At 33.2% G+C, this 144,179-nt stretch overlaps 14 protein-coding genes across 19 annotated transcripts; 7 read left to right on the forward strand and 7 right to left on the reverse strand.

The window, feature by feature from the left end:
• Positions 1-6,147: 6,147 nt before the first annotated feature.
• LOC129875984 (serine/threonine-protein kinase Nek6-like) lies at positions 6,148-14,006 on the reverse strand. 6 transcript variants are annotated; one of them, XM_055951255.1, is made up of 15 exons: positions 13,896-14,006; positions 13,761-13,803; positions 13,035-13,169; positions 12,327-12,393; positions 10,402-10,467; positions 10,235-10,281; positions 9,398-9,443; positions 9,217-9,297; positions 9,094-9,136; positions 8,962-9,011; positions 8,536-8,617; positions 8,404-8,453; positions 8,185-8,258; positions 8,058-8,109; positions 6,148-7,734 (listed from the first exon to the last, which is right to left on the reverse strand). In XM_055951255.1, exons 3-15 carry the CDS (start codon positions 13,160-13,162, stop codon positions 6,397-6,399), a joined length of 2,124 nt encoding a protein of 707 aa, XP_055807230.1. In that variant the 5' UTR covers positions 13,163-13,169; positions 13,761-13,803; positions 13,896-14,006; the 3' UTR covers positions 6,148-6,396. The 6 variants fall into 6 exon arrangements, with proteins under 6 accessions (XP_055807230.1, XP_055807233.1, XP_055807229.1 ...); XM_055951258.1 differs by having other exon boundaries at positions 13,757-13,803; XM_055951254.1 differs by having other exon boundaries at positions 13,761-13,811.
• Positions 14,007-32,735: 18,729 nt separating this feature from the next.
• LOC129876808 (2-oxoglutarate-dependent dioxygenase DAO-like) lies at positions 32,736-34,961 on the forward strand. Its single transcript, XM_055952302.1, has 3 exons — positions 32,736-33,061; positions 33,673-33,994; positions 34,668-34,961. Exons 1-3 carry the CDS (start codon positions 32,736-32,738, stop codon positions 34,959-34,961), a joined length of 942 nt encoding a protein of 313 aa, XP_055808277.1.
• Positions 34,962-36,158: 1,197 nt separating this feature from the next.
• Positions 36,159-39,804, forward strand: LOC129877803 (protein POLYCHOME). The gene is made up of 3 exons (XM_055953337.1): positions 36,159-36,278; positions 36,989-37,383; positions 39,116-39,804. Exons 2-3 carry the CDS (start codon positions 37,006-37,008, stop codon positions 39,503-39,505), a joined length of 768 nt encoding a protein of 255 aa, XP_055809312.1. The 5' UTR covers positions 36,159-36,278; positions 36,989-37,005; the 3' UTR covers positions 39,506-39,804.
• An 862-nt stretch (positions 39,805-40,666) lies between these two features.
• On the reverse strand, positions 40,667-47,937 carry LOC129876580 (bZIP transcription factor TGA10-like). Its single transcript, XM_055952050.1, has 11 exons — positions 47,530-47,937; positions 46,967-47,073; positions 46,414-46,493; positions 45,602-45,697; positions 45,347-45,415; positions 45,079-45,138; positions 44,862-44,939; positions 44,425-44,500; positions 43,783-44,057; positions 42,033-42,275; positions 40,667-41,012 (listed from the first exon to the last, which is right to left on the reverse strand). The coding sequence occupies exons 1-11, from the start codon at positions 47,676-47,678 to the stop codon at positions 40,863-40,865; spliced, it is 1,383 nt and encodes a 460-aa protein (XP_055808025.1). The 5' UTR covers positions 47,679-47,937; the 3' UTR covers positions 40,667-40,862.
• An 11,052-nt stretch (positions 47,938-58,989) lies between these two features.
• Positions 58,990-62,480, forward strand: LOC129876165 (FT-interacting protein 3-like). The gene is made up of 2 exons (XM_055951511.1): positions 58,990-59,177; positions 59,609-62,480. Exon 2 carries the CDS (start codon positions 59,854-59,856, stop codon positions 62,176-62,178), a length of 2,325 nt encoding a protein of 774 aa, XP_055807486.1. The 5' UTR covers positions 58,990-59,177; positions 59,609-59,853; the 3' UTR covers positions 62,179-62,480.
• Positions 62,481-65,176: 2,696 nt separating this feature from the next.
• LOC129877585 (FT-interacting protein 3-like) lies at positions 65,177-68,368 on the reverse strand. The gene is made up of 2 exons (XM_055953106.1): positions 68,242-68,368; positions 65,177-67,913 (listed from the first exon to the last, which is right to left on the reverse strand). The coding sequence occupies exon 2, from the start codon at positions 67,743-67,745 to the stop codon at positions 65,421-65,423; it is 2,325 nt and encodes a 774-aa protein (XP_055809081.1). The 5' UTR covers positions 67,746-67,913; positions 68,242-68,368; the 3' UTR covers positions 65,177-65,420.
• A 1,959-nt stretch (positions 68,369-70,327) lies between these two features.
• Positions 70,328-81,762, forward strand: LOC129876098 (uncharacterized). The gene is made up of 9 exons (XM_055951419.1): positions 70,328-70,924; positions 72,545-72,685; positions 73,035-73,415; positions 78,021-78,125; positions 79,281-79,421; positions 80,239-80,442; positions 80,848-80,940; positions 81,108-81,219; positions 81,305-81,762. Exons 1-9 carry the CDS (start codon positions 70,436-70,438, stop codon positions 81,346-81,348), a joined length of 1,710 nt encoding a protein of 569 aa, XP_055807394.1. The 5' UTR covers positions 70,328-70,435; the 3' UTR covers positions 81,349-81,762.
• A 3,580-nt stretch (positions 81,763-85,342) lies between these two features.
• LOC129877490 (uncharacterized) lies at positions 85,343-87,407 on the reverse strand. Its single transcript, XM_055952999.1, has 2 exons — positions 87,026-87,407; positions 85,343-86,123 (listed from the first exon to the last, which is right to left on the reverse strand). The coding sequence occupies exon 2, from the start codon at positions 86,025-86,027 to the stop codon at positions 85,605-85,607; it is 423 nt and encodes a 140-aa protein (XP_055808974.1). The 5' UTR covers positions 86,028-86,123; positions 87,026-87,407; the 3' UTR covers positions 85,343-85,604.
• Positions 87,408-88,912: 1,505 nt separating this feature from the next.
• LOC129876917 (probable transcription factor KAN3) lies at positions 88,913-91,983 on the reverse strand. Its single transcript, XM_055952392.1, has 6 exons — positions 90,900-91,983; positions 90,092-90,278; positions 89,937-90,013; positions 89,751-89,839; positions 89,389-89,458; positions 88,913-89,272 (listed from the first exon to the last, which is right to left on the reverse strand). The coding sequence occupies exons 1-6, from the start codon at positions 91,437-91,439 to the stop codon at positions 89,111-89,113; spliced, it is 1,125 nt and encodes a 374-aa protein (XP_055808367.1). The 5' UTR covers positions 91,440-91,983; the 3' UTR covers positions 88,913-89,110.
• A 2,858-nt stretch (positions 91,984-94,841) lies between these two features.
• LOC129877552 (uncharacterized) lies at positions 94,842-96,265 on the reverse strand. Its single transcript, XM_055953071.1, has one exon. It carries the CDS (start codon positions 96,067-96,069, stop codon positions 95,017-95,019), a length of 1,053 nt encoding a protein of 350 aa, XP_055809046.1. The 5' UTR covers positions 96,070-96,265; the 3' UTR covers positions 94,842-95,016.
• A 2,802-nt stretch (positions 96,266-99,067) lies between these two features.
• On the forward strand, positions 99,068-103,447 carry LOC129877092 (zinc finger CCCH domain-containing protein 14-like). The gene is made up of 3 exons (XM_055952571.1): positions 99,068-99,394; positions 100,776-100,836; positions 102,395-103,447. Exons 1-3 carry the CDS (start codon positions 99,322-99,324, stop codon positions 103,140-103,142), a joined length of 882 nt encoding a protein of 293 aa, XP_055808546.1. The 5' UTR covers positions 99,068-99,321; the 3' UTR covers positions 103,143-103,447.
• Positions 103,448-105,235: 1,788 nt separating this feature from the next.
• Positions 105,236-109,499, forward strand: LOC129877185 (zinc finger CCCH domain-containing protein 14-like). The gene is made up of 3 exons (XM_055952670.1): positions 105,236-105,538; positions 107,330-107,390; positions 108,502-109,499. The coding sequence occupies exons 1-3, from the start codon at positions 105,466-105,468 to the stop codon at positions 109,247-109,249; spliced, it is 882 nt and encodes a 293-aa protein (XP_055808645.1). The 5' UTR covers positions 105,236-105,465; the 3' UTR covers positions 109,250-109,499.
• Positions 109,500-134,471: 24,972 nt separating this feature from the next.
• LOC129877300 (VQ motif-containing protein 25-like) lies at positions 134,472-135,382 on the forward strand. Its single transcript, XM_055952783.1, has one exon. It carries the CDS (start codon positions 134,519-134,521, stop codon positions 135,050-135,052), a length of 534 nt encoding a protein of 177 aa, XP_055808758.1. The 5' UTR covers positions 134,472-134,518; the 3' UTR covers positions 135,053-135,382.
• A 1,811-nt stretch (positions 135,383-137,193) lies between these two features.
• Positions 137,194-141,931, reverse strand: LOC129877584 (probable plastid-lipid-associated protein 13, chloroplastic). The gene is made up of 7 exons (XM_055953105.1): positions 141,569-141,931; positions 140,817-140,938; positions 140,651-140,734; positions 139,896-139,992; positions 138,694-138,916; positions 138,195-138,247; positions 137,194-137,665 (listed from the first exon to the last, which is right to left on the reverse strand). Exons 1-7 carry the CDS (start codon positions 141,818-141,820, stop codon positions 137,576-137,578), a joined length of 921 nt encoding a protein of 306 aa, XP_055809080.1. The 5' UTR covers positions 141,821-141,931; the 3' UTR covers positions 137,194-137,575.
• Positions 141,932-144,179: the final 2,248 nt, after the last annotated feature.

Below are 144,179 nucleotides of genomic sequence, written 5' to 3' on the forward strand. Positions count from 1 at the left end.
TATACAAACACAAAAGAATCAATCGAATAATAGCATTTCGATGACAATAAAATCCCCAAATCCAATCACATCAGACATAAAAATGAAAAACAATTAATTCCTCAATGAAGCGAACAAAGAGAAAAGAAAAGAGGTTCCGATCAATACACCAGAAACCGGCACGGAGAATCCTGCTCCGGCATCCGGAGACGGAGCTGGAGCAAGACCGACCTCTTGTGCTGAAGCAGCAACTGCAGCTAGAAGAACGACGAGCACAAAAGCCTTAACGATGCTGCTAACTTGCGCCATTTCAATGAATTGAACGAAGAAACTGATGAATCGAAGGTAAAGTAAAATTGAATTTTAGCAGAGAGAAAGTATGAGCTGAGTGATGGACGAAGAAGAGAGAGAGGAGGAGTTTATTTATAGTGGAAAAAAATGGACAGCTGGCGGAGGAAGTGAGCCGTTGAACTAACAGCTCAGTTTTTTTGTAAAGAAGACAGCAAGGTCCCGCGAGGAGCTAGAAGCCTCGATACGGATTAAATTATTTATTTTTAAAAAATTATTAAATATATATTTAAAATTTAATTATTACAATTTAAAATCATCGTTACATGTCGAAGACATTATTATTATTAATGGTGAACTGTCGCTGGTCTAGACTGCCGTTAAAGAGACGTACTGAAGAATCCTCCCGTTGGATTCATAATTGAATGGTCCCACCATTTTTGTACCTTTACTTTTTCTTTGTCTGTCTTTGCAGTAAATTCAGGAGGAAAAAAAGAAAGGAAATTAAAGGAAAAAGAAGTACACTCTGTTTGGTCCATTTTTTGAGATTGAGTTATATGTTTTTTCAAATTAAATTGTTCGCGAAGTAAGATAAGAGTAATGTATGCGTGCATTATAATTTTTTAAAATTTTATTTGTGAAATTATATCGAGTATGTTAATATTATTGATTGAATCCAATATCCTGAGCCGAAGTTGTTGCAGAGAAAACAACAACAATCAATGCAACCAAATAATGCTGATTTGTGCCATTTCTGCTATATTTGACAACAAAGAAGAAGAACGGAGAGAATTTTTTTTGCTTTTGCTTGAGATGCGGAGGGAATTAGGGCTTTGATGATTGATGGGGAAATGAAGGCCAGTGGGGAGTGAGGGACCGCGTGAAGGAGACAGCTGGTAAAAAAAAGAGTATTGATTGGTGTGGCTAAGCGAGAATCGGCGCGGCATGTGAAAGCAGGAAAGTTGGTAGTGGTCGGCTGTGGGGATGGAAAAAAGAAGCCGGACACGTTATGTTTTTGCCAAATTTTATGAGTAAAATTATACTGAATACGTTATTATTATTGATTGAAAAAATATCAAAAAGATTATGGTGTGGTAGAAAAATAGTTAGATGTGTTGGGGATGTGAATTCAAATGTTTGGTTGGAAAGAGAAGTTAAATACGAGGTATAAGGATACTATTAATAGTATGAGATTTTTAGAAGAAAAATGAGCTGGATTAGTTCAATAACTAATAGCAAAATTAGTGATTCATCGAAACGAGTATAGAGATGGCTTCAATGCTTTGGCACTTTGGAGATTTACACACAAAAAGCACTAGTGGGCTTTGAAGCTAGTAAATGTTCGATAGATAGATGTTCCTGCTAAATTTAAGGACAAAAGAAATATTGGTGTGAATAGTTCATATGTATTATGTTTGGTAAGAAATTTGGGCTTATATATAATTAATTCATGTATTAATTTTGTTACAATCTCTTACGATCTATTACTTTTTGTACGTTGATTGCTCTAATGTATCTGGGTTACTTTCGTTATTTACTTAGCTTTGAACTTTGTATCCTTATCTGACTTCTTTTATGATTTTACTAAGCCGGGGTCTTTCGAAAACAGTCGTCCTATCTTGATAGGAGTCAGTTCTGCGTACACTTATCCTATATGGTATTATAAAATGTATAACTAATATTTTCCATTTGATGATATTAGTAATACATATAATTTAATATTATGGGATTAATTTATGTAAAGACAAATATTCCTCAAATCCTTCTAATCATTTTATTTATTTTCTTGATTTTATGTTTATGTTTATACTAGTAAGTTTATTTAAATAAATTAGCTTATAAATTTATTAATTAGAGAGAGTTGTTTGTTACTAAATAAATCAAATATAAATCAATACAATTTAAGAAATGTGAGTTCTTTAACATTTATTAATTGAAAAAATAAATATATGTCTATATGATGTTTGTGATCTTAATTAAATGTATTGTTTGTCGATATATATATATGTTGTTTTCTAATTATTTGTATTTTGAACAATTTATAAAATTGCATGCAAATTAAAACCACAATCTGCAATTTTTATGTGTAAGTGTAGATGATTTTTTTAACAACAACAATAACAATAATGATAATATTAATAATAATATAATTCAAGGGTATAATTGAAAAAAGCTTATGTAGAATTTTAATTCAAACATAAAATTAGGTGGAAAACATCATTAATAATTCCTGTATTACAATCTCTGTTATTAATATCTGTACCAAACAATTCCTTAGAAGTACAAGACCTTAATCCTTTGATGAAAAAAAATTGTGAAAACCTAAGTCTAAGTGCTCTCCTTTGTCTCATTGTTTATCTCGTAATCATTCGATTCCGCCCCTAAAGCTAGCTCCCCTAGAGTCTTTTTGAATTGGCTTATAAATTATTGAAAACAACTTATAAATTATTTTCAGCTTTTAAAATGTTTAAATGACTAACTTAAAATTATTTTATATTTAAAATAAGCGTAAAAAAATATCAAGTCTATTTGACTTAATTTATTTAAAAAACTTATTAATTAAAAATAATTTATAATTCAAAAAAATAAAGTCACCCCAATTTATTTATTTTTGAAATTTTTTTTGACTTATAAATCATTTTCTACTTACAAATTAATTTAAATAAGCTAAATCAAACCTACCTTAACTAAAAGTGTTAATATGCATATCTTGTCCTGTTTAAATTTTCAAATAATATTCCTAAAATTAGATTATACAATACAAAACTATTTAGTTCGATGATTATTTATGCTAATTGCCTCTTAGTTGCAAAAGCAAATTTGAATAAAACACTTAAAAATAACCATAAACTGGGAAATTTAACCCAAAAAACTAGTCAAAACTAACTCGAGCTTCATGAATCATGAGATCCCCTTAACATACTATTAACAATCTAAATTCAAAAGTTTAATAAAATGAGCCCTAGTTTCATTTTTGTTCTACAGCTCAAATTTCTTGTGTTATTTATTTTTTTTCCAGCAAAATACATCAAAAATACTACGATAAAGCTGCAGAATTAACACCAGAAACACAAAGGGAAGAAAGAAAAAGAATTCTGACAGCAAAAGAATCCAACTGTAACTTTAAAATGTAACTTTATTTCTCATATATACTGCAAAAAGAATAATAATAATAATAATAATAATAATAATACATAATCGAATCAATAATCATAACCAAACTTGCATAATCCCTAACGAATCAATCACTCCATCGCTCTGTATAACCAAATCTCGCAAAATAAATCGACGAAAATACATCAAAACTTAGTGCCTCAAGAGAGCAACAGCAGAAACAAGCAGAGAAGAAGCGACCAATGCACCAGATTGAGCTAGAGAGAATCCAGCTCCGGCATCAGGTGCCGGTGCCGGAGCCAATCCAATTTCCTGAGCCGAAGTAGTTGCAGAGAAAACAACAACAATCAATGCAACCAAAAATGCCTTGATAATGCTGATTTGTGCCATTTCTGCTATATTTGAAGAAGAACAGAGGGAATTTTCTTTGCTTTTACTTGAGATGCGGAGGGAATTAGGGTTTGATGGAAAATGTATGCTAGGGGGTAGTGAATTTATAGGGAGTGAGGGAACGCGTGAAAAAGACAGCTGGCGAAAGAGTTTTGATTGGTGTGGCTAAACGAAAATCGGCGCGGCTCGTCATGTGAAAGCAGGAAAGTTGGTAGTGGTGGGTTGCGGCGCTGGAATAAAAGAAGCTGGACACGTTGCATAGATCTACTGGAAATGACCTGCTTAAAGTTGGACTCTTCTCTTATGTGAGCTGTCTTTCTTTCGCTTCAACTTTGAAAAAAAAATAAAAGAAGATTTTTAATTTTTTATAGTTTAAAACAATTTTTAAATATTTGTGTGGTTATAATCATTTAATTAAAAATAGAAAAAAAAATAAAGTTAAATTATTTTTAATTATAATGAGGTGATATTCTTTTTGCAAACTGATTTAAAAAAAAAATTGTCACATAAAGTGAGATGAGGGAGTATTACTAGTACCTCCGTCCTAATTTATATGGTATCATTTGCTATTTCGAGTTAACATAATTATCAAAAACATACTTGAAGAATTACTTTTTTATGAATTTTTTGCTTGAATTATCAATTATTTGTGTTTCTTAGTGAAACTATCATTAATTATTTATTAAAACACACTTTTGATAATATCTGATGGTGTGTACTATATACTTTCTCTCTTTTTGTTTAGAAATGGTGTTAAATGACACTACACGCGAATTGAAGGAATTAATTGGAAACAAAAAAAAAAGATACGTAATTATTAGATAGAAGTATCATATATTTTTTAAAAGGTTTTCTATCTAAACTATCATGGGTTTATATTTTTTAACCAAATTATTTTCAACATTAAGACAAGTGATTGAAAGTAGTAAAACAAACAATATTTTACTCAAATAATAAAAATACTTAAAATAAGTCGATCCAAACCGACAAGCAAAGTATATGAAATAAAGATCGCTCCTCTACACACATTATTTTGTATTTCTACCATCTTTTACTTACAAATACAAAAGTATAAACAAAAACGCCAATCAACTTATTTATACATTACATTAATAACAACAATACAAACAAATATACTACCAACAGTTCAACAACATTACACAAAAGTATAATACTCTCTCAATATATATTCCTCACCAGCAATTCTCTTCATAGTAATATGATTCAACATTAAATTTCCTCCTCAAAACTTATTTATTATTTTCAGTGAAATAAAACAACCAGCATAGAAATAAACACTGAAAAACAAACCAATGCCTCAGAAACGGGTAACCCGAATCCGTTGCTACCCGTGTCCATGCCGGTTTCCATAGGCGGTGTCGGAGCCATTGCAATTTCTTGTGCCAGAGCAGTTGACGAGAAAAATAAAATAACTATCATCAGGGCTATGGCTTGCAAAATTGAGTTACCAAGTTGTGCCATTTTTGCAAACAAGTTTATTTTGCTTTGTAGTTTTAGTTTAGAATAGAAAAAGAACTGGATTAATGAAATAATTGTTGTTAGAATAGCCACAATTTATACTATTTGGCAAAAGTAACCACTTTTTTTTATTTTTTGAATTGGGTGAAATTTAAGGTATAGTCTTTTTAGTCACGAAATGTGGGAACCACAAATGTGAAATCTCAGGTGAGCAGTACGCTTCCCATCTCACTGAAAAATCAGTCCAATTAATTTGGATTTGCGAAGCCTTTCCTATTAAGATTTTTTTTATATTCAAATCTCGAAATCGAGACATTTAATTAAGAAAGAAGCAGTCTCATTAATGCATCGCATTCTTTATTAATCTCATGGTATAATAAAATTGCACACTTTTTCATGTATAGAAGTTCAACTTTCTATTGGAACTTGATGAGAAGTAATTTTCTTCTTGTCCTCCTCACAACAATAGATTTTGACACTTGAATTTCTTCCAATGCATCTGTCTAGAAAAATTTACAATATTTCTATTGTTAAACAAATGTTTTATCCATATTTAATATGAACGAGTCAAATATTTTATTCCCACACATATCCAATCTGACCCATCCATTTGCCAACACTATGTACATTTTCACCTTTGTCTATCAAGACTAGATCTAATAGTTTGCAAAAGGTTTTACACATATATCAAATATGGGGCTAATAATAATTTGACGAATACACGCTCTTTTAGGTGGGTGAGAGTGAAAGAAAAATAAGATAGGTATAATAACTGGTTGATTTCTTATACAACTAATAATTATCATCTCAAAAAGTCACTTTCTTCTTGATTCTCACAAAGTGACTTTCTGAAATAATAACTATTAGTTGAGTAACTCTTATAATGACACAATCATATCTAAGAAGCTGATCTTTCTCTGTTTGTAGTTTTGGAGAAAAACAAACAGTACAAGAATGTGGTAAATATCATCTTAAAAGTACATTATAATCTTCACAACTTCAACAATTGTCCTACAACAATAAAATCAAAACTAAGGGAAGCTCAACTACGTCGAGCCTCTTAGCAATAAGTTAGTCCAATAACACTTGCTGATTTACGTAAAATAGGAGCTCCTTCGATGGACAAAAAACACATTTTGTGCAACATCACGACCCCTTGGCCAATTTTTGTGCAGTCATGAGACTTTTTGTCAACCAGATTGCTGTCTCTCTAGACGACATTCCATCATCCCCGAATGGTTTCAACACACCAGAAAGCTCATCGATTTTTTCCTGCTTAAGAAGTCGTGCACAAACCTCCAAAAGAGACTCTAAAGCTTCAGCTCTTTGTTGAGTAGGATTCCCCCAATCGTCTTTGTCCTCCTTACTAGCTAACGCGGCTAGTGACTTGAGCTGTGACACCTTATCATCCAGTGCTCGAAGAGCATCCTTCTTGGACTGTTTGGTGTCACAAACCAAGGTTGCTTTCTTTTCTAGCTCATCTTTATGTAGAAGTGAACCATCGCTTTCAGTTGACATGCAGTCAATAGCAACTTCTCTACACTCGCTACCATTTTCAGTTTCAGCAGCATAGCATCTTGGTACTGCCTCTGTATCTGGTTTTGCCGGCTGTGAATTTGATGAAGTGCTTTCTTCATCAAAGGATCGTGTTTTATCGTTGGATCCTCCATTAGACAATGTCATTCTGCTAGACTTTCCGGAGATACATTCCACTATATCTGCTTCCTCATCGTCCAGTGGACTGCTCAACACCTCAAGCTCTTTTGTCTTGCTACTCTTCCTATCACCCTCGTCAAATCGTCTAACATCATCCGGAGAAGCATGCTCTTGTTCCTCGGACCATACTTTTGCCCTTGAACTTGAAGAGCTTGGAGTAATCATAGTTTCAGTTAGCGAGATTGTCTCCTGTTGATCATATCCATTGCTAACAACTGCCTCACTCAGCTCCCCACTTTTAGAATCCTCACTATCTTGAGAGATCCTAACTGAGTAGCTTGTTGGATCAACTCTCTTAGTCTCGAGTTTGGCTCGGAACGTGTCATAATTGTCTGATAAGTTTCTTGGCTGGATGTTATCACTTCCACTAAAGTAAAGGACAGTTCTCTTCTCTTTTAACTTCAACTGTCTGTCTCTGCTATCTCTTGGACTGATAGATTTTCCAGGTGATGGTCGTGTTTTCTCTTTCATGCTGCTCGGGGACTTCACAGGAAGAAACACAGATGAAGGGTTGTGACACAAGAGGAGGTTATCTGATAAGTTTCTTGGCTGAATGTTATCACTTCCATTAAAGTGAAGGACATTTCTCTTCTCTTTTAGCTTCAATTGCCTGTCTCTGCTATCTCTAGGACTGATAGATTTTCCAGGTGATGATCGTGTTTTCTCTTTTGTGCTGCTCGGGGACTTCACAGGAAGAAACACAGATGAAGGGTTGTGACACAAGAGGAGGTATGGTTGCAAATGTTGATGCCTTAACAACTCGGCAGCCTATAAATTGATGTGAAAAAGATATCAAGATGAATCTCAATTTAATACTCCCTCCTTCTCTATTTGTTTGTCTAGTTTTGACTTGGCACGGAATTTAAGAAAGTAAAGAAGTCTTTTGAATCTTGCGGTCTTAAACTAAAGATATGCAGAATGTACCAAAATGTCATTTAATCTTATGGTATTAAACATATCATGTGGAAAGTTAGTAATAAGAAGTTGCCAAAAAAAGATGAGGCATTCTTTTTTAAACGGACTAAAAAGGAAAGAAAAACAAATTGAAACGGAGGGAATAACACATTTGAACATATGCAGCTTGCACTCACTGTAGGTCTGTGTTCTGGATTTTTCCTTAGCATGCTTTTTATTATCTGTTTCCTGCAAGAATTAAATCCGCTTTGTCAATTGAGTGATTTGTTATACTTGTGGCGTGATGAGAAGTAAGATACTTACAAGGTGGAGGAGTATATAATCGGAAGTGGTGAGAACAAACCCCGGTTTATTTTGTTGATAAGTCCAGTCTTGTCCTGTTGGATTTATATCTTGTCAGTATATCATAAAGAAAACATCAGGATAAACATCAGGATAAAGAATGTCTCTTGTTTTTCCGTAACAAGGATAACTTTTCGAGGAATTTTTTGCAAAGTTCAGATAGCTGAAAAACCAACTTACAGCAGCTCTAAATGGTGATTGATGTGCAGCAATCTCAAACATGCAGCATCCTAAAATCACGTTAACATGTTATACCAGTATTAGGGACATGTTGTGAAGAGAGGAAATACATTGCTTCATCAACATTCTTACCAAGTGACCATATATCAGATTTGTAGCCATAGGGTATACCGTCAAGGAGCTCAGGGCACATGTCATTCGGAGTGCCAGGTACCTGTTTGAGCCAACAAAGTTATTGCATGATACTAGTTCCAATATTAAGGATTAGCTGTACAACTCGACGTCTTTTTCTCAAATGCATAAAGCTAGGTGATGTGGCGGCGGTATCTTTGTAATATATTGACTACCACAATTTTTATTTTTATTTTTGATGTAATGAAAGATGACTACCACAACTTTTTAGTCCATATGACCGAAAATAAAAGCAATTAGGTTCTCAGTCTTGGAGAGAGAAGGGATTTCTCTCTTGCAAATAGATATATTGAATCAATTGTCTAGATGATAATAGTTGGTTGCAAGAAAGTAAGAGGTGCAGTCTTCCACTATAGAAATTCATACCGAGGAAGCAAGGCCTTCTGCATCGAGCAATTTTGCTAAGCCAAAATCACCTATGAAAATCAAGTGAATTTAATTATGGATAATAAAGAAGCAACAGACATCCCAATCGACCAATTGCTCTGGCTTTCTTACCTGACCTGATGTTGTTGTCCTTTGTGATGAATATGTTACATAACTGAATTCAAAATAGTTCACGTTAAAAATGTTTCATACTTAAAAGCCTTTTCTAATTCACTGATTACAGCATGTTTTTACCTTGAGGTCTCTATGATGAACACGGTTGGAATGTAGATACTCCAAAGCTAACAATAGCTGAGTCAGCCATTTGCAGAGTTTCTACAGAAGCAGGAAAAAACAAAAAAGAAAACATGCCATCTTTTAAGCTACCAGAAAGGTGCATAGAAGCTTCGTAGGTATTGAAATTGCAGTTAACTACCTCTTCAGGGAAAAATGCTCCTCTAGAATTCTTTATGATCTCTGCCCTGAATATCGAGGAAAAAAATGACACTATCTCAGATTACACCAAAAAAGAAATTCTACAATCATCCTATTCATTTCTTATTTTCAACTTCATTACCCCCTCTATCTTTAGTGGCGCTCTTACTATTTGGAGAGCAAACAGTTAATTCTTTAATAGCAAAAGTTTCAGACATTTTAAAAATTCTTTTCACTATAAAAACTCCCTATATATATAGTATTTTTCTGTAATTTCTAAATATGTACACATTATTTCGAAAAGTTCTGAATTGGTGGCTGAACTCACTCCAAAAATTAATGTGTTGACTCCTCATACTCCGATCTCTCCATTGTTCTTTGTATGGAGGGGAGTACTTATGAAGTATGGGGTATTTCAATCTTCCAGATATCTGGATGTACTTACAGCACAGGCTGAAAGCAGCCATGAATGCTAGGGAAAAGGTCACCTCAACAAACACAGGTTAACCATATTTTACGAGAAAATATAGATGGTGTCAATGATTAACTATTGTTTTCCCTTCCCTCATTTAGTGGCTTTGTTTGTTCTTTATTCTTATCTTTCTTTACAAAATGTAAAGGACGGGGTACACATTTAAACAAACAACAACAAACTCAGTGTAATCCCACAAGTGGGGTCTGGGGAGGGTGGTGTGTATGCAGACCTTACCCCTATCTTATGAAGGTAGAGAGGTTGTTTCCGATAGACCCTCGGCTCAAGTAAAGAATATAAACAGGTTTGAAAAGAAAGTACAGTAGTGAAGGAAAAATGTTAGCAAGATCAGAGATAATCACTCACATATTTCCATCTTCGCAATAATCGGCAATGATGCATATAAAGCTCCCCTGAAAGAAAAAGAAAGTCAAGCTTTTCTCTGGTGCAGCTTATGTATTAGATAATTGCTCCTATAAAGACTAATTGTTGCACTTTCAGATCCTGTAAGCAAAAACTGGATGATAGGATACCTTGTCCACCCAAGCATCTTTGTACTCCAAAATATATGGATGGCTTAGTTTAGCTATCAAATTCATCTGCAACGGAAAATAAGTATCTATCATCAGATGAAAGAATATTTTTCAAGCATATCTTGCCACCAAGTTAAACTTTTGATGTAATCAATCATAATATGAGTTGAAGATTTGTATCTAAATGTGTTTGGAGTTCAAAAGCAAGACTGAAGCAACTATTTGATAACATAACTTCTCTCACTCGACATTTAAGCGTGTCCATAGTCCATACTGCCTATTCATCAAAATGAATATTTGGTAGAGAGATAGATCGTCCACATTATCCGCTTCTAGAAATTAGAGTTATTCATAAAGGGAAAATCTTGGGTGCAAATTACTAACTGGTTCTTCTTTTCTGTTTTGTTAAGGGCAAAGAAAACTACTTCACTTGTGACTCCCAAAAGAAAGTTCTAAATGTGTACTTCAGCTCAGTCCTACTTGTCAACTCATGTCATTATTTTTTGGAAGCTCGTCCTCCAAAAGCTTTATCCTTCGAACTCAAACCTTGAGTTTATACACTTGGGAACTATATTTTATCCTGTCGAAACGATCTTCTCCAAAACCTAAGCTCATCGGGTGCCAACTGACCTTCACACAGGGAAGATGTCAACAAAAGGTGTTTAATGTCTACTGATTATAGGTTTCCACCAATAGAAGTCATAGGATGCTCTAGTTATTTCCTCAATGTGTTGATCAGGACGATCACTCCTTACATAGTCCAGCATACTAAACACTTGCAGTTTTATCCCATGATTCAACTATTAAGAAGAACTTCTTAAAGAAATAAGGTTTAGCATGGAAAAACACCCCTCCTTAATACACAATAACATTAAATAGTGAAAATGTTGATACCAATGGAAGAATAATGTGGTATGAGAGTGATGATCCAGGACGTTTAGACAAGCAAACCAATTGAAATAGCAGATTGTCATGCAAATTAAACTGCCAATCTTTGGTTAAGCTTAAGGAATCACATTACTGTTAGGAACGAAAATAATTAGGTGTCATGCGGAAGCTAGCAACGCAAACCTCGAAAGACCATAAGTAAGAAGACAAAAACGAGAAATATATCAAAAGAGACACAAACATTTAACGTGGTTCGGTCAACCGATCTACATCCACAAGAGGAGATGAGCAATCCACTATAAATATGAGAGTACAAATAATCGAGAGAAATAACCTCACACAATTCACTCGGAATAAAAAGAGGTTCACACATGTACTAACATAACACTTGTGTCTCACCGTTTCTCCCCCTACACAAAACTTTCAAAGCCCCTAGGACTACATTGTGAATGCTGGTATGTTAGAAGGAATGAGCCTCTTATTCATAGAGTCATAAACTTTTTCCTATAAGAAAAAGGACGAGCCAAATATGGAGAACTTTGTGTTTTCCTTTTAGGAAAAGAAAAACCCAATTATACTAAGAAAGTCAGGGCAAACACACAACAATTACAGATGATTAGAAAAACATTGATGAGGCTGATTAGGAGAGATGTGAACACAAATAACTAACCATTGAATTGTTGGTACCATTAGACCATTAAGAAAATGGTAAAAAGAAAGAGACAGAATAAGATAAAAAACAAAGGGCAGCCCGGTGCACTTAAGCTCCCGCTATGCGCAGGGTCCGGGGAAGGGCCCGACCACAATGGTCTGTTGTACGCAGCCTTACCTTGCATTTCTGCCAGATTGTCAAATTCTTTATGATGGAACACCTCATACAATGTAGCTCGCTATCATAACTATAAGGAGAACTATTCAACAAGACAATCTTAAAATTCAGCAACTAAGAAAAATAATGACCTAAACTTATTGGTTTTCAATTAATTATAGTACTGATTTTTTCATAGAACAAAATTAAGAGAAGCACTTGAAATGACCTCCTGATGTGCAGTGCGCTTGGACTTTTCTGTTTGTTTTGCTAATGGTATCTTCTTCAGAACATACCTACAAGGAAAGGGAAAAAACAGAAATCCATAAAATTGGATTTCCATTACTTGTCTTTAAGTCAAAGTAGTCATTTTATTGAAAGAATGATAAGTCAAGATAATCTTTCTGTAATAATTACAAAAGCCAACAGCTTGGATCAACAGATTCAGTTTCAACTTGCTGTGCAACTTTGCATCAGTAAGAAATAGGATCATTTACGGGTCTATTCTCAAGTACAATGCATTTTGAGTTCCTTAGTTTCTGTTCTTTAATGAAAACTAGTTAACAGAAGCAATCAAATTTTGAGTAGAAGAAAGATTATTGGAACAAAACATATTTTCCTCTATTTTATTTTCATAGATAGGACCAACCTACTTTATGAGACTGAAAGTCAAGAGAACAAACTATCATGAAACTAGCTTCTAAAAGTTTCCCATGGGACAGAAATGCTTATCAGAAACCTTGCAGATACATTTAAATTAGACATTCAATTCCTACATGAAGCAAAGATATCTGAAAAATTGTGCTCCAAATTCTCAAATCCAAACAGACACAAACTGCCAAGTACCTAAAATGACTGGAAGTGAAAACAGAAATTTCTCCTTCAGAGAGAAAAAAGAAATATAAGAAACAAAATCTAGTAAGTACTATTAGTTTACTTCTTCTTCTCAGTTCGATGGAGAACAAGAAATGTTGTTCCAAGAGCTCTTCTTCCCAACTGTTCTATCACTTCATAATCATCTATCTTCGAGTACTTGTCATCACTATCACTCTTCTGAGTCTCCATTCTGCCACTAAAACAACAAACATTACACTGTTTAGCCAAATTACAGTTGAAGATTCAATTACTCACCCAACTCAAACTTAGGCAAATATTACACTTCTATAGTAAAAATACAATTAAAGATTCAATATATCTATTATTGATCTGATTCTTAAACTCACCCAACTCAAAACTTAGGCAAAATTACAGTTAAAGATTCAATCTTTCTGTTAATTGAACTGATTCTTGAACTCCCCAACTCAAAACTTAGACAACATTACACTTAAACTACAGCTACAGATACAATCTTTCTGTTAATTGAACAAGTTCTTTAATTCACCCAGCTCAAAACTCAGGCAACATTACACTTAACAATAAAACAACAGCTAAATATTCAATCTTTCTGTTAATTGAACTGATTCTTCAACTCACCCAACTCAAAACTTAGGCAAACATTACACTTAACAATAAAACTACAGCTAAAGATTCAATCTTTCTGTTAATTGAACAAATTCTTGAACTAACCCAACTCAAAACTTAGGCAAACACTACACTTAACAACAAAATTACAGTTAAAGATTCAATCTTTCTGATAATTGAACTGATTCTTGAACTCACCCACCTCAAAACTTGAGCAAGTCTTTACAGGGTCAACAGTGAAATACCTGCAAAACTTACAAAAGCAAATCTTCACTTCATTCCATAACAAAAGAAAGAGATTTTTTGAGAGTAACTTAGGAAAGCTGCAACTACTTACTGTAGGTGTGTTGTGTGAGAGGAAATGAGAGGGCCCTAAAAAGGAGGATCTGTTCTGTAGGGGCTAAGATTTTAGGAAGGCAACAATACTAATTAAAGCCGCATTGGATTCGCCAATATCTATATATTATAGTTTATAATGGAAATTTAATGCACACAGAAAACAGGTCAAAATGAAACCAAAATTAATTAAATTAATTCTAATGCTCACATTAACATAATGCACCAGTTCACAGTGTTTTTTTCATTTTTAATAGAGAGTATAAAAATAATATTGAATAGAATATATGTATAATTAATCATATTGACATTAATATAATGCACCAGATCATAATATTAAATTCAAACAAATAAATTGAAATGAAAGTAATGTGACAATCAAGATATAGTTATTATAAATGGGCAAAAAATGTGTGCATGAGGTAAATTATAATATATAAAAAAAATGGTAAAAATATTAAATTCATTGTCTTTATTCATTTCACAAGGGGCTTGAGTTTGGGGAATGGAATATTTTGTTAGGTCATTGTCATAATGTCACCAATCATCATCCCCAACTACTACTACTTGTTTTTAAATATTAAAAATGCTAAAAATTGGAATTACTCATACTTATTTAAGTGTCTGTATTATTCTTTTCTTCTTTATTTAGGCTATTTACTACAAAATGCTACTAGTCAAATATTTAAACCTAAAAAGAGAAGCAAAAAAAAAAAAGACAAGCATGCACAATAAGTAGTTCATAGAATTTACTTACACCAAACTATATTAATTTAATATGATTATATTATAAATGAACGTGAGATTATATATTAGTTAATCTTGATTACTTACACGAGAAATCTTTAGAATGTTTTTTTCTTAAATTATTACAACAACAACAATCAAGTATAAGGAGAGTGGTGTGTACGCAATTTTATTCTAATCATATGAAGATAAATATGTTGCTTTCGATATATCCTTGATTAAGTAAAGTATATCAAAAATCAAATATGTAAATAAAATAATGAAAAAAGAGCAATAGATAATATGATAATCAAAATCAAAAAGATAATAAAAATGAAGAATAAAATAATGAGAGAGTAAAAGAAATATTGATAAGAAAACTAAGCAGCACTCGACTTATAGTAACGACGCTCGATTTATAGTAACTTTCTTCCTCATTATTGTCCACGTTCAGTGGCGGAGCCACCTTGTGATTAGGGGGTTCATCCAAAACTTATTTGGCAGAAAATTATACTATTTATACATGATTAAAATAATTTTTTATGTATATATGGTAAATGTCAAAACCCCTTCAATTAGTTCGTGTATCTACTTTCATATTTTAAATCCCTTTAATCAAAATTTTGGCTCCATCACTATGCACGTTAATTTTGGATTAGTTTTACATTGTAAGGATTGTATACTCAAATTTTGTCGGTGGAATAAATAAAACGGTAATTTCCTAAAAAAGGTGACACTGAAATAATGAAAATCAGTGATTGGATTTTCTGACCCACCACTGATAATGCTAGAAAAAAAAATATTTAAGAAATCAAATGTTCAACACTATTCACATTTTATTTTATTTTTAAAAAATTCAAAAAAAAAAGACATAAATGGTTCTTTTTTTGTGTGTGATAATTTGATATTTTAATTTTTTTGATTAGCTTATTTAGATTCGTAATTTCACGCTACACAAAGCTTATTAAAAGAGAAGCATCCCCAATAAAGCTTTGATAAGAATTCGAATGGGTCTACTTTTATTAAAGTTTCGAACAATTTTCATCGGACAAGTTAGTTTTTGAATTTAAATTAGACCAACATTCATTTTTGTATTAATATGAGTTAGAGGATATTCTTATAAATTCTGTGCAATTAATTGGTTAATTAAGCATATACACGATTAATACACTTGAAAAGATAGATGGGATGAATTGTCCCTACTTATTACCACACTTGTTTTTGTTTTTTAATTAAAGTTTAAAGCATTCTTGAAAATTCCAAAAAGTTTAAGTTAAATTATCAAGACAAGTGTAATAGGCCATTTTTGGATTGAAGAGTGAAAAAAGGCAAGAAAATATGTGATCTAGTATGGGTCTGATTGCTTACAATAGACACAAACCAAAGAATCATACGTAGCCCATCTGCACTTGTGTTTGCCCATGTTGCTTGAAACTTGTTTTCTTGTTATCAATACAAGGTAAAGTACAAGTATGGTGTCATGGTACGAGATGTTCCATATATATATTTATAACAATAGAGATTCGTGGAAAGATTATTCACCAAACCAATCAGAGTCGTAGTGAAATAGATAGAATCTAGAGGTGAATCCACGTGAAAAGGTGAAGGTGCACATACACCTGTTAATTTTGCAATATATATCATATGTCTTGTTAGGCACCCTGAAACACAAGAGTTAATTTGGTGCACTGGTCCAATCACCAATGTGTGTCTTAAGCCTTATTTGTTTTCATTAAGATTTAGACGTTTGAATCTGAATACACATTTGAATAATTACGATGTTTTCTCTATTTCTGAACATTGAATGATTATGACTATTTGTTTTTCAACATCCGAATGTACACCATTTATATAATTTATATGTACATAACAAATATATAATTCAAATAAAAATTAATTAAATATTAAAATAGAATTGATAAAATCAAATCAATGTTTGATTTTAAAAAAAATGAAACACCTATACTTACTAGTAATGGTGGAGATAGTTTGTAGTAGTGGTGGTGGTGATGTCAATAGTTATTGTTAGTGACTAGTAATGATGATAGTGATAGTTGTGGCAGTGGAAGTGCTCGTGTTGTGGTGACTATCATAATAGTGGTAATTGGTAGTGGTGTTGGTGGTTGTAATGATGAAGTTGGTTGATGTTAATAGTTGGAGATGTTGATGGTGGTGGTGGCTGGAGAATGTGTAGTGGTTGGTGATGTGTTTGCGGTAGGTGGCGACAGTGCTAGTTATGATAATGAAGGCGGTTAGTGGTAGAGATTGACCACATTGATGGTAGTGGTTGATAGTAATGGTAGAGGTGACGATGGTGGTGATCGAAGAATGTATGGTGGTAGTTGGCGGCATAGGTGGTTAGAGATAGTGGTTAGTAATTGTGGATAGAGTGATGGTGAATATTATCCACACATAATACCTCTCAATGATATTAAGACTATGTTATAAATCTTAAGAATATGTTCTAAATCTTAATGATTAAGACCTATTCAAATATGTGCTTCAAATCTTTAAAAAAAACGTACTTAATGGTCTAATGTTTAAGCCATTCAAATACATACCTCCATTAAGTGCAAACAAATGAGGCATCAGTCCCTCTACGGAAATGGGATTGAAATCCGTTTGAATCTTTGTTGACGCACTTTTCTTTGTCATTTTTCCACAGTGAATTATGTTATTTTTTTCTTTGAATCCGCTAGACTTTTATTAATAAATAAAAATAGAAACCTCATAGAGAAGAGTACAGCTAAAACAAGGGGGGAGGGGGGGGCTATGCCTTACCTTACTAATCCTAATGAGGTAACATGCAAACCTCTACTACTTAACAAGAACGGAGAAAATAAAAGTTAGAGAAAAATAGGTATTCTATGATCGTCATAGAGTTTATAATACTTTCTGTGATGATATTACAAATGAAAATACTTAAATAATGCAAGAATAGAAAAGTCAAGAATAAAGTTGAGTTATCAATCTCAAACTTTAATTTAATTATATATGTATGAACTAAAAAAGATAGTTTGCCAGTATAAAGTAATTAGCCTGAAGTATTTTTCTTTTGTCTTCTTCTTCAAATATGTCCAACAACACTTGATAGTTCATCAATATAATTCTTCTTGAATTTATTGAATCTTGTTAACGTTATTAACACTGTCATTTGATTTTGCTTTCTTAGTTGCATTAATAGGTGCCTTGGATCAAATTTCTCAGTCACCTTTGTTACATTCCGTATTTTTGCATTTTGGATTATTCGTAAGTTAACGATTATAAATTCAAGGACTTTTAATTTTGAATTTTAAAAGGACATGATTTGTTGTAGATGCCAAGTTATATGAATAATTTATGTGTAGTAAAATACATCTCAAGAAGGACCCTTAAGCCAAATCAAAATAGAAGCCATCAAATATGTTTTTTTAAAGTCACGTTTCGGGTAAGATGACTTCGGGAGGCCATAACCTCCTTATAATTTAAGAATTTGGGAAAACTCTCAACATGAAAGTTGTAGATAATTGAAATATCTTTCCAACCATAGGTCGTGGGACGAAATGTGATATCGTAGTAATAAGATATAGATGTTTTAAGTCTGACAGGCCAAACTAATTAGTGAATTCGGCCCAACCCAATTCTAATTCGGGTCAGGCCCAATGCCCACGAAATTAAATCTGATTTTTTGTATCTATTCCTTCATACTTTAGACCAACATAATTCTGGAAATTTCCAGAGAGAGAGAGAGAAAGGGAGTTCTTGAGAGAAATACCAAATCCGACCAAAATTCAAGTCCCGAAATCCGAAGCTCACGAAGAGAAAATTGTTGTACATCGCGTTAGCTTCAATTTGAGGTAGATATCAATCAATAAGGAGAATATTCAATGTGGTGCTGCAAATTTAAGGTAATATTAAAGTCTCCTTTTCATTGTTAACAAGTTTAGTTAGAGTTTTAACGGATTAGAACGGAGAAAATAGTGTTATAAACTAGTTTGGTGATTTGTTGAGATTTATAGGTTAAAGGGTTGTTTTAGGTAGATTAAATGGATGGAATTAGCTTAGTGATGATGTATAATAATGGTTGATATTTTTTTGATGTTGTTGATGAGTTGTTGTTCTTGAATTTGGAGGAAAAAGGTGTATGAAGATTGTGAATGTTCAAACCCGTTTTTGGAATTGAGTAGCTGGTAGTAATTCTGGAATATCTCATTGTGTAGACCTTCGATTTTAGATATTAAACATGTTTTGGAAAGCTAATACACGTACCTACAACTCTTATGTTTATGTCTTAGTCTATATCTGCTGTTATTATATCGAAAACGGAGGATGAATCATAAGACAAATTCTGTCCAGATTCTGGAATGAAAAATCCTTCATGTATAGCTGTTCGTATTTTGATGATATCTCTTTGTAGAAAATGATTTTTGAGTTGATTTCTTTTGCATTGGAAACTTAAGACAGAGATCTAAATGTTTCATGAAGGTCATAAAGTCCAGTTTTGCCGTTTTTATTTTCAAAATTTAGATACAACGTGAGGTACTTGACTTTTCGAATTTACTGCTTTAGTAACATGAGTTGGGTGGAAACATTCTAGGCTTATTGTCAATAATAAATCTTACTTTGTGTCAATATTTTGGATTGTTGATGTTTCTTGATGATTATATGGCTGGTTTGAAAGTGGGAAAAGTGAGCGGTATAGGGGAGGTGTTGTCCAATTTTTTTTAGAAATAACCTACTAACGATAGACTACGTTTTATTCTTGTCCATAGCTTAACCATAGTGCTTAACGTTTTAATATAGGTTGAGACAATATTGGACAACATATACGTATAAACGCTAAAGGTATGTAAAGTTAACATTTTCTTTTTTGGCATGATCCATATGAAACGAACGAATGACGTATGCTTAAATTCCAAAGAAACTCTTATTCGTAGATATACTCGGATGGCTACCGTTCTTGATTTTCAAAATTTATATTGTTATGTCTTGACTCATGTGTATGATTCCAGCCATCCTAATTGGTATAACTCATGTTGTGGTATAATTTATATTTTAGTATAATTCATAATTGGTGTGATTCATAATGACTATTGTCTTGGTTTTCAAAAGATGGACTGCTTTGCTTATTCTATTAAGTCTTCGATAATGATCAAATTTCACAAGGTTGCTAATGATACCTTATTCGTGCATATTGTTATGGTATTATTCACCGAGTCCTACGATAGGCCGGGTATGTTATCATGTATGGATTCCACTACATTATTCACCGAGTCCCTTACTAGAGGGCCGGGTACGTGATATGATAATATGATATTATGATGATATGACGATATGATTATGGCACCGAGTCCCATAATGGGCCGAGTACGGTATCAGTGTACACTACTCTATTCACCGAGTCCCTTGCTAGAGGGCCGGGTATGGTATATATATACATATAACGATATATTGATATAATTGTGACACCGAGTTCCCTAACGGGCCGGGTATGATATATGATGATGATATGCATGTATTCATTTCATAAGACACAGGTACAGTGATTAGCTCCTGAATCTTTATTGCAGATGTGATCTCCTTTACGGTATTTTATGCTTTATATACTCGGTACATAGTTCGTACTGACCCCCTTTCTTCGGGGGGCTGCATTTCATGCCCGCAGGTACAGATACTCATTTTGGAGAGCCGCCAGCTTAGGATTCTACTCAACAAGTTTGAAGTGCTCCATTGTCTCGGAGCCCAAACTTTGGGTACTAATCCTTATAATGTATATATTTGTGTATTTAGGGGTACGACGGGGCCCTGTCCCGTCATATGCTATTGTTAATCCTCTTAGAGGTCTGTAGACATACGAGTGGGTTGTATATAGATGTTGTCCGGTGTACTAGTATGACTTATGTTTTTGGACGTTTACATTCAGAATGGAAGCCTTGTCGGCTTACATATTATGTTATCTTATTTTTGACAATTAAGACTCCCAAAAAAAATAGGTGATTTTGGTATATATATAAGTAACAGTTTGAGACGACGTGCTACCCATATAAATCTTATATCATGTTTAATTGCCAATTGACTATAGATAATAGGTGTGTATATGAGGGTCCAATTCGGACACTAGTCACGGGGTTAGGTCGTGACAAAAGTGGTATCAGAGCAGTTCATCCTCGGAGTGTCTACAGACCGTGTCTAGTAGAGTCTTGTTTATCGGTGTGTTGTGCACCACATCTATAAACAGGAGGCTACAGGACATTTAGGACGTTGCCTTTCTTTCATATCTAAGATCGTGCGATAGAGTCCAGCCATAGGACATAAAATTCCTTTTTTCTATCTTTTGATTTCAGCTGAAGAACGACATCGATAGAAGAAAGCGATTGATGATATTGGAAGCTACACAATATACGGGTAAGTGATGATGCGAAAGAGGTATGGTGGATAAGGTAAGCATATTGAAATATGATTGAAATGTAAAGTTGAAAATTGAAAGAAAAAGTAGACAGGAAAGTGTAACAGGTGCAGTTCGAGTCGGACATAAGAGGTAAGTCCATCATTTTCATACTGTTGTTGATATTGGGCGCCCTGTGTGGCTGCGATATGATATGAATATATATATGTTGAACCTGTGAGGCATTGTTGGTATTTTCTACGTACAGATTTTGGGATAGTAAGAAATACAGAGGAAACTCTGCCCAATTTTTTTTCTTTTCAGAAAAAAAAATAGAAAAAAAGAGAAAGTGGGACATAAGTTCATAATATATTTTGAAGGTTGATACTCATGAGGTAAATTTATTGTGTTGTAGTAAAGAGTTAAGAAATACCCCCATGTCATCATTAAGGGACAACATTCTTATTTGGGAAATTTTATTTCGGAAAAAGCCTATTTAGAATTGATTTGAATAAACCAATATAACTTCCAATCGCATGTTTGCCTTAAAAGAAGCTTATGTTGAAGGGAAAAAAAATGTCTCATAATTAAGTTTTACTTCCATTGAGAAGTACAAGGCACTCAACAATTAGTTTGTGAATTAAATAATTCATTCAAAATTTAAGAATAAGCCTGGAGGTAAACCAGGTGCATCAAGCACTAAGAGGTCCGGTGGTGCTCGTTGGATTCTAGCTTCCTTTTGGTGGTGGTTGAAGAATGCCTTGTGATAATATTTTATTAGTCCTTAACCAATTAATTGGAGATGGAACTGGTGAATGGAAAACATAAACTTATGGAATATTCAGGATCATGTATTTCATATGTTGTTCATGAAATGCTAGGATGATTCGAAAGGGGTTGTGATACTAAGGGATAATTTACAAAAAGGTTAAGTATGCTTACTCCACCGAGTATAATTGACCCTTAGTAAGAATCGTGAATAAGGTTAAAAAGTGTTACACTATGGGATTGAGTAAGAACAGAATATAATGTGAGTATGATGAGAATCGTTATGAAAATAAGTAAAGTCTAGAGGAAAAGTGACTAAAGGATATGATTTTGAGTAAGATTAAAAGTTAGTATTGGGTACACGACAAGGGTCAAAGCGTATAAGGCATAAAAGAGTATTGTGTATATGTGACTTCACCTCGAAAAATAGTGAGATCCTTAGATGATAGGAAATATAGATTTGGAAAAATAACGGATGTATTGTGAGTTTACTAGAGGAACATGTGATATCTATTGAGATAAAGATAGCGTTATAAGAAAGCTTGGAACACTGATCACTAGAATATAAGTGCTACCGAATGGAGAATTTGAAACGATTATAAATACTAGCTAATTACTGATTAGAATGAATGGAATGTGGCTTTGAATGAATTGCTATATTAATTATATCATTTGAGTACCATTTATCAGACGAGATTTTGTACTATATATCGGGAATTCTCATCACCTTGTGATTGTGTTAAGGTTTCGTACATGGATAATCTAAGTTATTGATGATATAAAGAAAGACAGAGATAATGTATTGGAAAAGAATCGCATGAATTTGAAAATTTGAAATGGGACATAGAGTAGAATATAAATAGATAATGATATGGGTACACCCTAAAGAGGGGAAGTGGATGAGAAAAATATAAGTGTAAGATGAAATTAACTGACACTGCAACACGTTAAGGTGAACACCTAAACTTCATGTGAGATCCCATGCTGGAACAAGTTAGAAAAAATTGAAAGTCAACAATAAATGAAAAAAAAAACAAGATGATATTTGAGACGGTGCTGAGAATTATTGGTAAAGATCTTGGATAGTGTGACATCAAAAGATGGATGCTTATAAAAAGGACGAATACAACATGAGAATAGTAACAAGTAGCTTGAAGATATTATAAATGATAGCAATGTTATACTGGATTAGAGGTTGAGATGTTGGCAACGTAATTATCGGCTAATAAGATTGGGATATACAAGTAGCAAAGGAGAGAAATCTCTCATATGGTAGAATATGAGAAAACTTAATAGTAAGTAAAGGAAGGGATGCAAGTATGACAAAATAGACAACAAGTGAGTGTTAGTACAATAAGAAATTTATAGCAGAATAAGCCAAGAGAAGGAAAGACTATGATTAGAATTGAATACACGTTGTACAAATTCTACAAGATTGGTTATACAGCCTATTAATATTGGTATGCTAAGGGTGATATCAAGTGATTACTTGATAAGCAGAATAAGAATTTAGTAACCACAATGCGATTGCAATATTCCGGATACATCAAAGAAAAGTATAAGATGGTTTGAGGTAAAACTATAGAGATATAATTAGTATTAGGGGCAAAAGCCATAGGTGAGTCCTGATATCAACTGAAAGAGGTAAGAGAAAATATAGGGACTGCATAAAGACTAACGTGGCGACGTTTAGGTATTTTCTGGGCTGATTTAAGCACCTACACATATTCGTATAAAGATTGCAATAGTATGTGTGGTAAGAGAAGTGAGAGAAAATTAGAGTAAAGGGGCAATAGAAAAGTTTGAGTCGAAAATAGAGAAATGACTCAAGATATTATGCCTAAAATATTGCCAGTTAGGGTAAAGGAAATTATGAAATGACTTAACCGAGACAATCAGAATAGGCGGGTTACTGGTTACTGGATGACGGTAAGGTTATAAGATGAAGGAACCTTAACACTAATTGATAACCAACCCAAAAGATCAAGATCAAGAGGTAAAAACAAATGATAGTTAAAGACCTTCAAGTGAAAGTCAGAAAGTTACACATGATGCCGAGGATTCCAGAATACGGATTGTCATAGTAGGGTAAAGAAAGAATATTGGAGTACCAAAATATTACCCTGGTGAAATTTCGATTTACTAGTAGAACTTGGAGTGCGTTATATGAACTAAAGCGAGTCGACAAACGGAGGAGGTCTATGAACGGCATAATTAACTAAGAGAACACTTGAGAAAATATTGGGAAGCAATTAATATGAATTATTTTTACAGGCTTACCTAGCACTCCACGGAAGTATGATTCCATATGGGTGATTGTAGATAGGCTGACAAAATCAACCCACTTTCTTTCAGTTAGAACTACATATTCAATAGAGGATTATGCGAGGTTATTTATCAAAGAGATAGTAAGACTTCATGGGATTCCCATATCTATTATCTCAGACAGAGGGGCTCAATTTATAGCTAGCTTCTGGAGATCATTTCAGAAGGGATTAGGAACACAAATAAATCTTAGTACAACATTTCACCCTTAGACTGATGGGCAAGCTGAACGCACTATTCAGACGCTAGAAGATATGTTACGGGCCTGTATTATTGACTTTAGAGGTACTTGGGATGACTATTTGACACTTATTGAGTTTGCCTATAATAACAGCTACCATTCTAGCATTCAGATGGCACCGTATGAGGCTTTATATGGCAGGAAGTGCAGGTCACCTATTGGCTGGTTTGATGTTGGTGAGGCTAAGTTAATCAGACCCGATATGATTCAACAAGCTGTTGATAAGGTCAAGCTTATTCGGGAAAGGTTATTAGCAGCCCAAAGTCGACAGAAATCATATGCAGATAATCGACGTCGACCCTTAGAGTTTCAGGTTAGTGATTGGGTGTTTTTGAATGTGTCACCCATGAAGGGGGTAATGAGATTCGGTAAGAAAGGAAAGCTTAGCCCGCGCTATATTGGCCCTTATCAGGTTACTCGTAGAATAGGCAAGGTTGCAAATGAGTTGGACCTACCATCTGATTTGGAAGCAGTGCACCCTTTTTTTCACGTGTCGATGCTTCGCAAATGCATTAGTGATCCTTCTAAAGTATTCCCCATGGATGATATCCAGGTGACGGAGGAGCTTTCTTACGAGGAAAACCCTATAGCTATACTTGATCGCCAAGTCAGAAGGTTACGTACTAAGGATGTGGCTTCCGTCAAAGTATTATGGCGAAATAACAATAGAGAAGAGATGACCTGGGAAGCCGAGGAAGAGATGAAGGATAAGTATCCTCACTTGTTTTCTATGCCTACAGGTAATCTAAACCTCTCGATTAATTATATTGATTGACATATGAAACTATTTGTTGTTGAAAAAAAAAGACTATTCCCCCAAATCTCTTATAAGACTTTATGAGGCGGGTTTAACATTCGAGGACGAATGTTCTAAAGGGGGGAAGAATGTTACATTCCGTATTTTTGCATTTTGGATTATTCGTAAGTTAACGATTATAAATTCAAGGACTTTTAATTTTGAATTTTAAAAGGACATGATTTGTTGTAGATGCCAAGTTATATGAATAATTTATGTGTAGTAAAATACATCTCAAGAAGGACCCTTAAGCCAAATCAAAATAGAAGCCATCAAATATGTTTTTTTAAAGTCACGTTTCGGGTAAGATGACTTCGGGAGGCCATAACCTCCTTATAATTTAAGAATTTGGGAAAACTCTCAACATGAAAATTGTAGATAATTGAAATATCTTTCCAACCATAGGTCGTGGGACGAAATGTGATATCGTAGTAATAAGATATAGATGTTTTAAGTCTGACAGGCCAAACTAATTAGTGAATTCGGCCCAACCCAATTCTAATTCGGGTCAGGCCCAATGCCCACGAAATTAAATCTGATTTTTTGTATCTATTCCTTCATACTTTAGACCAACATAATTCTGGAAATTTCCAGAGAGAGAGAGAGAAAGGGAGTTCTTGAGAGAAATACCAAATCCGACCAAAATTCAAGTCCCGAAATCCGAAGCTCACGAAGAGAAAATTGTTGTACATCGCGTTAGCTTCAATTTGAGGTAGATATCAATCAATAAGGAGAATATTCAATGTGGTGCTGCAAATTTAAGGTAATATTAAAGTCTCCTTTTCATTGTTAACAAGTTTAGTTAGAGTTTTAACGGATTAGAACGGAGAAAATAGTGTTATAAACTAGTTTGGTGATTTGTTGAGATTTATAGGTTAAAGGGTTGTTTTAGGTAGATTAAATGGATGGAATTAGCTTAGTGATGATGTATAATAATGGTTGATATTTTTTTGATGTTGTTGATGAGTTGTTGTTCTTGAATTTGGAGGAAAAAGGTGTATGAAGATTGTGAATGTTCAAACCCGTTTTTGGAATTGAGTAGCTGGTAGTAATTCTGGAATATCTCATTGTGTAGACCTTCGATTTTAGATATTAAACATGTTTTGGAAAGCTAATACACGTACCTACAACTCTTATGTTTATGTCTTAGTCTATATCTGCTGTTATTATATCGAAAACGGAGGATGAATCATAAGACAAATTCTGTCCAGATTCTGGAATGAAAAATCCTTCATGTATAGCTGTTCGTATTTTGATGATATCTCTTTGTAGAAAATGATTTTTGAGTTGATTTCTTTTGCATTGGAAACTTAAGACAGAGATCTAAATGTTTCATGAAGGTCATAAAGTCCAGTTTTGCCGTTTTTATTTTCAAAATTTAGATACAACGTGAGGTACTTGACTTTTCGAATTTACTGCTTTAGTAACATGAGTTGGGTGGAAACATTCTAGGCTTATTGTCAATAATAAATCTTACTTTGTGTCAATATTTTGGATTGTTGATGTTTCTTGATGATTATATGGCTGGTTTGAAAGTGGGAAAAGTGAGCGGTATAGGGGAGGTGTTGTCCAATTTTTTTTAGAAATAACCTACTAACGATAGACTACGTTTTATTCTTGTCCATAGCTTAACCATAGTGCTTAACGTTTTAATATAGGTTGAGACAATATTGGACAACATATACGTATAAACGCTAAAGGTATGTAAAGTTAACATTTTCTTTTTTGGCATGATCCATATGAAACGAACGAATGACGTATGCTTAAATTCCAAAGAAACTCTTATTCGTAGATATACTCGGATGGCTACCGTTCTTGATTTTCAAAATTTATATTGTTATGTCTTGACTCATGTGTATGATTCCAGCCATCCTAATTGGTATAACTCATGTTGTGGTATAATTTATATTTTAGTATAATTCATAATTGGTGTGATTCATAATGACTATTGTCTTGGTTTTCAAAAGATGGACTGCTTTGCTTATTCTATTAAGTCTTCGATAATGATCAAATTTCACAAGGTTGCTAATGATACCTTATTCGTGCATATTGTTATGGTATTATTCACCGAGTCCTACGATAGGCCGGGTATGTTATCATGTATGGATTCCACTACATTATTCACCGAGTCCCTTACTAGAGGGCCGGGTACGTGATATGATAATATGATATTATGATGATATGACGATATGATTATGGCACCGAGTCCCATAATGGGCCGAGTACGGTATCAGTGTACACTACTCTATTCACCGAGTCCCTTGCTAGAGGGCCGGGTATGGTATATATATACATATAACGATATATTGATATAATTGTGACACCGAGTTCCCTAACGGGCCGGGTATGATATATGATGATGATATGCATGTATTCATTTCATAAGACACAGGTACAGTGATTAGCTCCTGAATCTTTATTGCAGATGTGATCTCCTTTACGGTATTTTATGCTTTATATACTCGGTACATAGTTCGTACTGACCCCCTTTCTTCGGGGGGCTGCATTTCATGCCCGCAGGTACAGATACTCATTTTGGAGAGCCGCCAGCTTAGGATTCTACTCAACAAGTTTGAAGTGCTCCATTGTCTCGGAGCCCAAACTTTGGGTACTAATCCTTATAATGTATATATTTGTGTATTTAGGGGTACGACGGGGCCCTGTCCCGTCATATGCTATTGTTAATCCTCTTAGAGGTCTGTAGACATACGAGTGGGTTGTATATAGATGTTGTCCGGTGTACTAGTATGACTTATGTTTTTGGACGTTTACATTCAGAATGGAAGCCTTGTCGGCTTACATATTATGTTATCTTATTTTTGACAATTAAGACTCCCAAAAAAAATAGGTGATTTTGGTATATATATAAGTAACAGTTTGATACGACGTGCTACCCATATAAATCTTATATCATGTTTAATTGCCAATTGACTATAAATAATAGGTGTGTATATGAGGGTCTAATTCGGACACTAGTCACGGGGTTAGGTCGTGACAACCTTACCATCCCAACTCTGATGTGTCTTCTTTTCAATTTTGTTGCTTCCATTCTTTATTGCCTAGCTAGGTGAAAGATCCCCCTTCTTGATTACCTTATCAAAGCATATGTCCATATCAGATTCATCATACCATCAGACATGTGTTAGTTTGTCATTTAATTTATATAATTTATTCGGTAATTAACACCGATTCAACGAATTCGAGCTTTTAGAATTGGAATAAATTCAGCAGCGGATCGCGAAATTTTTGTGATCTTCTTTATCTAATGAATCGGGATTCCTCTTTAAAATCGTTCGTCCGTAACCCAACAGATAAAGTACATTACATATATTGAATACAAATTTTCCGACAAAGCTGTCACGATCCGAATCCGAGTGTGATGGCACTCATCTCAACCCACTGAAATAAGTCAGCCTATTACCCAATGAAAAGTAAATACGGAAGAAAAAATAAAACGAATCAAACTTTAACTTAATCAAAAACACGTAAAATAAACTCAAAATCCCCCAAGATTGGTTGTTACATGTACAAGCCACTAATATATTATTGAAGTATGAAAGAAAATACAGTCACAATGTCTTTGTCTCTAAAACAGGACTAAAACATAAGAAAAGAGTAAGAGGTGTCCGCAAGATAGATGTAACAGTTACCTCAACACTCGAAATGATAGCCTCGGATGTGGTAGAAAACAGTAGAAGAAAACACTAGGAGATCAAGCAGGTCCGAGCTCACAACCTACACAAGTGTAGAAGCAAGGGGTGAGTACCAAATAACACGGTACTCAGCAAGTGGACAACTAAAACTAAGCAAAGCTCAATAGATACAAGTACCCATGTTCTCCCAACCGAACCTCATTAACTACAACCTGCATAAACCAGCCCAACTCTACACTTTATATAATAATAATAATAATAATAATAATATAGTCCACGAATACTCATCAATAGTCTCATCAAATAAGTCGTATCAAGTCAAGTTCAGCATATACAGAGCAATAAGGGGTAAACACGAATTCACAAATATCAAAAAGATGCAATGCAATGCAATGAAATGATGCATGTCTGTCCTATCGGTACCATCCGCTGAATCACAGTTCGGAACCTATGGGGGACATTTCTGTCCATGTAATCTAACACAGAGCGTGTGGCCCGTCCCCTCAATATACATATCCTGCCACGGAACATGTGGCCCGACCCCTTATGTTTCATAATACTTGTCATGGAGTGTGTGGTCCGACCCCTTTGTTTCATAATACCTGCCACAGAGCGTGTGGTCCGACCCCTTTGTTTCAAATCATTTCCAGTCTTAGCACAGTATATCAGAACCAATGCAATCAATTCATGTTCATATAATTCACGATAATAACATAATATCAATAATAATTTTTCACATCTCATATCAATATAGTCATTTCACATGTCCAATATAAGTCAATAATCTCATCACATCGATCACACCAATACACGTCATTAGATTATCATTTTATACTCCTTATCTCCATTTCAAGGTCAATCATACAATCAATAATCCAGTCCAATTCTCATTACTCTCCAACACACATAATAAGGAAATACTAGCATCTACAAACTTAAACTAAGGTTTAAAAGTTCACTTGTTGAGTACCGTGTTGTGTAGTACTCACCCTTTGCTTATACACTTGTGTAGGTTGTGAGCCCGGACCTGCTTGATCTCCTATTGTTTTCTACCACATCTAAGGCTATCATTTCGAGTGTTGAGGTAGTTGTTACATCCATCTAGCAGACACCTCTTACCTTTTTATTATGTTTTAGTCCTATTCTAGAGACAAAGATATTGTGTCTGTATTTCCTTTCGTACTTCGGTAATATATTAGTCTTTTGTACACGTGACAATTAATCTTGGGGGATTTTGAGTTTATTTTACGTGTTTTTGATTAAGTTAAAGTTTGATTCATTTCATTTTCTCCCGCATTTACTTTTCATTGGGTATTAGGGTGACTTGTCTCGGTGGGTTGAGATGAGTGCCATCACACCCGAATTCAGGTTGTGGCAAAATGATATCAGAGCATCATGATCACACCAGCCAATTACTTTATTCTAAGACTGTCGCTAGTACCCAGGTCCTCTTAGCAATACATTATTGTCTTCAAATTTCAAACTATAGACCTCTCTCTTCCCATTTAAGCATCCCATGATAGGTGTGAGTCTCAACCAATTGTTAAAACTCCAAATTTTGAATCTTATAGTAATTTTCCATTAAGATAAAACTATTGAATCACGACCAATATCGATTCCACACAATCTTACACTTATCCAATTTCAACTACTATTCAACATCATGTACATCATGCCAAACTTGGAGGAACCCTTCACCACCCTCGATAATTCTGTATACTATGAACACATGACCCATGGAACGCACCGCAGTAGTCTGTGTAGTCCCATCCACAGAGTGATATTAATCCCACTCGAAATTCTTAATAACCATGTAGAACTATATCTCATCCTGTAGTGTATTCATAAGCAGCATACCATCATGTGACCAATCTAGCCGCACCTAAAACACAATTCTCCAATACCTTATTGTCTGTCACCCAAATCAACATCAAACCAAACCTTCAGAAAGTCTCTGATGACCCATCATACATTTTTGCTGAATCAACTCACCTTGTATTGTCATGTCTGAACTCAAAGTCGAAAACCCATACAACCTTTAACTTTGAACTAAGGGATCTACACCTGAGGTCTTATTCCTTCACATTTTCTTAGCTTGTATCCATCGCGCAATATTGCCAGGGTATTCAAACTCTTAACTCATACTCATGACCCAATACCAAATGCTTGAACTCTTTGACGCACTAGACTCGTGTTCCTTCCCTTAACTCATTTATTATCGTTATTCTTGGCAACATATCCACAACATGTTACCTTTTACCTTAAATCAAACTTCTCAAATGAAGGATTCATCGAACTCTTTTACAATCGAAAGTAATATACTCCACAACTCGAACAATGCACAACTTCTAATGAATCGGGAGTCCTCTTTAAAATCGTCCGTCCGTAACCCAGCAAATAAAGTACATTAGATATATTGAATACAAATTTTCCGACGAAGCATTGTCGGTGTCGTGTGACACCGCTTCGATTAACATGCATCCATTTTTGGTGGTGCTTAATTCAATCATCTTCAAATTCTGAGTCCATCCACCATTATTCAAATCAGATCTCGAGTTCGAGCATAACACATGATGTGCTTGTGGGTTAAGCACATCTCCGTTGCAATGACCATCATGGGTTATAGTCTAATCGTAAAAGCATAACACATCATGCCTAGGTTAAGCACGTCATAGGTTCAAACCATGCCATATATAAAAGTTTAATGGCCGATCCAACAATATAGTAAAAACAAATACTCGTAGTAGAACTTTATTAAGTAGTTAGAAGTATTAATTATGAACTTATGTTCAAGAAGATAATTCACCAGAACTAACCAACAAAAATTGACAAATTCCTTATACATTATAAAATCCTCAGCCGGCTTAGCCTGCTGTGAGCTCCACTAGAAACTAAAAAATATCAAAAATTGAGTGTGTATACATTAGCATAATCAGAATTTTCACTAAGTAAGTTCGAAAAATAAAAAAAATATAGTATTTGAGTTTTGAACTAGGAATCTCAAGACTCCTTCAACCATTAAGTCAACCTCTAATCTTATGTTCAGAAGGTTAAATATATATACATACATTAAAAAAAAATTAAAATATCTTATATATATACTATGTAAAATTTTGATGAGGGGAACCTCCTGCCAGCGGCATAGCCACATATAAGCCAGGGTGGCCAATTGAACATTCTTCGTCAAAAAATTATACTATGTATATAGAAAATTATATGAAATATATAGATCAAAAATTATTTTTCATACATATATATTAAATTTTAGACATTCTTAATGAAATATCTGATTTCGCCATTGCCTCTCGCTACCTCTATATCGGCCACTGTGTATATATATATGTATTGCAAAAGAAACAACAAGTATTATAGAAACAAGAACTAACCAACAAAAATTGACAAATTCCTTATACATTATAAAATCCTCAACTGGCTTAGCCTGCTGTGAGCTCCACTAGAAACTAAAAAATATCAAAAATTGAGTGCGTATACATTAGTATAATCAGGATTTTCACTAACTAGGTTCGAAAAATAAAAAAAAAATTAGTATTTGAGTTTTGAACTAGGAACCTCAAGACCCCATCAACTATTAAGTCGACCTCTAATCTTATGTTCAGAAGGTTAAATATATATATATATATATATATATATATATATATATATATACTATGTAAATTTTTGATGAGGGGAACCTCTTGCCAGCGGCATAGCCACATATAAGCCAGGGTGGCCAATTGGACATTCTTCGTCGAAAAATTATACTATGTATATAGAAAATTGTATAAAATATATAGGTAAAAAATTATTTTTCATACATATATATTAAATTTTGGACATTCTTAATGAAATATCTGATTTCGCCATTGCCTCTCGCTACCTCTAGATCGGCCACTGTGTGTATATATATGTATTGCAAAAGAAACAACAAGTATTATAGAAACAAGAACTAACTAGAAAAAAGTTAAATTATGGCTAATAGCTTGCCAATTATAGACATGCAAAATAGATCAAGTGAAAAAGAAATAGTGAAATCACTTGAACGTTGGGGTTGTTTTAGGCTTGTTAATCATGGAGTTCCACCACAACTCATGTCGGAAATAATGGCGGTCGGCCGGTGGTTGCTGGAATTTCCGGTGGAAACAAAGGGATTAAATGTTCATAAAGACAAAAGCTTTGGTTATATTCCGGTTAATATGACTAGTCCCATGTTCGAGTCTTTAGGAGTTTATGATGCAACTTTATATGAGGATTTACATCATTTTTCCTCTCAATTCAATCTATCTACTCATCAAAGGTAGGTACAGAGTCGGTCCGTTTTAATTTACGTGACATTTTTTTTATTTTTTGGGATTCAAGTTATGTGAACTTTAATTGACATTTTAGAATGTAATTTTTTTAAAAATTATATTGATACGAGAATTGCTGTAATTTATAGTATAGTACTTATCGTATAGTTTTTAAAATAATCAAAGTTTAATTAGTTTTAAAATAATTGAGTTAACCTAATTAATACAATCTAGTTTTAGAAAAGTTAATTTGACTCCCGAAAAATGAAATGTGTCACGTAAAATTGAAACATAGAGAGTAAATCCTAAATTTTGTGATTTCAGCCCGTGAAAATATGAATTTATAATGTGTTTCCAAATTTTCAACAATTCTTATTTTAAAGATTATATTTGATCAAAAAGTACTTACAAAAATTAACAGTTTGTATTTGACTAGTAAATTCGAATAACACTTTTGTTGATATTAGAGCAGCAACTTGAATTATTATTTTTAAATAGGCATAAATTATTATTTTTAAATACAAATACATTATTTAAGTAAAAAATATTTAGTTCAGCTAATCAACTTGTATCTAGACTTCTATTTCTACCTCTAACCAACCTTTCAATTTTGTTGTAGGGAAGTAATGGTGAAGTATTCAAAAGCAATTTATGATTTAACAAAGAAACTTGGGATTAAGCTCATGGAAGGACTTGGTTTAGAAAGTGGAGATTTGTTTAAGGATTGGCCTTGCTTAATGAAGTTTAATAAATACCATAATAATCCTGAAACCATTGGATTAACAGGAGCTATAACACATTCTGATAAAGGATTTTTCACTATTTTATTGGATGATGAATTAGTTAATGGACTTGAAATGCTTGATGATCACAATGGGCAATTTATTCCTGCTAATCCAATTCCAGGTTCATTTCTTGTTAATGCTGGAGACATTGCTAAGGTTAGAAAATAATTATATTTAATTAGATATATATATATTTTTAAATAATTATTTATTTCTTCATTACTAATTAATTGTTACTACAAAATTCGTCTTTAAATAGTTCGTGGACAAGATTTTCTAATAATCAATTACTAGTTGCTATGAATTTTTATTATTTAACGAAGGAAGTTTCGTTGTTCGTCAATATTAAGATTAGTATAGTGATAAAATTATATGGATATTTTTAACAAGAACGTTTTTTTTTAATCTTTGAAACTATTGGATACTTAAATTAATTAAAAACATAAAAAGTGACCCTTTTCCAACCTTTTAAATTGTTAGATAAGATGGTTTATGTAGTTCAACATGCCATCAGAGTAACAAGACCAGGAATCGAGTTTTACTATTATTTAACAATATAATATTCAAATGAGCTTAATCCAAAAATCAAATCAAGCTCATATGTGAAATAGCGTGTCATCCAACATGAGAGGCAAATATATTCTATCTTAATTGACACCTTAACTTTTTAGATAAGTCGTTCACATGTTAGTGAAAGAGATATTTCATTTTTTTAATTTAATTTTATATTGTTACTTTAATTTCACTTGTTATAATTTGTCTTAATATATACAGTTTATGATTTTAGCAACCCTTTTTGATATATGTACGTGTATTTATAATGTGTTAGGCATGGAGCAATGGTAGAATTTGCAATGTGAAGCATAGAGTACAATGCAATGAGCCAAGAGTACGATATTCCATTACATTCTTTGTGTTAGGCCCAAGAAATGGAAAAGTGGAAACACCACCTAAATTAGTGGATTCTCAACATCCTCCTCTCTATGTTCCTTTTCATTTTGAAGAATATTGTGCCCTAAGAACTTCTACTAAATCCATAGAGGGTGGAGTTCTTGATTTATTTCGTAAAAAAACTGACTTAGTTATTGCAGATGTTTCTGAGAAACTTTTCGTCGAAAGTTAGATTTTATTGATAGAAAATATATGTATTATTAAACATCAATGGTCAACTGTACGTTTTAAATTATAATTTTAATTTTCAGGAAAGTCCACTTAATTTGTTACACTAGCTTTCTTGGTGAATGCATTAGCATGCCTTACTGTCTACTTGCATTTGACACTACACCTCATACGAGCATGCATCTTTTGATTTTGCATCAATCGACAAAAATCAGGATGCGCTTTATAAATTGTGTTCTACAATACGCTATATAATCATAAATTACATTTAACAAGCATTTAAAAATCATGTTTTGTCTATGAAATTTCTAAATAGTTTATAAACTCTGTTCTATTGATGCATTTTATAAATCATATTCGTCAAATGTGAGTTCAACTTCGTTTATAAATCATGTTCCGTCAATGCATATTATAAATTGTATTTGACAAAAGAAAATGATTCGACAAAGTTACCAGGCTCACTTAATTTACTTCAACAAATGGACCCCAACAAGCGGAGTAATATATTTTTGTAGATATCGAAAAACAACCTCTCTACCTCACAAAGTAAGGATAAGGTCAATGTACATCTTATCCTCCATAAACCCACTTGTGAAACTGCATTCACAACATGCTTAACACATATGCAAATCGAACAGGGAACACGAAAAACAATTTTTTTAATAGGATATGGGTAAATAAATGTATAAGAATCTGCTCTTGTGAGAAAAACGATAACTTGAAAAGCCTGCTATTGCCCTACAGAATGAGAAGCAAATGAACGAAATTGTCGTCCGAGGAAGGGCTCACATCTGATTAGCTAGTTGGTAAGACAATAGCTTACCAATGTGATGATAAGTAACTAATCCAAACGAATGATTAACCAAACTTCTACAAGATGCAACAATAAAAAATTTTCACAATAAGTGAAAGCCTGCCGAAGCAATGCCGCGTACAGGTTGAAGGCCCACGATTTATGAACATCAGCAAGATGAGAAAGAGAAGCTAATAAAGCCCATTTAACTAATTAAAACGGTTTTCAAACCAAATTTGAAAATTTGAATCTGATAACACGTCACGTGCTTCCCATTAAATTTCTCTACTTTTTTTAAATTTTCAATTCAAATAATTAAGAGATGTCACGTGCTCACCATTTTGAAAATTTTTGAAAATTTTCACAAACTGAAAATTTTCATTTTCATTTTGTTATAAAGAACCGCCCAAATCAATTTTTGAAAATTTGCCAATGTGCCTATCTCTCTCTAGGCTTTCTATCTCCTCATTTTCCACTACTATAGAGCTCCCTCAAGAACCCTAATTACAAACCCAGAAGATTTTCAAGGTAATTTTTGTTTTATTTACTTCTGTCCGATCATCGGAAGATTCGCAGATTACGGTTCGATGTTTAGTTAGCTACATTTTGATGTTAAAATGGTGTTATGGGTCATCGGAAATTTTCTTTCTTTTAGCTAAGAGATTCAATCTGGTAGTTGAAATTGATGTATTTGTTATTAGTTGGATACATTTCCGGCTAAATTGGTCTTCTGGGTCATCGGGTTTTTTTGTTAAATTTAGATAAGAGATTCAATGTGTTATTTGAAATTGATGTATTTGCTAGATGTTGTCTACATCTCTGGCTAAAATGGTCTTCTGGGTCATCGTTTTGTTTTGTTTCTTTTGCGAAAGATTCAATTGGTTAGTTGAAATTGGTGCATTTGTTATCAGTTGTATACACATCTCGCTGAAATGGTCTTCTGGGTCATCGTTTTTTCTCTCTCTTTTGCATAGGAGATTCAATCTGGTATTTGAAATTGATGTATTTGTTAGCAGTTGTATACATTTTCCAGCTAAAATGGTCTTATGGGTCATTTGGATTTTCTTTATTTTGCTTAGAAGATTCAATCAGGTATTTGAAATTGATGTATTTGCTGATAAATGGGTTTGTAATAAGTCATTTACTTGTTTGGGAATAAAATGGACTACTGGTAAAGGATTAAATGTAGTTGATTGAATGGTTTAGATAACATTTCTTTGTTTGCTTTTATGGTTCAGTTGAAAATTTAGTAAAAATGGCCGAAGGAAGAGACAGATTATCTAGGCAGGAAGACCCAATAGACATCTACAGTCGTCGACGGAGGACAATTGGCAGAGGTGGCATTGAGATCTTCGAGGATGTATCACCAGAAAGCTCTTCCAGAGCTCCTATACAGACCACGGCAGAAACGGGGAGAATGGCCGGCGCAGGCGGTGGTCGTGGTGGTATGGGAAGGATTGGTTTTGGGTCGCCAAGAAATAGGCGTGGGCGAAACCCGCTTCGAACTCCGGCCAGGGTGATTGGTCGTCAGAACATTTCGCCAGCAGGCCAGGGGAGAAATCGAGGGCGTCACAGTGTCCTTCCTGCTTGGTATCCAAGAACTCCTCTCCGTGACATTACTTCCATTGTCAGGGTAACTACTTTCTTGCCTATTTAGAGATTGAGCTTCTTTTGCATAATCTTGATCTGCTATTCATACTTAATTTCTTATACATTTGGCCCAACGAACTATAGGCGTAATTTGTTTATAATGAGAGATGGATTTAGAATTTAAAAGTAGTGGCTGCACACTTTAATAGAGTATTGATTTCCTTGTAGAGTTTTTATTCATCTAGCATTAATAGTTCTAACAAGACTATGTTTTGATCATTTTGGGATTAAAGTAAAGTTCATCCGTTGTCTTCTATCTCACTGTGTGTTTGTTTGGTGAGTATACAACAACATAACTAGTGTAATACCACAAGTGGGATTTGAGGAGGTTAGTGTGTTTGCAGACCTTACCCCTATCTTGGGAGTTAGATAGTGTGTTTTCCATAGACCCTCGGCTCAAGAAAATGGCCAGTGAGCATATAAGTGATCAATAGTTGAGCAAGCTGTTTACAGTTTATGCTTTCTCAACTTGTTTGCAATAGCCTATATGGATTAAGATGTCTAAGCTCAATACAGGAAGTTTCACTGCGTGCACTAGCCTGTGCCCAATTTGAATTAGTGTGTCAACACATTCCTAAAAGAACTTTTATCTCAACTTATCTTAAACAAGTAGTACATACCAAGTATATCATGCGTAAATATTAAGTTACCTTTTAGCCCCCCTATCTATACAACACATAGTTATGAGTTTGATAATAGTCCAGAGATGCATTGATAAATCACTTTGAACATGGTCAAGTGAAATTCCATTAGCCAAAGGATGGGTTGAGAACAGAGGCGCCATCATCACTGAGCATGGTGGGTGCATGGCAAAAGTAGCTACGTCACTATGACTATATCCCTATGACCTTTGAAAAAGGGAAAGATAAATTTTCTCCATAATAGAGTTTAAGCTTGACCTTTGAAAGGAGGCAAAAGAATTTCTCTCCAGTAGTTTGCTAAATCGATGAACATCATTAACAAGATCTCTGATGTATTGAGAAGTGGCAAAATGAGAGGTGCAAGAGAGAGAGAGAGAGAGAGGGAAAGAGAGAATCAAACACTGAAGCCATACCAGACTGGAAGAAGATGATGGGATAAAGTTGAAAAGAATAGGATAGAGGAAGACAAAAGAAAGAGACCAAAGCTAACCTGATAGGTTGATACTAAGAAATAAATTGTATTTCACCATATCATTGTGACTGGGCTCATGAATTACATGTACAGTTTGCATTTCTGTATAAAAGATTAAGTTATGCTCACATATAAGAACTAATGCAATACTTATCAATTACGTCCTAATTGATTTTGTTTCTTTTTATTTTTCCCTTTTGCAGTTTTATGACTTTTATGCATTATATTGGCCCAACATGTCTCTCATTACCTTTACTGTTCAGCTACTTAGCCTGAGTAGACAAAATAAATCAATCAATATCAGTCTCTGAATAATGCTATCAATTCAAGTTTCCTATTAACTATCGTAAACTAGAAAGAGACTGGAGAAACTCTTTGCTTCTCTTAATAAAGCTTTGACATGCTTGTGGTGCTGTTATGCTAGTTAAGTATCTTAAAACTGCAAAAGTGGTATGAGCTCACCTCTATGAGCTTTCCCAGTCCCAGATACATGTCAGGATTTGATACTTTATTGCATATTAGCACAGCTGAATACCATCAAGTTAAGTTTTTGCTTTATATAGTTCTGGATGAGCCTAATTGTAATTGGATTCCCTCCATAGGCAATTGAAAGAACAAGAGCTCGCTTGAGAGAAAGTGAAGGTGAACAACTTGAGAGTGTTGTTCCCCAGGACCATACTGATCTTGATCCTTCTGAATCAACATCAGGTGCTCAACTTGAGCACACTAATACTTTGATCACTCCACGTCCAAAAACCAGAAGCAGATATCATCCCAGATCTGTTGGTAAAGTGCCAAAGATATTGCTTGATATCACCAATCAGAGTAGTTCAGGAGACTCTGAATGCCTCACACCACAAAGAAAGCTGCTGAACTCAATTGACACTGTTGAGAAAGATGTTATGGAAGAACTGCATAAATTGAAGAGGACCCCAAGTGCCAGGAAACAAGAGAGGGACAAAAGAGTTAAAACTTTAATGTCCATGCGCTGATTTTCCATTTGATGTTCAACTCAATCAAGGTTGAGGCACACACGCTCGGTGATTTTGCTTAAAGGAGGTAGAGCAGCTGAACCGGGAGAGGTAATGTGGATCATCTTCTGATGATCAAGCACTTAGTTGAATTAGGATATCTTTCGATATCTTTCTGTTCCTTGTTAGAATGTACCTTTGTAGAATTGACTTTTACATCTTGCTGAAGTTTTTGTTTTGTTTTCTTCCTAGTTCTATTCACCATACTTTGGAGATGTGCATTTGAATATATGTACATAGTGTTTGATGCTGGTTTCATACTTGAATTGTGTTCAATAAGGAGATGCAATTCTATGTTTCATGCATTTGAATTGTTAGGTTTCAGTTTGATGCTGTTCATTTGAAGCCTCATTGGCCACTTATCTTGAGGTTATAGTCTTATAGAATACCACAAGTTGATCATTTCAAGAATGAGTCTTCCCTTATAAATTGCTTTCTTTGAGATCCAATTGTTAAGTCTTGGAACTATACCTTATTTAGAGGGAACCTGGGGTACTGCTCTCCACCTATGTGTAGGGTTTAGAGAAGAGATGAACTGAGTTCTTGTATCACTTTTCATTGTTGTAAGAGATTGTTTTCACACTCGTAACTTGATCATAGAAGTTACGATCAACTAATATGATTATTGTGATAAATACTCATGTCATGTAAATTATGTCGATCTGGACAAGTAAATGTGAACGGAGGGTGTAATTAATTATGTTGCTTGACTTTTTGTTAAGTTGCCCATACATTAGAAATTTAGATCACCTAATCTCTTCTTGATGGTGTCAATTGTCTCCATGACTATTGAGAAAACAATGCCATCTTGAAAAGGACAACACACCATTTTCATAGTTTGACATAGTTTTAATAATTACTTCTAGATGTCTCAATAGTTTAATAGAGTCAACTAAGATGAATTTTAGTTGAGAGATAGGGAAAGCAAGGTAGAAGAGGGATATCGTCCCTCTGTCAATCTGTGTGATAGATACTCTCTATTTTTTTAATTATCAAAATAAGAATGACAATTTTTTTATAATGAAAAATAATTAAAAGTTAAATTTTTCATTTTATCCTGAATGTGTTTATGTATGGCTACACAAATTTTAATTTAAATTACAAATGTCAAATTTTAATACTTATAAACATTGTGTTCAATCAAACATCGTCGCATAAATTGAAATTGAGAAAGTACTATTTTATCACATTACCTGTAACTATTTTTCATCTATATTAACACAAAAAAGCAATAGAAACATTTGGGGGGGGGGGGGGGAGGGGGGTATAGGTGAAGAAATTAAGATTACAAAAGACTAATTATTAGCTAACTAATTAATTATTCATGACGAGGACGCGCCAGCCAAAGCGAGCTGAGAGCTCGAAGCCGATGGAAATAATCGCCTATTGCGATAAAACACCTCGCGGCTTGACGAGTAGTTAAGATTTGGTGCAGCCGATGAATCGTTTGGTGCCTCAAATTATCAGCCTGTAAGAAAAAAAACAAGTCAATTTATTTCTTCATTTGTTAAATAATTCGTACTACAATATCTTTTTAATTAGAGTCAATAATAAATATAAATAAACAATATGTTTGATAAATAATTTGTAGTATATTTCATCTGACATTTTTAAAATAATAAGATTATACTATATTTTGGTATATTATAGTACATATTTTTAGTTTAAGATATTACTACAAAATTGCAAAAGCCTTCTTTATATTTTTTTAATTTTTTTTGTGCATAGTCAAATTAATACATGTAAATTGAAAAGAAGAAAATTATTATATGGATCTTGGGCCTAACTCTCACTCCAAGAGTTAGCTCTATAAGGAAAAATCAATGCTCAAGCCATATATAAGGAGTCTCGAAATCTTGTCCAGATCCTACTTGGGACATTTCTTTGACCACCCCCTCACGCACTGCATGCACAATTATAGACCGGGCTTATATTCACACCCACCCACCCCAACCCCCAGCACACACACAAGACTCAATGGGTTCGACTCTGATACTAAGTTAAATGGACCATGAACCTAATTTATTCTCCAAAAGTTAGCTCAAAGAGAGGAGGATTAATTGCTCAAGTTCAGAGCGGATTGAGACAAGATGTCGGGACTCCTTATATGACCTGGACAATCCTCCTTTCTTTGAACTACCTTTTAAGGTGTGAGTTAGGCTCAAAGTCCTTTTTAACATGACATCAAAGTCAAACGTATTGAGTTCTATGTGCCTAGTACGGGGGCGCTTGTGAATATATACCTATGGAGAGTCCATGATTGTGCACGTACCGATCCAAAAAGTGTCTGAGCGTGAGGGAAGTTGTTGAAAAAAATCTCCCACATTAGATTGGGATAAGATCCCAAGACTTTTCATATGGCTAGTGTAATTCTCTTTTATTTGAAATAGTTTTTTTTTAGATTAAGTTAAACCCAACATTCATTTAATAAAATATTATTTTTTTTTAGAACAAACTAAAAGTAATACATTATAATATAATAATATACCTGTCTAAGGAAGGCTTCAACAGTGGAGAGTTGGTTGATGGCAAGAACCATGTAGTTTCCCATATTCTCATTATTATTACCCAATATTAATGCATCTGAGGCAATTATTGTGTCTGATAGAGATTGATTCAAAGCTTCTAATCCTTGTGACAAAGCATCCTCAGCTTCTTGTGTTGATTTTTGTAATCCACACATTCCCAACAATTGGTTTTCTGTTAATGCCTCTATTTGACACATTATAATCTGTTTAAGCACAAGAGACGGGTCAAGAATTTTGAGTATACGATAAATTTTGTATTTTTTAAAAAAGGTAGCTTATTAGATTTTGAATAAATTATTTATGTATATTCAATTAAAAAAGTTTAACAGAAATATAGGATTTTGGTCAAATTTATTGAGTTCTGCTAAGGAACTCATAGCTAAAACTCTGGCTCCGCTTATGCTATATTAAGTCACAACAGATGTACGAAAATCATACTCCTGCCTTAAGGTTGTTGAATATGAGACTACGCGACTACTAATATAAATATTCCCTACCCCTCCCACATAAAGTGGGATAACACTCAACTATATTAAGTCATCTTTAAAATAAAATAAAAACTAGTATATTTTTATAATTGCTCATATTAAGCCAAGCAAGTTACCTGGAAAATAAAGTTGGCAACTATTGTACTATACCAAATTGAATTACACTGACAATACAATTAGCTTTATATAAGTTAAATCCATTCATAAAATACCAAACAAGGTTAGTTAGCTATCTAGCTAATCCAAATATAAACCTCCACAAGGATATCAAAATGACCTAATTAATTAAATTATAAAAACAAATATAGTGTGGTAGTTGGAGATAAAATATAAAGTACATACAAGAATCCTTTAATTTTGTTTCTTGTTAATTAATTAATTACTTATAGGAGTACCAACTAAAGTTAATATATAGATCCAGAAGAAATCATGACTGTTTAAAAGTAGTAAGAAACATACATAGCTTTATGGTTGAGTAGGTAAATATATCTAACAGGGTTTCTACAAGGGGAAATCTTGGGATATATCCATCTCTCTCATAATATATCTACATCATGAGACGTTAACCCGGCCAAGTATACAGAGACGGATTCAGAATTGGAATTTGTTTATATTTGTCTTATGCCTAAGTCCTAACTTATCATTCTCTCTTCCTTCTCCGAAGTAGTTGTATATATCATCCCGTAAATAAATGTATCTTGGATTTAACTCATCAACCTCAAAAGCCAACTCGGCCTTTTCCCTTCTCCTTTCTAAAGCAAAAAAGAATGTCATCATTTTGATCGTGTTGAAGGGGAGGATTGTCAAGTCTATATTCATTTTTCATATGATATAGAATTCTTCAACACCCCACTTCACACCTAAAACTGAACATCTGGTGTGTGGACAATTTAATTAATATGATGGTCCAACGTCGATACACAATAATTAGGATGGATCCTGCTCAAATACCATACATATAAAACCCTCATAAAAACTAGGGTTTGAACCATAACTCTTTTTGTGTTATGGGGTTAATGTTACATTATTTTATGTACATATTAATTACTGAATTTCTTAATATAAATGAAAGGTTTGATTCTAAGTAATTGGAATACGAATTCGCGCCAGTAATATCCTATACTAAATATAAAACGCTCTCTATTGAAAGATTATGATGACCTGAGTGATAAGTATATTTATTCATCATTAACTAAAAATTTCGTATTTAAGATATACGTACTTTGAGAAGTTCGGATGGACGAAAATCGCCGATCCACAAGAAGCAACGCTCAGCTGGAGACTTCCACAAGCCAGAAACCAAATGAAATACATCAGATTTTGCAAGCATGCCCTTCAGGTTCATCATATTGTCATAATGTGCCACACAATTTTCAACGTAAATACGAAGTTCGTCCTCCTGCAAATTTTCCTCATGTACTGCATTTCTAAGTTCACATATGAGTCGATGATGTTCTTCTAGCCATCTTGCATACTCCAAATCAAAAACTGCAGCATCTAAATTCATGCAAAAGAGTTTCATTTATATATACACCGATAATATAAAAAAACGATTTTAGTTGACATATCAAGTTATTCTACAAAAAGATAAAATAATAGTGACAGATAACTTTTGTTGCTAATCAACAAAAAAATTATCTCTAAGTTTATTTAATGATGAATTAGCAGTAAAATATCATAAAATCCTATATTTTTTACATTATTAATATAATTTCATTTGACATGACATGTTATTTGCCTTGTACTTATAAATTCCACTTGTTATGAGTAATTTTTCGTATATATTTATCTTTTTTAAGTGATCTGATAGTACTATTTTTTTCACAACTAAAATCGAAAGGGATGTATCAAATATATATAGTACCTGAGCTGATATTGGTCCTAGTAAGTTGAAAGCCCTGGTCTCCTCCTAGAAGAACATTTCCCCCAACATGAAATCCCTTTAACAAAACACATAAATATTGAAGATTATTAATTACCGAAATATCTGGTTGGTAAAATGTTAAAGAATTACTATTAAAACATCATTATTTTCTCACTGAAATTTTCTACTAAAACATGTTCAGTCGATATTTCCACAGATATTTTGATTGAATTCGATGGGAAAAAAATGTTTTAATATAGATGTGAGAATTTCTTTTCCATCATTCATTTTTCCAGTGAGCTGATTCAGCAAAAAATGAGTGAAAAAATTATATTCTATAATACAAATTTTTCGTTGATTCGAAGTGGAAAAATCTTTATTTTTGATAGTGAATTGAAATAATTGTGTAGAGAATAAGAGAAATTAAAGTTAATTACTTGAGATCTTGCTCTTTGTATTTCATGCTCCAATTGGGTGAGCTTTATTCTACTTGTCTCTAGTTGTTGAACATATGCCTGTATAATTAAACAAATTAAAGAAATCCCATAAAATAAAATACTTAATTCTCAAGTATGAAGCCATTATTTAATTTCAACAGTAACACTAAATACTATATAGTAAAATTAACGAGTTATAATAATTAAATTAATGAACCTTTTTCCTAATTCTGCTTTTTCTTGCTGCCTCTCTATTCTGAGCAAGTCTCCTTAACGTCTGCATGGAACAAAAAAACAAAATCAATATTATTGAGTTTAACTTCAATATACTCATTGTCTTTACACTATCTGATCATCTAAAAATAACTACATAAAGAATTAATCATACATAAAAAGTAAAAGAAATATTTGAATGACTCGATGCAGAATTTTTTTTTAAAAAAAAACTTTCGAAATTTATATTTTTACACAAAATTAAATCCTACCTTGGGATCTGATGTTTTGGGTGCGTCTTGCTCTGGACTTGATGTTGAACCCTTACGACTTCCCTCTCCCTAAGAAATGAAGAAATAAGAATTAGCGATGAATAATTTTTATTTAGCAAAATTTTATTGTTAATTCTATTTAACAACGATTTAGTGACTGGCTATTAAAAAATCATATACAATATATTTATATATAGTTTATTTAGTGACAGTTTAACGACGAATTAGTAATTTGAAAATGAGAATTAATGATACCTTAGCAATTTTGGGTGGTTCAGTTTTGTCAAGTGACGGTTGAGATGATTTCTTGGAACCACTTGTAGCTTGAGAAAGTAGTCCATTATTATTTTCCTACCAAACAAATTAAAGAAACGATGTTAATTGAAAACTAAATATATATAGTTAGTTAGTTAATTAACTACCATTTTTGATATTATCATGTCATATTTGATTTGAGAAATTATTTTGTTGTCGTACGCTTGGTCAAAATTAACCTGATGATATAAAAAGTCTATATACTTTCTAGTGTATTGAGAAGTTAACACTTTTAGTGTCGAGAGTGTCACCGTTGAATGAGCCCTACAGTGTGAGATTCAAATTTAGTCGGGGCTTCAATGCGGGCTTCAGACACCGATTGAAAACCAAAAAAGATAAAGGTTTAAGTTATATATATTAATAGAGTAAATTTTGTGTATATCTATATTCGGCTTGTTATGAAGAGTTATAGCTATTATTTTTGTCGATCAACTTAATTTGATGGAGTAAAATAAATAGCAATAATAATTATATATTCCGTATAATTTCGCTAGTGTGGTGTGAAAAGGGTAAGATGTATTGCAAATCTTATTCCTATCTCTGTGGAGGTAGAGAGAATATGTCTCTCGACTCAAAAAGAGAAGTAATTCAGAAAAGGATTAAAAAAAAAAAAAGTAATAGCAAAATGAAACAACAGATACCAGAGAAAAAAAACATATTGAAAAATAAGAAACTGTGCTATTACTAAATACTATTAAGATGGTGTAAAATAAATATGTGCACCAAATTAACTTATAACCTTCTCAATATACCTTTGTTGAAGATGGCTCAATATGCATTGGCTGTGATGGAAAAATATTGAGAGTTGGTGGCCTCATCCCATAATTATTCTCTACAAATATATCACAGAAAAAAAAATTGTCTTTCTGAGTGGTCATGCATTTATTTTGTAAGCATACAGATAATTTACAGAAAAAGAGACAAATTAATTGAACAGAAAAAGCAAAGCAAAGGGCAAAAAAATCAGAAAATCTTTTAATTTGTACACTTTGGATTAAAATCAGAAAGGGCAAAAAAATTCTATATTTTCTTGCAAGTTGTGAGAAGATCTGGTCAAAGTAAAGTACAATATATTCCATCAAATTTTAATTTGTTCAAAATTAACATGCTTTTCTCATGACCAAAAATCGCAACTATTCCTCATAGAGAATCTCAGCCGAATATTTTAGTGACTGTTTGTACGGCTTGAATCCGTGATCTATTGATTACACGAAGATAATTTTACTGTTTCTCCGAGGGCTTTCTTTCGAATAGTCATAAATTAATTAATCAGAGAAAAATGAATTAAAACAAAGTTTAACATACGTCTTTGATCTTGGATTGATGATGAAGAAGGATCTTGTCCATCAAGATAAAGAAAAAGTGCTTGATCTAGTTCACCTAAATCATAAGCTCCACCATTCTCTTTGCTTCTGTTTCATATATAAAAAAAAAAGAATAAATTACATCAAAAAGGAAAAAATGAAAGATATTATAAACGCATGATTTAGTGATCAATAAATTGAACCGATCAGAGATCTCATCTTCGAATTCTAATAAAAAACAAAAATTACTAGATTTTTCTTGCGCGATTTGCATTTCTAATTAATTCCAGTCATCCTCAACCCTAATAAATGGGCTATGAAGGAGAATTCGAGTTGTCCGTCGTTCCAATTCTCCTTCTCCTTATAGTCCATTAATCGATAGAATGGTCAACACTTAGAGACAGATCGACGCCCATCCTTGCCAATTGTTTCTCATATCTCCAAGCTTTAATGAATAAAGTTATCGATATTTGTGCTAGTGGGAGCTGATCAAGCTACACACAAGCTAACTTGACGGTTATAAAAAAATCAAGAAAAAATAATCTAAAAAGAAAAGGGAATTACATGAAGTCCTCAGATGATGATTGTTGTAATAATCCAAAAGAAATCTGATGATTATTATTATTTTCCATTTGTTGTTGTTGCTGCTGCTGCGGATCATGAAAAAACTGGTGATGATTGATGAAAGAAATTTGATTGTTAGACAAATCCATGAAATCATGAACTCTAACACCAACAATTGTATTTTTTTTCTTCTGTGTTGTGCTAAATCGTTTTCTGAGGTCGTTTACATGATGAATGAATGACTAGTTATATAATAAAAATAAAGAGAAATAAATCGAAGTCGGTGGTAGTGTTATTGATAAAAAGGTAAGGAAACTGAAGAAGGAGGAGAAGAAGAAGAAAACGAAGTTGTATTCAACAAAAATAAATTGGACAGAACGAAACCACACAACGATTTTGCAGAAATCTATAGAAACCGCTTTTGAGCTTCCTTGTTACACCATCTTACTCAGTTTTATGTGATGATTAAATGACTTTAATGCCCTTTCTTTTTCATCATTATTTTTATTGACAATTTCTTTTATATGATGACCATGGTGTTGTAACCCGCTTGGTTGTACACACCTCGAATATTCTATTGAGAATATATACGTGCTAGTTGTTGTCACTGTTGAGATAGTTTTTGAGTTTGAGTTAGATTCAATGTCGATTTTATTAATCTTCAGATGTTCAATTTTGATGTATGGGGTATTGAGTCTCATATATATCGGTGGGATAGAAATTTTATATATATATATATATATATATATATATATATATATATATATATATATATATATATATTTGTATGATTTTGGGATTAGAAACTAGCTCAAGAAATGGGGATTTATTCAATGTTTGGATTTAGAGTCTATTTTTATTAGTCTCCAGAAGTCTCATTCTAGTGTACGGGTTGTTGAGTTTCATATATATATTGGTGGGATAGAAACTGGGTGTCTTTTTTTGTATGATCTTGGAATTAGAAATTAGCTCAAAAGATAAGGATTAATCAAGATCATGATATGAAGAGATTAATAATATTATTTAGATTTAAAATCTATTTTTATTAGTTTTTAGATGTCCAATTCTGATGTACATGATGTTGAGTTCCATATATATCAATAGGGTAGATATTATGTGTCTCTTTATATGATCTTATTACTCAAGACCATATAAAAATATCAATAATATCGATCTTTTTCAATAATGTGGGAACTCAACCATTCCGCTCCCCCATAGGTCCAAAATTGAATATTTTGGACCATAAACAAAATAAGATGAGGACCCACTTTAGATAAATTATGAATTAAGATATGGGCGTCGCTTTGATACACACGAATATCAAGTAACTCTTTCCTCACCTAGTATTTTTTACCGTCATTGAAAAAAATGTCATTTGACATTTTTCTTATGCAACTTTTTGAAGAGGAAATCATTAGCATGTCCAATTTGACTAAAGTTAAGCAAAACAAAATTACCAAAGTAATTTTTGGTGGTTTTATGTACATTGCCGGTGTGTGTGACCTTTTGGGTTAAATAATTTTATTATTGTAAAAAATAATAATTAAAATAGATAAACTTATCAAGTTAAATGTCCATTTGGAGTATATTATTATATTTTAAATTTAAAACAATTTATAAATAGCACAATATATATATATTTTTTAATATAAGGTCCAGGGAATAAAAAAATACATTTGACTTTTAAGAGTCAAACAATCTCCCAGACATTAGACCTGATCAGGGGGTTAAGAATTAAACTAGTTTTTTTTGTCTAATTTGTATAATTAAGAAGATATAAAAAAAATTATTTCTAGGTCCAATCAAACGATACAAAACAAATTAAATTTGAGCGGAAGCTAAGGAATAATAAGCTCAAGTACAATATAAACATTTATCTACGTTTGAATTTTGTACTAAACTAATAAATTATATATAGTCTAGTGATCAGTATATAAACTATCGCAAATAATTGCTTAAAAATAATAATTTCTCTCACAATATGTACATTTGCAAGGAAACCTATGTGTTCTTAAGATGGTGAAATGGCTGTTTTTCAAAGTTAAAATGGGAATTTGATTTTTAAAACAAAATTAAAAGATATTGTATATTAGACTGTCATTATCAAGACGCTTTAGCTTTTAAAATAATAAAATAGATTGGGAAGAAGGAGAAGAAAAGAATATCTCTCTCTTGATTCGTTAAAAAAGAAAAATAGTATCTAATTTTTTAATTACTATATATATATTGACTTGTTTTAGATTAGGTATATCAACAAAATCCTCTAAGGATTATATACTTAATTATTTTACTGTAAGGTCATTTTTAAGGCAAATTAATTAAATAGTTTTATTTCAACCAACTCCTCCTAATTGGACAAGTCTAACACTTCCAAGCACGAGATGATCAACTGCAATGAATCAACAAGAGGTTATTTTAGATAGACTTTCGAATAAAAAAAAAGTCCAAAGTAATATAGGAAGAAATAATGGAAATAAAGATAGTTATGACAAAATACTACAAATAACTTGACAAATCATCTTAACCATTAGTCATAATAAGATACAACAATAATATAATCAGTGTTAAAAAAAACAAATACTATAACGCCATGACACGTGTCTTTTGGATATATATTTTTATCACTTAACTATAACTAATTAATACATATTTTCATCTTATTTATATACTTAACTATAGTAAAATACATTAATTTAATATCAACACGAAATACATATAATTTTTTTACTGGACCTTGTATGTGTTACCTGTAGGAAGGAATAGGAAAATTAGGAATTTGATAATCCAACATATTTTATGGGAAAACAACAAGAAAAGGGGATAAGATCCTCGTTGAAAACATGAATTTGTACGCAAGATATCGAATTGGATCCCGAGAAGAATTTAAAGGGAATGTGATCCCCTTCGCGCTAGCCTAGCAACGTTTTTCAGCAGCAAGCTACGCTATTGTTATCGATACCATATTAAATCAAAAGCAATTGAACTCAAGGGCCACCTCTGGATGTTATTTATCGTTGGATGAACTGCTGATATTGATCCCCCATTTTTTCATCGACAGATAAGGTGAATTCTAAGGTTCCTTATTCCGGTTGTAAAGCGGAAGAAGAGGAAGAATGGGCATAGCCCCACTAGCAGCTCGCGTTTTCGACCCGAAGCGAATTTCAAATGGAAGAAATCCACTAATTTCTTTTCTTTATTTCTTATTTGTTTATCATACAGTAAATAATAGTTGGAATACTAATTGATGAATGATAAAGCCCGGAATTCTCGTAGAAATTTCTATCCATTATATAACTAATATTAGCTCTTTTTAATTAATTAATTAATTTTAGCTGCTCATTGAAAATTAGGTCACCCAACCTTGTCAATTTCATTTAAAATAAGCAAGACTTTTTAAAAAAATGTTGAATATAACGTAGTCTTCTTTCTCCCAATTTGAAGTTGTAAGAGGTGCCTTTAGCAGGAAACATTTTACCTTTTAAATTGAAACTATCAATGTAAATTTGAATTAATTAGATTTCAAAATGGGTGCCAGATGAATAGCTCAGAAAAAAAACTTGAATCAAAAGAACGTTATACACGTATAATTATTTAATTTCCTAAGTTTTTTATAGTTCGTCTAAATTAATAACCATCAAGTGTTGAAAAATACTTTCAGTTGATTTAATGAGAGAGAAAAATAATTATATATTTGGATAGAAAAATTGAAACTTTAATATGCGGTTAATGTATTTAGTAAAAATGTATTGACAAATAACATTCTTACTATTAAAATGATAGTAATATAAGCTTCATGAGATTAAATAAATTTACCTGTGTTATACTGAAAATGACAGCCAAAGTAAATTATGTTTCTCTCCTTCAGTTCTTCTAGATTATTTCTTTCTTTTTTTATAAAAAAAAGTATTAAGAAATTAGTAGATTCAATGTATCACCAATACTTACATTATTCAAATTGCTTTTTTTTTCTCATGTTTTGACAATCCACGATAATATATAAGTATAACAAAGCTATTTTCAATTGGTTTGTTAGATTTATTGAACCTAATTTTTAAAGTAGTGGCGAAATAAAAATATTTACTAAAGTAATTCATAATACAAAATGTAAACAAATATATTGACGCCCTCCATTGTTAAGTAATTTATCTAGTATTTTTTCGAATGATTCACTCACTATGAACAGTGGCGGACCCAGCATGTGTCAGGAGTTCCTTCGACGAAAAATTATATTATTTATATATGGTTAAAATATTTTTTATGTATAAATAGTAGATGTCGAACCCCCTTCCGCTAGTTTGTGTGTCTACTTTTTCAGATTTTGAACCCCCTTATTAAAAATTCTGGTTCCGCCACTGGCTCTGAACATGGATAGTGGCGCCCCTCTATTGTTAAGTAAAATTTTGTTGTGTTTAAATTTTATGGAAGACAAATAATATAAGGTAATTTCTTTTTATATATTTAAATTTTAAGTACTTATGCTACTGGAAGCTAACTTCTTAGATGCAAATAAAATCAGTTAATATGAGCACATATCATAATTATACGAAAAAAACCTTTATTTAAAAAAATAAAAGAAAGAAAGTTCATTATCTCCATTTCAAATTTCTAATTTTCATTAATTAGGCACCTTTTGGGAAAGTATAACATGCCGTATACCCTTTACCAACTTGCATTTAATTAAGGTCAGCATCATATAATATAACAATTAACTAAATAATTATATATGATTAATTTAAAACATCGTTCTAGAAAAAATAAATTCCTTTTGTTTCTACACTTTAAAATAATTTAACTTAAAACTTTTCATTTCACCCGTGATGAAAAAATTTAGTACTATTATATGTTATGATCCACAAATATTCTAATATATTTTATAATCGTAATTTTCAAAAATGTCCATTTATTTAAACTTCGTGTCTATTTAAATTTTGACACCTAAATTGTAACAGATGGAGTAGAGGAACTAAAAATTCCATAAATAGTAATTTTTCAAGTTCCCAAGTGAGGCAAAATTAGTTATGCTAAACGACTTTAGACTTTAAAGATAGATATAAAAGGGTTTAGGTAAGTGTTAAACTTTGCTTGTTTGACCGACCAGAGTCGTTGTGGAGTAATAAATATTCTCTCGTTTTTTTATCAGAGGTTTCAAATTCAAATTCTGAATTCCGATTTCATTTTTAGTAGATTGTATGTGGCTTAATCCGAATTAAAATTAATCGAAAATTCAAAATAAATAATATCAAACACCGAACGAAAAATCAACAAATAAAACCATGAACAAGAGCCCTCTTTTTCTGCATTCCTAAAATAGAAAAATGGTGATCATGTTGAAAAGACCTAAGTGTGAAAAAGTTCTCAAATCCACAGATTGTCTAAATTTGGTTTCAAGACAAATGATTTGTTTTTGAATAATAATGTTTAGTCTAACGTTTCACACTGTTTCTTTATTATTATTTTTAGAAACTAAAGTCCCATCTGAAAATAATTTATGAGATATTTAGATACGAAAATATAAATTTATTTCTCGTAAAAAAAAAATTTGTCATAGAAGTAATATTAAACTTCCAATTAGTTCAAGAATCTTTAGACTTTGATCTAAATGGGTCTAAATTATAATTTTAAAAAATATCATTTATTAAACAGTTATTCCAAAATGATTCGGTCTAATTTCTCATGATTTTTCTTGGTTTTCTTCACAAATATGATGATCATGTATAGTATTTTGCTTCTCACAAAATATCAAATACTAATAAGTGGGCTAGAAGCTGACATCTTTTCGTCGACGTATTTGCTTAAAGCCAAGGATATTATTTGAATTTCAAACCTCTTTATTGGCGTATTTGTTTCATGTTGTATCTTAGACATTTCAATATTTATTTTTAGAGGCGCTTTATAAATGTTTTTCAACTAATGGTTTGATTTCACGTCAATAAAAAAAAATTATCAATTAATGGGACCCAACATGAATAAAAAGTTGATAGCATTATTAAACATGTGTCACATAAGTTGAGATAAGAAATATATATATACAACACCACTTTTAATGTGATTTATTGAACCCATGTTAAAATGGGACTTTGCATCTAGTCTTACTTATATTATTTCTTCCTTGGGCCTTAACTAATACTTACAAGGGAAATTTATAGAAATCACACTAATTTATGAGCTAATTACTTAAATACATTATAGTTTGCAATATCATGAATTTTACTAAATTTTAGTGTATTTAGATAAATTCAGATATTTCTCATGTTTGCTCCAGATAAATCCAGTCTGCAAGGTTAAAAAATATATGAGCAAACATCAAAATCGAGTTTGAATAGATAATTTTTTAATGAATATATTTGCACAACTTTTATAAATTAAAAACTAAGTATAACTTATATAAATCACATAATGTAAAGGGTTGATTACCAGTTTTCAATTTACAGAAATCCCTTAAAAACATGATAATTAGGATACATTAATTCAGTAATATAGATACATTAATTCAATAATTCAAATACATTAATTAGGATTTTATGTATCAGCAGGTAACATTTAAAGCATGATACATTGAACATAAAGATAATTTATGAATCAGAATTAATGTATCTGGATTACTGAATTAATGTATCCGTATTATTCAATGAATGTATCCGGATGGAAAGAAGGGATTTTTAATTTTTTTTAAAATGGATGAAAGTAATGAAAAATATGATAAATAAAGGAATGTAATTAAATATTTTTTTCTAAAATAAACTCTATATGAACTCGGCTAAGGAGGGACATTTGCATAAATTAGCACAAAATTTGTGGATCTTAGATTGCTATATATTTGGGCCTATTATTTGGGCCTTCCATGGGCTCACAAGTCCTTGCTTTCCTGATGAGTCTTTTCAAACCCAATTTACTCCTCAATACTGTAAGTTGTAATATAAATTATTTATTTCAACTTCAAGATATGTATATTTCATGTACAACATTGACTAATAATATGCGGGTTTCTTTTATAATTGTGGTATTCAAGTCAATTTTCACGCATCTCAATTAATTCATGAAATATCTATTACCTTTTATCGACAACGATATCATATAGGTATATTTACCAAGACTAGACATATGAAAAGAAATAATATAATATTTTATCTCTACTAAAATTTGAATTTGAAATTAATAGTATGTGTCTCACTATCATAAAGTTGGTGGTAATATGAATGCATGATGAAATTGTTGGAATGTTGAATTTTCTTTTGTAATCCTACAAAAGATCATCATAATATAAGAATTATTACTTTTTGGCATTTAATGCATCTGTTTCTCATTTATTACAATTGAAGAAATGTCTTTAACTAATGAAACTATTGTATTACTAACAATTTGAATTTTATTAAATGCAAAACTGGACTGCACAAAAGGGTCATATAAACTTCAATTCAGAAACTATCTTTTTAAAAAAGATTTTTTTATTACTTAATATGTAGAATTATAATGAATTAGAATTGATTTCTTTTTGTCATTTAATACCTTTTTAAGTTATAGATTAGTGTTGTTTTAAAATGTTCCATAGAGATTAGAGATTCCTTTTTTTTTTTCAAATATCAAGATTTATTTTTGGGAAAATGACACGAACTAGCAAACATATACTAGTTAATTAATATATAGAGCTATAATTTAATTTAATTCCTACTCGCCACTAACATTTTCCAGTAATTAATATACATAACTATAGTTGCTCGGAGCACATCCAAAATTTATATAATTAAGCTCCCAATTGTATAAATTCAGAATTTATTTGTAAAAATTCAAAATTTCCTAATTGAATAAATCTTGAATTTGTATATGCTTACCCTAGCATGCATATAATTATAATATTGTTACATTAGATTTGTATAAGTTTTACAAAATTTCTAAAATGTATAAATACAATATTTGTATATACTTACCATGTTTGAATATTGCCAGCGAATTATACAAATAGCTCATCTAGTTATAGTTACAAAATGTAATTACCTAAAAGGTAGATATTTCGGCCTATTAAATTTTAGGACTAAGCTATTTATGAAAATTAAACTTTATTTTTTCTCCTAATTATCGATCTTTATAGATGATATTCATCTCACTAAATTGAGGAAAATGATATTTTCCCCAACCTTAACTTTAATTTCGAAATCATATGATCATATACTTGCACTCGAAATCGCATGATTTTCTAGTGATTAAAGGTGTGAAAGTTGCATAAACATATAAATCAAATAAAAAAATTATTAGTATTCCAAAAAAAAGATTGCAGAAAAAAATTGGAGGATTTTGAGATTCCAATACATCAATGAGTCTAGAGTAAAAACGAATGTCATATTTGAAATTTATGAATTGTTATAACAATTCTAAATTAATAATGTAATATTAATTAAATTTATAATTAAAAACTTGTAAATATTTCATAACTTTTTTTAACAAATATACATAATTTGCATAAAAATTAATGGATTGCGTGAACCATACTCAAATCCTTAAATCTCCTTTGAAAGTAAGAGAAAAAAAACAAAGATCCACACCAAAAAGATATTAGCTAGACGCAAGCAAATGGATATATATCTATTTTTTAATTTTTTTTTTGTTTTACAAAATTGTGTTCGATATTTATATCGGGGTCCAATTAAATTTGAATTTGAATCAACAAGTCCTACATTGGATTAAAGCACTCCTCGACAAAAAATGATTTTATTTTCAGAAGAACTCAAATTCGACACTTCTAATTAATAATAAATGAATACTTATCACTCTGCAATAATTCTTTGGTGATGAAAATATATCTATACTAATACTATCATAAAAATCATGATTGAACAAATAAGATATTTTATTTTTAATTAGAATCTTCGAGTTTAAACATTTCTTATAATGTTCTCACGTGGCTTTCGTCCTAAATGAGGCATGAATTTGAATTAACTGGCATTTTAAGTTAATTAGGCGTTAATATTAAAGTTTCTAGAATTTAAATAATCAAATTTAAATGCGAACATCCAACTTCGAACCAAAAAAATAAATAAGGAATACATAATTTTTTTAGTATTAGGAGCTAATTACATCTTATTTTTACTCTTTTTCAAATTACAAAAATCTCTTAAATTTGGTACATCCCAAAACGTCTGATGCATCGCGTAAAGTGATGTATCCGACCGATATATCACGTAAACTGATGTATCTGGGAATAGGAGAGAGTAAGAATTTTTGTAATTTTAGAATTTTTGTAATTTTTTAAAAATGGTATGGAGTTTTAGAAAATATGATAAAATAAATTGTGTATTTAAGTAATTTTTTTAAATAATATATATATATATAGAGAGAGAGAGATCACCTGTGGGTTTTTGGTGTAATATTAGGGTGTGCATCGGTCGGGTCGGTTCGATTTTATGTATTATCGGTTCAGATTATCGTTTTCGATTTTTAAATATGCTAAACCAATAATCAATCCAATAAGATATTTCTTATCGATTTTCAGTTTATCGGTTATTGGTTCTTAATGGTTCGATTTTCGATTTAACCAATAAGAAAATATTCATAAAACAAATATGTGATTTCTCCAATAATTTAGCGAAACAAAACAATAATATAACTTTATATAATTCTCATAAAATAGAAACAATAGTAACTAAAATTAAAAGAAGAATACAAATACAACACAAATTAAAGAATTGGACAACAATATGAATTAAAGGCTAAAGGACAAAAATAGTAACTCATAACGTACTGATATAATATTTAATATTTATATAGGGATAATGTAATAAATTACTATAATTTTAATGAGTTATAGATTTATCCAATAACCCAACATTAAAAATCAATATCAAATTGATAATCCAATAATTTTTTTTATGAAACATTAAAAATTAATTAAAATAATAATAATAATAATAAACAAATAGTATTTTTTTTGTTTCAATTTTTGCACAGCCTATTAATACTAAAATTTCAGTAGATTCACCCTGTATCCCACTATGTCCCCTCCATTGAAGAACACAAGAAAATAGATTACTGCCAACTAATTTGGAAGGTGATAGAGTGATAAGTATTTTTCAATATTTAATTAAAAATTTTGGATTTAAATTTGAATATGAAGTTGTCTTTGTTATGGAGCGTTTTACTTTTGGCAGAATTTATGGTGACCTCCAAAAGTTGGCACCAACTTTCATTTAGACATCTCAACTAGGCTTTGTTCATTTAGACACCTCAAGTAAGACCCCGATGTGTCATTTTAACACTTTGTGCTGATTTGACACATTACGTGTGCTGCACCCATTTTAAGCACGTGAAGAGTATTTTTTTTTTTAAAAAATATATATATTTTTTGTTGTTCTTCTTCTTCTTCATTTTTTAGTTACCATTATAATATATTTCTGCCATCAACACCATAGTTGCTACCTAACCCTCCTCTTTATATCCATTTTCATCAATACCTTATTTGACATTTCTTCGATTTCAACATCATAAATTTTCAATGAAGTTAGAACACATATATATTTAGCGTGCTTCTAGTAGCTACATTTTGAGAGAAAATTTCTTTAAACTCATTCAAGTGCCGCCACCATCATCAATACCTCCACCACTTCAATAACCATTTTCTTCATCTATTTTAAATCTGAAAACTATCACCATTATTTTTTATTTTTTTTTATTTTAAAATTCAATATCGTCATTATTACTATCTTCCTCGCCTAAAATAATGGTGAATACCACCACTTTCTTTGTGCCTCCCTTTCTCATCCCATAAACACATAAAGTTATGCCACAAAATATTTTGTTCTATAAAATAAATAAAATTTTATTTAATACATGATCAAATCAAAAAAAAAAAAGATGTCGAGGTTTGAAGAATGACGGACATTGCTGGCCAAGATTGGGGTGGGTGGGGTTGGAGAAGACGATGGAGGGGTGGGTGGTATTGGAGAGACCACTGATAGGGTGTGGGGGTGAGGGTTAATAGAAGTTGTTAATTTTTTTTTTTAAAAAAAATTATTATTTGGATAAAAAAATGTCACGTGTCATCAAGTTGTTGGTCATTTTTTTCTATTCAAAAGTCATTATTTGATAATTATTTAATTTGCTGCTTTTGACACATCATTGACGAATGCATTACACACACTTAATATATTTTGGTGATTTTCAAAAAAATGTCAAAATAACACATCGAGGCCTTACTTGATGTGTCTAAAATGAACAAAGCCTAGTTAAGATGTCTAAGTGAAAGTTGGTGCCAACTTTAGAGGCATCAATGAATTTCTCTTTTACTTTTAATGTGAAATTTTTTGATGCAAATTTAAATTTAATGAACTCCAATATAAGTACCGAACATAGACCGAAACAAAGAAAAAGTACTACCCATGCCCCACCCCATCCTACTATCCCCACCACCCTGCGCTGTCTTTTTCTATCCCCCTCTCTCTAACTTTACTCTTTTTCCTTTTTTTTCTCTCTCTCTCTCTATTTCTATGCCTTGCTGTTTCTTCACTTTTTTCTATCTAGACCTCACCGTACCATTCTCCATCACTGTGATACCAAAAAGCAACAAACCCCTTTCGCTTTTTCTCCTCAAAATTCCAATCTTTAGAACCTTACCAGCAAAATTCCCACCTTTCAATCTCACCTCCCATGAACCCTTCAAGGTATATTCATTTCTCTTTCTGAATATTTTTTATTTCATGTAGAAAAGTTAAATAAATGTCTTCTTAAAAAATCCATTTTTTTACATTCTTGGTATTTATTGAGCTGTAATAGGGTTATAATCTTGACATTAAAAGTTTTTAATTATTTTTTTCCTCTTTTTTTATGGGTTAGGGAGAAGGGTATTTAATTATTTCATGTAGAAATGTTAAATAATAAATGTCTTCTTGAAAAATCCAATTTTTTTAACATTCTTTGTATTTGTTGAGCTGTACTATGGTTATAATCTTGACATTAGAAGTTCTAATTATTTTTTCCCTCTTTTATATGGGTAAGGGAGAAGGGTATTTTTTTTGATTGAGCTTGTTGAAGCATTTTCTCTTGTTATTTTTGCTTTGATTTATATGGTTTTTCAGCTTCCTTTTTTTTGCAGGGTGAAGTATTCAGGTGAACCAGATCTGAGGTTCTGAATGATTTTGGGAGTTTTGGGGTTATCCTTCATGAGGTTCTTTTTAAACCTTAAGTTAGAATTAGGGTAAAACAAACTTAGATTGTGTTGTATATGAAGTTTCTTGAGTATTAGTGTAGTTTTGAGTTGCTTCTCAGTGTTTAGGTGATTTGTTTTTATCTGTTGGACATTTGGCTTGATTGTGGTGGAGAAGTAGAAAGGTTTCGAAAATGCAGAGACCACCTCAAGAAGATTTTTCACTTAAGGAGACCAAACCCCACCTTGGTGGAGGAAGGGTCACGGGTGATAAGCTTACGAGCACCTATGACTTGGTTGAGCAAATGCAGTATCTTTATGTCCGGGTGGTGAAAGCAAAGGATTTACCGGGGAAGGATGCTACAGGTAGTCTTGATCCTTATGTTGAGGTTAGGCTTGGAAACTATAAGGGTACAACTCATCATTTTGAGAAGAAATCGAATCCTGAATGGAATCAGGTGTTTGCTTTTTCCAAGGAAAGGATTCAGGCTTCCGTGCTTGAGGTGAACGTGAAAGATAAAGATTTTATGAAGGATGATTTTGTTGGTCGCGTTATGTTTGATTTGAATGAGATCCCAAAAAGGGTCCCCCCAGATAGTCCTCTTGCTCCACAGTGGTATAGGTTGGAGGAAAGAAGTGGTAACAAAGTTAGAGGAGAGTTGATGTTGGCTGTTTGGATGGGTACTCAAGCTGATGAAGCCTTTCCAGAATCTTGGCATTCGGATGCGGCCACTGTTAGTGGTGCTGATGCTCTTGCGAATATAAGGTCTAAGGTGTATCTCTCACCAAAGCTGTGGTATCTTAGAGTTAATGTGATTGAAGCTCAGGACTTGATTCCCGGTGACAGAAGTAGGTTTCCAGAAGTTTACGTGAAGGCCATCCTCGGAAATCAGGCATTGAGAACCAGAGTTTCCATGAGTAAGACTATTAATCCCATGTGGAATGAGGATCTGATGTTTGTAGCAGCAGAACCATTTGAGGAGCCATTAATTTTGAGTGTGGAAGATAGAATTGCACCAAACAAGGATGAAGTTCTTGGAATATGTGTTGTTCCTTTGCAGCATATTGATAGGAGGTTGGACCACAGACCTATTAACAGTAAGTGGCATAATCTTGAAAAGCACATGATTGTTGAGGGAGAAAAGAAGAAGGAAATCAAGTTTGCAAGCAGGATTCACTTGAGGCTATATTTGGAAGGAGGGTACCATGTGCTGGATGAATCAACACACTACAGCAGTGATCTTAGACCAACTGCGAAGCAGTTGTGGAAGTACAGCATAGGTGTCCTAGAATTGGGTATTCTGAATGCTCATGGCCTTTCACCGATGAAAGCCAAGGATAATCGGGCAACGACAGATGCCTATTGTGTTGCCAAATATGGGCAGAAGTGGGTCCGAACGAGGACCATTATAGATAGCTTTGCTCCCAAGTGGAATGAGCAATACACTTGGGAAGTATTTGATCCCTGCACTGTCATAACTATTGGTGTATTTGATAATTGTCATCTGCATGGAGGAGATAAACCTGGAGGGGCTAGGGACTCGAAGATTGGAAAGGTCAGGATCCGTCTTTCAACTCTCGAAACAGATCGTGTCTACACGCATTCTTATCCTCTACTGGTCTTGCATCCTACTGGGGTAAAGAAGATGGGTGAAATTCACTTGGCAGTTCGATTTACTTGCTCATCGTTAATGAATATGATGCATATGTACTCTCAGCCGCTGTTACCTAAAATGCACTATATTCATCCTTTAACTGTTACTCAGCTGGACAGCTTGAGGCATCAGGCCACTCAAATTGTCTCTATGAGGCTGAGTCGTGCTGAGCCACCTTTGAGGAAAGAGATAGTGGAGTATATGTTAGATGTTGGTTCTCACATGTGGAGTATGAGGAGAAGCAAAGCTAATTTTTTCAGAATTATGGGTGTTTTAGGTGGATTAATTGCTATTGGAAGATGGTTTGATCAAATATGCCATTGGAAAAATCCCATCACAACTGTTCTGATCCATATCTTGTTCTTGATACTGGTTCTATATCCGGAGCTTATACTGCCAACCATTTTCCTTTATCTCTTCTTGATTGGAGTTTGGTACTATAGATGGAGGCCTAGAAACCCTCCCCACATGGATACTCGTCTTTCTTATGCTGATATTGCTCATCCTGATGAACTAGATGAGGAATTTGATACTTTCCCTACTTCACGTCCTCCTGATGTTGTTCGGATGAGGTATGACCGTTTGAGAAGTATTGCTGGAAGGATTCAGACTGTGGTTGGTGATTTGGCTACTCAAGGGGAGAGGCTGCAGTCTTTGTTGAGCTGGAGAGACCCTAGAGCAACCGCGCTGTTTGTTATTTTCTGCTTGATTGCTGCCATTGTGCTCTATGTGACACCCTTCCAAGTTGTGGCACTCTTGACAGGATTTTATGTACTGAGACATCCAAGGTTCCGTCACAAGCTACCATCTGCGCCACTTAATTTCTTCAGAAGACTGCCCGCGAGAACGGATTGTATGCTATGAAACTTACCTTTTCCTTATGTTATCTTTATCATCATGTGCTTTTCTCTTTGCGTTTCGAATTGATGAAAATGATGTAAAAATGAGTCGGGCTCTTTTTGTCCTGCGCCCTTTGGTGAATGTTAGGTCCTACTTTTGTGTGTAAGATCTCCCTGAACTGTTAGATCTAGTAGATTTACTGTTTATTCATTCTAAGTTTGTTGAAACTTCACTGCTTTAATGCAGATCCGTATTTGTTGCCTTGTGGATGTTTTCTTTTTGAAAAACATGCTCCATGATTAATTCAAACTTACTCTCTTTATTCATGTTACCGTTTCTATTTTTATTGACATGATGTTGGAATGGAGATCTCCATTATTTTCATCATGCATCTTCGCTACTGTGTTCTCATTTCATACCTCATTTGAAATGCTTTACTTAAGTCTGAGGGTCTATCGAAAACAATATCTCTATTTTCTCAAGGTAGGGGTTATGTATGCGCGTGTACTTACCACCCTCTTTAGACCGGTATTACATTGGATATGTTGTTGGAATGGAGGCACAAACATTCAAGATCAATTTGATTTCTTGATAAATTAGTTTTCCTCAAGGATGAAGTCTTTTTGTGTTTTATTGGTGTTGGAATGTTCTGACAATGATGTCTTTACAAATGTGATATATTAATTCTACCTTTGTGTAAAACCAATAATGTAAAGAGAGAATCATTGTACTTAACATTGTTTGTATAATACAAGTTGACATTATTTAAACTGGTGATGTTGTCAGCTTATGAAGACAAGAAGGTAGAGATCCTGCCAACTATGTTTTTTTTCTCTTTTTAATAATGCTGTTGTATCTGGAAAATTAGTGCACCTACACAACCCTGTAAATGAGGAAGTTTGTAAATAAAATAAGAAACAAAGTTAATGAGAATTGAATTGAAAATCAATAACATATTAGTGTGATCTCAAAAAGTGGGGTCTATACGCAACTTTGACATAGTAAAAATAGAGATGTTGTTTTCAATAGACATCCAGCTCAAGCATATCGAATGTATATAAAAGATTATTTTTTTTGTGAAGCAATATTGGATGACACAATTTACTCACAAGTGTCAAAGGTGCTGAACCTTATCCTTTGTCCTCCCCAAGGAAACTTGGTTTAAAGAATCCACTATATAATAAATTTCTAATTTAATAACTTTGAATATTAATCTTGACTGTTTGCTTCTCTCTTATTTGAAATTGATGTATGTAATATATTAGGTGATTTCTTCCCATCTACTTAAATATTGACGTAAGAAATAATCCTATGGAAAATGTAATTACCTAATAGAATAATTAACATGTAACAAGTTTATCTTAATACCATGATTTTTTGAGCTGAATTTCAAAATAGAGAGAGTCATTTTCTTTTTTTACCAGCAAGGGTTGTGGACCTTGTGGTGGGATGGATGTATACCTCCATCCATCTTTAATCAGAAGTTTCAAAACGAATACTAAATGCTAAATTGTTAAAAAGAAACCCCTTTTATTTTTGTGAAAAAATCAGTGCTTGAGTTCTTTAGAAGGAAAAGTAGGTTTGGAAATTGACTCATTCTACTTTTAGGTGTTTGAGATGGACATGTAGTTTGTGTAAAACTCAAGCATCAGTTTAAATATAAGAAATTGTGGAGTTGATGTGTAAAAGATGATGAAAAATGAACTGAAGAATATTACCATTAAAAAGCAATTATGGTTAAACAATCTGAAGTTCAAAACTGACAGGGACATTTGCAGTTAAAGAACATGTTCAATTACTTTTATTTCAACAAGGGAAAAGGATCGTATTTGACCCTTTATTTTTAGAAAAGGGTTATATTTTTTCTTTCTTATATTTTTTTGATATATTTATATTTGTCATTCAACTTTAAGATTATATTTACCCCGTTAAATATGGATGACAAGGATAAATATATCAAAAAAATATGACTAAGGGTATATATAACCCTTTTTTAATACTATAATGGCAAATATGACCATTTTCCGTTTCAACAATCATATTAAAATTTTAAAAAGAAAACAACTCATTAGCTTTGAAAAAACTAGACAGGTTGATTGAGAATTTCGAGAATTCAGAATTTAAAGTTTATGACAATAATAGTAACAACTTGTTAATTTGGATGATTGTTATATATAGTTTCATAAACTATTATACGGTATTTTTTGAATAAATATTATTTTTGATTGATTATATTGTTTTTGTTGTTATAAAGAAAATAAGATAAACGGTATAGTTAATATAAAAAAAAAGATATATGTTTTTTTTCCTTTTCCTTTTTACAATCAGTTATTTGCTTTGATAGGTACTATTTTATTAATACTACTAAATATTCCAGATCCAACATCATATAAAGAATAGCATAAGGTTGCAGAAATCTCTATGTTGTTTTGTTATCAAGTTGTATTATACAAACATCACCAACTTGTATTATACTACAATGCTAAACACAATTATTCCTTGTTAAATTAATAATGATACAATAGTATATTACAAATCTAAAACATCAATGTCTTGACATTCTCAACACCAAATCTAGTAAAATAATGACAACTTGGAAATATCAGTATGTCCTTTTATTTACTACCCTAAGAAATTGAGACTTAATAATATTACACACTTCACAAAAAAAAAGTGCATAGGTAATCGAACGATGTTTAGTTTTCCTTATCAACACTATTATTAGTATTCTCCTATTATCTTTTTCTTCAATTATTATTACTAGGTGTTTCTTTGACTTCGATTATTCTATTGTTTGTTGTGCCTGTTTTTTTTCTCCATTATTTTCAACGTACTTCTCCATTAGTGTATAACCTTTTCAAATCTGATTTGATATGTTTTACTTGAATCCAAGTTCTATCGGAAACAACTTATCTACCTTTACAATGTAAAAATAAGATTTATGTATATATCAGTCTCTTCAGACCCGCTTGTGAAATTATACTATATGTCATTGTTGTACACTTCACAAAAAAGTAACATATTTATGACTAATGAAAAGAGCAATACACTGATTAATCATTGAGAAAGTTCGGAAAAAGAAACAAACAGATGATTACTTCTACTATTAATATGGAATTGCATCTAACAGCCAACCTTCAACAGAAAATTCACTACCTCTAAGCAGTTTCATAGAAGAAAAAACCCAAAGCCCTGCTCATTTCTACATCATTTTCAACAGGAGACACAAAGGAAAAGTGGACAATAGCAGCTAACAGTACTACAGCTCATAGCATGCAGTCAGTTCTGGCAGGCAATCTTCTGAAGAAATTCACCGGAATAGATGGTAGCTTTTGGCGAAATCGCGGATGTCTTAACATGTAAAATCCAGTCACGAGAGCCACAACTTGAAAAGGTGTGACATAGAGCGCAATGGCAGCAATCAAGCAGAAAATGACAAACAGCGCGGTCGCTCTAGGGTCTCTCCAGCTCAACAATGATTGAAGCCTCTCCCCTTGAGTAGCCAAGTCACCAACCACAGTCTGTATCCTTCCTGCAATACTTCTCAAACGGTCATACCTCATCCGAACAATATCAGGAGGACGCGAAGTAGGGAAAGTATCAAACTCCTCGTCTAATTCATCAGGATGGGCGTTATCAGCACAAGAAAGACGAGTATCCATGTGGGGAGGATGCCTAGGCCTCCATCTGTAGTACCAAACCCCGATTAAGAAGAGATAGAGGAAAATGGTAGGCAGAATAAGCTCCGGATATAGAACCAGTATCAAGAACAAGATATGGATCAGAACAGTCGTAATGGGATTTTTCCAATTGCAAATTTGATCAAACCATTTCCCGATAGCAATTAATCCACCTAAAACACCCATAATTCTAAAAACATTAGCTTTGCTTCTCCTCATACTCCACATATGAGAACCGACATCTAACATATACTCCACTATCTCTTTTCTCAGAGGTGGCTCAGCACGACTAAGCCTCATAGAGACAATCTGAGTGGCTTGATGCCTCAAGTTGTCCAGCTGACTAACAGTTAAAGGATAAATATAGTGCATTTTGGGTAGCAGTGGTTGAGAGTACATATGCATCATATTCAATAATGATGAGCAAGTAAATCTAACAGCCAAGTGAATTTCACCCATCTTCTTCACCCCCGTAGGATGCAAGACCAGAAGTGGATAAGAATGTGTGTAGACACGGTCAGTTTCTAGAGTTGAGAGACGGATCCTGACCTTCCCAATCCTCGAGTCCTTATCCCCACCAGATTTATCTCCTCCTTGCAGATGGCAATTATCAAAAACACCAATAGTTATGACAGTGCAAGGATCAAATACTTCCCAAGTGTATTGCTCATTCCACTTGGGAGCAAAGCTATCTATAATGGTCCTCGTTCGGACCCACTTCTGCCCATATTTGGCAACACAATAGGCATCTGTTGTAGCCCGCCCATCTTTTGTTTTCATTGGCGAAATGCCCTGAGCATTCAGAATACCCAATTCCAGGACACCAATGCTGTACTTCCACAACTGTTTTGCAGTTGGTGTAAGATCACTGCTGTAGTGGGTTGATTCATCCAGCACGTGGTAGCCTCCTTCCAAATATAGCCTCATGTGAATCCTGCTTGCAAATTTGATTTCCTTCTTCTTTTCTCCCTCGACAATAATGTGTTTTTCAAGATTATACCACTTGCTGTTAATAGGTCTGTGGTCCAACCTCCTATCAATATACTGCAAAGGAATAGCACATCTTCCAAGTACTTCATCCTTGTTTGGTGCAACTCTATCTTCCACACTCAAAATCAATGGCTCCTCAAATGGTTCTGCTGCTACAAACATCAGATCCTCATTCCACATGGGATTAATAGTCTTGCTCATGGAAACTCTGGTTCTCAACGCCTGATTTCCGAGGATGGCCTTCACGTAAACTTCTGGAAACCTACTTCTGTCACCGGGAATCAAGTCCTGAGCCTCAATCACATTAACTCTAAGGTACCATAGCTTTGGTGAGAGGTACACCTTAGACCTTATAGTCGCAAGAGCATCAGCACCACTAACAGACGCAGAATCTGAATGCCAAGATTCTGGAAAGGCTTCATCAGCTTGAGTTCCCATCCAAACAGCCAACATCAACTCTCCTTTGACTTTATTACCGTGTCTGTCCTCCAACCTATACCACTGTGGAGCAAGAGGGCTATCCGGGGGAACCCTTTTAGGGATCTCATTCAAATCAAACATAACGCGACCAACAAAATCATCCTTAATAAAATCCTTATCTTTCACATTCACCTCAAGTACGGAAGCCTGAATCCGATCCTTGGAAAAAGCAAACACCTGACTCCATTCAGGATTCGATTTCTTCTCAAAATGACGAGTTGTACCCCTATAGTTTCCAAGCCTAACCTCAACATAAGGATCAAGACTACCCGTAACATCCTTCCCTGGCAAATCCTTTGCTTTCATCACCCGGACATAAAGATACTGCATTTGCTCAACCAAGTCATAGGTGCTAGTAAGCTTATCACCTGTGACCTTCCCTCCACCAAGGTGGGGTTTGGTCTCCTTTAGTGAAAAATCTTCTTGTGGGGGTCTCTGCATTTTCAAGACTACTTCTCCACTACAGATCAGCCAATGATCAACAAATCTCAGCAGAGACAACTCAAACCACTCTAATGCTAAGCAAACTTCTAATATAACAGTCTTAAGCAAGCCCAAAAGATGAAATCAAGAAAAGCCTAAATATGTTCTAATCTAGAAGCTTGAACCCTGCATAACATCAAAAATCAGGCAAAAAAAAATGAGAAACCACACAAATCAAATCAGAGGCAAAATAACAACAGCAAAACAAAAAAAAGAAGTTTATACGAAAATGGTCCAATTAACTCAATCAAGAAAGACCCTTTTTCACTTTATCACAAAAAGATAGAATCTTTAATGCAGAAAAATTCAATCACATTACAGCATAACAAACACCATGAAAGTAACACCAGCCAAGCATTGAACAAAACCCAAAAAACAACATTTTTCAAAGGCTCATTCATATGAGAAAAAGAAAACAAAAAACCAACTCTAAGTGAAAGATAAATGAATATACCATGTGGGTTCATGAATGCTGATGATGAAAAGATTCTGAAAACTGGACCCTTTGAAGAGAAAAAAGAGAAAGGGTTTTGGTTTCTTTTGGTGTAATATCAAAATGATGGAGAATGTAGTATATAGTGACTAGAGAGGGGAGAAAAAGTGCAAAGACTACAGAAAAAAACAGTAAAATTAAAGAGAGAAACGAAAAAGGAGGACGGAGCAGGCGGTACAACTCGCTTTTTCTGTGTGTTTCATGGTAGTGGGTGGTGAGTGCGGGGGCATTTTATTTTTATTTTTATTCTTTTACTTGGAGTGTCCGGTATTCATATTCATATTGAAGTCTGATCCGTTGCCTAACCATTTTTGAAACAACGTTCTCAATATGATTTTTTTTTATAAGAGTTCAAATAGAATATCTGTAATAAAAATAAAGTATAATACATAAATATGAGATTTAATTTAGTTTTAGTTGGTAATTATAAGTTTTAATTTTATTAGTGCACAAATAGTCACTTTAACTATTCAAAACTTAAACAAATAAATATATTTGTCCTATATGATATCCTACATGGAAATTTTGTGTCTTACATGACGTCCAGCGTATATTATGTCACTTAGAATATGCGTGTCTACTTGTTTAATTTTATACAAATTTAAATATCTATTTGTGTACATCTAAAATTTGAATAGCATAAATAACAGCTAAAATTAAATTAAATAACATATTTATGTATTATGCTTAAAAATAAAAGAATCTCAGCTATTCTGCCATAATCAGTGAGTATTTTTGTGTGAATTTCCTTTAAAATCGTTTGTGAATATTTGTTTGTTTTTTTTTTTTTGGGGGGGGGGGGGTTGGCCTTTTTTTTTTCCTTCTTTCATTTCTTTAATTGGCAATTTTAGTAGTACTATCTGTCCTACATTGTTTGACTTGACGACACGTGTCGCGGTGGAGGATCCTTATGTGATACGTTTACATATGCAATTTATAAAAAGAAAATATGATTTATAACTTGTAAGATTTTTATATTTATACTAAAAATTAAATTATATATTCAAATAAAAATTTAATTTTCAATAATTTAATTTCAAATCACAATATCGGATATGATTTCAAATCAGATCCAAATTAGGCCTAATATGTATGAAATTCAAGCATAATTTCTATTTTGCACCCATCTTTTTACGTTTGTTGGAAATTGTTATCTAAATTGTATTAGAAAATCATTTAGAATAAAATATTGAACTCACTGAATGCATAGTGTGTTCTTAAGAAAAATTATTTTTCTTAAATATCCGAGTTTGATGAAATATATGCTTGTGTTTGTGCAAAATAAGAAAAAGTTTAGAAAATTCGTTATTAAAAAATGTGAGAAAAATTCTCTATTTATAAATAAAAAAAAATAGTGTAATTAGGTGTTTATTATATTTTATCAAAAAGATCACAACTTTTCGTAAAAATAAAAAACGTCATATTTAAAAAATAAATATCAAAAAGGACAACAAATTTCAGAATTGATCAAAAGGGACAAAATGTAAGACTCTTTGTGACAATTCAATTTCATTGACAACTCAACCAAACGTCCGTTTACTTATTCACTCGTCGTGCTAAGTCACACTACTTAGAATTTTTTTTTTTTTTAAAAAAAGTTTTAATCGTAGAAATACACATAAAGGAACAACAACAAATAACATTATTAATTTACGTACCTAATGAAATAAGGACTTAAAGATAAAAGACACTTACAGATATTTATCTTTTTAGTTGATATAATGGTACAAAAAAAATTATTTACTTTAATTTGATTAATTTATTTTAAATATAAGAAATAAAATTCAATATTAATTTGTGAAACAAATAACATATCCAAATTCTAGTGTAACCATCGATCCTATTTTTTTCCTTTTAACTTTATATATGAGCAAAAAATATTTACCATGCATATCTAAATAAAAAAACATACACATACAAAATAAAAAAGCCTAGTATTACTACATAAGAAAAAAAAATGAATAACAACCAATTTAGGAGACTTCCGATTTCCGTAACAATGAAAAAATGTTCACTTATGATCACCGGTTCGGGTCGCACCGGGCCCGTAAGTGATCACGAATCGGGCTTTCAGTTATTCCTCTTTCCCTGAGATTGGATCCCTGCCATTTTCTCAACTCTTCAACCTCATTTTCCGTCATTTCACTCTCAAACCATGCCGGAATCCGACGAACAACCACCGCCATCGACGCCGTCAACGGCGTCCACCCCACCTGTTTACATACATCCACGAAGAGAACCTTTCGAACACGGCCTTCTCCCTATCCCTAAACTTATCTTCACCGACGGAGCTCAAACTCTCATTCCAATTCGCGATAAGCTCCTATCCTTATCATCTGGATCGACACATAGAGTTAATTTTGAAGCAATTGCTGAAGCATTTCAGATCTCACATGACCATGCTCGACTTGTCATTGAGACAATCGCCTCGGTTCTCCACTCCGATTCTGATCCCAGCGTTACCGCTAAGCCATCAGATATCGGTTCCATTGGTATCAACGTGTTTGATTTGATGATTTTTTTGTACATTCAGAGTTATAAAAGGTTGCTTCCTAAAGGACATAAGGATTCCGCTGCAGTAGCTGATGTTTGGCCTTCTACTTCCGCATTTGATGGTTTCTTATCGGCTCTTTCGCCGTTGCAGGTCAGGAATCTGTGTTTTGTGAGTTTGATTCCATTGTATGATTTGGGGAGTCGACATTTTTTGGACGGTGATTGTGTAAATTTGTCTTCTGTAGGTTTTAGATGATAATTAGTTATTGGATACTCTTTTGTGCTTAAAGATGCTTTCTTTAATAGGTTTTATACATGTAATGAAGCTGTAGTTGGGTTGATTTGGAATTTGAGAATGAAGTTTTTATGCTTGGTGCCAAGTTTAGTTGTATAAGTTTGTGTTCTTTTGATTGGTAACTTCCAATGAAGGCTGCTTAATCAGGAAAAGGCATTATATTAGTTCATTATTCCTTGTTTTGTGACAGTAACTTTGAAGCTTCACAATAATGTATGCTGGTAATTCATTGAATTGCCTCCCATGCTCCTCCAGTGCTGTATTTGAGTAGTTTCTGGAGGCACTTTGAATATTTGATTCCAAAGCCTGGTTCATTTATGTGATAAAATCACTGTTTCTTCTTCATCTATCTTTAGTTCTGTCCAACATGGTGCTTAGTTTTAAGGACGAGAATGTTCTAGCGGTTGAATCTTTAACTTTTAGTTCAGAAGCAGGGACCAGATGAACTTGGATCAACCGAAGTCTTTCAACTGCACTATTGTCTATTATTGAGTCCATTACAGATCCTAATAGTGTTTAGTTTTTCAAATCCTTCTTTTATTTTTCCTTTTGACAAGCCCCTCCTGTCTCACTGTTACTGGTTTTAAGATCTTGTCATCTTATTTATTTAAACTAATCAAAGTATTACCTTTTTCATGATGCTATCTACAAAGCTTTTATCTTTTTAATTTCTACAAGTGCAGGGTATGATGAGAATTTAGGTGAAAATAGCTTCTGTATTATATTCAATTATCAGAATACTATAAAATGTAACAATATGTAAGTAATACTACTAAAATCTGATGGTATTTTTTGGCGCTCCAAGATGGTAATTAACTATATTAATCAAAGATTATAAGTAACCAAAAGAGTCAAATGCATGAAGGTGGGCCTTGGAGCAATGGAGAAGCCCTCTGTGTTTAGGGTGACCAGAGTTCCAAGGCACCAACCTCTCGAATGAGGAAGTAAGGCTGTCTACAATTCCCCTTCCCCGAGGCACTCGGACTGGAGCCTTGTGGCAGTGGAATTGCTCCATTAAGAGTTAAAGGCATAAGAAAGTTGGAAGGCTGAATTTTGGTTTTGTTGGACGAAAGAAACGGTATATTGTTTCAGAATAGTGAGAATGATGTAGAAAGCATTTAAAGATCTTTCATTTGTCTTTTTGGTATGCTGATTGAGCTTGAGCTCGAGGATGACTAGGAATTTTGTACATACTTTTTGACCCCTCTTTTTCTTTTTCTTTTTCTTTTTTTTTTTTGGGAAAAAATTGGAACTGTGTCTGATCAATAAAAAAAATTCGCTATTACTGGTCCAGCAATTTTTCACAGGTCATGGTTTGTTGAAATCAAGATTTATTATGTTGAATCTCAATCAACTATTTATCACTGACAATTTGAGCATGTGTTGTTTGTTGCTGTTGATGGATTATAATTTAATTGTCAATTTCTCATGTTCTTCTGTAATGTATTATCCAAAAGCTTTGTTTTGAAATTGCAGCTTGTGCGCAGCAATAGTCGTCGGTCTATGCCATCACAGGCTGATGAAGAGGCTCATCAATTATCCTATTTACAGAAACACTTGGGAAACATTCTGTCTCTTTTGGCAGAGTCGGTGGAAGGAGATGGTGAAGAATCACTGGTTTGTGGATTTTATACTGTGTTATACTTCCATTATTATTGTTTTATATGTTTAGGATAGTTGCCTATCAAATTTAGTCAAATTTGATTTATTTGAACTTCACAAGACATGATACTCAATATTTATTCTTTTTGCAAATAAAAATATTACTCACACAAAATGTACTAAGATAGTGCAGAAGAATCTGAAACGTGCTAGAACACTTGTTGCTTGATGAATGAGGATGCCTAATGACAGACCCTTACTGCTCTGTTCACCTCTATATGCATCCATTTTGTCCGTTGTTTGTTTTCATACAGTTTTGGCTTAAAGGCGTGCTGAGAAGCTAATCTAGTTGTTTGATACATAGGTTTTGTCCATGGAGAAATTGGAGCATCTTGGCTTCCTAATCTATTTTGGTGAAAAGGGATCTGAGAGAATCCCATTGAGTCAGAATGCTCCATTTTTTGCCAATTCAGATCCAGAGATGCCTGCTGTTCCTGTTCCTGCAGCTCAAGTACATGACTGGCTTCTAGAAAATATAGCCTCTGCTTTGACACGAATAACCGAGAGGGCTTCAGCAAAGGAAAATGGACCAACTAGTGCCTCTGATCAGGATGTGCCAATGGCTGATGTCTCTGCAAGTTCAGTGAAGAGTTCGCCAGGTCCTAGAGGTCCAAGTTCCATTGAAGGAATTTCTAAATCATCATATGTAAGGCTGCCAAATGACATTAAGGGCTCCTCTGTAAAGGTAACTTCCAACTTTGTGATGTGTGTTATTCTTTTTCTGGGAAATGTCAGCTGAATGATTCATTTTAGGATTCTATGGAGCTTTTGTAGATGTATCTTTTTTCCAGTGTTGTCAAAAGCAAAAAGCGCAAAAATGCTCTAAGGTCCGTTGGAGCTTTAAGCGCAAAGCGCAAATAAAGCGTGGGCTTTAATGAAAAAAGGCGCAAAGGGAGAAAAGTACAAAATATATATGTTTAATCCAAGACTACTAATTTATAAGCATGAATGACAAATAGATGAACAAAGAAATTGAAAACAATTACGATAAAGTAAAATATCAATTGTTTAGTGTTGTCTCTTCAGAAGAGGTTCATTGGCAAGGAAAAGTATGTCTTATAACCTTGATGATGACACTGAAGTGCACATTAAGTGAGGCGAAGCGCTCAACACGTTTTGAGCCTTGCTTGAGCGATTAAGCGCGCCTTTGATTACACTGCTCTTTTCAAGCCATCTGATCCGATCAGATTAGGAATGTGTAGGAATCTTCTTTGAAAGGAGACCGGGAATTCGTTATGTATGGATGATGAGATTTCATCAATACAGAGCCTCCAATAGACTTATTGGAGGGTCCCATTGGCGTTGTGTGCGCTAAGATTTCGTAGTGTTCTACAAGATCTTAATGACATCAGTTGGAAGGGGTTGCAGGAATGGGCTTATGCTGGGTGTGCTCCTTTAGGTCATTCAACTGTAATGCGTTTTCTGTAGTCTTTAAATTGTATCAGAATGAACTTGCTCACGGTTTGGTAGTCTGAACAGTGTTCTCCCCAGAAAGAGTCAGCATGCTGTTGCACCCATTGGGAAGTTATTGACAACTAGTAACTCGTTAATATGGTGCAATTGCCTCTCATTTAAAGGCTAGAATAGAACATTTTAAATCAACTCTTTTGATTGGACGACTTATTTAAACTGGGCATGAAATGGATCCTTGATATTCGAGACGGAAATAATGAAGGTGTTCAGAAAGAGAGTATATTTGGTTCCTTGTTTTTTCTGATGATTGCAGTGTAGAACCATCAATAGATGCACCATCCTCAAAAACTACTGCTCTTATAATTTGGAGCATGCAGTGTAATGAGTAGGCTGAACGTATAACTTCCTTCGTCTTTTTTTTTAAATATGTGTGTGGATAAAGCTGAAACTGTTGAACTTTGCTGAATCCTGAACGTACGATCCAGTTTATCTTTGTAAAATTCCTGAAGCATATTTAACATTTATACAATATTTAGTGGGACAACAAAACATATGTCGCTGGCACGGGATGTTAAAATAGCAAATATATTATAAATAACTTCTAAATCTGAATTTTGACTTAAAGTATTGTGGAACTATGTATGGAGAAAACAATGGTTGCACACTCAAAGCCCCCTATGTGGCAATTCAGATGTTTGATATGTGATATATGGCATACAAATTTAGGATAAGTAGATGTTAAGACTGAAAATATGTACTACAGGTTTAGTAAACATGAGTAGAGTGAAATTGAGGTGAGACTAGACATGATTGTTGTGCCTAAATACAAACAATTCAGACATTAGGCTCGTTGTTCCACGGAAAATGGAATGATAGATAAAGATGTTACTCATAGAATTAAAACTGATGGCTGAAACGAGGTGCTACTGGGGTGTTATGGCCTTATGGGATAGATAGATGTCTACCAAAGTGAAAAGTAAGTTTTGTATAAAACAGTTATTAGACCTGAATTGTTATATGATCTGAATGTTGGGCCACTAAAGTACAACATATCCACTGGATGAGTGTCGTAGAGATGCGATGCTAAGATGGATGTTTGGTCAACAATAAAAGATTAGATAAATAATGGTCACATTCACCAGAAGGTGCAAGTAGCACATATTGAGGATAAAATGAGAGAAGGTCGCTTGAAATGGTTTGATCATATCTTGCATCGACCTCCCAATGTACTGTTACGTAGGTGTGAAACCATGGTGAGTGAAGATGCCGAAAGGGGATGAGGCAGATCTAATATCACATGGAAGGAATTTAGATGTACAATTTCATAAATACAATTAGACTTGGCTATAAATGAAGGGGGGAGGTTATACCACGAGCAACCTATGAATTATCTTCACATTTTACATAGTTATATTGCATAGTTGATACTTCTCTCTATCATTTCTTACTTCAGAGAATAAAATTGTCATTCATACTTCAAATATGCACAGTGCAAACTTTTCTCCTTCATTTTAATACCCTCTAGTGTACTGCTTCAATGCCCTTTATGCTATGGAATATTTTGTACTCATTTGGAATCCCATTATCGTCCTGAGCAATATGCCATTCTATGTTCTCCTGTATATGCATCCGGTGCTTTTTTGCGGGGAAATCGGCCATCAGCTCAACCTGCGGCCCCACAACATGCGAGTTCACAAAGAAATGACTACGTTGTTATTGTAACACCTCCCAGATTTATTTCATGTTTGTATAGCCTTACATGTCCTTTGGAGCTTAAATCTGGGAGGTGTTACAATAACAACACAACACTATCATTTCTTTGTGAACTTGCATATTGTGGGGCCGCAGGTTGAGCTGATGGCGGATTTCCCGGCAAAAAAGCACTGGATGCATATACAGAAGAACGTAGGATGGCATTTTGCTCGGATGATAATGGGTGAATAATTTGTACATGGTTCATGAATTCCAAATGAGTATGAAATATTCCATAGCATAAAGGACAATGAAGTAGTACACGAGAAGGTTTTGAAAATGAAGGAGAAAAGTTTTGCATTATGCATATTTGAAGTATGAATGACAATTTTTTCCTCTAAAGTAAGAAATGTTAGAGAGAAGTACCAACTATGCAATATTATTATGTAAAATATGAAGATAATTTATAGGCTGCTCATGATATAACCTTCCCCCTTCTTAGGTCAAAATTTCGCTCAACACTTCTGATCGTATCTACTGTGATGTCGCCGGAAAGAACATTTGGTTTGGAACATGTTAATTGAAGTTTGAGATGCATGTTTTACCTTATTAAAAATAAAAACTTCTAGATGCAGGACATGGATAATATGACATTGCATGATGAGCTATAGCACACCATTTATGGAAGAAGTTGGATGTAAATTGCCATTTACATGCTGTGTATAGGCAGACTTGTTTTTATGTTATGAAACTCACTTTGTGCCAAATTAATTTCAGAAGTTGACGATGTGGTCAAATTTCTTTTTAATGCCTTTACGCTTTTGAAATTCTAACCATTTTATTGTAGTTTTATCTTAGTTTAATAAGTGCTCATCTAAACTTTGGTAAGTGATGGGCAAATATCACTATATAATTGTCCAAACTGACTTTTAAACTCAACTTAGGTTCTTTATGATCGTGTGGAGGAGTTTTTATGGTCATAATTATATATATATATATATATATATATATGGAAAGGATGTAATTCTACAAATCTATGAATGGAGTGTCTTTACATGCAAAACTGTTGATTGGTAAACTGACTTTCAAACTCAACTTAGGTTCGTTGTGATCGTGTGGAGGAGTTTTTATGGTCATAATTTTATTTATATAGGAAGGATGCAATTCTACAAATATATGAATGTAGAATGGAGTGTCTTTTCATGCAAAACTGTTGATGTTGATATAATACGATTTAGACGGTTATTACAGTATTATGTTGTTCCAATTCACTTAAATCATAGAGTTACTATATTGAAATTGGCTATGCTATATAGGTCGAGATGGTAAGACATTTTTGATCAAATAAAGTGTAGTTACATTAATAATGGGAGTCAAGATGGTAAGATTTTAGGTTAACTTTTATTTTATTTTATTGTGGTAAGACTTTAAAGTTATCAGCAAGGAGAATTTATCACGTTGCATCATCTTTTGTGAAACCTTTTCTCTTGCAGAATTCATTAAAGAGGATCTTATGAACTTATTTGGTTTTATTATTGCCTCTGTGTTGTGTCTGTTTAGTCTCTAACCTATTGATGTGAACAACCAAATCTCTTGAATTCTGACGGTTCGTTAATGTATTTACTGACAGTTTTAAAGCAGAATCACACTTTTGGTCAAGGAGAGTCAAGTACTCTAGAAATTTGTTTATCATAGTATAGGCGAGTTCTCCACAGTTTCTGAGACTACGATTAAAGAGTATTCCAGAAGAATGTGAAAATGAAAGGAAGCAATATTGGATAAGTGGTCGGAATAAGGTTTTCTATAGTGTCTTACTGAAAGCTAGTCTTTTCTGGAACGAGGACATGTGGCCATTACTTGCAACTGGTTGATCAGTTTGTTTGCACCTTTTCTGTAGCATGCTGTGATGTTTATGTCTTTGAATATCCTAATACTCTCAACTTACAAAAGCTTGTCAAGTCCTTAAAGTTGGTCGCTTAGAATTTTGGATTATGCATGAATTGATTTTGCACTGTTAGAATTCTTACCTTTTCTTTTAGAAGTGGTATTAATGAATGTAATATCTTCTTTCGCTTTATCTTGATTTACCTTGAACCCTAACAAATTATTGGCCGGACAGATTTAAATTTGGTGAAACAAACTTTCTACGGGATTCTTGATATTGAATCCTTTTTCTTTTTGGCAGGTTATCAATTGCCATGAATCAGTCATTTATATTTTAGCTCCTTTGAAATATGCGACAGTGTATGGATGCTCTGATGCAACTATTGTCCTGGGAGCTGTAGGCAAGGTAGGTACTAACCTTTAGGAAGATTCATGCAAATTGCACACTGAGCTTTTGGTATAGGTGTCCCGGGGCTAATAATCTACGAAGAAAGGTTTTGCTTGTTTCTTCTCAAGGGTCGGTTAGTAGTGAAACTGTAGAAATATTAGTAGGACATAAATTTAATTCCACATCGCCTGCAACTTATTGTAAATGTGTCATGTACTATAGATGAATGAAATGTGTTCTTATTTGTTTGCTTCTCAAAAACAGCCTGCACTGTACCTTAGTATGGGGCTTTGCTGTTAGCAATTTCAAGGCACAATCTAGTTAAAGGTACTTGTTTGTCCAAATGCCACCTTCAAAACGTATATAATCTAGCATTTGCACATTAATCATCTCATGTACTTGGAGACAAAGATATGCAGGCTTCTAATTTCTTATGCATACTTTGGTCTGAACTTGAAAATCTGAATTGTCAGGAGATGGGGAAACAATATTTTTTGTAGGAAAATCATTACTATTAAAAGTTTGAGCTTATTCTTCTCTGAGATTTGGTTTTATTTAAGATTTGATCCTGTTGGAGCTGTTTGGTTTGAAAATTTCACTTAGGCTGTGCTGGCATCAGCTACAGTTATGTAAGCATTTTGAACTTTGTGATTCTGGATGGTATTTAGACATTTCTTCTTTGTTACCTGGCAATGTAAAGACAAATTACTTAGTATTAAAACAATGTGGTCCCGAAAGTAGCTGAATGAGTACATAGGATTCATATAGCCAACTCCAATTTATATAGAATTGAGACATATTTGGTGGAATGATTGATATTGATTTTCTGCTATAGTTATGGCTTAAATGCTGTACACAAAAAAGTGACCAATATTTGCGTGCACTCCGAAGATGATAAGGAAGAAAATTATGCTTTATGAAACTGATATTTGCTGTTTTCTACTGCCACTAGAAAGACTCTTTTTTATTTCAAAATATAATGACATAAAATTGGAGAGCTACTCAAGCTATTTTTTGAAATGGAGTTACTCAAGCAATTGTTTTATTTACAACAGGGTTTACCACTTAATGCATGAACTATAGGTTGCCACTAGTTTTGTGTTAATTGATCCATTTTGCAAATGGCTCACCATCGTCTGTTTGATCCTCTAAATTAGTTATTTGATTTTACAGGCTGTCAGAATTGAGCACTGTGAACGTGTACACGTGATTGCAGCAGCAAAACGTATTTGTATTGCCAATTGTCGTGAATGCGTATTCTTCTTGGGAGTAAACCAAACACCACTTCTTGTTGGTGATAACCATAAATTGCAAGTATGTGTTACTTTTGTGCTGCGGATCAAAAGTTCAGCATACTCCTCGGATCTCCAAAATCCTTATTTGACTCATACATGCATATTTTGCCATTATTACTCACCATCAAATGTCATTGCAATCTCATATGGCTTTAAAAGTGAAATTATTTACTCAGCTTTTACCCTTGTCCTTATTTATCTTTTTCAAGCCCCTTCATTGAATACGCACAATGAAGATAAGAGGGTGCTAAGTTTATAGGATGGACAATTTCAGTGCAATTGAGTAGTTTGATATACTAAGTAAACTTTAGTTGGGACTCTTGGTGCAATTGAGTGCTAGATATGTAAATTTTGGGTATTGGGACTCTTGGTGTACTTTTTCTCGTGTGATAAATGGGATTGTTGGTGTAGTTTATATCACTTAATTGGCTGGCATATTGTTTCCCAGTGGCTATATAATTTGTATCCATCATCTAATTTATGCTGTGAAATACCTTGTGCTTCTTAAGAAGTAGTGCATTCTCTTTGTAGTAATGATTATTCTGTCAAGATTTCTTGCCACTTGGGTGGCTTTGTTTTCTTCTTAGAATAGTTTGTCAATTATGAACTAAATGTTTTGCTACGTTGACTAGGGCTTGGTAATCCATTTCTTTTATCATGTTAATCAGATATAAGAAATGAAGGTATTCTGCATATTCTAATAATGTGCATTCTATTTACTAGTATATTTCCTGATTCTATCGTGCTGAATAGACGGTATATATCTTGATGTTCGACTTCTTATTCTGGGGAAATTTTTGACTTCCCCTCTCCCATCTTTTTTGATGATTTATCAGGTGGCTCCATACAATACTTTTTACTCGCTACTGGAGGAACACCTGAAGCAAGTTGGTATTGACCCAACCATCAACAGATGGGATGCACCTGTAGCACTTGGTGTCGTTGACCCACATGATTCACTGTCACATCCTGCTGGTGTGTCTGATGTTCAAACTGAGTCTGCCAGTCCAGTGGACCCTGATCAGTTCACTAACTTTTTGGTATGTCTACAGAAGTAGGGACAAGGACCTTAAGAGTTCTAACTAATCAATCACTTATGGTGTGTTCAGTATGGAGGAAACCAATTTCCAGAAATTGTTTTCCGTCTGTTAGTAAAATATTTTTCTAGATTATATACAGACGTTTTTAGGATAATATTTTTTGCTTATGTACCGAACACAAGAAAATGAGTAAAATCCCACTTATTTTCCTAGAAAACATTTTCTTCATACCTGACACACCCTTAGTACCCATTCGTTTTCCAAATGTCTTCGGTTCTGGAAATTGTATAGCTGAGCTATATTATTTGCTAATGGAATATCTGTTCGAGATCTGTTGGTAAAATAATTCTTTTTCCTCACTGGATTTCTTTTAGACGCTAATATGTACGTCTCTAATGGTGACAGATTCCAAACTGGTTTGAAGGGCAGCAATCTGGGTCCACAAAAGATAATCCATTCCCCTTACCGGATGCTTATTTGGCATCCCAGCAGAGAAATGTGCGTTAAGACTCCAACTTAAACTTGTATCATTTTGCATCACATTTTGTGCGACAATATGATTATTGATCTTCCCTTTATGTAGTGTAGCCCAATACATGTTTAATGTTTTAATTGAATCGTGAAACCTTTGGAAAACCATATTTCATACTTGTTGACCCTTTCAGCACAAGAACTTGGAGGAGACTAAGAATAGTTTGAAGGACATCGACCTTGACGAGAGTCGGAAACGGGAAGTAGCAGCTGCTCTCCATGTGTGCTTTAAAGACTGGTTATATGGTAATGGTGGCAGTTTATATATCATTTCTTGATGTTTGTGCTTGAACCTTTTGTTCTCACCCTCTGTTCTGCCAATATTTGACAGCTTCAGGAAATATACGGCAACTATACTGTCTTCAAGGAGAATAGTGTTCTGCACGATGTTTCGCAAGTGTAGTAAGGATGGTAACTCTCCCCTTCCGTTGTAGATTTCAGTTTCATCCGCCACAGGTTCCTCCCTGCCATTTTTGTTGGTGCTGAAAGCAGCTAAGAATTTGATGCTATTGCAATATTTGGCCGTGCAGCTTACAGACAAGTTACCCTCTAGAACTCTTGTGCAGTTTATAACCAGAATGCCTCATGACTTGAACCGTGTTACTTCTTTCTTTTCGAAACTGAACTGTCTTGTACTAATATGGAAGTCAAAATATTTATAGTTTTCAGTTTCCCCTTTTTATGCATTGGTCTTACTAGGTCCCAAACTTTTAGATGAGGATTAATCTGTTATTATTTGCTTTGTTTGGGTTCCTGTATGCTAATAAGAGATGCAGAATACCTTGCTGATTTGTTTTTCCCTTGCGGCTAAAAACTCTGACACGGGCGAAGCTACAATTCTGTTTACGGGTTCAACAGAGCCTAGTAACTCTGACTCAAATTTTGTATTTGTGGTTTTGCGTTTAAAAGATCCCTTTTTAGAAACTTAGTAAGCTGTCTTTTCTGGAATTCGAAACTCATAAATCAAAATTCTAGCTCTGCATCTGTTAACATGTTGCATGCATTATGTTATTTATCACATCACAATCTAGCAAAAAGGTGCAATTAGTAAAAGATTTAAGGTACCTTGGTGGCAAAGTCAGAAAATTTAGTTTCCAAATATCACTTAAATAAACCCGTTTCCTATAAAATTTAGTTTCCTAATATTACTTAAGTTAACCCATTCCATATAGGAAACGGTTTACTGCGATTAATATATATACGTGAGGGTGGGGGACATCACAATTCACAGCAAAAAAAAAAAAAAAAAACTTAACAAAATAAAAGGTTTTAAAGTAATATTAGAAGTTAACATGAAGATCAGCATGGAGAAAGAAGAATGGGAATTGAATCCTAAAAAACTCAGTCAAAAACTCGTTGGCTGTGGAGGTTTTGGATTAGTTTACAAAGGCTTTTACAATGGAAAAGAAATCGTAGATAGTACTTACTCTTCGATGGGTTCAATCTTTATGATTTTTACTATTGTATATTTTTATAAGTATATTTTTATAATTATGGATTCAAAAAGTAGTATGCATTTATCAAAAAAATGGTGACTTTTAATTAATACACATTCTTTCGATGAATTTCACTTAAAACGTTTGATTTTGGAGATGAAAGAAGAATTCAACGGAAGAAAAAAAGAAATTGATGGAAGAGGTATGTATTCATGCAAAAAGTTTTATTTGGTGCACTCTTCAACACTCCAATATCGCCAAGGTACAATATCTACTTAATTAATTTCTCTTTTTTCTTATAATATTGATTATTCGTTTATTTACAAAGTAAATTTATTTGAAATATTCTCCAAATTCTCCTATATACAAAATTAGCAGATCATAATTAAATAATATATATATATATATATATATATTAATTTTGTGCAGTTTATTGAGGCATTCATAACTCCCGAAGGTCGACCACTATTCTATTCTAAATAGAATAGCTATAATGAAATAGCTAACCGGACAACCGGAGAACTGTTGTTCAGTGGAGCGTAGGAGTGTGCCGGACGGCGACGGGCGCGGGAGAAAGAAACCTAAGAGAAGACGCTCGTCTCTTAGGTCCTTTTTTTCGGTGCAACACAGGAAAGCGCCCCTTCTCTTTCTTCGATCATAAAGCCCCCTGATCCCTTATTTGTCAAAGAAGAATACCATGTCAGAAATAAAAATGAAAGGTCAAAAAGGTTCAGTAAATGGATGTTGTATTGTTGTGGAATATGTTGGTGGAGGAACTCTTAGATCCTATCTTTCAAAATACACAATGAAGAAGGAATTGCCTTTGGATACTATTGTCCAACTTGCAATGGATGTTGCTAAATATTTTTTATCAACTTTATTTTTTTAATCGTCTTAAACATATATATGCAACAAAGCTTAAAAGGCCATCCATTAAACTTCTCTTCTTTTGTTAATTAAAGTAGTAATTTATCTTTTCCTCTTTCACCAGGTTTTGAGCAAACCGTCGTACAATCATAAATGTGATGTCTATAGCTTTGGAATTTGCTTGTGGGAAATGTACACTTGTTTAGACCCATATCCACAACACATTCCTCCTAGTAAAATCTCACATCAAATTTATAAGATACTTACTCTCTTCATCTATTCGTTAGTTTGTTAAAAACTCGACGTGTTATATATATAGAGAGAGAAACAAGGTTCTGTAAATTTAATAGTATATGATCCTATCTTTATTCTATTTTTGCAGATTATGGTCAAAATATCTTTATTGAACAAACTAAAAATCTTACTAGTAAATATAGTTTGTAAAAAAAAGTGAAACTAGTGTTGGCGGTCCCAAATCTTCAATATTTCATTTAATTAAGTTTTGGTGACGACTAATTAATAAAACTAATCCAAACTACTGATTCGACAATATTATATCTTTGAAGAAACTGTCACTCAAAAAACGTGACTGTCTTAATGGAAGGTTGTCACATCTACATAAAAAAGACAAGTTTTTTCTTTTTGTACCTTGGAGTAACACTCAAATTATCATCATTATTTGGGTGACTATAGATTAAACGAATCGTGGAACCAGTCATTTGATACTTACGTCAAAGCAGGTTGTCTACATCACACTTTTTCACACACCTAGTGTCTCGTATCTGCTTTGAAACTCAACTAACCTGGATTCATATTCAAAAGTTGCACTTTTGGAATTAAAGGCTCACAATAATCGCACATGTTGTCTGTTACCCACTTTGCGACTTGACCATTCCATATTGGAGGTCTAAAGTTCAAAACCCTTTGCCAGCGAAAGTAAGAGGTTTGCCTGATCGAGCTCGTCGCATCGGACTTGCCTAGCCCTGGTTACCTCTCCTGTGTGTGGTTTGTAAGCTATTATATAGGAGCGGGATTTTTACCCTGTGCGCACTTAAAAGGTAGTTGGTGCGGGTTTACCTTGTTAACAAAAAGGGAAGAAAAAAAAAGCTCTTCCACTAAACACAATTTCATTCTCAAGATTCGAACCCAAAACTTAATGTACCACCCCACTTACTACAGTGAGAACATCTTAATCATCTTGCAAACCATTTCTTTCAAAAAAAACAATTTTTGAAAAATGGTACAAGGAGACAACATAAACAGGCCAACTAATTAAATTCCCTTGGGCTTCTTCTTGAGTACACTAAGTACAGTTTTCCTTCAGAAATTTCTTATTCCTGGAAGAAATCAAAATAGTATAAGCTAGTACACTGCATTGAACATGTTAGCATCAAGCTACATTACTTTCTTCCAGTTATACAAAATCATTACACACCGCAGAAAAAAAATAATCACTGCATGTCATGTCCGATGAGTTGAGAAACAAGGGCAAGTGATACATACATAAATCAGGCAAGGATGTGAAATGTCTAAATGCAGAAAGGAGCCATATATCAAGAGTGTAAGATCAACACGATATCCCACGAATATTTGTTACTCTAAGCGATTTTGAGTGTACATAAACTGAGAAGAACCTTAAATCCACAAGTTCAAGTGCTTCCATGTAAGGTATAAACCAAATCAAGATCCTTAATTGACAGATTTTAGAGGTAGAAAGCAATTAATCCACATTTCACATAACATTTCACTAGCAGAGTATCTTGTTAGACCGTTTTAAATGAATAATTAAAAGTGTCACGGGATTAAATCAGTCAAAACAAAGCAAAGGAGAGTATGATACTAACCTCCAATGAGCACGTTCCCTCCATTCAGCACAGCAACATTGAGCCTTCATGTAGCTTCACTCACAATCTCAGTCGGTCAGTAGGAGTTGTTCCTTTGACAGTTGCAGTAACTAAACAAGAGCTAAGTCATGTGTCTTAAAGTATTTGCCCCTCAATTAATACATCTCAAAGAAAACATAATAGATATTCAAAGCCAAAGAAGAGCATCATACATATAAATCATAAATCAAAGGCGACAAAGATTATAGTACACGGGAAAATATGGTTTAGTTTTCCATGACATGAAAAATAAGGGAAACTGCTAAGTCAATGGCGGCAGCACATTGAAGACTACTAGAATTTGCCGCAGAAATCCAACAAAATTCAGTTCTTCAGAAAGTTTTAGCTAATTTTTTTAATAAAACAACAAATGATAACAAGGGGCAAAATGGAAAAGCAGATATAGATCAGCATAGAATCACTCCTCAATAGCAAAGAGAGCTATTCATCTGCACTCTACGCCAACTTCAGCAGCCCGCCTAGGCTTGTTTTTCCTTCTACTCCCATTTTGTCTAAATCCAACGGACTTTATTAAGTCATTAGAGCTAGTTTTGGTCCCAACACCATTTTCCACTTTGGCTGAATCTACTTCCTTGACTTGTGAAGTTCTCTTCCTCTTCTTTCCATTCACAGCAGCTTGGTTCTTGACATCTTTATTGAAGACAGAACCTTTTGTATTCTCACTGTCATCTTCTTCTTCATTTACTTTCATCGCTCCTTCTTCTTCTTCTTCTTCTTCTTCCCCTATTTCATCCTTTGATGGCTTCAGTGGTCTTCCCCTTCTCCTAACTGGTATCTTCTCTTCTTCACCATTTCCGAGATCCTCACGAACAGATTGCTTCTTTCCCTTTCCTCTTCCTCTGCGCATTGTACAAAGCTCGAAATTCTGCTGGTGACAACTTCAATAAATCTAAATCTCAGATGCCTTAAACTAGTATGTGACACTCCAATTTTTGCAAAAATCCTATAAATTATATGAAAACAGCTGATTAGATAGAACCTCACAATTTTAAGGATCAAACATCAAGAATGAACAGTAAAGATAAAAATATTATCATTGATTGAAGTCTGTCCTCAGAACTTAAACTGAAATCGAATAAATACAAACAAAAATTTAAGAACTTTTCTTCACAAACAAACAAAACTATGTTCAAACCAGGACAAGAAATACAGATGATGATTCAAATGAAACACGAATCCTTCATAAATTATACAAATACTATAACTTTAAACAAACTAAATCCAGTGGAGTTAGAAGATTCAAGACAAAATATGCAACAACAAAAAAAAGAAATTATTTAAAGAGAAAGTTCAAAACACAACTTTCCCATATCCAACATCCATCAGACAACAATAAACACGACATAGTTGAAGATCTATAAAAATCAAATCAAGAACATCAACAACACAAGACAGAAACACACAGTAGCTTTACATTCAAACTCAAACAGGTTGACAAAAAATCTAATGTAACTTTTCAGTACAACAAAACACAACGTACTTTCAACCATATCTATAAAAATCAAACCAAGAACATCAACAACACAAGACAGAAACAGACAGTACCTTTTGTACATTCAAACTCAAACAGGATGACAAAAAAGTCTAACATAACTATTCAGTACAATAAAACGCAACATACTTCCATCCATATCTATAAAAAGCAATTCAAGAACATCAACAACACAAGAGAGAAACATATAGTTCCTATTTTACATTCAAACTCAAACAGGATGACAAAAATTTCAATGGAACTTTTCAGTACAATAAATCATAAAGATTCAATCTTTTTTACAACCCCACAAAGAATCTATCATTAAACTAATGTTAATGATGTTTTTGTAATTAAAACCACGAAAAACATACACAAAAAAAGCGGACTTTTCAAGAGTCAGCCACCATTTTGCATCTTTAAGCAAAACCCCATTTCTCAAAATCTCATAAAACCAAACCAAACAAAAGGAAATCTCAAGACTCTGATGGATTATTTTTGTATTAAAGGTTGAAAAGTGATGGAAGTAGAGAAGCTAAATATTTATTTATCAGTGAAGAAAATAAAAGAAGAAAAATTGGTCAGAAGGAAAATATAGAGAGAAAACAGATCAAAATGAAAAGTTTAACAAGTGAGTGGAGTTTTGAGGAGAATGAATATCTGCCATTAGAGAGTTGAGAGGTGTGATAATAAGCTAAAGGCAAAGAAGACTACACAGATGGAAAAAAAGAGAAGAAAATGGGACAATAGGAGTAGTAGTAGTAGTAGAAATTGTTGAGAGATATTTTATTGATCTCAATGGGGTATTTTTGGCAAAATTAGGGTAAAAATATTTATATATAAGGAAAAAATTGGAAGAAAAAAAAAAGGAAAAGGGAGTGTAGGAATTGAGAGTTGATAGAAAAAGAAAAGAAGAAAACTATTATTTTAAATAGGAAGATTGAATTTATAGGGTTGAATTGAAGTTAATAAGTTTTTATAAGGACTTTAAATAAATATTACTTATTATAAAAACGAGGTTTACAGTTATATAGAGAGAGAGTGAGAGAGAGTTGATAGAAAAAGAAAAGAAGAAAACTATTATTTTAAATAGAAAGATTGAATTTATAGGGATGAATTGAAGTTAATAAGTTTTTATAAGGACTTTAAATAAATATTATTTATTATAATAACAAGGTTCACAGTTATATATATATATAAAAGAACTAAAATTAATGAGTTCGCGTGAATTTTTAACCAACACAGTAACCGATCTAAGTTGTTTTAGGTGATGGATGTAATCATTATCCTCAGTCCTCACGATTTTTATTTAAGTTTTTGATAGATAAATCAAATTAATGTTGATGAATTAATAAATATTTAATAATTGATGTATATAATTTTATTTTACAATGAAACAACTCGCAAAATGTGGCATGTCATGAAAACATAAGCAACAAAATAGAATTTGGATGAGTTGAATGAGAAAAAGTATTCCCAAAAATAAGAATATCTTACTAATCTTTATTTATAATTATATAAATTATTATGAAATTGGAGGTTACTTTCGTCTTTAAGTATTAGCAGTAAATAGTCTTCCAGTATTTGAATCCTTTTAGAACCCAATTGAAATTATTAAATTCTATACTAAACTGACTCTTAAAAGCCCTTCTCTTTGTTGGGCTGTCTGCTTCACACATGTCCATAGGGCCCACATGTTGAGTTGGTTACTGCTAAGCTGATGACTTGATCCTGTCAAAAAGCCAGATACTTGAGTAGTTTGGTTGCTATGGGCTAATTCAGTAATTGGGCCTATGGATAGGCCCAACTCGTTGATCCGAGAGGGGTGTGCATACGAACTACCATCAAAATAGTCAACTGAATGTTGTAGTCTGTTTGGGGGGCAACCTAGACCCCGTTTGGATGGGCTTTAAGTTGGTCAAAATTAATTTAAAGTTTCTTTTTAGCTTTTGTACGTGTTTGTCTAATGCTAACTTTAAGTCATAAAGTTCTTAAAGTCAGTCAAAAATGAAAAATTAGGATTTCTAACTTTTTTTCGTAAGTGCTTAAAGTCATTTTCTTTGACCATAAAAATTACTTTTATATCTTTTATATTTTAACTAAATTCCCAAACTATCTATTTTATTCTTTTAACCCTAAAATTCACATAGCATTTTTATCCAAACATTCAACTGCTTATTTATAAAAATAACTTTCAGCACTTCAAAGTTCTAGAAACACTTCATACATGAAAGTTACTTTTTTTAAGCTCATCCAAACGGGCTCCTAGACTATAACAAGGGTGTTGTTTCGAGGTGAGTGAGCAGTCTGTAATTTTTCTTCAATTGAATACTTGGGAGCTTATATGAATCATTTCATTTTTACCTATGCAGCCAACAGAATCATTGACATGTACTAGTTTGATAATAAATAGCCTAATTTTTACTGTATTTTACATTTGTTACAACTTGCTTGACAGGCTAATTACCGGACTCTTCTACAACCAAAATTTCTACACCAGGAGATGAAATGTTTGAATTTCGCGTCTCCAAATGAGTCCTGTTTATCTTTTGTTGTTCATCAAATATCATCTTCAACTTTTTTGCTTGTTCTTCGATCCTCATTTGTAACGTTCGTTGAGTCTACATAACAACATGAAGAGAATAAGATTCAGAAAGATTGGTTGGACATGTTTTTATTGTTCTGGCAAAGTACAATGCTTTGTTAAGTATAGGTTACTACTATAGCCTATACATACCTCAAGTTGCTCATGAAGACACCTTTGTACTTCTAGCTGCATTTTCAGTGCTTCCTTGATTTCTATTCCACTGCAAATAAGTTTGATATCAGATGTAATTTGATTTCCAGCTAAAATAATCGACGAATGAAGTAAAGAGTATATGTCCCTGCCATTTCATTTAACTTGACGTAGAGTTTAAGCAAGAAAAGAAGACTTTTGAATCTTGTGGTCTTAAACTAAAGATAGGAAGAATGTACGAAAAATGTTTTTTAATCTTGTTGTACATCTTAAACATGTCGTGTAGAAAGTTGAAATTAAAGAATTGTCAAAACAAGAAAAAGACATTTTTTTTGATACGGAGGAAGTAGAAAATAGTATACGTTTTGCTCTCGATATCTGTCACAGCATCCAGGCTGTTTCTCTTTTCGGATTTCCCTGCTGATTCTGGATGCTTTGCATTCCGATATTTCTGGAAAAAAAGGAACTAGTTTATACAAGGAGAACATTTCATCTAGTAATATGAAATGGACTTGTGAAACAAACTTCTTTTGTGGATTAATAAGTACCTGCAAATGGCTTTTAACATGATCAAGAGTTAAGCTTTCTGAGTCCATCAGATTTAGTATTTGCTTCGGCGTAGCCTCTAACAGATGAATGTAATGACAGTCAACAGAAGAAATGGTCGCGTCTAGAGAATGAAAGATAGTTTGGAATTACTTACTGTCAGCGCCTCCAAGGCAATTTACACACTCAAGAAATCGATCATGGAGATCTTCACTCCATCTGATTCGTGTCTTACTAGACTTATGGGATACTCCAGAAGATGCAGAGTTATGACAAGTAAGTGAAGGGATCGCGGATTGTTGCCTCATATTTTCCAATTGAGAGCAACATAAATTATGAGAGAGCTGTGGGTCAAATATAAGAAGACTTAGAATAGTATACAGTCAGACATCTCTGTAATAGTCATCATTTAAAACAACCATGTTTTCTGTGGAACCAATCTTTCATGTTATGTTATGACAAATAAGTGAAGGACTCGCAGATTGTTGCCTCATATTTGGCAATTGAGAGCAACACAAATCATGAGAGAGCTGTGGGACATATATAAGAAGACTCAGAATAGTGAATACAATCAAACATCTATATAACATTCATCCTCTATAACAACATTTCACTATAACAACCATGTTTCTTATAGAATCAATCTTTCATGTTATGTTTGAAGGACTCGCGGATTGTTGCCTCATATTTGCCAATTGAGAGCAACAAAAATCATGAGAGAGCTTTGGGACAAATATAAGAAGACTCGGAATGGTATACAGTCAGACATCTCTATAATAGTCGTTCTCTGTAACAACATTTCACTATAACAACCATGTTTTATGTAGAACCGATCTTTCGTTTTATGTTCTTTATAACAACATTTTGCTGCAGCAACCAATTTTTTTAGAAGAAACGATGCTACTAAAGAGAGGTTTGACTGTATATTGTTTGAGATGAAGTTTAAGGCTTTTTAAAGTACTCACACAGTAATCTTGATTTCCATCAAAAGGCAACGAAGGGTGCCTCCGATATGAAGTATTGAATTCTCCCAGTAACTCATTTTTCAGATGCAACAAACTCTCTTTCTCTGCTTCTGATACATCAGAAAATGGATTGGTTGAGAATTCTGTTCTGATGAATGATGGTAAAGAAATCTTGTGTCGAAAATCTGGCTCAGCCTGTGCTAATGAATCTTCCAAGATTCCATTTTTACATTGTTGAGGATCAAATGATGACATTTCAAGATCATAATTCTTGATCAACTGAGAAGTATTATCTTGATTATCATATTGTGTAAACCCGAGGCAACGTTCTGTGGCAAAAAACGCTGAAGAAGGGGAACCAATACAGCTGATTATGCTACTTGAAGATGAACTAGCAATAGGCAAACAAGTTTCCATGTATGATGAATATTGTAATTGTTGATCAACTAAATCTTGAGCTGAACATTTGGGAACTTCTAAATTATAATCACTCGAAAAGTATTCATTGCCGTGAGTACTAATAAACCTCTGGATACTCATTTTCAAATGATCAAGAACCGAAGGTGGATTTTCTTGAACTTTCCAAGATTCAAAGGGGTATTTCAATTGAGAATTTCTTGTCTCAATGAATCCGATAAGGTTAACTGAATACGCGGAATCAAGAAAACGAGTATGAATAATCAGTAAACTGAAAATGCAACAGTATTATAAATCAGATTGACAGCTCCTGAATACATATTTTCAATTTTTTATATATCAAGAAGACTTCAGAAACAAGATATATAATATGTCAACGACTCGAAATCCCAGCTTTATTGATTTTTCTGTAATGTATAATACTGATAAGGACTAATAAACAATCTCTTTGACAAAACCAAGGCCAGAACATTATAGTATAGAAGAAAACAAATGCCAACTTGTTAAACCATAAGAAAGCATCAGTAGCTCATTTCACAACTCGAACCTGTGACCTATAGATCACACGTAGATAACGTTATTGTTGTTCCATTCTGGTGACCTATAATGACATTTCTTGTACTAATAAACAACAATTACCAAATTAAAAGTAGGAATCTTGAATGAGCTAGACTATGTTCCAACCTAGTTTTATATTTCTTCTTTCATGTACTTGTTATAGAAAATGCATATATATATATATATATATATATAAAGATCTAGTTTGATTCTCTAATCATTCCTATTTTTATTGTTTTTCTTCCTATCATTAGAAACAATCCCATCTCAATATTCCTTCTTCCTATATATTTTGTTCCGGAACAGTTACTTTTAGTAAGCATGACAACTAAAATGGACCGAAGAGAATTCTTTCTTATCTAGTTTTTATATTTTGTTGTTATGTGAATTGTTATAGGTCTACATCAAGCATATGCAAAAGTCATATTTGGTATAAAATAAATTGAATCTCTTTGTAAAAATCAGCATGTGAAGGTGACCACAGATTCTTTCACAAGGCCTTTTGGACATTATTGAATATTCAAAGGTTTGGTAAAGAAAAAACAAACTGTGTATATTAAGATGAAGCCTTTGGAAGTTCCACTTATAATATCTCATTAACCATTATTCATGATCTAGATATAGGTCCGGAAAATTGTTTACGAGGAGATGATTTTAGATAGAAAAGTATGGAGATCGAGGATTAGGATAAATATTTAGTAAATAGCTGAGCGATTTCTCGCTTCCTGATAGTGTAAAGATATCTCGCTTACTATTATATTAGCTTTATCTTATTCTTAATATTACTGTTATTTCTTTTACAATGGTTATCTTTACTATTTTTTATGTTAATACTTTTCTGTCTTTGATATTTTCATCGTAGCTTTTTCTTTTTTACTCTTACATTATTGAAGATCAATAGGAAATGGTCTAATGTGTACGTGTGGCCTCCAACTTTATAAATCTAAGAATATAGTAACGGGAAATATTAAAGTCAAATGTAATTTGCAGATATTAAATTGTATGACCTTCCCCTTGTTTGATCAAATTTGTCAAATTTTATAAAATTGATACTCACTAAAAGAAAAGGTTTGCATATGTGTGCGCACAAAATCATTTAAAAATATATAAAATAAAATCATATTCCACGCTTTAAACTATAAATTTATCTCTTAATTAACGTAACATGTAAATGAGGAAAGGCCAATCAAATATCTTGTATGAACAATAGAAGCTAATTTTTGCCTTCTAAATTGTTGAAAAGACAAATTAAAGTATAAAATCCTCAAGTCGTTGGACAATTTGTATATACTTAAAACTTACTCTCCCTCCGTTTCTTTTTATTTATCAAATTTTGATTTAACACACTTATTTTAAAAAATAATGAGTTACCTATTTTACCCCTATTAATTAATAGAGTTTTAAATATATTTACTCGGTATATTTTTCAAAGATATTAATTCAATGTTAATAAATTGAGGATATAATAGGAAGAAAAAAATTGTTATTTCTTAATTTGTCAAAATTGACAAGTAAAAAGGAAAATCAAATTAGGAAATATTTGACAATTAAATAGGAACGGAACGGAGGGAGTATAAGGCAAGTCAAACTCTGTCAAAGCATGCAATTTTATGATACATCATTTTTTTGATCTTAGACAAAAAAGAAAACTATTTTTTTACTCCGTATACAATTAGATTTCTAAAAGATCTAGTCATTTGAAAAATATGTATCAGATTCGATCATATAAATGATGTTTTCCAAAATAAACTTTACTAATTCTTACTTAAAGATCAATGTCTCTAAGAAAGGTTAAATAAATAAATTAACTATACTATTAAAAGAACAACAAAAACAACAAGATACCGAGTAAAATTCCACAAGTAGGAGACTATACTATTAAAAGAAAACATTAAAATTTGTACTATAAAATAATTACTAACATCTTTGCTTCTCAAAAGCTAGAACAAAATTAATGCCCGCGCTCAGCCACTTGAGAGGGGCGTTCAGCTACTTGACTGGTTGGAGAGGGGCGTTCAGCCACTTGACTGGTTGGAGGGACAGCCGATTGAGTCTGAACCAACATTTAAAGATGGATTGGCTTACTTGGCACCGGGATGAGAATTCTCCTTACTTCTTTGGGGGACCGAAGGCAGTTCTCCGTGCACCGGACACGTAGCTTACCGAATCAGTTGCGACACGGATGGGAATGCGGTCCTATTTGAAATGGATGGCAGTTGTATCAAAGGGAGCTTCCCAGTTTGACATCAACTGCAGAGAAATGAGGTTCGAGTTGATGAACAACTGATCAACGAGAAAGAGGCCCTACTCACTACAAACGAATACACCACAAGATTGAACTGCACTCATGCCTCTCCCGCATCAAGTTTGTCTTCTCCACGATCTCCGGGAAATGAAAAAAAAATCTCAAAGATCCCTAAACAAATCTGTAAAGTTCCGTGTCGCAATTGATTCGGTAAGCTACGTGAACCCTAGTCATACGAGTTTGAAATACGTGCAAAAATTCTTGAACTTCGACCATATGTGCGTGAAGTTCAATCATCTATGTGACCTCCTCCACATCAAACAAGTTCAGTGCTAGAATTCGACCCTTTAACTTAGCAGAGTTTGAACTCATGATGCGCGTCTAACCTACACTTCTGCTGTCACTAGACTAAAGCCACGAGACAAGGCTGATAGACTAACCATTAGAGCAACGCCCCAGACTGATGAAACAATGGGAAGGGCTAGCTTGCCCAGCCATTAGAGCAACGCCCCGGACTGATGAAACAATGGGAAGGGCTAGCTTGCCCAGCCATCACGCGTTGTGCTCTAACCATTACAGCAAAGCCCAAGACTGATCAACTGAAAGTATAATCGACATAAATAGAAGATATTCTAAAATGACATGATAAATGAAATTATAAACATAGGAATAAGTACATTTCAAACCATAATATTCCCTCCATAAATATCTTATCAAAACAAGCTGTTTTCTATTATTACTTCACCTTAAACCCCTCAAAAACCTTTTTAACAAAGATCAAACATTACCCTATTCACCATAAACAACAAATAAATTTAAACAACAACATAATAGGATCGAAACAACAGAGATTCTGAAATAATCAAAACCTTCAAACATGAAGCAATCTCGACTAGTTTAAGCCTTCTTCAAGTCCTCATTGACATTGACATCTCCTTCTGTTGGTTTCCCATTGCTCCTCCGATTACCGGAGTAGTTAGTCTTAGTGTTCTCTGCATCTCTGATACTCCGGCTATTGAATTCATTCGTTGGAAAATTAAACTTTTTTGAAGCAATTTCAGATCTTAAATCATTCAAAGCATTTCTCAACAATCCATTTTCAGCTTGTATTGTCTCCAGCTGCTGCTTCACTTCCAAACAAGCTTGTGTCAAATCAGCATTTCTGGGCAAATTGTTAACTTTCTTTGAATCATCTTTCGGTATATGTTCGATACCGATCTTATTCATCACCAGCAGTGGACAGTGACGGAACGAAATGCCCGCCGGCGACGGGAAGCCGGTGTTTCCCAGTATAACAGTATCCGAATCCTCCGCCGCAGGAACTTTAGGAAACCTGAGACCCCATCGGAAATTCACCACAGCACGGTTTCTCAAAGGGAACGAAGTCCGTGCACTAACCACCGCGCCGGAGAACAAGTTGTCTACAGCTCCGGCAACGGCCGATTCCACCGGCAAACCATCGACTTTGCTGCCGAGAAACGCCGCTTTCTCTTGGAAATAGTCGGTCTTCATCACCGACGTTTCGAAACCGTTTTGAATCGGATCAACCCCATTCGATTTCGAATTCAAACTTTTCGCAATAGTCGAAGAGGAATGCGATTTCTTCACACAAAAATCCCCAAAATGAGGTTTGAAGTGAATGAAGAAACTAGGGTTTTGATTCCCAACCAAATTAAACTCCGCACTCATCGTAAAAGGGCTAGATACCGGAGACCCAAAATGCCCAATCCCAGTTTTGAACACAAAACTAAACGGATTGAACGAATCATTTGGCCGATAAGCGACTTTGAAAGAAGGCCCAGAATCGAATAAAGTTCCTAGACTCAGCGATAACTCCTTCGATTCGCCGGCAACGATTCCTGATTGAAACGGAAAGTTCAACACGCTTAGAGGAACTTTAGCTCTGATTAATGGTTTTTGTTCGTCACGAAACTTGATTGAAGCTTTCATCTTTCTCTTTGAAGAAGACCCAATTCACAAAAAGGGAAAAAGAACAAAACCCAATTCTCCGATTTGGATTTGGATGAGTGATGAACTGAGAAAGTGAGGGTTTATATAGCTGGATCTTGAAGAAGAAAAAGGGTTTAAGGGTTGTAATGGAGAAAAGGAAATTCAGGTGAACTGAGCTGGCAATGGTGAATGGGTTTTTTGGATTATTTGAGTTGTCCATGTACAAGATTACCCCTAAACAAATCATCATTAAATAATAATTTATTTAAAGCAAATTAATAAGGACTAATATTTAAAACTGAATCTCCCATTAATCTTTGCATAAGGGTGTCTTTTAGGAACTGTTTGGAAAGTCATTGTGATATTAGTATTTAGTGTAATTGAGCGTAATTTTAATAGAATTTAATATTTCTGTATATGTGTAGAGACAAAATAATAATAAAAACTATATTTTAACTTTTTTAAAAAAAATATCGATATCTACTATATGGCTTTCACTTTAATATACAAATTTGACAAAACTCATTACCTCTAATCTTGAGACAAAATAACAACAAAAATTATACTTTAATTTGAAAAAAAAATAATCTTTATATATGTGTTGAGACAAATAACAACAAAATTATACCTTAATTTGAAAAAAAAATGGGATATGAATTTTACTTTAGTATACGGGTTAGATATACCTCCGTACCTTACCTTATATATGTGTTGAGAAAAAATAACAACAAAAAGTATTCCTTAATTTGAGAAGAAATTGAAATTAACTATATGAATTTCACTTTAATATTTAGGTGCATTTGATATTATTGTATCTATATAGAGATTTAGGGTTCGATAGCAAAGTGAAACGTTGCAAAAATTCATAAATTTTAAATTTTGTATCCACCTCGCTTTTTATGTTTATTGTCAATCTATTTTATTTTATTTTATTGAATCTTTATAGTGTGAACTCTGTTTAAACAAAAGGACAAGAAATGTTGTTGATGGCTTTTTAGGAATTTAGATGATTTGGATTGATATAAGTAGGATTTTAGAGGGAAATGTTGTTTTATATTTTTGAATTTCAAATTTTGTATTTGTGCAAGAATTTGTGGCCACCTATCTGTAACTGATTGAATGCTGATATCAATTTAAATTTTGAATATTTCTGAATTGGTTTGTTTTTAAAATTATTCCCATCATTTATATTTTGACTTCTTAAGTAATTATGTAGTTTATTAAGATTGAAGTTATGTTTGAAAACAAATTTTCAGAATTTAAAATTCATTTTGGAGTTCACACTTAAATTTTTGATATATCTTGGCATTTAAATGACGTTCTCATATTGCTGTTTAATGTAATATTCACACAGAGAGGTTGAATCTCGTTCACTGAAAAATTATGTTATATAAATAGAGCAAAAGTGAATTTGTTGCATGTGTATTGACAAACTTGACATGAAGTTTTTTTTAAAATAAAAAATAAAAAAATCTTGATTTCATCTTTGTGTGTGAATATTTATATCTATACATATTGATTTTGTCATGATTAAATAATAAATTAAAGTAAAAATATGCGTAAATTAACTATAATTTAATGATAATAGTGTATGATACTATATGTGTTATGTATTTACTAGATTGATTTGAATATCAATAGGCATATATATTTTGAAGGTACTTTTTGTGTTTCAAACATGAGTTTTGGCATTTAGATGTTGATATTTTTTTTCTAGAATCAAAGACTTACCTATATTATCTCATTTTATGTGAGCATGTGATGTTTTTTTTAACGTGCTAAAAAACAGCAACGCATAAAATGGAGCAGATTACAATAGTTTTTATCACACTAAAATTAAGATATTTTCACAATTGTCTATAATTTTAGAAAATTATAGATGCATCGGTATTTTACAATATGTTTATACTTATATTGGAGTTCGACTAATTTGGATTTGTGTTGCATAAGGCTCATTTGAGGGAAGCGCTCCATACTAATGGTTTTTCATACATAAGGCTCGAAACGAGCTCTTTAATTAAGAGAGGAACAGTCTCATTCACTGCACCATGCCCTTTGATGATCACATGCTCTATAATTACAAGAATTATAACTTAACAAAATGTCATTTTAAAATTAGCGATTATTATAATTTATTTTGTATAGTTGACGAAGCTAAGTAAATGTCTTACTTCATACTCGCATTTTAGACAGTCAAATTATGATCAATTTGAGACCTCTGGACTAGATTTTGGCTATTTTGACAAATATATCAACCATATGCTCATGCAAAGAAAATAATTCTGATTTAGGCATTTTAAATAAAACTAGACAAGCTTGAGCTACACGAATAAAAGTTGAAATTCTCACTATTTGCAAATTAATTTACTTCAAGATTTTCAAAAAAAAAAAAGGAAAAGAAAAATACTCGATATATTAAAGTCTCCATTATGCGCATGGTCTGAAGAATAGCCAACTATATTTGCTTATATATCGTGGTTTTCGAAGATATTCACTCCACATATACACTAGTGTGAAATCATAAACAAGCTCATTAAGCTGAAATTAACGAGACATAATAGTCACATAAGCAAACATTAGAAACGAGTTGAACATGAAGTCTTTACTTGATTGCCCCTATCTGGGGATGGTCTTTAATTTTTGTTTATGTTGTTCATTTAATAAAAAAATGTTGGCCAAAGAACCCTAATCTATGACCTAGTTTCGCTTGCATAAGTTTAGAAAACTCTTACTCACCCCGCATAATTTTTTGTATAAATTAAATTATCCGATATAACTTATGGTTTATGAAACTGAACGTTGACCTCATTAGAGAACATAAACATTTGCTTAAATCAACCATTTAGGACTTGTACTAATTATGGGCCTATTACTTGTTATGGGCTGTTAATTAACAATAAGCCCCAAAAAAGAAAGCCCATAAACCACGTACTACGTCGGCGCTCACATCACAGCACGTGACTTTCCCTTATTTAAGATTCGCAAAAAAAAAAATTCCAGAAAATCCCGCGCGGATTCCAAATTCCTACTCTTCACTAAATTTAAACCTGAATATACAAATCCGGAAAAACTCATATACACTCCCCCGCCCCCTTTTCTTCACAAAGAAACCCTAGTTACACTGTTCGGGTTTCCGGTTTTGGCCCGTCGATTTTGCACCTTCTTCTTAATTCTGGTTGTTTTAAGTAGATTTTTGTAGTAATTTTTGCTTCACTTGCTTCGAGCTTTGATCTCTAAGGTAAATTTGAAGCTATGGATTTCCGGAAACGGACTAGAAACGATGCTGGTGCTAACGTTAATGGCGGCGTGAAGAAATATAAGCCAGGTGAATATTACACTATTTGTATATGGTTTTAATTAATTTCTTTTATGTATGTGTTTAATTTTTTGTATTTTGAAAAACTGAGTGAACATCCTTGCTCGCCACTTCATGTTTCGTGTTTGGCTTTTGTTGTGTGTTTTATGGTTAATTTGAGTGTGGTTTATCTGCTTCATATGTGGAGAGTGTTAACTATGGCGTGTTCATTTGAATTTTAATTGGTATGAAGAAGCCAGTAGATTTAATAGGATTTACTCTATAGGAAAGAAGAAGAACTAGAATTCCTATTTTACGAGGTGAAATTACTAGCTTTTCTAATATATATATATATATATATATATATATATATATATATAAATAAGAGAGAATGAGTAGAATATATTAGAGCTTCTGTTTACTCAGAAGGAAGCACTGCAGATGTTGAAGTTTATCCGATTTGTGCCTATGGAACAGATCAATGAATGTTCTGTTATAGCATAAAAGGTTTAAGCATTATAGGAGATGTGTTGATGTACCGATGAGGAAGTATATGAGAGGTTGGCTGTGGTGGGCCTAAGGAGAGGGAGAAGTAGGCCCAAGAAGTTTCGGGGAGAGGTGAGTAGGTATGACATAACTCACCTTCAGCTTACTGAGGATATTACTCATGACATGAAGGTGTGGAGGATGAGTATATCAGGGTAGAGTGTTAGTAGGTTGCCAAATATTTTTCTTTTTTGCTTCTTCCTAATTCTACAGTACTACTTGTTTGTTTCTTCCATTTCGTTTATCTTATTATCTTGCTGTTGTTACTGCTTCCTTTTCATCTCTGTCAGTAAGGTCTTTGTACACTCTACCCTCCCCCATACCCCACTTACTCTACCCTCCCCATACCCCACTTGTTGGGATGATATGGAGTATGATGTTGTTGTTGTTATCCTTGCTTCTCGGAGTTTGATGAAATGAAATGTCTTGAGAAGATATGTCTCCCTACATAGTGGTGATAGAGGATGTAAACATCATTTCAGCTGAACCCAACAAATCTTATATATGTAGAGAATCATTAACAAAATTACATTTTCAATTTATAATTTCAAAATTTTAATGGGTTCTAATGTATAAATGTTCACATTGAACCCATCACATTTAAATTTTGGATACACCTGAAACAAAAATATGCTGAGTTTTATGATGCAATATTGCTGCCATTGCTTCTCTAGTGAGATGGACTTCAAAATACTTCGTGAATCTCTCTTATAAATATTTTACATACTTTCTAAAATTTCTACTTCTATCATATTTAGTTGATTGTACTGGTGATAAGAAATATACCATCTGACTAATTTTCATCTAGCATTAATGTTAACAGAGAGATTTCTAATTGGTATAAATAATTAATTTGGTTCAACAGAAATGGACTCCTTATCAAGTGGTATAGGCAGCAAATCAAAGCCATGCACGAAGTTCTTCAGGTTCAAATCCTTGTCTACTTCGTGAACTTTAATTTAGTATGGACATTTAAGTTAATGTCAAGTGCAGCATTTACAAATTGCTAATATTTCTGTCGTTACACAAACTGAACAAATGTAGATTTATGCTGGTCAGCATGAGAGGCTGTTAAATGCTTAAAAAGTTGTAGAAGTTCAATGATTATGCAATTGTTTGTTAACTATTCTTGTTTAGATAAATATTTCCAGCTATAATGCACTTTGGAGAAATGAAAAATGGTTTCTAAATACCAACGGTCTTCTTAAATCTCTACCTACTTTGTACCGTAATGGAGTGTTATCAGCCTTTCAATTATACATTTGAAAACAGATATGCGAGCCACTTGCATTTAATTAGATGGACTATGTCTATAATGGTACTGAAAGTTATCTCTTATGGCCTAATACGGATAGTTGTTAACATTTTAATGACTGTCACATGATATTCTTCTGATGCTCAGTCTGATAGTTAGTGATGTTAATGTTGAAAACCAGTTTAGCGGGTCTTTCAGTAAGTGAATTATTGGTAAAGCTTTTAAGATGCCAAAGAATATTCAGAGGCATCTGTGATGCCCATTTCTTCTTCTTTTATTTGATGTGCTTCTTCAGTGTACCCTGTTTTCTTTTGTAGTTCAGGGACCACCTTTCTACATGATATTTTGCTGTCACTTTGGTGCTCATGAATATAAGGGTTTATATGATGCTTTATTTTCAATTGTTTTAAAAAAAATTAGGTTGTACTTGTTGGTTGCTGAGTTGTTTGTTTGACATGCAAAAGTTATCTAAATGGATAATGGAAGTTCTTATCGAGTTTGGCACTGTATCTGAAATTTAATCAGGATGCAATTACTGTCTGAAGGAAGTTCCTTTTATCGATGCAGTGCCTGTGATTGTTTCTTTGATTTATGTATTCCAAACAATCCTTTTTTGCATTTTTAGCTGTTACATATCTTCTGGTTCTTTTATGCATTTTCCAGACATTTGTTCTGATGAATCTTTCTTGTCCCCATTGTGCTGAGTGCACAAAATGATGGGATTTTGTTGGGCACAAAATTTGGTCTTTCTTTTGAAAATGGTCTCATTTATTCTTAATTGTTCCGTGTTTTTAAGAATACCACAACATACCCAGTGTTATCCCACAACTCCCACAACTGGATATCTTATTTTGTTTATTTACATAGTGTGAGGCAAAGTGAAGATGTTCTCATCCTGTTCCTGGAAGTTGCAACCTAGGTCTCTGGACTCTAAACACCTATTTTCTTCATATCCGTCTTTTTTTGTATATATTGTTTTCCCGGAATCATAATTGTTAGACCTATTCACTTCACCTTTAGGCAAATAGAGACCCAAGTTCAATTGCTGTCCAAGGCATTTTTGCAGTGTGTTTGGAAAAGTATTGGAAATGAAATATTCTTATCCAATTGTCTGGAAGTCTTAACTGCTTTCATCTGCTGTGCCTGCATTGCCTGTTCTGTCTAATTGTGATGAGAAATTTGGTTTTTGAATGGTTTGAAGTTTATTTTCTATTTTTTTTTTGTTGCAGCACTGCTGGATGCCCCTTTGGTGAGAGCTGCCATTTCCTTCATTACGTCCCTGGTGGCTATAGTGCAGTGGCGCAGATGATGAAATTGACACCAGCTCCATCTTTGAGAAATGCTGCAGCACCCCCTAATTCCAATGGAAATGCTCCTGCTATGAAAACCAAACTTTGCAACAAATTCAACACGGCGGAGGGATGCAAATTTGGAGACAAATGCAATTATGCTCATGGGGAGTGGGAAATTGGAAAGCCTACCATGCTTTCACAGGAGGATCGACGTGCAATGGGGTTTGGATCTATGCCAGGTCGTTTTGGTGGGCGGATGGAGCCTGCTGTTTCAGGACCTGCTTCTAGCTTTGGTACGTCAGCCACTGCAAAGATCAGTGTAGATGCTTCCCTTGCTGGAGCCATCATTGGGAAGGGTGGAGTGAACTCTAAACAGATTTGTAGGCAGACAGGAGCCAAGCTTGCAATTCGTGATCATGAAACAGATGCAAATCTCCGAAACATCGAGTTAGAGGGCACGTTTGAACAAATTTCCCAGGCTAGTGCTATGGTAAGGGAGTTGATCAACAGCCTTGGTTCAGTAGGTGGCCCTGGAAGAACACATGGAAATCCTGGTGGCCCGGCTCCTACAATGAACAACCTCAAGACAAAGTTGTGTGAGAATTTCGCTAAAGGATCTTGCACTTTTGGAGACAAGTGTCACTTTGCTCATGGTGCTGCGGAATTGCGGAAAACAGGGGTGTGACTGTATGTATAGTCCACCTCACTTTTTGTAGTACCTAGCTCTTTAGAACGCCCAGTCGTGTGTCCCATTGTATGATTATTCTTAATTTTGGGCTCTGGTTATGAAATGCAACTTCGTTGGAGGAACTGAGCTTTATTTTAGTACTCAGGCAGGTTTTTTAGACATTTTATTAAAGCAGAAATTGTAGTTGCAGTAATGCATGTTTGTGTTAGAAGTTTATTTTTTCTGATTTCCTTTGACCCATTTGTGGTATCTTTTTGAGCTCTAAGCTGTTTGATATACCAACTCCAAAAGTATGTTTCCAACGGGTGTTAGTGAAAGAAAGGGAAAGAATTGGTGTCTTTTAGAGAGTTGTGTATCAGTTCATGTTTTTTCTTTTTGGGATATATCATTGATCGGATTCTTTGACACCAATTTTTTTAGGATCATTAGTAATTGTCCTAGTAAACGATATTCATAGAGGTTGTGATGTAGGATTTTAGGACCTGGGGAGCAGTGCGAATAGTTTTGCCATGATTCATGTCATTTTTTAATCATTAAATATAAATTAGGCGTTTTTTCAATTTTTCGTTTTTGTTAGATAATGAATTTTTTTGGTAGACTAGCTTTTAAAACAGTTTATTTTTAAAAATTTAGAGCCACTCAACAGAAATTAGGCAGTTTTTTTTTTAGTTTTTTGCGTATTAATCAATGAATTTTTTGAAGAACTAACTTTCGGTCAATTTTTTTGCAAATTTTTTACAGGACCTCTGTAATGACCTTTGGGAGCAATATGTATAGATTCATCGTGATCTTGACCTTTTTTTAAGTATTGAGGGCCACTCAACAAAAAATAAAAGATTTTTTTCCTGTTTTTTGTGTGTGTTTAGTTAATGATTTTTTTAGTGAACTGATTTTCAATCACTTTTATTGCAAAATCTTAACAGGACCCTCCGTAATGACCTGGACAAGCAATACGTATAGATTCACCATGATCCGGATCATTTTTAAGCATGTAGGGTCCACTCAACAAAAAATAAGTAATTTTCTTAGTTTTCCACGTGTGTTAGTTAAGAACTTTTTGGTGAACTGTGTCACTTTTTTGCAAAACCTTCATATGACCCTCCGTAATTACCTGGAGGAACAGTATGTATAACCTCGCCATAATCCAGGTCTTTTATAAGCATTTAGGGCTACTTCACATGAATTGGCTTGCGGTCTATTTTTTTGCAAAATCGTTACAAGATTCTCCGCAATGATCTGGGGAGTAGTACGTGTAGCCTTGCTATGATCAGATCATTTTTAAGCATTTAAGGCCAGTCAGAAGAAATTAGGCAATTTTCTCACGTTTTTGTTTTTGTTAGTCAATGATTTTTTCGGTGAACTTGCTTTTTGTAACTTTTTTTTTTTGCAAATCATTTACAGGACTCTCCGTAATGATTTGGAGTAGCAATAGATATAACCTTGCCATGATGCAGACTATTTTTTAAGCACATAGGGTCACTCAACACGAATTAGGCGAATTTCTTTATTTTTCGTGTTTGTTTGTCAATAAAGTTTTTGGTAAGCTCGTTTTTGTTCCTTTTTTTGAAAAATCTTTATAGGACCCTCCGCAATGACATGGTGGAGCAGTATGTATAGCCTCGTCATGATCTACATCATTTTAAAAGCATTTTGGGGATACTCAACAAGAATTAGATAATTTTTTTAGTTTTTCGTGTGTTAGTTAATGATTTTTTTGGTGAACTAGCTTAAGATCACTTTGAAAAACCTTTATAGGACGCCTTCGTAATGACCTGAGGAGGAGTACGTATAATCTCGACATAATCTAGGCTATTTTAAAGCATTTAAAGACCACTCAACAATAATTAGGCGATATAAGTTATGGATTATGAAACCGAACGTTTACCTCATTAGAGAACATAAACATTTGCTTAAATTCAGTTCTAATTATGTGCCTATTAATTGTTATGGGCTGTTAATTAACAATAAACCCAAAAAAGAAGAAAGTCCATAAACCACGTGTTACGTCGGCGCTCACATCACAGCACGTGACTTTTCCTTATTTAATATTCGCACAAATTTTTTTCAGAAAATCCCGCGTGGATCCCAAATTCCCACTCTTAACTAAATTTAAATCCGAATTAACAAATCCGGAAAAACTCATATACACTCCCCCGCCCCCTTTTCCTCACAAAGAAACCCTAGTTCTACTGTTCGGGTTTCCGGTTTTGGCCCGTCGATTTTGCACCTTCTTCTTAATTCTGGTTGTTTTAAGTAGATTTTTGTAGTAATTTTTGCTTCACTTGCTTCGAGCTTTGATCTCTAAGGTAAATTTGAAGCTATGGATTACCGGAAACGGACTAGAAACGATGCTGGTGCTAACGTTAATGGCGGCGTGAAGAAATATAAGCCAGGTGAATATTACACTATTTGTATATGGTTATAATTAGTTTTTTTAATGAACTCCTTTATTTTATTTTTTTGTATTTTGAATGCTGAGTGAAAATTCTTGCTCTGCCACTTCATGTCTCGTGTTTGTCTTTTGTTGTATGTTTTATGGTTAATTTCAGTGTGGTTTATCTGTTTCATATGGGGAGAGTGTGGATATGGCGTGTTCATTTGAATTTTAATTGCTATGAAGAAGCTATTTTATGGTTAATAGGATTTACTCTATAGGAAAAAAGAAGAAATAGAATTCCTATTTTATGAGGCGGAACTCCTTGTGTATGAGGTTTAACATGAGGAGAAATACTAGCATTTTTAATATATTAGAGAGAATGAGTAGAATATATTAGAGCTTCTGCTTACTAAGAAAGATGCACAGTAGATTTTGAAGTTTATCCGATTTGTGCCTAAGGAATAGATCAATGATTAAGCATTATAGTATAATGTGCACAGGAGATGTGTAGATGCACTGATGAGGATGTATGAGAGGTTGGCGGTAGTGGGCCTAAGGAAAGGGAAAAGTTGGCTTAAGGAGTTTTGGGGAGAGGTGATTTGGTATGTCATAACTCACCTTCAACTTAGTGAGGATATTAGTGAGGGTATGGAGGTTGAGTATATCAAGGTATAGTGTTTGTAGGTTGCCAAGTGTTACTCTTTTTTGCTTATTCTTAATTCTATAGTACTACTTGTTTGTTTCTTCCGTTTCGTTTATCATCTTGCTGTTGTTACAACTTCCTTTTCATCTCTACCAGTAAGGTCTTTGTACACTCTACCCTCCCCATTACCTCATTTGTTGGGATGATATGGAGTATGTTGTTGTTGTTGTCCTTGCTTCTCGTAGTCTGATGAAATGACATGTCTTGAGAAGATATGTCTCCTACGTAGTATTGATGGAGCATGTAAACATCATTTCAGCTGAACCCAACAAATCTTATATATAGGGGTGGCAAAATCAAACCCAATCCGCCCAACCCAATCCAACCTGTTTAAGTTTGGATTGGTTATTGACCCATTCATTCATTAGTTCAACCCATCAAAAATTTGGTTAATATGTAATCCGAATTTGTTCATGAGAAATCTTGTTAAAATTTTTTTATTTTTTTTTTCCAATTTGATATGTTATATATAGCCATAATTAAGAAAAAAATAATTTTATTAGGTACTAAAATAGTTTAAAAGAACAAATAAAACAATTAAGCTTTGTAAAAATTGTGTTGGGTTGGGCTTTGACCCGTTATATAACTCATTACCTAACTCATTTTGACCCACACTAATTTGGGTTTGGTTGGGTCTTGACCCAATTTTTGTCTTAACTCATTATGACTTGTTCAAACTTGATTCAACCCGCTCAATTGCCACCCCTACTTATATATGTGGAGAATCATTAACTAAATTACATTTTCAATTTATAATTTCAAAATTGTAAAAATTGTAATGGTTTGATATGTAAAAACGTTCACATTGAACCCTTCAAATTTAAATTTTGGATACGCCTATGCACATATTACTTCTAGTGGAAGCAAAAATATGCTGAATTTTATGATGCAATATTGCTACCATTGCTTCTCTAATGAGATGGACTTAGAAGATTTGGTGAATCTTTCTTATAAATATTTACATACTTTCTAAAGTTTCTACTTCTACTATATTTAGTTGATTGTGCTGGTAATAAGAAATATAATATCTGTCTAATTTCATCTAGCATTAATGTTAAACAGAAAGATTTCTAACTGGTATAAATAATTAATTTGGTTCAACAGAAATGGATTCCTTATCAAGTGGTATAGGCAGCAAATCAAAGCCATGCACGAAGTTCTTCAGGTTCAAATCCTTGTCTACTTAATGAACTTTAATTTAGTGTGGACATTTGTTAATGTCCAGTGCAGCATTTACAATTGCTAATATTTCTGTCATGACACAAACTGAACAGCTGTAGATTTATGCTGGTCAGCTTGTGAGGCTGTTAAATGCTTAAAATGCTGTAGAAGTTCAATGATTATGCAATTGTTTGTTAACTATTCTTGTTTAGATAAATATTTCCAGCTATAATGCACTTTGGAGAAATGTAAAATGGTTTCTAATATACCAACGGACTTCTTAAATCTCTACCTAATTTGTACTGTAATGCAGTGTTATCAGCCTTTCAATTATACATTTGAAAACAGGTATCCGAGCTACTTGCATTTAATTTGATGGACTATGTCTATAATGGTACTGAAAGTTATCTCTTATGGCCTAAAAGGGATAGTTGTTAACATTTTAATGACTGTAACACATGATATTCTTCTGATACTCAGACTGGCAGTTAGTGCAGTTAATGTTGAAAACCAGTTTAGCAGGTCTTTCAGTAAGTGAATTATTGGTAAAGTTTTTAAGATGCAAAATTTTTGTCTTTCTTTTGATAATGATCTCATTTATTCTTAATTGTTCCATGTTTGTAAGAATTCCATAACATACCCAGTGTTATCCCACAACTCTCACAACTGGATATCTTATTTTGTTTATTTACATATTGTGAGGCAAAGTGAAGATGTTCTCATCCTGTTCCTGGAAGTTGCAACCTAGGTCTCTGGACTCTAAACACCTATTTTCTTCATATCCGTCTTTTTTTGTATATATTGTTTTCCCGGACCCTGCGCATAGCGGGAGCCTTAGTGCACCGGGCTGCCCTTTTTTATTGTTTTCCCGGAATCATAATTGTTAGACCTATTCACTTCACCTTTAGGCAAGGAGAGACCCAAGTTCAATTGCTGTCCAAGGCATTTTTGCAGTGTGTTTGGAAAAGTATTGGAAATGAAATATTCTTATCCAATTGTCTGGAAGTCTTAACTGCTTTCATCTGCTGTGCCTGCATTGCCTATTCTGTCTAATTGTGATGAGAAATTTGGTTTTTGAATGGTTTGAAGTTTATTTTCTATTTTTTTGGTTCCAGCACTGCTGGATGCCCCTTTGGTGAGAGCTGCCATTTCCTTCATTACGTCCCTGGTGGCTATAGTGCAGTGGCGCAGATGATGAAGTTGACACCAGCTCCATCTTTGAGAAATGCTGCAGCACCCCTTAATTCCAATGGAAATGCTCCTGCTATGAAAACCAAACTTTGCAACAAATTCAACACGGTGGAGGGATGCAAATTTGGAGACAAATGCAGTTATGCTCACGGGGAGTGGGAAATTGGAAAGCCTACCATTCCTTCACAGGAGGATCCACGTGCAATGGGGTTTGGATCTATGCCAGGTCGTTTTGGTGGGCGGATGGAGCCTGCTGTTTCAGGACCTGCTGCTAGCTTTGGTACGTCAGCCACTGCAAAGATCAGTGTAGATGCTTCCCTTGCTGGAGCCATCATTGGGAAGGGTGGAGTGAACTCTAAACAGATTTGTAGGCAGACAGGAGCCAAGCTTGCAATCCGTGATCATGAAACAGATGCAAATCTCCGAAACATCGAGTTAGAGGGCACGTTTGAACAAATTTCCCAGGCTAGTGCCATGGTAAGGGAATTGATCAACAGCCTTGGTTCAGTAGGTGGCCCTGGAAGAACACATGGAAATCCTGGTGGCCCGGCTCCTACAATGAACAACCTCAAGACAAAGTTGTGTGAGAACTTCGCTAAAGGGTCTTGCACTTTTGGAGACAAGTGTCACTTTGCTCATGGTGCTGCAGAATTGCGGAAAACAGGGGTGTGAGTATGTATGGTCCACCTCACTTTTTGTAGTATCTAGCTCTTTAGAACGCCCAGTCGTGTGTCGCATTGTATGATTCTTCTTAATTTTGGGCTCTGGTTATGAAATGCAACTTCGTTGGAGGAACTGAGCTTTATTTTAGTATTCAGGCAGGGTTTTTCGACATTTTATAAAAGCAGAAATTGTAGTTGCAGTAATGCATGTTTGTGTTAGAAGTTTATTTTTTCTGATTTCCTTTGATCCATTTGTGGTATCTTTTTGAGCTCTGAGCTGTTTGATATTCCAACTCCAAAAGTATGTTTCCAACGGGCGTTAGTGAAAGAAAGGGAAAGAATTGGTGTTTTTTAGGGAGTTGTGTATTAGTTCATGGCTTTTTTTTTTTTGGAAAATATCATTTATCGGATTTTTTGGCATCAATTTTTTTTGGAGCATTCATAATGACCTAGTGAGCGATATCAATAGCCTCCTAAGTTGCCTGGATTCAGTTGCGGGTGTTCGAGATGGATGCGAATTTTAGAGTCAGATTTGGTAAAATCTAAATTTTAAGATTCGGGGATTTGAATTTGAGTATGGATACGGATGTTGGGATTCGGTTAAAAATATTCAATATTATAAAATTATAGTTATAAAGATTAAGATGTTCTTTCCATCACGAAAAAAAAAGAAAGTCATTCAATACTTTCCACCAACCTCCTTACCGATCATTGTTATTGTTTACCATAAGTCGAAACACAACCGCTTGAATATTTAGTATCTCTTTGTTTGGCTTGAAACATGAAGCAACGAATATTGACCAAGAGGAAAAGTATCTTGGTCAAAGTATCTGATGTGGGTTGATCGAATCTCACACCCGCACTCGCCCCCACACCCGTCTGATGTTTTTGATGTAGATTGTCCGTGTACTCTTGGTCAAAGTATCCGATGTGGATTGACCAAATTTCACACATATCCCGCACCTATATCCGACTCATGTCCACATGAGTGCGGCAGCAAATATGAAGAGTCTGTGCAACTTAGATAACCACTATAGGATTCATGTTACTTTATTTTAGTGTTCAGAGGTAATGAAATATCACTGACGGTTCATTTGGCTCTAAATTTTTTAGGACATTAATTGTATAGCGAAGGATATCCATAATCACCATATGTTTTAGTCTTTAGATTATTGAAACATGAATTTAGGATTTTTCCAATTTTTATGTGTATTTGAATTATTAAAAGTATCACTGGATCGATTATTTTGACTCCCAATTATTTGGGACCAATCGTAATGACCTACAAATGATACCCACAAGCTCTACAAGATGCACATCATTTTTTAGCGTTTAAAGGTCATGAAACAAAAAAAACTAGGATTTTCTCAGTTTTTAGCGTTTAGGGATTGCACAAGCAAAATTTGGTGATTTTCTCATTTTTCATGTGTATTAGCCATGAATATATAGGTGAATTGGCTTTCGATCAATTTTTTTTTAAAACCCTAATAAGACCCTACGTAAGTACCCGAGGGATCATTACGTATAGGCTCGACACGATCCACGGCGCATTCATAGCATTCAGGGGCCACACAAGCAGAATTGAGCGATTTTCTCATTTTTCGTGTGTGTTAGCCGATGAATATTTTGGTGAACAGACTTTCAGTCAATTTTCTCCCAAAACCCTTATGAGACCCTCTATAAGTATCCGGAGGATCAGTACGTGTAACCTAGGCAAGATCCACGACACATTCATAGCATTTTGGGGCCGCACAAGTTAAATTTGACGATTTTCTGTTTGTTCATGTGTTAGCTATGAATATTTAAGTGAACTAACTTCTAGACAATATTTTATTCAAACCCTTATAGGACCATCGATAAGTAGCCTCAGTACGATCCATAGTACATTTATAGCATTTAGGGACCGCACAATCGGAATTAGGTGATTTTTCTTATTTTTCGTGTGTTAGCCCATAAATATTTTGGTGACTTGAATTGCAGTCATTTTTCTCCTAAATCCTTATGGACCCTTCATATATACCTGGGGAATCAGTACATACAACTTCAATATGATCCACGAAATATTCATAGAATTTAGGATCACACAAGCGGAATTAAGCGATTTTCTCATTTTTCGTGTGTGTTAGCCATGAATATTTTGGTGAACTTTCTTTTGGTCAATATTTTTCCGAAAACCTAATGGGACCCTTTGTAGGTACCCAAGGGATCAGTACGTGTAACTTTGACACAATTCACGGTGCATTCATAACATTTAGGGGTCTCACAAGCGAAATTAGGCGATTTTCTCATTTTTTGTGTGTGTTAGCCCATAAATATTTTGGTGAGCTGACTTTTGGTAATTGTTTTGAATCCTTATGGGACCTTCCGTAAATATTTTACGGATCATTACATGTATCCTGATATGATCCACGCTGCATTCAGAGCATTTAGGAGCTTACACAAGTAGAATTAAACGATTTTCTCATTTTTCATAGGTGTTAGCCTATCAATATTTTACTGAACTGATTTCCAATCAATTTTTTCGTAAAACCCTTATGGTATCCTCTGTAAGTACCCGAGAAATTAGTACGTGTAGCTTCGGCACGATCCACGGTATATTTATATAGGGTCGTACTAGCAGAATTAACCGATTTTCTCATTTTTCATGTGTGTTAGCCTATGAATATTTTTATGAACTGACTTACGATTAATCTTTTTTGAAACCCTTTTAATACTCTCCGTAAGTATTCGAAAGATCAATATGTGTAGCCTCGACACGATCCACGATGCATTCATAACATTTAGAAGCCGTACAAACGAATTACAAGCAAAATTAGGCAATTTTTTATTTTCGTGTGTGTTCACCCATGAATAATTTAGTGAACTGACTTTTGGTCAATTATTTTTCAAAACCCTTATGGGACCCTCAGTAAGTACTCGGGGGATCAGTACATAGAGCATTGACACGATCCACAACACATTCATAATATTTACGGGCCGCACAAGCGGAATTAGACGATTTTCTTATTTTTCGTATGTGTTAACTTATAAATATTTTGGTAAACTGCCTTTGGATACATTTTTTTTAAAACCTTGTAGGACCCTTCGTAAGTACTCGGGGACCAGTATATGTAGGCTCGACACGATCCACCATGTATTCATAGTATTTTGGGGCCACACAAGTGGAATTATGCAAATTTCTCATTTTTCTAGTGTGTTAGCTCATGAATATCTTGGTGAGCTGTTTTTTGTTCAATTTTTTTCTCGAAACCCTCATGGGACCCATCGTAAGTACCTAAAGGATCCGTACGTGTAGCCTCAACATGATCTATGGCACATTCATGGCATTTAGGGCCACACAAGCTGAATTAGATGACTTTCTTATTTTTCGAGTGTGTTAGCCCTTGAATATTTTTGTGAATTGGTTTTCAATTAATTTTTTTTGAAACCTTTATAGGACCCTTCGTAAGTATCCGGAGGATCAATTTTGTAGCCTCGGCGCAATTCACGACGTATTCATAGCATTTAGGATCTGTACAACTAGAATTAGGCAATTTATCATTTTTTTGTGTGTTAGCCCACGAATATTAAGGTGAACTCACTTTCGATCAATATTTTTCTAAAACCCTTATAGGACCCCCTGTAAGTACCGGGGGATCAGTACGTATATCGTTGACATTATTTATAGTACTTTCATAGCATTTAAGAGCCACACAAGCAAAATTAAATGATTTTATCATTTTTCGTGTGTGTTAGCCCATAAATATTTTGGTGAATTGGCTTTTGGTCATTTTTTTTTGAAACCTTCGTGGGAACCTCCGTAAATATTCAAGTGATTAGTACATGTAGTTTCCACATGATCTTCGATGCATTGATATCATTTAGGACCATACAAGCAAAATTAGGCGATTTTCTAGTCTTTGTGTGTGTGTTAACCCGTAAATATTTTGATGAATAGGAATGCAATCATTTTTTTTCGTAACTTTTATGGGACCATACGTAAGTATTTAGGGGAAAAGTATCAGTATCCTGACATGATCCACGATACATTCATAGCATTTTGGGGCCGTACAAATGGAATTAGGCGATCTTGCCATTTTTTGTGTGCTAGCACATAAATATTTTAGTGAACTAGTTTCCGATATTTTTTTAAACCCTTATAGAAGTATGTGACCCTTTGTAAGTACCTAGGGTTTAGATAAGTACGTACAACCTATGCGCGATCCACGACGCATTCATAACATTTAAGGGCCATAGAATCAGAATTAGGCGATTTTCTCATTTTTCATATATGTTAGCCAATGAATATTTTGGTGATCTGGCTTCCGATTAATTTTTTTGAAAACTTTATGGGATCCTCCTTAAGTACTGGTGTGATCACTACGTATTGCATTGACGCGATCCAGGACGTATTCATGGCACTTAGGGGTTGCATAAGCAGAGTTAGTCGATTTTCTTACTTTTGGTGTGTATTAGCTCATTAATATTTTGGTGAACTGAATTTCGATCATTTTTTAGAAAACCATCATGGGACGCTCTGTAAATATCCGGAGGATCAGTACGTGTATCCTCAACACGATCCACAATGCATTAGTAGCACTTACAGGCCGTACAATCACAATTAGGCGATTTTTCTTATTTTTCATGTGTGTTAGCACAAGAATATTTTGATAAACTGGCTTTCGATCAATTTATTTTCAAAATCCTAATGGAACCCTATGTAAGTATCCATAAAATGAGTGCGTATAGCCTCGACATGATCAATGACGCATTTGTAGCACTTAGAAGGTGCACAAGCCGAATTAGACGATTTTCTCATTTTTCATATTTTTTAGCCAATGAATATTTTAGCAAACTGGCTACTGATCAATTTTTTCCCTAAATCCTTATCCGACCAGACATAATTAACCGATAAATCAATACTTGTAGCCTCTACAAGATCTACGGCGCATTCATAACATTTAAGGGACGCACAAGCGTAATTTTGTGATTTTCTCATTTTTTGTGTTTGTTATTCAATAAATATTTTCGTGAACTAGATTTCGATTAATTCTTTTTTAAAACGCTTATGTAACCCTTCGTAGTTATCCGAATGATCAATAGGTGTAGTCTCGACACAATCCACGATGCATTCATAGCATTTAGGGGACACACAAGCAGAATTAGATGATTTTCTAATTTTTCGTGTGTGTTAGCCTATTAATATTTTGGTTAACAGGCTTCTGGTCAATTTTTTGCTGAAATCCTTATAGGACTCTTCGTAAGTACCCGGGAAATTAATACGTGTAGTCTCGATACGATCCATGATGCATTCATAGCATTTAGGGACTACACAAGCACAATTAGGCATTTTCCTCCTTTTTCATGTATGTTAGCTAATAAATATTTTGATGAAATGGCTTCGGTCAATATTTTTTCAAAATCCTAATTGGACCATTTTAGTGTACTGATTTTCGATTAATTTTTTTTCGAAATCTTTATAGGACTCTTCGTAAGTACCTGCGAATTAGTATGTGTAGCCTCAGAACAATCTATGGTGTATTAATAGCATTTAGGAGCCGTACTAGCAGAATTAGCCCATTTTCTCATTTTTCAGGCGTGTTAGTCCATCAATATTTTGGTGAACTGTTTTCGATTATTTTTTAACAAAACCCTTATAAGACCCTCTGTAAGTATTCGAGTATGAGTATGTGTATCCTTGACTGTTGACACCCAATTTTGGCTCTCTGTACTCAAAATTAACGTCTTCAGGCTACTTGATCGTTAAAGAACACAAAATATAATATTTGTTGTTACACATTTTGTTTTAGTTTTTTTTTTTATAATTATCCTTATTTTTAGCATTTTCATGAATTTGTTTTCTCATTTTTTTTATAATTTATGAATAAACATTCTAGTTTCGTAATTAATAGGATTCTTATCCATGTTGATATTGATCCTCCACAATGCAAATTAATCATCGAGCTTCTCCAATTTTAAACAATTTGAAATAATTAATCTTTTAAAAATCCAAAAATATATATTTTAAATACTGTAAAGTAACTTTGTCATTTTATAATTTTTGAATGATATATATAGTTATATATAATAATTTATTACTTTTTATCATTATTCAAAAATAATCTCAAAAAGATTTTATTTTAATTAATTATTTCGTAAATTAGTGTTGACATCCAATTTTGACCGATCTATAACCCATTTTTCGATTGCTATTTAATTAAATATGTATTCTTTAAATTTTTATTTATTGTATGTTTGAGCTTACATTTGGTATAATATTTAAAATTTTATTATTGTTATTATTATATAAATAATATTATTATTTACTTCATTGGTTATTAATTTAGAATATTGATTGCAATCATCCATCTCCTTTTGACTAATCCTACATAAAGAAAAAGGAAGACAATCTTGTTTTTTTTTTCTTCTTTCAAAAGAAGACTAACACATACTACTCTCTCTATTATCTTCTCTTTTCCTCCCTCACAAACACACCACTCTCTCCATTCTATTCTCTTTTTCTTCCTAAAAAAATACACCACTTTCTCCATTATCTTCTCTTTTTCTCCCTCAAAAAGTCTCAAAAGAAGCTTGTCCTTTCATCTAGAACAAAACAACTCCTCCCTTGTGGTAAGTAAATCAAATTTGATTTTTTGAAACTGCATAGCTGTTAGTAATTTTGACGTATCTCATTGTATTGATCTTTGTTTTTAGTAAATAAATATGTTTTAAAAAGATGAAACACGTACCTACAACTTTTATGTCTATGTTGGAGCCTAGATCTGCTGTTATTGGGTCGAAAAATAGGACGCAACATAGGACAAGTTTTGTCCAGATTTTTTATTTAAAATTTTAGCATGTACAACCGCTAGTATTTTGATCATATCTTTTTGTACAAAATGTATTTTGTGATGATTTTTTTCTTTTTGCAAGCTTAATACATATATCTACAACTTTCATGAAGGACATAAAGTTCAGTTTTTCAGTTTGAAGTTTTAAATTTTAGGTACAACATGAGGTACATTTTTGGTCGGATTTACTGTTTTGATAGCATTAAGTGTTGTTTTTTGTTGTTGTTGTTGTTTGTTATATAGACTTAAGTGATAATATGAAATATTACTTCAAATTTATATATAGTTCAAATTGTAATTGACCAATGAAAAAAATCTTTCCGTCGATTTTCGAGGCCTCTCCATTTTAAAAAGACGGAAATTTTAGTTTAAATTTATATTAGACGTTATATTTTGCAAGTTAAAACAAAGTCCAATAGTGTTAAATCAATAACCTCCGGGGTGGCTCCATCTTCGGGAAACAACAAATAGCTATTGCGATGGTAAATTCAGTAAGAAACTAACAAGTAACACAACTTTATCTCTCCTTTGTTTTGTTTTTTTGTTTTTTTTCATTTTGATTTTACTTTTTTTTGTTTATAGATCTACGTTGTTTTATGATATTTATAATTATTGTGATGTGTTTGTATATTTTTTTTACTTTATTATTGTTGTGTCCATTATATCTCTTTATTAGTGATATCTATTGTCATATATGTTTGCTTTTGATTATTTTAATTGATTGTTTAAAAGATATGATAGTTTTGATCTACTTTATTTTATGATAGATATAATTATTGTGATTTTTTTTCTATTATTTTTTTTACTTTATTGTTGTTGTCTCCATTATATCTCTCTATTAGTGATATCTATTGTTTGTTGAGTGAAAATTATTATTTTGTTTTTGTTTGACTACTTTTGTTAATAGTTTAACTTCATTTGTTTTGGCTATATTTATTCATCACTTTTGTTTGTTGGTGGATTATAATTGATGATTAGTGTATACTTTATTTATTTATAGTTATCTTGTATCTATTTTTAACTTTGTTTGACTACTTTTGCTAATAGTTTAACTTCATTTGTTTTGACTATATTTATTCATCAAAGGATTATAATTGATGATTAGTAATAATTTATTTTCTTTAATACATGATTTCTTATTTAATGGATGTTGATATTATTATTTTTATTCTTTTTGACTATGTAGGATATACTAAAGTTAGGTTGATTCACTTGTCATTAACTTTAGTATTACTATTTTATTTTTTATATTATCATGTGCTTAAGTTAATTGATAAAATCTTCTCACTTATTTTTTTTTGGTCATATTGTACCTTTATTTTTGTGGGTGTTGGTGCTTGAAGATGTAAATATTCACTAATTTTTTTTTCTTTTGTTATTTTGTTTATGTTACTATTTTTGTTGAATTATTGTTGTTGGTTTGAATTTTACATCTTTTATTTACTGTATTTCTTATTATGTTATTAATTACGCTATTATTGTTTCACTTCTCAAATATGTTATATGTTGTCTCTATTATGTCGATTGTTTCATCAATTATTGATTGTCATGGCTTTCACGCCATTTTACTGAAATAATTTTATTATTTTTAATTATTATTGTAATTCATCATATTAAATAGAGATTACATCTAATAGGTCGATGAAGAAATTATCGTCGATTTCCAAGGTCTTCCATGTTTATAAGACGGATTTTATTTTTAGTTGTTGTTATTATTATTATTATTGTTATTATTATTATCATTATCATCATATTTATTTCTTACTAACACTTCTATTAAGTCTTTTATTGGTACTCAGAATTGCTCCTGAGAAAGCTATTCGAATTAAGTTTGAATAATATATTTAATTTATTATTGTGTATATTATTGACTTTCGGCAAACATTAGGCCATTTCTTATATTATTGTTTTAATTTATTCTTTATGTATATTTCATTACATATTTGCGCAATATTTTCATCTCCTCAACTTAAAAGCTGAGTTTAGCTGAGACCTGCAGTTGTGGATTTCGAAGGATGCTGATACCTTTCCTTTGAAATAACTTGAACCCCTTACTTAGGATTCATTGAATTTGTAGATATTTTTAAATAATTGATTGATTTCTAATTATCCTAAAATTATGGTGACTCCTTAAATTAAACTATTTTCTTTTAAAATCTCTTTTGAACAATTGAATTGATTTTTTTACAAATCACATGACGTTCTAATAGGAATGTAATACTTATTACAGTTATGCCTCTGAGCTTACTATAAAATAGAATTATATTTTTTGTAGTATATATACACACATATTTTAAAATTATTTTGATAATAATTTATTCATTATTAATATTTACCAAGTGTCTGTATATGTATTCAGAGATATTTTCTACAAATGATATTCAAAATTATTTTTTTTTTCATATGATAAAAGAGTTTTTTGTTCATATGAATAAATGGCTATTCTTTTAATATTGCATAAAACTATCTTTTTTTTATATATATACCTTTCTCATATTTTTCTACACATAATTGGTGATAATATACTTTACTTACTTAGTTCATATTTTTTTTATACATATATTCTTATACAATTTTAGTGTATATATTTTTATATATATGTTTGTTATAGTTGCAAATAATAATTTTATCTCCTTCCTTTTTGATGAATTAAGTCTAGCTGGGTACCACATTTTGTGGATTTCGAAGGATGCCTAATATCTCCCCTTTGGAATAATGTAAACCCTTACCTAGAATCTAAACTGGTTTTTCGCAGATTGAAACGTGAGTCATACAGGTCATGCATCAAATAGGTTTTCCTTATTTTCCTTAATAAATTAAGTGGCGACTCTATACAATAATTAATCCTTTTAGCGTTCATATGTTGTGCTTTATCTAACCTCGATAAAAAATAGGGCATAACATTGACATGATCCACGATGCATTAATAACATTTAGCGACCGTACAAACAGAATTAGGTGGTTTTTTCATTTTTTCGTATGTGTTACCCCGTGAATATTTTAGTGAACTGGCTTCCAATCATTTTTTTTCAAAACCTTATGCAAAACCTTCGTTAGTACTTTGGGGATCAATATGTGTAACCTCATCATGTTTTACAAAACATTCATAGCATTTAGGACCGTAAGAGTAGAATTAGGCAATTTTTCATTTTTTGTGTGTGTTAACAAATGAATATTTGGGTTAACTGAATTCTGATTAATTTTTTTTGAAACCCTTATTGAACTCTCTGTAAGTACCCAATGGATCAATACGTGTAGTTTCAGCATAATCCACGGTGCATTCATATCATATAGGGGCCAGCACAATCGAAATTAAGCGATTTTCTCTTTTTTTATGTGTGTTAGCCTATGAATATTTTGATAAATTTGTTTATAATCAATTTTTTTAAATTTTTTATGGGACCCAGCGTAAGTACCTAGGATCAATACATTTTGCCTCGAAAGTACCTAGAATCAGTACATTTTCCTCAACACGATTCACGATGCATTATAGCATTTAGGGAACGCACAAGCGAAATTAGGTAATTTTATCATAAATATTTTGGTGAATAGGCTTTTGGTCAAATTTGTTTTGGAACTCTTATGGGACCATCTGTACATATTCAGGTGATCAACACTTGTAGCCTCGACCTGATTAACAATGCATTCATAGTATTAAGGAGCCATAAAAGCGAAATTAGATGACCTTCTCATTTTTCGTATGTGTTAGCCCATTAATATTTTAGTGAACTGACTTCCTCTTAATTGTTTTTTAAAACCCTAATGAGATTCTTCGTAAGTACTCAGGGGTTTAGTATGTATAGCCTTGTCATGATTCACGACACATTCATACTATTTATGAGCCGCACAAGCAGTATTAGTTTTTTTTTTATTTTTCGTATGTGTTCGTCATGAATATTTTGGTGAACTGGTTTCCAGTTAATTTTTTTTTCCAAAAGCTTTTTGGGACACTCCATAAATACCTAGAGGATCTGTATATGTAGCCTCGGTATGATTTATGGTGCACTCATAGCATTAAGGGGCTGCACAAGCAAATTTCGAAGATTTTTTCGTTTTTCATGTGTTAACGTACATGAATATTTTGGTGAATTCGCTTCTGATTAATTTGTTTGCGAAACCCTTCATAACTACCCGGAGAATAAGTACAGGTAGCTTCAACATGATCAATGATGCATTCATAGTGCTTAGGGTCCGCATAAATGAAATTAAGTGATTTTCTCATTTTTCGTGTTTGTTAGCCATTAATATTTTATTGAACTGATTTTTGATTAATTTTTTTTAAACCCCTTATCAAACCCTCCGTAAGTACCTGATTGATCATTACGTGTAGCCTCGGTATGATCCACGCCGTATTCATTGTATTTAGAGGGCGTACAAGTGGAATTATATTTTTTTTATTTTTCGTGTATGTTAGCCCATTACTATTTTCGTGAACTGGCTTATGATAAATTTTTATTAAAACTCTTATCGGACTCTCCATAAGTATTCGGGGGATCATTAAGGGTAGCATCATCACGATCCATGCTTAATTAGGTGATTCTCATTTTTCATGTATGTTAGCTATTAATATTTTGGTGAATTGACTTTCGATCATTTTTTTCTAAAACTCTTATGAGACTTTTTGTAAGTATTCGAGGGATCAGTATGTGTAGTCTCAACGTAATTCACGATGCATTCATAGTATTTAGGGCTGCACAAGTGGAATGATACAATTTTCTCATTTTTCGTGCTTGTTATTTTATAAATATTTTGGTGAACTGACTTTCAATATTTTTTTTTCAAAACTCTAATAGGACCCTTCGTAAGTAGTCAGGAGATCAATATGTGTAGCTTCAGCGCGATCCACGGTTCATTAATAGCATTTAGGGGCCACACAAGCGGATCGAGGGCCTAGTCGTAACACGACGATCAAAATCCCGAAGGGCTCCAACCAAGCCTCTTATACATATTATAAGCATACAAGGTAAAATAAAAACGGAAACATAATAAGATAGTCTAAACCATGAATAATAAATGAAGAATGTCACATGACAATATAGACTCGAAATATTTGTCCAACTAGATGCCTCTACTCATGAATATGGGCGGGAAATAAGACATGTCCCTAGCTCACCCTCAAAATGAAATATAACGAAAGTCTTTGAAACAATAATCAACTCAATGACTAGTCCTCGATAAATAAGGACTCACCACAAACACTGCTGAATAAGGAGGCTTAACTAGCCACGTAGATGAATATGATCTTCAATCTCAACGCCTACATTATGAGATAATATAGGAAAAAAGTATGCATTAATACGTTGGAATGTACTAAGTATAAGGGCGTGACATGCAACGTAAATCATGGAATGCAAAGGTCAAGTAAAACACATGATAAGATGAGACAAGTAAAGTAATGAGAACATCATATTGACCAAAGCATTTTAAAAGTATAACTTTAAAATCATAACATATTTAAAAGATCATACATATGTGGGATAGGAACGATAACCGACAATAATACCATGCAAGCTATAACATGGAATCACGTGGTCTCCCTATACAATGCTGAAAAGGGGAATCTAGTTGACAAGGTAGACTCTACCCTGCTAGGCGGGTCATACATACGCTATATATGGATTCAAGAGCTAATCTATGAAGGCAAGCTACGGTGGCACGTAGCTTATGGGTCATGAGGCTGCTACTAAGACTTTTGGTAGGCCCCCCACCTCACGTTCACTTGGTGTTAAGTTAAATCCCACGAAATACTTACATAGAAATCATAATTTCATATATCATAGTCATGGTCATAGGTTTGAAATCATAAAGTATCTCATTTTCATAACATTCTTGTAATGTGAGAATTGCCCTTTCATCATTACAATCATATTTGCATAAATCATATTATTAGGCTTTAAGGCACCACATTGAACCCTAAGTCATCTTTTCATAATTTGCATGAAAATCGTCATTCGAAACATACTTATAGTCCATGATCATAATTGAAATACATAATCATAATTCATATTTGGAAATTCATGATTATAGCTTATACTTGAAATTAGGATAAGACATAAATACATAATCAATTTTTTTTAAATAATGAAATTGACTTAAAAACATGCATGATTATAAACTTTATATCAGCTCATACATAATTTATATAGATAATATCTTTATGAAGTATAATTGAAAATACTCATATTTTACATCATGAACCCTAGAAATCAAAATAGGAGAATTCATGGAAAAACTCTTCAATTTAATGCAATAACCATCAATTTATATCAAAATAGATTAATGATCATACTTTAAATCATAATTCATGCAATAGGAATAAAGATCATAAAACCCATAAAATACCATACTTTAATTTGATAGAAAACCTTGAGAAATTGATTGAGCTTCATGGATGAAAGGATCCATGAATCAATACCCACATACCTTAAACGAGAATACCAAATAATTTGGAAGAACTTGAGAGTTTTGATGGAGAGCTTGAGTGAATTTACTTGAAGTCTTCAATGGAGTCCTTGAGAGTCTTTTGTAGAGAGAGAAATATTTGAATAGGTGAATTGTAGAATAATGAATAGAATTAGGGATATAGGTTTATTTATAGAGTTGAATTAGGTCCTAAAATCTTCTAAGTTCATTAGCTAACAATTTAGAAAAAGTCTAAAATGCCCTTACTAAAAATCCAACTGGGCTAGAAAACCCTTGCCAAGTCCACGATGCGGACTTGTCGCGGACCTTACTGGTTCACGCAGTTTCTTGAAAAATCTATCTTTTGATCTACGGGTCTTAAAAATCCACCAAAATTATTTTCCTGTAGATTTTGACCACCTGATCGATATTCCGAATTCTGATTTTTCAAAAGGATTAAGAATATTACATTACTTGAGCGGCCTAATTCCAAGGCATTCTTAAGGCACTTGTGAGCATTTTTTGTGGGATGTTACACTCACTTTCAGACAATTTTTTTTGCAAAACATTTACAGTATCGTCCGTAATGACTGGTGAAAGAAGTACTTACAACCTCGAAATGATCCACGCCATTTTAAGTATTTAGGGTCACTTAACAAGAATTATGTGTTTTTTTTTCAAGTTTGTTAGGCAATGAATTTTTTGGTGAATTATTTTCAGACACTTTTTTTTTCAAAACCTTTGTAGGAACGTCCGTAATGATTTGAGGTAGTTTTACATATAGCTTGCCATAATCTATACCATATTAAAGCATTTATAGGCCACTCAACAGAAATTGGATATTTTTTTTAATTTTTCTTTTGTGTTAGACAAGGAATTTTTTGGTGACTTGGCTTTCGGTAACTATTTTTGTAAAACTATTACAGGACCCTTCATAGTGACCTGGAGGAGCAATGCGTATAGTTTCGCCATGATCCACGTTATTTTTTAAGCATTTAGGGGTCACTTCATAGGAATTAAGTTGTTTTCTCAATTTTTCGGTGAACTAGATTTTGATAATTTTTTCTTAAAAACCTTTATAGGAATCCGTAATGATATGGGGAACAGTACATATAGTCTTGCTATAATTCAAATAATTTTTTAAGAATTTAGGAGCGACTCAATAGAAATTAGGCAATTTTCTTAGTTTTCGTGTATAACATCAATAAATTTTTTGGTGAACTGAATGTTGATCTCTTTTTTTTTGCAAAACATTTACAAGATTCTCTATAATGACCTGGGGGAGCAATACGTATAGTGTTGTCATGATACAAGCTATGTTTTGAGCATTTAGGGACCACTAAACAAGAATTAGACGATATCTTTAGTTTTTCGTGTGTGTTAGTCAATGAATTTTTTTGGTGAAACAGTTTTTGATAACTTTGTTTGCAAAACCTTTATAGAATCCTCCGTAAAGACTTTGGAGAGCGTACATATAGCCTCGCCATGATCCTGACCATTATTTAGTCAATGAATTTTTTTGTGAATTGATTTTCGTTCACTTTTTAGCAAAACCTTTACAGGACCCTCCATAATTACCTGGGGGGCTATACGTATAGCATCGTCATGATCCATAACATTCTTTAAAAATTTAGGGTCTATTCAATAAGAATTAGGCGATTTTCTTAATTTTTCATATGTGTTAGTTAATGAATTTTTTGGTAAACTAGCTTTTGGTTACTTATTTGTAAAACTTTTGTAAGATCCTCCGTAATGACCTGAGGGAGCTCTACGTATAGCCTCGCCATGATCGAGACCATTTTAAAGCATTTAGGGGTCACTCAGCAAAAATTAAGTGATTTTCTCATTTTTTGGTGAACTTGCTTTCTGTCACTTTTTTTGTGGAACATTTAAGTGACCCTCTCTAAGGACCTAGGAAAGTATATGTCTAACTTTGCCATGATTCAGAGCATTTTAAAGTATTTAGAGGCTACTCATCAGAAATTAGGTGATTTTCTCAATTTTTCGTGTGTGTTAGACTGTTAGTCAATGAATTTTTTGGTGAGCTAGAATATTTTTAAAACATTTAGGGGACAATCTATAGGAATTAGACTATTTTCTCAATTTTTGTATATGTTAGTCAATGAATATTTTGGTGAATTGACTTTAGGTCACTTTTTTTGCAAAATCTTTACATGATCCACCATAATGACCTACAAGAACAGTATGTATAGCCTCGCCATGATCAAGACCATTTTTCAAGCATTTAGGGCCCACTCAACAGGACTTAAGCGGGTTTTTCAATTTTTCGTGTATGTCAGTCAATGAATTTTTTGGTGAACTAACTTTTGATCACTCTTTTTGCAAAAGATTTATAGGACCCTCCGTAATGACTTGGAAGAGCAGTACGTATGGCCTCGTCATGATCCAGACCATTATTTTAGGCTTTAGCGTCCACTCAACTGGAATTTAAGTTATTTTTCTCAATTTTTTGTGTGTATTAGTTAAAGAATTTTTTAGGGAACTGACTTTCGATCACCTTTTTTGTATATCTTTACAGGATCCTCCGTAATGACCAGGGGAGCAGTACGTATAGCCTCATTATGATTCAAGTTATATTTAAGCATTTAGGGGTCACTAAACAATAATGAGACGATTTTCTCAGTTTTCCGTATGTGTTAGTCAATGAAGTTTTTGGTGTACTGACTTTCGATCACCTTTTTTATAAAACTTTTACAGGATCCTCCGTAATGACCTGTGGGAGTAGTAGAGACTCACCATGATCCACTCTAATTTTAAACATTTAGGGGCCATTCAATAGAAATTGATCGATTTTCTCAGTTTTTGTGTGCGTTAGTCCACTAATTTTTGGAAGTATCACTCAATGAATTTTCTTGACATCAATATTTTTGGAGCATTCGTAATGACTTAGTGAACTATATTTACATCCTCTATAAGTTCCATGCCATCTTTTGTTTTTGCGCATTTAGAGGACATGAAACATGATTTAAAGATTTTTTCAAATTATCATTTGTATTAATACATGAATTTTTGAAAAATATCTAATCAGATTTTTTTGACATGAGTTAGTTAGGAGTATCTATAATGACCTAGTGAAGGATATTTAACACCTACAGGATTTACATCAATTTTTTTAGCAATGACAATTCACGAAATAAGGATTTAATGTTTTTCTCAATTTTTCATGTGTATTAATTCATGACTTTTTGAAAAATCACTGATCGAAATTTTTTACGCTATTTTTTTGGAAGCATTCGTAATGACATAGTTAACGATATCCACAACCTCTATAGGGTCCACTACATTTTGTTTTAGTATTTATGGGTTACGAAATATGAATTTATGATTTTTTTATTTTTTCGTGTATATTAGCCCATTACTTTCTAGAAATATTACTTATATGATTTTTTTGACACCAACTATATTTGGAAGCATCTGTAATGACCTACCCCTTTTTTTATAGCATTTAGAGGTGTCATTAAACATGAATTTAGGATTATTTGTTTTAGTTTTTTGTATGGAGATTGTCAATGAATTTTTGGAAATATCGCTGATCGGATTTTTTGACATCAAATTTTTTTAGAGCATCCGCAGTGTCCTACTGGATGAATTCACAGTCTCTTCAGGATTCATACCATTTTTTTTAGCATTTAGAGTTTGACGATCCAATCCCATAGGCCGCGACTGGAGTCCGACCTGAACCCCCGTATACGTATCTATCAGCTGCGGTCAAGTCAACTATAGACAACATAATGCACATCAATCAAGTATAGTCAAGCCGGACTACAAATAATATGATACGTACCTGAGAACCCCCAATGGGTCATAACATTTCATATATCTATAGCCTCTTCTATTTGTATCATAACTTGAAAGGGCACGCAAGCCGACAAGGCTGCCATAACATAATAACATGTACCATACATCATGTAGATCCAGCTGAACTAAATCGACATACACAACCCACATATACATGTCTGCAGACCTCTAAAAATATTAATGACAACATATGGTGGGACAGGGCCCCCGCTGTACCCCTGAATAACAAAACAATACTATACATCAGCGGCCAGTACCAAAAACTAGGCTCCAATACAATGGAGCCTCTTCCAGCTGAGCTGAGCGAAATCCTAAGCTGACGGACTTCCAAAACCTGTATTTATACCTGCGGGTATGAAATGCAGCCTCTCGAGAAAAAGGGATCAGTACGACATATGTACTGAGTATGTAAAAACATAACATAATACGACTGGAGGCATATCTGAAATAGAAAAGCAGGGGGTAAAGTATCAAATCAAAAACCTGTACCTGTATTCTGTGAATCATAAAACCATGCATGCTCAAATTATACCATATAGCCAGCCTTGTCAGGGATACGGTGAATCATGTCTGTAGGACCATCATAGGCCCGACGCCATTGCCACCTTATTACAACACATCATCATATATATACATATGTAACCTGGTCTTCTAGTGAGGGGCGGTGGACAATGCAATGAAATTGAGCACAAATCTGATAACCGACCCGGGACTCGAAGAAGAAGTGTTATAGTATACACGAGTAGAGTAGTGAGTAACTATATGCAATTCAAATCATTATCAGAGACTCGACAGAATAAGAAAGTTAAGCTTTTGCCTGAGGACTCGAGTAGCAGTGTAGTCATCTCAAGTGTCCTATAAACGACATTATGGGCTATAATGGGCTATATCAATTGTAACCTCGGGGACCCTAAACATGTACCAACGTAAGGCCAAGTCGCTTATGGAACCGGAAATACTTGTTATCATATAGTCTTTAAGACTTGGAGCCTGTACATTTGGTACTTCTTTAACATATAGAAGTTTCCAGTCAAATAGGTCAATTCTTATAGGAGTTCGATATTCAGAATTCAATAGGAGATGCTTAAGAATGGAATTACTCCGAAACTCATATCATACTTAACTTACAACTAAGACATGCCAAAAAAGAAAGAGAACAAGCTCTATTTAGTCTATACTTCCCTTTGTGTGGTCGTCATGTACATAATTCGTACCCGGCCCATCCTAGGGCTCGGTGAACAACTATGGCATCATAATCTCATTTTCATACCAAGTACATATCTTGAGAAAGGAGAGATAGCTTTCAACACACTACTTTTTAATACGTAGAAGCCTTAACAGGCAATACTCAATTCTTGCAGGAGTTCCAATACTAAGCAGTGAACAGGGATTATGAGGTGTACTTGGAGTTCTGGGAATGAAATTATCCCCACATTTCATATACAATTCACTTAAGGCCAAAATATGCCAAAAGGAAAGAAAGATAGCTTTACGTACTTATGCCAAAAATATGCCAAGAGAAAGCTTCACATATCTCTTACGAGTTGCTCTTTATCACGTTCGCTTCGTCGTCCTTTGAATCTATTCAACACAGAAGTAATACGAATATCAACCAGCCCTGACTTTTCAGCGTCTCAAGTTGCACACGAGTATTCATAGAACTCATTTCCTCACTCGTCTTCCCGACTAGTTCTTTAGCTAGTTAAGGAGTTAACGAAAATCGGGCAGCAGCACCCCTATACCATGCCCTATACGAATTTTCAATTAGATCCCTAATCACTTAAGCTAACCAAAAACAACAACCTGCATCTCATAAACACATAAAACATGGCAACATTATACAACATAAGCTCCAACAACTTGCTGAAAATTATGATACCAAAATAGGGTTTCTAGTCTTTCTTTCGCAAAACCTTTAATTATACAAAATGAGGGGTTGTGTGGCTGTAAACAGCAGCTCCCACACCTCTTCTATAACACTTTTAGGCCCTGCAACACACCACCACACACCTGCAACAGCACACCACAAGTACAATCCCTTGCTTCGACTACAATTTAACTATATCGACTCCAATTTAGTTTGTTTCGAACGTCAAGCGTTTCTATGACATTTTCACATTTCCAGCCACCAATAGGGCGTGTAACACACTCCATAATAAAACCATAAAGTCCAAATTAAAAGTAAAGGTCTTACCTTACCCGAAATTGGTCAAAACTCGCCAAACTAGCCTAGGAAGTTCCTTGTCGTGCTGAAACTTTAGCGGACTGTTTGTATCGCTTCTTCGCTATCCCGAATTGAAATTTCTTGTTATTAAAAACCATAATATTATCATAGGATACCTTAAATAATTAATTCATGGAGCGAAAGTCGGAGGCTTACCTTGGCAGCCCCAAACCCGTAGCTCTCTCTCTCTTTGGTTCCTAGCATTTTTCTCTTCTTCTTTCTTACTCTTCTAGGCGTAAAGCTGAAGAGATGATTCCGTAGACATCGTAATATATATATATATACATCTCCACGGAGTTGAAAAATATCGTAGATAATTAATTTACAGAGAAAAAGTGGAAGCTTACTTTTTTTTTTCCTTGTTGCCGCCATAGGACTCTCTCTTAGTGTTAGGTTTCTTTTTTTCCCTTTGTTCAAGCTCTTGGCTGAAGTTTTAGATAAGGAATGGACTCATTAGTCACATAATATGCATATATATGTGGGCTTAGGAGGTGACACGTGTCATCCCCTAAGGGTGACACGTGTCCAACCCTTATTGGACCAACGTAACTATGCAACCAATTAGGGGCTGCCACGTGTCCTTGGTGGGGCCCACCCCAAGTAGGTGGGTCACCTACTTGACCCCAAGCAGGTGGGTCACCTTCTTCCACGTGGCACTTTCCTAGGCTGCCATGTGTCACCTCCTCTTGCTGCCACATGTCATTTTCTCCTCTTCCCCGTGGGTTCGTAATCTCGTCTTATTTTAAGAACCCATGTAATTCATGCTACGTAAGCTTGGTATGTCCTTAAGTAGCTCAAGTGTATAAGACTTCTAAATTAGTAGCTTACGTAGGTAAATCGAGTCCTACGACTCATTTTTTGGCCTCCAACTCTTTCTGGATTCTCACGACTCTATTTCCAACCTTCCCTCTCACGGGCTATCGCATTCTTCTTTTCTTAGAGTTGGTTGATGTGTGTGGACAGTAGGGGTCTCACGGCCATTCTCAAGAAGGTTAGGAACACGTCTCAAAGTTCAAAAGCGCGGGGTGTAACATAGAGGTTATGAAACAAAATTTTAGGATTTTCTCAATTTTTCGTGTGTATTAATCTATGAATTTTTAGAAAAATATCATTGATTAATTCTTTTACATGAATTTATTGGGAGCATTTATAATGACCTATTGAACGATATCTATAGCCACTACAAAATTCACACCACTCTTTTTAGTATTTACAGGTCTTAAAACAAGAATTTAGGATTTTAAATTTTTTTCATGTGTATTAATCTGACTTTCTGAAATATCACTTACCATATTTTTTTTGACAACAAACTTTTTGAAAGCGTCCATTATGATTTAGTGAACAAAATTCATAGTCTCCACATGATTCTTGCTAAATTGTTTTAGCATTTATAGGTTATGAAACAAAAATTTAGAATTTAAATTTTTTCATGTGTATTAGTTCATAATTTTTTGAAAAATATCACTAATCAAATTTTTTGACAAGAATTTTTGAGAGCACCCATTACTCTATTTTATTTGTAGCGTCCCCGTTATGTGCCTTATCATATAGCTTTGAACTTATTGTCCTTTTCATTTTTTAGTCTTATCTAACGTCTTTTTATGCTTTATTGAGCCGAGGGTCTCCCGAAAACAGTCATCCTACCTTGATAGGAGTAAGGTCTGCGTACAATTTACCCTCCCCAGACCCCACATTGTAGAATTACACTGGGTTGTTGTTGTTATACTCATAATGTCCTAGTGAACAATATCCACAACTTCTATATGATTGACATCAAACTTTTTAGCGTTTAGATGTGTCACGAAACAGAAGTTTATGATTATTTTTTTCAATTTTTTATGGTGTAGTAGTATATGACTCTTTTGGGAGCATTCGTCATGACATAGTTAACGATATTCACAACCTATATAGGGTTTACAATATTTTTTTTGAATTTATAATCATGAAACTATCATTTAGAATTTTCTTAGTTTTTCATGTGCATTAGTCCATGATTTTCTGAAAATATCACTTATCAGAATTTTTTGTGTGCAATTTTTTTAGGAGAATTCGTAATGACTTAATGAATAATATTTATAATTTCTACAGGATTTGCGCTATTCTTTTTGCATTTAGAGGTTATCAAACATGAATTCAGAATTTTCTCAATTTTGTGTGTATTAGTAAATGAATTTTTAAAAATACATCTTCATAATTAATGCAAACATTATTTATACATTCTAATTTAACATTATTCTTGTACACCCTAACAAACGACCTCTAAATACGTATCACATGTTTATCATAATTTTTCCTTTTAAATACTCCCTCTGTTTAAAAAGGAATGATCTCCTTTCCTTTTTAAACTATTTTAAAAAGAATGACTCCTTTTCTTTTTTGGTAAAATTTTAATTTCAATTTTCCACGTGACATATTTAAAATCACAAGATTAAAGAATATTTTGATACATTTGACATAACTTTAATTTAAAACCATAAGATAAAAAAGTTTTCTTTATTTATAAATTTTATTCCAAGTCAAATTAGACCATTTTTTTTAAATTATGAAAAAGCAAAACAAACCAAGTCACACGTTAGAAGGGGGGGGGGGGGGGAAGATGTGAAAATATTCCAGGTAAGCAGCAATCGTGCACCCTAACGGCCGGTCATGGATGACACGTCACAATAAATGGTCCCCACATTCTCAATTTTTTTAAATTTTAAAAACATTTAATTTGCTGGGAGCCCTAACTGATTTGCCACGTGGAATCTTGCAAACAACATGCGTGTGGGCCGGCACACGAGCCTCGCGTTTCGCAATATGGGCCCAATATGACGTTCGGCAAGATTTGGATGGGCCTCAATATGGGCCCAATATAAAGATACGCTTCTCTAAGATATATTGCACGTGCAGTTCCGACGGTTATTATCTTTTTCTCATCTACGGACGATCTTCACCGTTTATACCGGATCTTCTGCAGTGGGTTATTTTTTCTTTTAAATGCGTGTCTATCGAAAATAATTTATTTGCTCGATCTGCATAGATCCCATCCGGTATAGATTTTACTTGTGAAAACGCACTCAATAATAAAGAGATTGTTATACATGAGTTACTTTTTAAATATTATATTCATATAATATAATACATATATATTATTGTTTTATATTGTATTCATATAATATAATACATATATTCTCATATAACTTAGATATGTATACGGTCATTTCTAACAGAACCATGCAGGGGCCTTACTAGGGTTTAATAACTTTGGAAGTCTGATAAAGACAACATAGCTTTTGTTTCTTTCACTTTCATACCCTATTTCCATCGTGATCCTGCGTGAATACGATATACGTGCATATTTTGCGTATTGGATTGTTCTTTTTTTGCTTGACTGAATCCAAAGTTTAAGAATAAAATAAATTTTTTTTGAAAATTGTGATATTAAGCATCACACCACAACATATTAACATTCGTTTGACCATAAAAAATAAGTTGAGAAAATTAAATAAAATAATTTTCAAATTTTAAAAGTTGAGTACAATTAGAATGGAAAAAGTATAAAACTATAAAGTGAACAGCAAGATAATTGGAGATTATGATAGTTCCATCAGTTAATTAGTGATTATTACTTTCCAAAGCAACCGGCAATGGAATTTCATTGGATCACAAACTGGCAAACAGAAGCAAATTTCGTTGATTTTTTTAAATTTTATAATGACTCTAGTGAAGCTGAGATTATAATATTTATTACAAAACATTTTCAAGTTACTATAATATGAAGGTCCTGTTTGGATCTTTTTATTTCTTGAGGATTAAGAAAGTAATTTTTAAATTTCAAGTTGGAATACTAATTTTAGGTTAATTCCGCCTGTGTGAGAACTCGTTCACATTGTCGACCTTAAACGCAAATAAAAAAAGAGTGTTGTGGTAGACTGACAATCAACATAAAACTTAAAAATTGCATAGTGAATCATAACACACATGAGATGTAACAAAAAATGAGCAAAGGTTCCACCTTCAGCTTATGAAGGACAAGACATGACATATCGTCACCTTCATTTGATCAAGGACACAATCCTAGATAAGAGAGAATGAAGGTCGAGGAATAGTAGGTTGTTGGGTGTTGTCTAGTTTCCCATATCAGTATTATTATTATTATTACTATCCTATTATCTTATTCTCTTATTTTTATTACTTCCTTTTCTCCTTTGCTTTATTATCACTCTTCTATTATCTTATTTATCGACTTTTACTATCATATATTATTATTTTTTTGCTTCGATTATCGTATTATTTGTTATTGCTACTATTCTGTTTGTTACTATGTTTGTTATTTGCTTTAAATTGCTCTATTTGAGCCGAGAGTCTTTTAGAAACTACCTCTCTGCCTTCCCTAGATAGGGATAAGGCCCGTCAGTGTATATACACCATGCATGCACTTCCCCAAACCTCATATATAGGATTACATTGAATATATTGTAGTTGTTTTTGTTGTTCCACCACATTGTCGCCTTGGTGAGAGAGTATGAGAAAGGTTGTCACATCATGAACGAGTGTGAGTAAAGAAAAGAAATATATATATATAGCTGACTCCCACTTGTTTGAGATTCATGATGTGTACGTAGTTATGATTGTTGAAAATTATTTTTAGGTTATTGGAAACATGTTGAGCAATCAGCAGGGGTAATTTTAGTATTTTGGGTGTCAATTATAAGGAAAAAATACAGACATATATTGTTATAACAAGATATTTGGAGATTATGTCTGAATCTGAGAAACTGATATGTCCTTACAAAAAGGGCCACTCTTAATGCAGGCCATGACCTTTTGTTTTCTTGTTACAAAATTATGCAAAAAAAACATGTTATCTAGTGATTGGAATCACCTGCTTATAATTCATTTCCTACTATATATACACACATGCTAACAAAGCCAGATTATTCAAAATTTAAAATTTATGAATTTTTATATCAATCTCAAATTGACAATAATTTGTTTTATAATAAAATATTTAATAAATTTCTAATATATATATATAAAGTGTCTAGATGGAAATTACTAAATTCACATAAACCCTTTACACAATAGATACACTTCTTATAAAATTCTGATACTGCAATTTATTTATTTTTTAAAAAATCTGGCTGTACAACCATGATTTTAAAAAATCTGGCTGTATGATTAAAGTCAATTTCCCTAAAATTTGGAGATGAATAAAATAATTTTTAAACGTTCCATGTGCCAAGTGGTGGAAGCCATTTCTCAAGATTTAAACAAGTTAGCCACTATGCATTTGTACTAATTAATGAGATAAGAATTTACATTAAATGTCATATTATACCATTATACCTTCTTAAAAATAAAAAAGGTCACTATTGTAATTCCAAGTAGGATCTCTCTTTGATATACATATTACATGTTATTACATGATCATGTGGACCACCAAAAATAAGGATAGAGGGGTAAATATTCCTCAACTATTTGTTACATCTCCAGGTCGAATTTTGTATTTAAAGTCGCTTCTAGTAAACATTGTTTTATTTGAAATTTTAAAATTTTTCGACGTGAATTCAGATTAGTTAGAATTTTGTGAATCCCAAAATTTGTGTTGGAGTTGTAAATGTATACTTTACCATTCTTAATCAAAAAGATCTCGTGTTTAATCGAGCCTTAAATATAAAATTACCTTTGATATAAATTATATATTTCAAATTAATCGAGCCCAAAACAGATACCGGATAGAAAAACAAACAAAAAGAAATCATTGAGGGACCATTGGGTTCTATTATTTATTGACTTTCTCTCCCTTTATACTATGTCAGAAAAGGGTTCATCCAATCCTTGCCTCAAACGTACATCTTGTTTTTCTTCTTAAATTTTCTCCCTTGTCCAACAATTTAACATAAAAAATAAAATAAAAAAAAATCCTCTTTTATTTATTTATTAATTCCCCTATATATATCACTTCCTTCTATCTCAATCATATTCAATATCTCATTATTCCACAAAATTGCACTAAAAAATGATGTACAACATAAACCAAAAACAAAGCCAAATTTCAAGAACAAGTCCATCAACACCTCTAACTATGATGAACAAGAATTCACAAAATATATTCAAATTGAAGCCAAAAATTCGAATAATTCACATATTTGCACCTGAGATTATCAAGACTGACGTGGCGAATTTTCGAGAACTTGTGCAAAGACTCACAGGGAAGCCATCAGAGATCAAGAAGAACAACAACAATATCAAGAAAAGATCAAGAATTAGTACAAATAAATTAGTTCCAAACAAATTGGAACTAATTAGGAGTGGATATAATTGTAATTATTCATCAGAGTTAATGAGAGAAAGGATAAAAGGAGAAGAACAAGATGATATATGGAGAAATGCCAATTATGGAGGAGGATATTTGGGTGGATTTCAAGAATTTGATGGTTTCATGCAAGAGTTTAATCAACTTCCATTACTCCCTTTGGATGATAATAATAGTAGTAATCATTTGGATGCTTATGGAGAATCTCCAATAGCTATTGAGTTGAGTGATACGTGAATTACTCAAAAAAAATATATTCTGACAGTCGAATTGAGACAATTCGTGAGACAGTTCAATTTTCTAGACCTATGGATAGTTAATTATTAGCTTGAGAGAGGAATTTAATTTGATTTATTGGTGTTAGCCTAATGAGTTATTAATTTTTTTAATTTTCTAATCTTTTTCTTTTGTTTCATTGTTTTTTTTAGAGTTTAACTTAATTAATTAGTAGTCTTCTTGGTTAAGCCAATTCTTGATCATTATTCCCAATCTTCTTTTCTGGCTAATTAAGTCATGTTGAAGTATCTTCAATTATGTTAAGATCAATTAAGAGCTTTGTTGTATATATATACTCATTGCATGTGACATATTTTTTTTAGTTATTTTTAAAACAATGAATATTTTTAAATTTAGAAATAATTATTAATTTTGTACTTCTCATTTTATCCCTGATGAAAAACTTTTATAAGCGGATGGTCTATGGAAAACAGTCTATCTATCTTCGCAAGATAGGATTAAGATTGTGTATACTTGCACCACCTTTTCACACCTCACTTGTAAAATTACACTCGATAGGTTGTTATTTGTATTGCTACTGCATTTGGCTACATTTTATTGCTATTGAATATATGTTTTTCTTTTTGTTGTTGTCTGTAAGATGTTTCACTCAATCACTAGGTTTTTTGTTTCTTCCATGTGGACCTTTCTTGAAGTATATAAAGTCTGATCTTACCTTAACAATTATATATCTGCAATTTGGCAAACCAACAAAATATACTTAGAAAAGGATATTTTACTTTTATCATAAGTTTCAACATTTCTTTTCACAGATAATATTCCAGCAATTTGACTAAAGATATGTATATAGCACCCCAAATGTTATTCTTTGTATCTTATGATCTTTTAACATATCACAACATTTCCTATAAATAAGTGTCATTAATTACATACAAGTAATATAAAAATATTAAAATTTAAAACATACTAAATATAGTGATATAACGTTCTTTTAAAAACAAACTATAAAGAAGATTAAGACATATAAGAGTAAGATGGAGAACAACATAAACCGTATCTCCTTATGGATGAATAAATTTCGTATATGATCACTAAATTCTATCCACTGTAAAATAGAGAACAACATAAATAGTATCTCCTTATGCATGAATTAATTTGGTATGATCACTAAACTCTATCCACTATAAAATGGATTTACATAACTATTTTCTCATATCAAACTAAAAAATAATTTTGAACAATATTTTGAATGATTACATGAGTTGGAAGGTAACTTCTTATTTACTTACATTAGTTATTTTTTGAATTTGGTTACTTTTTTTTTCCATAATGGATGGTGTTGAAATTTGGACTATTCTAATTTCATCTAAAATTTTAATTTGTCATATTACATAGTTTTAATCATTTTAACTTTTCAAAAGAAATAAATTTGCTAAAGGAAGTTACTGTTTCCAAGTTAGTATTATAAAATTCGTTTAAGTGAACAAGAAGCAAAATAGTTGGAGATTATGATTGTTTGGATTCTGATAGCTCTATTATATCACTCACTAAAATGATTAAATCAACCACAATGCAAACGGCAAATGGGATTTCATCGAACACCTTAATTGCAAGCTGACAAACATATAAAAACAAAAAGGAAGAATCAATTGAGTTTTATTTTATGTTGGTTTATTTATGTCGAAAGTCATGACCTTGGTAGACAGAGTTATCCGGATCTGTTGCCAGTGAAAGGTGATAAATATCCTCTAAAAATAGAGATTATGGAAGGTAATTGGAATTCTAATGTCCTGTTTGGAGTTATCATTTTATTTATTTTGGAGAAAGTACGTACATATATTATATTAGGATAATTTTTATTGCTTAATTGTAAGATGGAATATTAATATTTACGTTATTGATACCAGTCTTACACGAAATTTACTTATAGGGTGTTGCTCGTTTTTAAACCTTATTTTAGTTTATATTATCCAAACAATGAAGTGTTAAGCTGGGTTTAGTGATCAAGTTGGCAACTATATATGATGTAAAACCAATCCAGAGAGGAATTAAAATTTAAAATTAATTTCGGTATTAATATCATTTAGTTCTGATAATTGGCAGGGCCATTCTTGTAATTGTAACTGAGGAACTATCTTGATATACCTGTAATAATTAATACAGACAAACATCTCTATAACATCATTCTCATATAACACCACCTTACTGTAACAAGTAACAACCAAGCTTTTCTCATAATCGATTTTTTATGTTATATTTTATCTCTATATCCCTTGTGGTCAGGCCCTTCCCCGGATCCCGCGCATAGCGGGAGCTTTAGTGCACCGGGCTGCCCTTTTTTTTATCTCTATATCAACTTTTACCTATAATAACAACCATCCTTATAACATCATGTTCAATGCTCATCATCACATTCAATCTATACAATACTTGGTGAAAAAGATGTAATATAACTTTTAAGTAGATGTTAAAATACAGCTGATGAGAGAAATGACCCGGTTCTATCGGAGAAAGTTGAGCTCCTCAGCTCTCATAATCCGATATTGGTTCAGGATCAGGGGCCGGATCCAACCTTGTTAGGACCTCGGGTTCTCCTGCAGTGTTCCTTGCTATCTGTTTTCAAACATGAAACAACCAACATCAGAACTTTTCAGTTCAATGCTTGCAGTATCTGCGGATTCATAAGCAAACAATCAACTGCATAAATTCATCAAAGTATTACTTGTATAGTGTCAGTTTACATTATAAGAGTACTCAGTTATCAAATTAGTGAAAAAGCTACAAGTTACTCCCTCCGTTTCAATTTGTTGGTCTTACTCTACTTTTTAGTGTGTTTAGAAAAGAACGTCTCCTTTATTTGACAACTCTTTAATTTTAACTTTCAACCACAAGATTAAAGAACATTAAGGTACATTCTACATATCTTTAGTTTAAGACCACAAGATTCAAAAGTCTTGTTTACTTTCTTAAGCTTCGTGTCTAGTCAAAACTAGACAAGCAAATTGAAACGGAAGGGGTAATAATTTTGTAAGACAATGATTGGCTCTGTTTTGGCATTTATAAAAGGATTGCTGCATTTTCCACTAATGGGAGTATTTCTAGTCTGATAAGCAACGAATAGAACTAATGAAAAAGGATTTACCAGTATCTCTTCATCAAGGTAGGAAATCATAACAAGTCTTTGAAACGCCTCACCTGTAAAAAGTAGTACTAACATTTAGATATGACTAAAATAGTAGCACAAATATAAATTTAGGAAAGGTTAAGCGCGCCAAATTTTATTGGAAAAGCAGCTGAAAGGGACTGAACAACCAGGAAGAGAGATCTGATTGGAACCAAGTATATTGGACAGATGCCGTTAACGAGTGAATAAAGAACTCAAAATTCCAGACAAAGAATGGGACAGACTAAGCGAGATGAAGTGGAAATGTTAAAAAGATAAATCACACTTATACCTTCATTTTTTTCAAAAGAAAAACATAAGTTTATATGCTCATAGGTCTATAAATATACTTATGAATAGTGCATTATTACTCATATTTAGCTCTCTTATCAATATACACTACCTTAGTCTAAATGGCTTAGACTTTGTCCTCAGTTGATAACAAAGATCAAATCCTAAAGAGAGATTAAATGCTTACCAAGAGGAATTTTCAACCCACGGGACACAGTGTCTCTGAAGGGAACAGGAACAGGAAGTTGTTGGAGAGTGTTAACAGCCTGATCCAAAGCACCCCTTAGTTGTTCTGGCACGGTATCCTCATCTACCTTCGGAGTTTCAAATATCCCTTCAACATATTCCTCTTTCATCCGAAGAGGTCCCTCAACAGAAAACTTGCTGGAGAGAACAAATTTATTTTCGATCTGCATTCCACCATCATTATATTTATTTCCTGTTAAAATTCATGATCGGGATATATGCAACTATCTCTTCATGATGACCAGAACTAATGAAAATGTACAACACAGCAACTTGAGGCCTTAACTTGCTTAGATCAAACAGGGTTATAGATAATTCTTCTTAATTTTGTATTAGGGATAAACTTTGAGTATCAGGCTAACTGAACATTAGCATTTAGGTTCAGGGTCAGTGTGAATCAAAGTATACTCAAACCAGTTTAAATTTGTTAAACTAGAAAAACTTATTTAGTAAATTAATATGTTCATATGCTCTAGCAGTCAATGGTCTCCCAAGGCCTGCATTTTAGTGTGGCAAAATAGTTAGGTGACTTCTTCCCATCTTCCTAATTCATCCTTGGTGGGAAGAGTTATCCGGTACTAGTGAAGTGATCTAAGTGCTAAGTGGAATAGCTAAGTTACGCGCAAACAGAACCTGATACCATATTACAGTGGAATCGACTATGCTACTTCTTTGTTTACTAACAGTAAGTCTACGACACTAGTGTAAAAGTATCAAGCTTTATGCACAAATACATTTTTTCGCGTCCATATCCGGGGGCTAGCAGTGAGCTTATAAAATCACATCCATCAAATGACTGATACTACTTCAATCGGTCTTTACTCTTTGACTTTTTCCATCATTACTATTTGCTAGTTCCTAAGCAATTTTCTTTGTTCCTATCTATCCTTTGTTTCTTGATTATTTTCCATAGTGTTAGATTACACGAAGCACCGACTACCAATGAAGTATGAAGCAAAGGTTGGGAAAAAACTAGAATGCATGTTAGCATCCAGTTTTAGCACTGCATTGTCTAAGAAAGTATAAACAAATTCTGCTGGCCTTCTTTTCCTTCCAACTTCTAATTAGGGAAAGAGAATTTTTTTTTCTATTTAACCATAGAATATATGTTCTGCATATGAAATGTAATCACATATGAATTACCGAATTCAACAATTTGACATGCGCAATAGCAGTCCCATATCCATTTCTGATTAGCAGATCTAATTTTGATAAATTTGCCAATGCCGATGGAATTCTCCTGCAATAGCACAATATTCGAACATTAGCAGCTATTTGAATCAAATAGAACTTCCACTAGGATGCTAAAGCTCCACCAAACGTAGCTAAATCCGCTATCCCTGAGTATTTTTCATTCCAGTTCTTAATAATTTGTCTTTTAGCGCAAACTTGAGGTTCTAAAACTAGGAATTTTCTAAACCTCACATTTATCCTACACTATCTTACAACCTCTTAATCAATCTGAAAGAACTCCTCTCAAATTGATGGTTCAATAAAAGATTCTCCTTTAAATTGTTAATCCTCAATTAAATGCCTCGGTATCACTCTAGCAAAATTTCCAACAAGTTCAAGCAAACTTGGCACTCACGAAGAAGGATAAACTAAAACAAAATAAGTAGCTTCCCTATTAGGTACACACATTTATTTATAACCTAGAAATTCATTGTTTTCAATTTCTAGATATCCCTTCTATCCTTCACCACTTTAAAACACCAGGCTTGTAACACCAGCCAAGATTCGCATTCGTGTTGTGCGCCTGCAACACATCCAGGCCACCAGGGTTATAATACCTTTGCAGTTGAAACAAAGTTCTGAGGGAAATATAGGTACATGGTAGCACTGCATGATATTTAACATAAGTGGATGTAATCCAGCAAAATGAAAAAATAGATACTTGCCCAAATAAAAGCCTGGTAGCCAAGAACACCGGGCTTGCAGTTCCAAACCACTCAAAATTCCATAGACCTTCCAAATATGGAGACCTGTATAGCTGAAAACACAAGTAAATAACTTATCAAGAAGCTTGAACAATGAAATTGCACAATCAGATTTTAAACACCTTACGTTGTAGGTCGTGGTGTCGGATTAAGTCTCTCAAGTGCAATGATCCTCTCGTTCACATCAATGCATTGTCCCTCTGTTGTCCTCCCAGTGACCACTGCCTCAAAACCTCCAGCATCTTTCAACTATTGTAGAAAAACAAACACAAGTGCTCAAGGGACTAATACTAAGTATTACCTATATAAGACTGATACTAGTATTATTTTGTGAGTCAAACCATTTCCTCAAATAATTTCCAATTACTTAATTATAAAACTGTTCTTTTATACTGCCTTTTGTCCCAATTAATTTGACATAGTTTGACTCGACATAGAATTTAGAAACAACAAGAGAGTTTTTGACACAGATAATAGATATGAATGAAATATCAAAAGTACACTACAAATAATTTGTTTTGCATAAACAAGAATCTAAATAGGAGTATAAAAGTAAACTACTTTATAAATGACTGAACACATCGATAGCCCATCAACTTGCTAATAAATTTCATTATAATACTCGAATGATGAAGATACCCCCGGCTCAAATTTCGAAAAAGTTTTTATTTTCCCCAATATTCTCAAGCACCCATTACATAAATAAGTTAAAGAACATAAAATATGTTACCTCAGTGCTTAGCTAGGTCAATTTTAACAACATTTCTTCAGCTAAATAGGCGAAAGGTTGAAACTTTAAGAATCAAAATCATACTTTTTAGGTAGATGAAACGAAAACAAAAAAACAAAAAGGGAAATTGAGAAGGTACAGTAACTCACAGCAAGTAACAGAGATTCTTTAGCTGAAAGTCTTTCAATTTCCTTAAGAAAAGGAGAAGAAGGTCCTTCTGGCGCCGTCTGGTCAGTCATAGCTCTGCAAACCCTCAATTTCTTCCGTACATTTCGATAATTTTCCGGCAAAATTGTGATGGAAAGTAAAGAAGAAGATGAAGAAGGGAGTGGAAACGACGACGTATAGAGCGGATTCCGGCATGAAAACGGTGGTGCCAAGTTTTGAATTAACATCGCCATTTGTTTGGGGGAAAATCTCTTCAATTTTTCTACTCTTATTTTTTTTGAAACTGAAGTTCTTCATGGGTTCATCTCCATCACCCACCTCTTATTTTTCTTTAGTTTTTTTTTTTTTAAAAAAAACAAATAGATTCAAATATCAAATTTACACATATAAATTGTGTACACAAAAAAACGAATTAAATGAAAACTAAACTAAATTGATGAAGAAATGAACATGTATGGTTAGCTTGGTAATTAGCTTAGTTTACAATTTGTAAAAAATCACAATATTTGATTTTTGTTGGCATTAGACAGAGGATTTATGTTATATATATATATATATATATTGACCAACCAATAGTGTAAAAAATTTATTTTTTTAATCTATTATAAAAAAGTTATTCTTCTTATTCTTGTCTATTATCAAGTTTGTCATAAAGATTTATCTACTATTATGAGTAATATATCCTGGTTATATATATAAATTTATATAGTTGTAAGGCTTCTCGGTCACATTGATAGTTCAATGTACTTATTAGCGTCTAATTTTAAGATGTGGATCATTCAAAGTACATTAGTATTATGTACTTCTTTTGTTCGAATCGGGATTTGAAATCAAACTCCTTCTCGATAGGATAGATGAGGCGATTCGGGCGAGATTCAATGTAGATCTAATTTTTGATTCACTCGTGAAATTCGAACGGTTTAAGGGGGACCACCATAACTTCTCTTTTCTCGAGAATTCATACATCTCTTATTAGTGTATGAACAACTATCTCTCTAGCACAAATTTAAGTTGAACCTCAATGAAAAAATAAAATGGATCACCTAAAAACGGCTCTTAAGAAAAAAATCATTCTAACTCGCCCATATATTACTCTTTATAGTGGACTCCTTTGAAAACATTTCATAACATAGTGAGATATTGCGATTTTATGACATATATATGCACTTATACATGTATTTGTGTATCTAAAAGTTCTAGTCTCACTGGCCACACATACATTTAGTCACATATACATTCAACTTCTCTTTTGAATATATATAATTGACCCCACACACACATATATATATACACGTAATTTTAGAAAATATTCTTCTCCATATCGAACACACCCTTAATGTTGTTGACAATGTGGTAGTGGATTTTCTTGAAAAAATGGTATTGAAAGAGGGTCCTGAAATAAGTTTGGGCTTCCTCATCAATCTATAAGAAACAAGCCCAGCTGAAGAGCCCAGAACTTGTCTAGGCATTCTTTCTAGGGGAATTTTCGCATATAGCCACTCAAAAATATCTTAATTATGCTTCATAGTTATAATTTGCTAATTACGATTCATAACTATAGTTATAGCAGCATTAGTATAATTCACGCAGCATTTATGTACGTTTGTATAATTCTCTATATAATTTATAGTTTTTGTATAACGTTTGTATATGTCACTATATAATTCATGCAGAATGTTTGTATAATTCGCTATACAATTTGTAGTGTTTGTATATTTTGCTATACAATTCGATTCGCGCACAGTGTTTGTATAAATCATGCGAATTATACAAAACTCAACTGTATAATCGCGCGAATTCTACAAAACTCAAACTCTAATTACAACTAGATGTTTACCGTGAGCCATAATTAATTCAAACTATAGCTATGTTAGCTAATTAATTAGTATATGTTTCCTTATCTGTGCAATTTTCCCTTCTATAACAATTGCTAGTATTCAAGATTGATTTTGACATACTGAATTGTCGTGCCAAAACCAATTTTTTACATTTTGATAGTAGATGATATTTATAAAATAATACCAAAATACTGAATATTAGACAAAGATACTTAATTATATATATTCATATATAGTGCATTATTATAAATAATAAATCCTAATATAATTTAATAGCTAGAAGGACTAACATTCTTTATACTAAAAGCTTCCTGCCTTTACTACTAACTATTTAATTACATGTAATCATATAAAATATAGATTACTCAAATATATGTGTGTCGAATTAATTGCCAACCAACACAAGACAATTTTCATTCATTTCAAGTATGAAAGAATTTCCACCAATATCGAAGTTATGGTTCTCAGCTATGTATAAATCGAAGTCGGACAAATAATGGATATCAATTTACTGTACCGTATAAATTAAAATCAAATTTAAAAATACTGAATCATATCAAACTGATTTGATATATGATAATTCATTTTTTTTTAAATTAAAATTATCGAATCGAAAATTTCAAAGCCATAAATTTTTTAGTTATTTGGGTTTACTGTTTATTCAACTTTTTGCTCATTTTTTCAATTATTTTTGTAAAGAAAAACATGGCCTCTTTGCTAAATTTCTACGTCAAATTAGCAGTAGGAACTTTAC

The sequence above is a fragment of the Solanum dulcamara genome, chromosome 12 (assembly GCF_947179165.1).
Source record: "Solanum dulcamara chromosome 12, daSolDulc1.2, whole genome shotgun sequence".
Taxonomy (NCBI): domain Eukaryota; kingdom Viridiplantae; phylum Streptophyta; class Magnoliopsida; order Solanales; family Solanaceae; genus Solanum; species Solanum dulcamara.

What these genes read in the sequence shown, in the direction of transcription:
- LOC129875984 (XM_055951255.1), bottom strand. Translation starts at nt 13,162, where the DNA reads ATGGAGACTCAGAAGAGTGATAGTGATGACAAGTACTCGAAGATAGAT. An exon ending in ATCTGATATATGGTCACTTG is followed by an intron (nt 8,454 to 8,535) that starts GTAAGAATGTTG and finishes ACGTGATTTTAG; the next exon opens with GATGCTGCATGTTTGAGATT. An exon ending in AATCACCATTTAGAGCTGCT is followed by an intron (nt 8,259 to 8,403) that starts GTAAGTTGGTTT and finishes TAAATCCAACAG; the next exon opens with GACAAGACTGGACTTATCAA.
- LOC129876808 (XM_055952302.1), top strand. Translation starts at nt 32,736, where the DNA reads ATGGCTAATAGCTTGCCAATTATAGACATGCAAAATAGATCAAGTGAA. An exon ending in AATCTATCTACTCATCAAAG is followed by an intron (nt 33,062 to 33,672) that starts GTAGGTACAGAG and finishes ATTTTGTTGTAG; the next exon opens with GGAAGTAATGGTGAAGTATT. An exon ending in ATGCTGGAGACATTGCTAAG is followed by an intron (nt 33,995 to 34,667) that starts GTTAGAAAATAA and finishes ATAATGTGTTAG; the next exon opens with GCATGGAGCAATGGTAGAAT.
- LOC129877803 (XM_055953337.1), top strand. Translation starts at nt 37,006, where the DNA reads ATGGCCGAAGGAAGAGACAGATTATCTAGGCAGGAAGACCCAATAGAC. An exon ending in ACATTACTTCCATTGTCAGG is followed by an intron (nt 37,384 to 39,115) that starts GTAACTACTTTC and finishes TTCCCTCCATAG; the next exon opens with GCAATTGAAAGAACAAGAGC.
- LOC129876580 (XM_055952050.1), bottom strand. Translation starts at nt 47,678, where the DNA reads ATGGATTTGTCTAACAATCAAATTTCTTTCATCAATCATCACCAGTTT. An exon ending in TTGAGCCATCTTCAACAAAG is followed by an intron (nt 45,698 to 46,413) that starts GTATATTGAGAA and finishes TTTGTTTGGTAG; the next exon opens with GAAAATAATAATGGACTACT. An exon ending in GTCCATCCGAACTTCTCAAA is followed by an intron (nt 42,276 to 43,782) that starts GTACGTATATCT and finishes GTGCTTAAACAG; the next exon opens with ATTATAATGTGTCAAATAGA.
- LOC129876165 (XM_055951511.1), top strand. Translation starts at nt 59,854, where the DNA reads ATGCAGAGACCACCTCAAGAAGATTTTTCACTTAAGGAGACCAAACCC.
- LOC129877585 (XM_055953106.1), bottom strand. Translation starts at nt 67,745, where the DNA reads ATGCAGAGACCCCCACAAGAAGATTTTTCACTAAAGGAGACCAAACCC.
- LOC129876098 (XM_055951419.1), top strand. Translation starts at nt 70,436, where the DNA reads ATGCCGGAATCCGACGAACAACCACCGCCATCGACGCCGTCAACGGCG. An exon ending in ATCAGTTCACTAACTTTTTG is followed by an intron (nt 80,443 to 80,847) that starts GTATGTCTACAG and finishes TAATGGTGACAG; the next exon opens with ATTCCAAACTGGTTTGAAGG. An exon ending in TGGCATCCCAGCAGAGAAAT is followed by an intron (nt 80,941 to 81,107) that starts GTGCGTTAAGAC and finishes TGACCCTTTCAG; the next exon opens with CACAAGAACTTGGAGGAGAC.
- LOC129877490 (XM_055952999.1), bottom strand. Translation starts at nt 86,027, where the DNA reads ATGCGCAGAGGAAGAGGAAAGGGAAAGAAGCAATCTGTTCGTGAGGAT.
- LOC129876917 (XM_055952392.1), bottom strand. Translation starts at nt 91,439, where the DNA reads ATGAGTATCCAGAGGTTTATTAGTACTCACGGCAATGAATACTTTTCG. An exon ending in ATGTTAAAAGCCATTTGCAG is followed by an intron (nt 89,840 to 89,936) that starts GTACTTATTAAT and finishes CTTTTTTTCCAG; the next exon opens with AAATATCGGAATGCAAAGCA. An exon ending in GTCTTCATGAGCAACTTGAG is followed by an intron (nt 89,273 to 89,388) that starts GTATGTATAGGC and finishes GTTGTTATGTAG; the next exon opens with ACTCAACGAACGTTACAAAT.
- LOC129877552 (XM_055953071.1), bottom strand. Translation starts at nt 96,069, where the DNA reads ATGAAAGCTTCAATCAAGTTTCGTGACGAACAAAAACCATTAATCAGA.
- LOC129877092 (XM_055952571.1), top strand. Translation starts at nt 99,322, where the DNA reads ATGGATTTCCGGAAACGGACTAGAAACGATGCTGGTGCTAACGTTAAT. An exon ending in CGTGAAGAAATATAAGCCAG is followed by an intron (nt 99,395 to 100,775) that starts GTGAATATTACA and finishes TTGGTTCAACAG; the next exon opens with AAATGGACTCCTTATCAAGT. An exon ending in CCATGCACGAAGTTCTTCAG is followed by an intron (nt 100,837 to 102,394) that starts GTTCAAATCCTT and finishes TTTTTGTTGCAG; the next exon opens with CACTGCTGGATGCCCCTTTG.
- LOC129877185 (XM_055952670.1), top strand. Translation starts at nt 105,466, where the DNA reads ATGGATTACCGGAAACGGACTAGAAACGATGCTGGTGCTAACGTTAAT. An exon ending in CGTGAAGAAATATAAGCCAG is followed by an intron (nt 105,539 to 107,329) that starts GTGAATATTACA and finishes TTGGTTCAACAG; the next exon opens with AAATGGATTCCTTATCAAGT. An exon ending in CCATGCACGAAGTTCTTCAG is followed by an intron (nt 107,391 to 108,501) that starts GTTCAAATCCTT and finishes TTTTGGTTCCAG; the next exon opens with CACTGCTGGATGCCCCTTTG.
- LOC129877300 (XM_055952783.1), top strand. Translation starts at nt 134,519, where the DNA reads ATGATGTACAACATAAACCAAAAACAAAGCCAAATTTCAAGAACAAGT.
- LOC129877584 (XM_055953105.1), bottom strand. Translation starts at nt 141,820, where the DNA reads ATGGCGATGTTAATTCAAAACTTGGCACCACCGTTTTCATGCCGGAAT. An exon ending in AAGAATCTCTGTTACTTGCT is followed by an intron (nt 140,939 to 141,568) that starts GTGAGTTACTGT and finishes TTTCTACAATAG; the next exon opens with TTGAAAGATGCTGGAGGTTT. An exon ending in TGGGTTGAAAATTCCTCTTG is followed by an intron (nt 138,248 to 138,693) that starts GTAAGCATTTAA and finishes TACTTTTTACAG; the next exon opens with GTGAGGCGTTTCAAAGACTT.